Raw genomic sequence first — 106,330 nt, 5'->3', positions numbered from 1 at the left:
TACTAATAATGGCAACGTTAGCCTGTTAATCTCATAGGTTGGTTAGTTCGGGATTCAGTTTATGGGGAGATTTTTGGGGGCCCAGTAGTTGTTGCTGTTTCGGTCAGCATCATTCCTTCTATGTCACCGTGAGTCTGACGAATAATAATAATATTTATTTTTAGAACCCACCCTCCTTAAACGTTCATGATGGATTCAACAATCAATAAAAATATAAAATCCTATAAGTACCACAAAAACATTCTGTTTCCATAGCCCCATTGGGGGCTCACAGTGGGGATGGAGAGCGGGGGTGTATCCAGTACACAGGTAGGGGGGACACTGTTCTTGTGTGCATTCTCAAACTGGGAGACTACATAGCTCTTTCCCTTGGAGACGGGATGAATCTCAATGGAACAGGGATGAAGAACAGCTCTACCAACTGAGGTCAACACCAGGGGTAGTCAAACTGCGGCCCTCCAGATGTCCATGGACTACAATTCCCAGGAGCCCCCTGCCAGCAAATGCTGGCAGGGGGCTCCTGGGAATTGTAGTCCATGGACATCTGGAGGGCCGCAGTTTGTCTACCCCTGGTCAACACTATCCAGTGTGACATGGATTGGGCTGAGCCTGCTCACCCCCTAGCAGAACCCAAAAAGCAAATGAAGAGCTTTTTTGACTTCCAAAATTGTTTTTTCCTATGTCAATAAAGCAATAAAGACAATGTGACAACCAATCAATGTAGTGTTCTTTCTGCTTCGGTTGTGGGCTATATGATATCCTGTGCCAGATGGGATGCTGACACCTTCTTAGGCAAAACTGGTAGGCTAAGCCTCAAGACCACATGATTAGGATACAATTCTATAAAGGGATAGGCTGTCCACAAAGCGGCCAATTCCCTTACATGTCTAGCTGACATCATGGTGACTAGGCACACTGAGAGTCAGCAATCATATGCTGCAACTCCCCAAAAACTCAAAGGGGCCCTTTGTGTTGGGGCAACACAACTGATAATGACCATTGTGACACCATGAATGGTTTTGGAGGGAATAAATTCCAAAGCCCCTCTAGGAATTGCTTAGAAGCTGGGCGAGAAAACAATGTTTTATCCTCTACTTTTGGATAATAAGCTCACAGAGCAGCCAAATACACCTTCAGAAATGATGCCAACATTCTCCTGTGTTTAAGGGTAAGCAGGTAGCTGAATATCAAAAGTATTGGACAGGCCGCAGGTACTATGCTCCGCGTACATGACCAACCCTGTGAAAGTGACCGCTCCACACATTTTACCACTTCACACCATAAGATTTCCTTGGGGATAATCACCTGGCATTCAAAAGCACATGAGCTACCTAAATTCAACAGCCTTGCTGTCCACTTGAGTCCACTCAATGGAACAGGGATGAAGAACAGCTCTACCAACTGAGGTCAACACCAGGGGTAGTCAAACTGCGGCCCTCCAGATGTCCATGGACTACAATTCCCAGGAGCCCCCTGCCAGCTTGAGCTCTTTCCGAAGTAAAATCGGTTGTAGGGGCAGATGTATGAAATTCCTCCACTTGAGCTCTTTCCGAAGTAAAATCGGTTGTAGGGGCAGATGTATGAAATTCCTCCCAGACAATTCCAGAAGAGTTGGGAACCAATGCTGCCTGGCCCATAAAGATGCTGTCAGAATGCACCATGGGAATTCCTCTTTGACCTTCATCAGGGCCCTAGGAGAAGATCTGCTGTAGGTGTAGAGATTTGCCAAGTGGGGGGATGTAAAATCTCTCACCAATCGCTCAGGGCACAAACTGTCCTGCAAGTGCTGAGGAAGGAGGCTACGCCTGAAAATCTTGTGGCTGCTGTTTTCACATCATCACAGCTAAATGATTATACTCCTGTGTCTTCTTTGATTTACCCTGGGGCTACCACTACTCATCTGGTGGAGAAAGATGAGTTCCCTCCACAGACTATGAATATGTGGCTTCTGCATGCTTCCAATAGAAGTGGTAGGGCAAATTCCATCTGCACCCTCCAGATGTCCATGGACTACAGTTCCCATAAGCCCCTGCCAGTGAATGCACCTGTGCATGTGCGCCAATGCTAAAGCACCCAACCCTAGTTTGGAGTTGTTTGATGCAACCACCAAATCAAGCCACTTTGCTGTACGCAGCATCTGTTCTGTAGAAAGTGTGAAGTCTTCACTATGAGACGCCAGATCTTTTTGCCTAAGAATGGTTCTGAGGAAGGTCCTGAATCCTACCCAGTTATGGCACCTGCCATCTGGGCACCTTTGGCTCCAGAGAGCAGGGAGAGAACAGGATGGGCTAAAATCTCCTGATCATGAATAGATTCCAAACTCAGTTCCAAAGGAATACGTGGTTGGTGCCATCCATCTCACTCCTGTGCTGGAGATGGTCACTAAATGCGTAGCCTTGTGACAGCAGAGGTGGCATGGAACCACACTAGGGAACGGGGAGATGGATGCCCTTTGGGAGGCCTGGGATCTGGTCCTGCCCCAGTTCCAAGTCACTATTTGATCTGGAAGGAGGAGGTGAGCGATGCGGAGATGGAGTTTGAGTTTCTACGTCCTTCCGTTTTGATGGAACGGATGGCTTCTTAACAGCAGCAATGACCTTACTCCTGCTGCCTTGACCTGGAATGTGCCTTCTTCAGTGGGGTTTCCGAGGCCCGGCGTTCCGTAGAATGAACCAGGGAGTGGACCCGAGGGGGACCGAGATGCACGAGGGTGGACTCTTAAGGCAGTCAGTTTCCACAGGCAGCATAGCTGGTGAAGATGGACCTGGTTCTGCCTGGTCACCAAGGAGGCCACGGCTGCCCCCCACAAACGGGCCTTAAGATGGGCTGCTCGATCGGAGCACGCCTTGGCCTTAGGAGCAAACTGACGTCAGACCTTGCACCTGCTGACGCTGGGGATTTCTCCACAATAGGGAATGCTCATCCGACCGAGTCATTTTATCCTGCACTGCTGTCGTGGTTCGGTCCTTGGTGGCTTGGGAACCAGACCGAACCCCGCCATCAGAGGCGCCCGCGATCACGGAGGTAGGGCATGGTGATCACAGGCAAGCCGGCAGCTGGGCGCCCCACCCGATCGTTGAGGTGGCAATGGCCGCTAAAGAACCTCAATGTCCCCCTCCACCTTTTGACAAGGGCCCGGAGATGGCCCTTTGTTCCAGGAAAATGGGCCATCGGGAACCCCGGAAAACCTCGCATATGTGCATGAGTCATGATTGTATCAGCATGTTCCCTCCGGAAGTACTGGGTGGGGCAATACAGCCAAAGGAGGTGGGTTTTGTATAAAAGAGAGCTTCCACCTGGAGTTCGGTGGAAGCTCTTACTCCATACCAGCGGACTCCACGTTGCTGAAATAAAGCTTGTTCCTGTTGTATCGTTCACCAGGCCTGGCGTGACGTTTTCTTCAAAGGGCACCCTGTTTTTTCAGTTAGCAAGCGGGTTCCCGACATCGTAAGAGCTTCCCACCGAACTCCAGGGTCGGCATCGCATCCGAGCGCTTATCGGGACGGATCCAGAGATGGCGTTTTCAAGCAACGAGGCGGTCTCGACCCCCACGAACCCCGGGAACATGGGTTTAATGTCCCCGGGAGATTTCCTCCGAAAATCGGGGGGCCAGGAGCAGCTGTCCGGGACCCCGAGACCCTCGGCAGCGGCGGCCAAGGGAAGGCGCCGGGCCATGGGGTTCCCAAGCACGGCGGGGAGCGCGCCGAGGTCTGGGGGGTTGGCCCCAACCTGGGACACCCAGCTGAGGCAGGCGCTTCGCCCGGTAAGACCTGAGGAATCCCTAGAGGACCTGCGGCGGGCCATGGCGGACTTGGCCAGGCGCTTGCAGGCAGCTGAAGCCCGTGAGCAAGCTCGGGCCGGGCCCGGAGGGACTGGTAATACAACGGCGGAGGGGATCGCGTCGAGTGAGGACGCCTCCAGCGACGAGGACGAGCCCGGTACTGGTGAGCGGGCCCCGGACCCCGACCCGGAGCAGTTTTCAGTCCCGAGTAGGCGAGACGGCCAGCGGAGAGGCGAGACAGCAGAGGATCTCGGGGGAGCGGGTGAGCCGACGGGGCGGCGAGAGCCGGACCAACGCAGGAGCGACGTGCAAGGCAGGGAGCGGCACGGCGTCGTTGGGCAAGTTGGTAGCCGGTGGAGCGGAGCAGGACGAGACGGCGGACGCCGAGAATCCCGGATCCGGAGGGGGTCGGACTACTCTCCAAAACGTTCCCCCCCAGAGCTTAAGGCGCGTTTCGACGGGACGCCGGACGACCTCCCGCAGTTCCTCCTCCACGCGCTGACGCATGCCCGGAGATATGGAGACCGGTATGAGGACTCCGAGGACTTGGTCTGGGGGGTGGCCTCGTGTCTCCAGGGCAAGGCGGGTCAGTGGTACCTGGGGTTGGCCGAGCGCGGCGACCCGGCAACTCAGGACCTGCAGGACTTCGTGGTCGCGCTCCGCCGACGATTCCAGGACCCCCAGGCTGAGGACAAGGCAAAAAGTCGGATCAAGGGACTTCGACAGGGTACTAGGGGGGTTATGGACTATATAGACATTTTCCGGAGGGAAGCAGGCAAGGTGTTCTCCTGGAACGAGGAGACCCAAATCGAGTACTTCCGGGAGGGCCTTAACCCGAAGCTCAGGGAATGGGCCGTGATCAAGGGGACGGAAGAAGATCTGTCTACACTGGAGGGGTGGTGTTTTGTGGTCGCCAAGCTGGAAGCCAGCCTGGGTTGGGCCGCCGCACCCCCCCGGGAGGCCAAAGGCGGGTCAGCCGAGGCGCCAAGACCGGGCCCCGACAACTCTCGCCCCAAACGACCCCCGAACCCCGAGCGGGAAAGGAGACGCCGGGAAGGACTGTGCCTGAAATGCGGGGGGTCAGGACATTTCGCAGCAGCGTGCCAACGGCAAGGGGGGGAGGACCGCGGGCTCTCCCAGGGGGGAGGTGCGACACGCCCCCAGCAGGCACGCCGGGCGGAGGACCTCCGCAACGAACCGGGAAGCGTCCAGGCGACGGGAAACGGCCAGGACCTGCTGTAGACGGCGCCGGGCAGCAGGTCCCGCGGTGCGAGGGGAAACCCCTACAGCATGAGGCGCGACCTCCGAACGTGGTAATTTTAGAGCTCCGGAACCCGGAGAACGGACTAAGTTGGGTGGGGGAGGCTCTTTTGGACTCTGGATGCGACCACAGCATGGTCCACCCCCAGATAGCCCGGGCTTTGGGGCTACCGAAGCGCATTCGGAAGGTTCCCCTGGTTTTCGTCCAGATGGACGGCAGCCCGATTCAGGGGGGACCTTTCGGGGAGGAGGTGGGTCCTATCGCCATCCACATAGGGGACCACCAAGAGCTGCGGTGGCTGATCCAGGTCCCCGTAGCGGGATATCGGGCGGTGTTGGGCCTGGATTGGCTGAAGGAACACAACCCCGTGGTGGACTGGCGGGCGGGGACCCTGAAGTTCGACTTGACGGTGGGTGCACGGCATCGGGTCCCCCGCGAGAATTCCAGCCACAAGAGGACGGCGGCGCGTCCCAGGGGAGCGGCGGCGGCGCAGCAGGAGAAACCAGAGCCCGAGGTCCCGCCAGAGTACCGAGACCTCGCAGCCGTTTTCAGCGAGCGGGAAGCGGACGAGCTACCCCCACACCGCCGCACGGACTGCGCTATCAACATCCCAGAGGGGGCGGTACTGCCCAAACGGCGCATCTACAAAATGAGTGAGGGTGAGCTCAAGGACCTCCGGGAGTTTTTGGGAAAAAATCTGGCCCGAGGTTTCATCCGGCCCGCTTCCAGTCCCATGGGAGCTCCAGTCTTGTTCGTCCGGAAAAAGGATGGGTCCCGACGGCTGTGCCAGGACTACCGGGGCCTCAACGCCATCGCAGCGGGGAACGCTTACCCCCTCCCGCTGATCCCGGATTTGCTGGCCCGGCTGGGCAAAGGGACTCTGTTCACTAAGCTGGACCTAAGGGAGGCGTACTACCGGGTACGCATCCGGGAGGGGGATGAGTGGAAAACGGCGTTTAACTGTCAATTGGGACAATTCGAATTTAAAGTGATGCCGTTCGGTTTAAGCGGGGCACCTGGGGTTTTCATGAGTCTAATTAATGAGGTGTTGCAGGACCTTCTGTTTCAGGGGGTGGTTGTTTATTTGGATGACGTCCTGATCTACAGCCAAGATCCCCAAGAGCACGTGACCCTGGTGAGGGAGGTGTTAAAGCGCCTGCTGGCAAACCACCTATACGTGAAGCTGGCTAAGTGCGAATTCCACCGTCCCTCCCTGGACTATTTGGGCTACCGCATCTCAGCCCAGGGCATAGCTATGGACCCCGAGAAGGTGCAGGCGGTGCTGGACTGGGAAAGGCCCCGCACCCGGAAACAGCTACAAAGCTTCCTGGGGTTTGCTAATTTTTTTAGAGGCTTCATCCCCAGATACTCCTCCGTAGTGGCTCCCCTCACGGACTTGCTAGGTACCAAGGGGAGAGGTCCTCGCGCCACGCGGCCCAGCGCAGCGCTCGGCTGGAATGAGAAATCGGAGGCAGCGTTCCTGGCCCTCAAGCAAGCTTTCGCGTCTGAGCCCACGCTACTGCACGTCGACCCAACCCAGCCGATGGTGGTACAAGTCGACGCCAGCGACGCAGCAGCCGGGGCGGTTCTCCTGCAGCGAGACCAGGCGGGACAGCTGAGGCCGGCGGCCTACCTCTCACGAAAATTCGCCGAAACGGAGCGGAACTGGTCTACCTGGGAGAAGGAGGCGTTTGCGATTAAGTTCGCCCTCACCGAATGGCGGCATTGGCTGGAGGAAACAGAAGAGCCGTTCGAGGTCTGGACAGATCACAAGAATCTGGAGGCGCTCCGGCAACCGCGATCCCTGAACGCCAAGCAGATGAGGTGGGCGGAGTTCTTTTCGCGGTACAATTTCAAGCTGGGTCACATCCCCGGCAAAGAGAATTTCCTCGCGGACGCCCTCTCCCGGCTGCCGCATCATGGGGAGGGGTACGCTCCCTGCACCAGGTCTGTGTTCGGTGAGGAGCAGCTGGGACGGGGGGTCGTCACTAGGCGTCGGGCCAGGGGGGAATGGGAGCCCGACCCGGCGACCGCCCCGCTCCGAGACCGCCTAGTGGCAGCCTACGGGACAGACGAGGAGCTGGCTGAGCTCCGGGACTCTTTGATTTTGGACTCCGGTCTCTGGCGGAGGGGGGAGGCTGTCTACGTCCCGGAAGGGCTACGACGGGAAGCCCTCAGCCTCTGCCACGATGCTAAGACCGCCGGGCACTTCGGTTTCGTAAAATCCTGGAAGTTGGCCCGGCGGCGGTTTTGGTGGCCCAGTCTGCGGCGGGACACAAAAGCTTACGTCAGTGGTTGTCCTGTCTGCCTGACCTGCAAGCCGGGGGTTGGCAAGCCGAAAGGGCTGCTGCACCCGCTCGAGGTCCCGACCCGGCCGTGGTCAGTGATCTCCATGGACTTTATAACAGACTTGCCTCCCAGCAAGGGGAAAACGGTGATCTGGGTGGTGGTAGATCTATTTTCCAAACAGGCCCACTTCATTCCTTGCGCCAGTGTCCCCAGTGCTTCACAGTTGGCTCGGATGTTCCTGGATCACGTGTTCCGACTGCACGGGCTGCCGGACAAGGTGATTTCCGATCGGGGCTCACAATTCGTGTCCCGGTTTTGGCAAGCTTTCCTACGCCTGTTAGACATCGAGCAAGGGCTGAGCTCCGCTTACCACCCCCAGACGGACGGGCAGACCGAGCGGGTTAATCAAGTACTGGAGCAGTACTTGCGGTGTTTCGGTTCCTATCATCAAGACACCTGGGTGCCCCTGCTCCCCCTGGCCGAGTTCGCGTACAACAACGCAGACCACAGCAGCACGGAGATGTCGCCTTTTGCCGTCGTCTACGGGACAGACCTGAGACACTTCCCGGAGCTTGGAGAGGTCCCCGCCCGGGAATCGGCCGACCTTCGCGAGTGGGGGAAGCGTGCCGGGAGCTGCTGGAAGTCGCTGCAGGAGCAGCTCCACAAAGTCAAGGCAGCGCAGAAAGAGGACGCCGACCGGAAGAGACGACCAGCTGAGGAGATCCGACCGGGGGATCGAGTTTACCTTTCCACCCGGAACCTCCGGTTGAATTTGCCCAGCAAGAAGCTAGGCCCTCGGTTTTTGGGGCCTTTCGAGGTCTTGGCCCCGATCAACGAAGTTTCGGTCAAGCTCAAGCTCCCCAAGAACCTCCGGCACATCCATCCCGTCTTTCACGTGAGCCTTCTAAAAAAAACTCCGGACGGTGACGTTTGGCACCCCGTGTTTTCCCCGCCAGCGCCCGAGGTCCTGCCGGGGGGGGAGCACCACGAGGTGGCGGATATCCTGGACTCTAGACTCCACAGGGGGAAGTTGCAGTACCTCGTGGAATGGAAGGACTTCGCTTTGGGGGACCGGGAATGGGTCTGGGCAGCGGACGTCCTTGCGCCCCGACTCACTGAACGTTTCCACAAGCGGTATCCTGGCCGTCCCGGGGGGTTGGAGAATGGACCTTTGGGGGGGCAGAATGTCGTGGTTCGGTCCTTGGTGGCTTGGGAACCAGACCGAACCCCGCCATCAGAGGCGCCCGCGATCACGGAGGTAGGGCATGGTGATCACAGGCAAGCCGGCAGCTGGGCGCCCCACCCGATCGTTGAGGTGGCAATGGCCGCTAAAGAACCTCAATGTCCCCCTCCACCTTTTGACAAGGGCCCGGAGATGGCCCTTTGTTCCAGGAAAATGGGCCATCGGGAACCCCGGAAAACCTCGCATATGTGCATGAGTCATGATTGTATCAGCATGTTCCCTCCGGAAGTACTGGGTGGGGCAATACAGCCAAAGGAGGTGGGTTTTGTATAAAAGAGAGCTTCCACCTGGAGTTCGGTGGAAGCTCTTACTCCATACCAGCGGACTCCACGTTGCTGAAATAAAGCTTGTTCCTGTTGTATCGTTCACCAGGCCTGGCGTGACGTTTTCTTCAAAGGGCACCCTGTTTTTTCAGTTAGCAAGCGGGTTCCCGACAACTGCATGAACTTGTTAAATAGTGTGCTCTTGGCCATTCCTAGCCAGGGACAACTAGAAAACGGTTCAAGACTCGCTTATAAAGAATGCCAGGTGTGTAGAAAGCACGTCCTTGTTTCACGGCTGGAAAGAAATGGACGGAGGGAGGAGGGGGCTCCTTCAAGCAGAGCATATGACCGTTGGGTGGGGAAAATGGCAAAGATGGAATTACAAAAACTGAAGGCAAAGATGGAATTACTAAATCATGATCGTTCTGATGCCAGGGGCAGAATCAGAAGAGCTTTTCTTTGGAGAAGGGAATATCATTAGCCCAGTGGCCCTCAGGTCAGAACAGGGGCTTGAACCCAGCCTGGGTTTGACACCAGCCAGCTTCTCTGTTGCGGAAAACAGGAGGGAGTCCCCTTTAGGGGTGGAGGAAGGCCATTGTTATTGACTGTTCTGTTCCTGTTCTGCTACTGAGTTATCTGTACTGTTCCCTGTTCCACTGAGCCTCAGAGGAGGGTGAGGGGGTGATATATAAATAACTCAATAAATAACCACATGGGGTTTTCAAGGCACGAGAGAGACATTCCGAGGTGGTGTGCCATGGCCTACCTCTGCATCCTGACCCTGGACTTCCTTGGTGGTCTCCCTTCCAAATCCTGACGAGGCTGACGCATGGTGTCCTGGTTAAGAGCGGCAGACTCCAATCTAGAGAACCTGGGTTGATGCCGTTCTCCCCCACATGCAGCCAGCTGGGTGACCCTGGGCTAGTCACAGTTCTCTTAGAACTGTTCTTGCAGAGCAGTTCTCTTAGAGCTCTCCACCCCATTACCTCACAGGTTGTCTGTTGTGAGGAGATGAAGGGAAAGATGTTTGCAAACCACTTTGGAGTTCTTCGGGTAGTGAAAAGCAGGGTACAAAAATCCAGCTCCTCTTCTCCTACTTAGCTTTTGATCATCCTGGTTTGCGTCATTCCTTTGACACCCCCCCCCCGAGGCTACACTGGGGACCTGCATGGTCCAAAGCCCTGAAGCAGAGTGGCACCAGCAAGAGGGCAGGGGGAGACTGAGTGGAGAGGCTGGCTGGACCGAGCCCCTTGGCCACTTTGACTCTTGGGGGTGGGAAGGCCCTAGCAGCCACAGTCTCAGGGTCCCAAGGAGACAGGTCACCAGGTCACCTTTGTCACCAGTAGCCGGTAGCTTTCTTCCCCAGGCCTGAGCTGAAAGCGTTATTGACTGTATGGAACAGGAGCAGGAAAATAAATCCTTTGCCAAATACGTAGGTGGGGGAAGGCCAAGTTGTCTCTGTTGTCTGGAGATGAGCTGTAATTCCAGGGATCCCCAGGTCTCATCTGGAGGTTGGCATCCCTTTCGACGCACCCGGCTCCACCACAGCAGTGCCACTCCTGCCTCAACCTGCATAAGCTCAACACGATCCGCCCACAAGGCGGAGCTTTGCCGGGCAATTCTTGCACACGGTCCCTGCGTGGGCCGAGGGGCAACTGAGCCACCCGCCAGGTTGGTGTCCCTCAGAGGGCTAATCTGAAGCGCCGTGCATTCTGGGAGCAGCCCAACTCCCGCAAACACTTCCTGACTTGAGGATCCTGAGCCCCCCTAGAGAAAGCAAGGTGCCTTTGGGCCCGGTGAGCCTGGCATACCTTCCTGTATTCTGTTTTATCCCCCCCCTCCATGGTAGAAGCAGAACTCCCTTTGCTGGTGCCGGGTCTCCTCCTCACGGCTGCAGCCTTCCTCCAATAACTGCTGCTGGGGCCAATCGGGGACCATCCCTGGGGACAGGGGGGTTATGCCCTTGAGTCTTTCTTGAGTCTGAAGGGGACAGATGTGGTCACAGAGGGAGGCTGGGGGTGGGGTGGGGTGGGGTGGGGGGTGGTACACAGCATGGATGGGGTTTCAAGGAACCTTCTCCAGCTGACCATTCCACACCCACTGGATAATGAATGCCCTTTGAGTGTCCCTTTGCGGCTGGAATCTCCTGTGTGGAACAGGAAAAGCTCATTCTAAGATGCATTGCAAGCAGATTATCTAACATGCCCAGAATGGGCCGGATGGTGTAGGCTACCCTGATCTCATTGGCTCTCAAGCAGGTGACAGTTTGGCTGGGAGACCACCCGGGAGGTCCAGGGACACGACACAGAGGCGGGCAGTGATGAACCCCCTCTGACTGTCTCTTGCCTGGAAATGCCCACAAGGGCTCGCCCAAAGTCAGCTGCAATTTGAGGGCTCTTTACGTCCAGCCACCCTTCCCCAGCAGGGGGCTAAAGGGTCACAAACCGTCACAGAAGGGAGCCCCCCCCCCACACACACATTATTTCCATCATCCTCAGCCTTCTGATGCGGGGGGGGGGGGCAGGAGAGGCAGGGCTGGTGAAGGGAACTTGGCTGTGTTTCCGTGCTTGAAAGCAGAGCAGGGCAGAGAAATTCTGACTGGAGAGACGTGGTCCCTCACCTGCTTTCGGACTAGAGCACGTGGGGCTGTTTGTGAAGCTTATTGGTAGGGATCCTTTGAAGTCCCTGTTGAGATGAGATGAGCTGAGGAGGCAGGCTCTGGAGTCACATCCCGGGACTTGTGGGCACACTGGGCCCCACAGCAACACAAATCCTGTCTCTGGGCTTCAGAGTTGGGAATGGCATCTAAGCACAATACAAACTGCACTGTTTCCTGAGAGTTTGGCCTCCGACAAGCACGAGGATCAGTACCTTGCTCCTTAACAAAAAATAGAACCCCCCCCCCTTTAGAAAAATAGCCATGCATGTGCTTTACATTTCCTTCTAACAGCTAAGCAAGAGAGGCTGGAAAAGGCGTGGGCCTTTGAGCTTAGGGAAACGTTGGGTGTTTGGGCAGTGGCCAGCTTTGGGCTGGGGACTCCCTGGGGACCTTGAAGGTGGAGCCTGAGGGGGGACTTCAGGGTTTGTGGAGGGACTTCAGTGTGTGTGGAACAAGGTTGTAGAGTCCGCCTTCTGAAGCAGCCATTTTCTCCAGGGGAACCTCTCTCTCTCTCTCTCCTGGAGACCAGATATAATCATGAGGCCTCTCCAGTCACCTCTGGAGTTGGGCAGCCATAGCCGTGGGGGAGAAGGCAGGGTCTTGGCAGAGACGGAGCTGTTCTGCCAAGCAGCAGCTGGCTTTCTTGAGAGTGGAAAAACCAAGGCATGCCCGAGAGAGGAGGGGTAAAGGACCCTGCAGCCAGTACGGCTCCCTGGCACCCCTGAGCCTGCTCATGCAGACTTCTCATGGGAATAAGCAGGACTGAGCTCTTGAGATTTCCAAGGGGGTCTGTGCAAACAGAAAAGGGGTGTTTCCCCTTGATGCTCTTGTCAAGAGTGATTCTTAGATACTACTGTTTGCAGGCAGAGAGGTGTTGTGCTATATCTTTTTGGGTTTTTTTAATTTTTTTATTTTGGGGGTGAGGCAGCAGTGGTGGTAGGGGGCTAGGTTAGGCCATACCAGTTGGCTCCTTTTATGGGGCTGCTGAATCTCATTCTCTGCTCTTCTCAGCCAGTCTTTAGACAGCAGCCACCAGAGGATTGCTCCTTGCAGGAACCCTCGCGATCAGGGTCCCCAACTTGGGGCTCAAGGCTTCCTAGCCGCCTGCCTTCCCTTGGTGCCCGCCAGGCTTTCCAGAAAGTCGGTCTTGTGACCAGCTGCCCTCATTCAAAGGAAGAGTTTTTCACTGGAGGGTCGAGAGAACTAGCGAGCACCTGGACTTCCCTCAGCCAGTGTGTGGTTCCATTCCCCTTCTGGCTTCCCTTCCTCCCAGGCGACGTGAGGGAGGCAGTTCATTGGACAGTTCCTTCCACAGAAGGCATGTGAAGTTTAGGTCCCCCTTCTGTGGAAGCCATTTTGGTGTGGCCTCCTGTCCCCTCTGAAAGGCTCATGCTCATGTACATATTCGTCCAGGCTTGTTTCCAACAGGCCCCAGCTGATACAAGAGTCCTTGCTACTCAACCGGAGGCCAATACAACCAGATTCTTAAATTTCTCCCATCATTGCTTTGGAGCTACCCACCGTAACCATAGAAACAGAGCAACTTGAAAGGCTCCCAGGAGACACCACCTGCGCTACATGCCTTTTTAAACAGAGGATGGATAGCCATCTGACGGAGAGGCTGATTCTGAGAAGGCTCAAGGGGGTAGGCAGGTTTCAAGAGGCATTATCAAGGAGTGCAAGGGATACCACCTACAGCTGGGGTAGTCAAACTGCGGCCCTCCAGATGTCCATGGACTACAATTCCCACGAGCCCCTGCCAGCGAATGCTGGCAGGGGCTTGTGGAAATTGTAGTCCATCGACATCTGGAGGGCCGCAGTTTGACTACCCCTGACCTACAGCCTATCATTGAAAAGATGGAGTAAGCAGGACAGCCCCAGGGGTGTGCACAGAATACATTCCCCAGTTACCGCAACACACACAGCAGCTCCAGAGGATGGGGACTACCTACCTGTTGCAACACAGAGCCTGGCTGCGGGATTTGGTCCACCATGGTTGTGGTGTCTTTCCAACGGGGTGTGTGTGTACGCAGAAGGGATTTCCAACTTTTGTTTCCGGTTTTGCTCATCCTGATTTGCTAGAATTCTCTGGAGCTTTTTTACCTGCAGCCTCCAAGGGCTAGAACTGAGTGCTGAAATATTCTACGATAGTTGGCAGGGAAACAAAGCCAGGACTTCCTTCAGCTCCCAGGGGGGAGAATCGAACTTGGGCCAAGAGTCCAGATTCCTGGGAAGTAGCAAGCCTGGGTATGTGAGAGATTGGTGGCACAAATGAGAAGTGGGCTGCAAGCTCATTGGAGCTGCAAGGGGCCTTGGGAAGTTATGGGGAGTAAACCTACTGGAGAACTACTGCCATCCCACTGCAAGAGCGGTTTGCTATTTGGGAAATTCAAATCCCAGCCTAATGCTCAGAAATTAGGGCATTTTTTCTGGTGGTACTGCGTAATTCCACTGCCAGGATTCTGAACTACAAGGAATTGGTGGCTTGTGTGTGTGTCAATGTGAGAAGGGACTGAGCTACATAAACTAAGCCACAACCTGGCTCTGAATTCTGGGATTTGCCATTCTTGCAGGTTATAAGAAACCTCATTTCATTAGTTTTCCTCCCCAGGGCCAACCTAGGTGTTCAACATGCCCTCTGCAAACAAGTGTTGCTTAAGTTTGCTCCCTTCTGCATCTTCCAGGCTCACACACTGGTTGGCTGGGGGGGGGGGGAAGAGGCAATAATGGGCAGCCCCACCCCCATCACTCGGGCAAGATGAAGAGCACACCTGGTTTTGAGCAGTTATCTACTTGAGTACTAATCTCCCGCTATGCATTTAGGTTGGTGCTTTGCAGGTGAGATCAGACTGCCTTTAAGTCTCCAGAGTAATGCTTCTGGCTTGTGTCTCTTTAATACTGTTCCCTACAAACCCAAGAGTCCTGGCCTGATCTCCTTACCTTGTTCATTAAGCGGATTTGGTGGTTTTGCTTCCAGGTTCTCAGCAGTAGTCTGTGCTCACAAGTATGAAGACTCTGCAGCTTCTCCTGTAACTCCCTCTCATCTCCTTCCTTCTGGTCAGGACTAGGGGCATTCAATCTATTTTTTTTCTCGGTGGTGGTTGGTTTGTATTGGACTCCCCAAAATTTCAGAATCCTCCCCTCCAACTCAAATCCCAATACTGGTAAAATTTCTGGATCCACATTTTGGAAATCCCATTTTTCCTGGGTCTTATAGATCTGATCTGAAAAATAAACGGGGAAAAGCAGCAGCAAAGCCACACAAAAAACAACTGAGAGGTAGTTCAGTTGGGGACTTTTTTGGGCTGTCCCTTTAAAAATGGATTGCCCAGTGGAGCCTGCAAAGAAGTTGATCCTGTGGGATGAACTTACCCTACAGGCTCTGCTGGGCCTCTTTGGCAGTTCAGCTGAATAGCCCAAAAGACCCCTAGCTGAGCTGAAGGGGAGACCCCCTGCCTTTTGAGCACTGCCTTCTGCAGTCCCTTTAAACAAGCCATTTAAAGATACTGCAGAAGCAAGCCCAAGCAGCTGAGCTGTGGGAGCAATCTTCTTGCCTCAGAGGGATAGACCAGAACCAATGGGATGAAATTAATTCCAAATAAATTCCATCGAATCATCCAGAAGTTCCTGACGGAGCGGTTTCTTAGTGGAACAGGCTTCCTCAGGAGGTGGTGGGTTCTCCATCTTTGGAATTTTTTAAACAAAGGCTGATTCTGTGAAGGTTCATGGGGTGGCAGGTTACAGTAGATGAGCAATAGGGTTCTGAGTAGGGATGGGCGATTCGGATTCGGAAACGCCCGAATCGTGGCCGATTCGGGCGTTTCCGAGCCAGGAACGGTCCGAATCGGACCTCTGGCTCCCCCTAGCGGTCCGAATCGCCGAGATTCGGCGTTTCGGACCGCCGAATCGATTCGGCCCGAATCGATTCGGCTTGAGTCGGAGGCTTCAGGCAGCCGTTGCCTGAAGCCTCCTGGCTGTCTGGAATGTTTTTTTTTTTTTTCTGAATTTTTTTTGGCGCCTAAAATGGCGGCGGGGGGGAGGGGGGGGAGTGAGTGGCCAACCAGAATGCCTGTAGCTTTTCAGCTCAGGCATTCTGGCCACTCACAGAGGGGGTTTTATTTTTTAAATCCCCTTGCTTTGTAGCCTGCACAGGAGGAGGCTACTTAAAGCAAGGGGCTGCTTGCTGGAGCTCACTTTGAGCTCTGGCTGGCTGGCTGGCTGTTTGCTGCTCCTAAGCTCCTGCTTGGTAGAGCGGCTGGCCTGCCTGCTGCCTTCTGGACTCCTGGACTGGTGGACTTCTCTGGACCTGGCCTGTGTCGACTGCGCTGGACAAGACAGCAATAGTTTGTTTTAGGGGTTTTTTTCTTCTGCTTTTCTATTTTTCTCTATTTCCCCCCCCCCTCTCTCTCCCTCTCTCTCTCTCCTCTTTTCAAAAGTTTTTTGCCTTTGGGTTTCTGTGGGTGGGGGCCTGGGGGGGGGTTGGGGAATTGTGTTTGCTGTTCATTGTGTTAACTGTTTGCTGTGTTGTTTTTTGTTAAAGTATTTTGGGGGTGGGGGTTGGGGCTTGTATTTTAAAGTTGCCTTGTTTCTGATTGTTTTTTTTTTTTGGGGGGGGGGTTGGTTGTTTTGGGTTTTTTTCTACAGGTTTCCTCAGTTGCCACCTTTGGGCTTCGTGCCCTGGGTGGCAGCTGGTTGTTTGATAGGTGTGTAGGTGTTTTTTTGGTGGGGGGCTAGTTTTAGTTTAGTTTTTTCTTTAGTTTAGTTTAGTTTAGTTTGTTAGGTTGTGTTTGTTAGGTTGGTTTAGCTTAGGGCCTTGCAGGGCCAGTTTTTGCCAGCCACCTTTGGGGGAGTGCCCTGGGTGGCTGCTGCTTGTTTGTTGGGAGCTGTTTCTTTGGTAGAGTTAGCTTGTTTGGTTAGGGCCCTGCGGGGCAAGTTTTTCTTGGTGGCCACCCTTGGGGGAGTGCCCTGGGTGGCTGCGGTTGTTTGCAGAAGCTGTTTGGTTGGCCTAGGCTAGGCTTGGTTTGATTTGGCAGTTTGGGCCTTGCAGGGCCACTTTTGCTTGGTTGCCACCTTTGGGAGAGTGCCCTGGGTGGCTGGCAGCTGGTTGGTGTTTTGGGGATTGTTTGTTTCCTTCCTGGGGGGAATTGCTGCGTTCTTCTTGGGGTGTCCAATTAGTGACCCTTTAAATAGGCAGTAAAATCCATAGTGTTAGGAGAAATTATAAAGTGCAAATAATTTTTTAGAATAGATAGTTTCTTTCCTAAGTAGCCAGATAGGATTTTTATAAGAGAACAGTGATTTGGGTTTTAGGTTAAAATTGTATTTTCTTGATAGTTAAAAAAACATTTAAACCAGCAGGGGCTGTGCCTTATTGAAGGCCAGCTTTCCTGGTAGAGACAGGAATTGATTTAGAGGCCAACAGGTTTAGGGGTTCTTCTTAGCAGATCAGGTGGGGGCTTGGTGCACAAATCTGCTCCAGCCTTCCTTCTAGCTAGTAACACTCAGGTAGTTTAAAACACTTTAAAAGTCTAAAAAGGTTTTTTTCCTAATTTTTCCCTGCTGTAGGTTAGGTAGGGACAGTTAAACTTAGCTAGGACCAGACAGGTTCCTTTAGTTTAACAAAAAAAAAAAAAAAAGGGAGAGAGAGAGAGAGAACAGGAAAACTCCATAGAAGTTAGGTCAGCTTAGGGTCTAAAAAAACTAAACAGGTAGCTGGTGGGAGGGTTTTATAAGTTTCAAGGTTTCCTTAGAAACAAGTGTTAGGGCAGTTAGTGGTAGGGCCTCAAATTTCCCTGTCTCTTAGATTACAGACAGTTAGTAGGAAAAGTTTGTCCAAGGGAACATGAGTGGGAAGAAGGAAGGTCAGGCTAGGGGCCCTGGGGGAAAGGCCCTACAGAAAACCAGAGGGGTGGAGGGGAGTGAGAGGGGGAAGGAAGTGTCCTTCCCCCCACCTGAGAAGAGGCCTGTCTTGGGTCGACCTTCCACCACTCCGACCTCTGGCCGGAGTGGTGCAATAAAGAGTGTCCGCAAGGGTCTCTTTATTGAGGCGGCTGACGGGGCGCCCCCTTCTAAGGTGCGGCAGGCAGGGGTCTTTGCTGGCACTTCTGCGGGGCCTGCTGATCAGGCAGCCCCTCGTGCCGCTCCTTTTGCTAGCGAGGCATGGGGGCGTCAGGAGGAGTTGCCTGATCTCTCCCTCGGGGTGAGCCTTGGGGACATGAGTGGCTTGTCCTTCATGTCCCCAGGCATCACCTCGGGGGTGCAGAGAGCCCTGGAGGAGATGGGTGAGGGACTGGCCCGCCAGTCTACTCCCCTTTCTCCTCCAGGATCCAGCAGGCTTCAATTGGGGGGGGAACAGGAGCAGATGGTTGAGGTGGTGCAAGAGGGAGAGATGGAGGTGGCACCCCCTGCCCCGCCATCTCGACCCCTTCCCCCTCTCTCACCTCTTTCTGTCCCCACCTCAGGACACGGTGTGTCCGGCCCGAGCTCCTCACAGGAGGCAGCTCAGAGGACTTCGCAGGCTGCATGCCAGCCTGCGTCGTCCAAAGCCTCCAAAGTCTGGAATTACTTCCAGATAGTGGAGGGAACCCACCTAGCAGAGTGCCAGCTCTGTAGGCAGAGGGTTAGTCGTTGAAGGCAGGAGCGCCACTACACGACTAGCGGCCTCATGAACCACCTGAAGAGGCACCACCAGGCTGTCCTGCTTCAGGGGGAGAGACAGGCTGGCAGTGGGGTGCCTGAGCAGGCACAACCTACCAGCACGGGGCTGGAGAGTCTCCCTGGGACCTCCACCTCGAGAGCTCTCCCTAAGAGTTCTGCTCAGGGGGCGGGTGGAGTTAGAGGGAGGCAAGCGACCATGGTGGAGATGCTTGCCCGGGCTGGCAGTGGCATGCCAAAAGGGGGGTTTGAGGCAGGGTGTAGGGCCGCGAACCATGACCTAGCTGCGCTCATGGCCGTGGGTGGGTACCCCTTTCGTCTGGCCGACGACATGTACTTCCACCGACTATGCCGTCGCATATCCACCTGGTACACGCCTCCTAGTCGTACCACGATTAGCAGGACAGTGTTGCCCTCTCTTTATAGGGCAGCCAGGTGCCGGGTGGAGGTAGAGATGTCCCGAGCTTCAGGGACCGTACACTTCACCTCGGATATATGGACGTCATGTCATGCGCAAGATGCGTACATCTCGCTGACTGCGCATTGGTGGGACGTACGGGAGGTGCTGGGTGGGGTTGAGCCTGTTAGGCAGGGTGAGGGCTGCCGGGCAGGCTATCGCCATGCCTTGCTGCACATTGAACCCTTCGATGTGCGGCACACGGCAGACAACATCGAGGGCACCATTCGTAGAATGGTAGATGGCTGGGTAGGCAGTGGGACGGGGGTCACCAAGGGCTTCTTGGTGACAGATGGTGCCCTCAACATGACCAAGGCGGTCAAGGGCATGGGCCTGAAGCACATCTCCTGTGCGGCCCACCTTCTCCACCTCGTGGTTAAGGATGCCCTTGGGATCGGCTCCAAGGGAACCGGTTCATCCGCCGAAGCCATTGACTTCAGGCATCTCATCGAGAAGTGCCGGAAGATCGTGGCGCATTTCTCTCACAGCTCGTACGACGTCTCGAGGCTGGAGAGAAAGCAGGTCCTGATGGGCGTGCCGCAGCACTGCCTTATCAGAGACGTCAGCACGCGCTGGAACTCCACCCGCGCCATGCTTGAGCGCTTGGTGGAGCAGAGGAGAGCCTTAGACGCCCTTGTCCAGGAGACGAGGATGTTTATGCCTGGGGAGTGGCTCACCCACCGAGAGTGGGAGATCATTTCTCAGACCGTGGAAGTGCTTGCGCCCTTCAAGACTTCCACGGAGATGCTCTCGTCTGACACGGCGAGTTTGGGTCTGGTCGTGCCCATGGTCCACAAGGCCCGTGTGGTGCTGGCCCCCTTCCTGGACCCGGCTCGAGGACGTGCAGACGTTGTTCCAGCCGTGCGCGCGCTTGCGAGGAGGCTTCTGAGAGGGCTTGAGAGCCGCTTCGAACCCCTCTGCAAGTCTGTGACATACAGGCTCGCCGCCATGTGTGATCCGCGCATCAAGGGCAGCTTAGCAGAGAGGGAGAGGAGCCTTCCTGAATGGCGCGAGCTGCTCATTCAGAGGCTTGTCTGGTGGAAGTCCAAGGAGGCTGAGGTGTCAGGCCAGGCAGGGGAGGAAGGAGCCAGCACGTCCGCTGCTCCTTCCCCCCCAGCCTCTGCTGGCACATCAGCCACTGCGGGCCACCCTAGCGAGAAGGCTGAGCAGGGCAACTTCTTGCTGGGGTTCCTCCAGCCCACTCCTTCTCTTGAGGGCAGCGGGTGCCCGAGGGAGGACAGTGCGTCTGGGATGGTGAGGGCTTACCTCGGTGAGCCCCAGGAGTCCGAGAACGCCTGTCCCTTGAGATACTGGGCCAGGATGGAGGCGGTCTGGCCGGCCCTCTCCCGCCTGGCCCGTGTCTACCTTTCGTGCCCGCCAACGAGCGTCCAGAGCGAGCGGGCATTTTCTCATGCTAGCAGCACCGTCTGCGAGTATCGCTCCCGCCTGGCGCCCGAAAGAGTCCAGCAATTGGTCTTCCTCAAGGTCAACTTGCCGGCTCTTGGCCATCCAGAACTATTCTTGGAGGAGGACTGAGGTGAGCACAGAATTGCTGTGACTGCATCCTCTCTGAGTCTGTTCTGGGTGGCGGGGATGAAAAACGCTCGCCCAAGGTAAAAATTCAGACAGGACCAGTGCCCTGGCCAATCTAAATTGCCCCCCCCCCAACCACACAAACAGAAATTCTGCAATCACCAGAGGGCCAGAGATTAAATCTGGGTCCCTCAGTCATGCCACCCATTTGGAAAACTTTTCCCAGTCCCAAAGTGAGCCTTAGAGCTCAAGGTAAACCCAAGAAGTAACTGAGCATTTCTCAGTGGGTGCCCAGGAGGAGTTTGTTGTTGTGCGTGCGCCGATTTGTCTTTTTGCTGCTGCCAGGGCTGTTCTCCCAGAACAGCTCTGCCAGGGCTCTCTCAGGATGTGGCCTGAGTAGAGCAGTTGGGTTAGAGGTGGTTTGAGGCGGTGGCCTGTTAGGTTGTTGGATTCCCCACCAGTGTCCACTGCGCCGTGTGTGGACTTCTGGGGGGGGAATGTGTCTTTTTGCTGCTGCCAGGGCTGTTCTCCCAGAACAGCTCTGCCAGAGCTCTCTCAGGATGTGGCCTGAGTAGAGCAGTTGGGTTAGAGGTGGTTTGAGGCGGTGGCCTGTTAGGTTGTTGGATTCCCCACCAGTGTCCACTGCGCCGTGTGTGGACTTCTGGGGGGGGAATGTGTCTTTTTGCTGCTGCCAGGGCTGTTCTCCCAGAACAGCTCTGCCAGAGCTCTCTCAGGATGTGGCCTGAGTAGAGCAGTTGGGTTAGAGGTGGTTTGAGGCGGTGGCCTGTTAGGTTGTTGGATTCCCCACCAGTGTCCACTGCGCCGTGTGTGGACCTCTGGGGGGGGAATGTGTCTTTTTGCTTCTGCCAGGGCTGTTCTCCCAGAACAGCTCTGCCAGGGCTCTCTCAGGATGTGGCCTGAGTAGAGCAGTTGGATTTGTGGTGTTTGAGGGCGGTGGCCCAAGCGTAGGAAGGGAAAGGTGAGTGGAAGCTGCTTTGATACACCTTTGGGTTGTGAAAAGCAAGTCTTCCTCTTGCTTTGTATTTGTTAGAGGGGGGAGGCTGGATGGGAGAGCCAGTGATGAGTCCACAGCATGGATGGAGCATCCAGATTCGCCTCTGAGCTCCTCCATTTGCTTTCTGAGGCTCTCCTGGGTTAGTGCGTAGGCGCCGTGAAGCTTTACAGCTTCACGGGGGGTTTCTGGGGGGATCTCCAGGTCTCCCCTGGAGGTTGACATCCCTGAGCCACTAGTGTTCCTAGTGGTGCAGGGATATCCCCCCCACAGGCCAGTGCAGGGCCCCCCTCTCCTCTGCAGGGGAACCCAGGTGAGAACTCAGTGCACCTTATTGGTTCTGCAGTTCTCACCTGGAGGCTGCTTAGGCTGCCAGCCACAGGTTCCCCTGCACCTGGGAGAGAGAGTCCCTTCCTGGCCTCTGTTTGGAGCCAATGCAAGTCAATGTCTCCATTGACTTGCATTGGCAAGCCTTCCCCCGCCTTCCCCGGGGGCTGGGAGGGAGGGGGTGCAAGTTGCACCCCTGAAACTTCTTGGGGATCTCAGGGAGGGTCTTCCCTGAGTCCCCTGAAAGTTTCAAGAAGATTGGACCAAGGGGTCCAATGCTACGGGCTCCCAAAGAGGGTGCCCCTATCCGCTCCATTGGTTACAATGGAGCGTCAGGTTCTCTAGGCTGAACATGTTTCTCCATAGACTTCTATGGGGGATGTTCCTTGGGAGCCCCCAGGATGGGACCCCCTGGTGCAATCTTCCTGAAACTTGCAGGGGATGGAGGGAAGACCCCCCCAGAGATCCCCTGCAAGTTTCATGAAGATTGGACCAAGGGGTCCCCATCCTATGGGCTCCCAAAAGCGTGAGAAAAAAATGATTACAGAACAAGGAAATTGGCAATTTACCTGCTGAAATCATTTTTTTCTCACGCTTTTGGGAGCCCATAGGATGGGGACCCCTTGGTCCAATCTTCATGAAACTTGCAGGGGATCTCTGGGGGGGTCTTCCCTCCATCCCCTGCAAGTTTCAGGAAGATTGCACCAGGGGGTCCCATCCTGGGGGCTCCCAAGGAACATCCCCCATAGAAGTCTATGGAGAAACATGTTCAGCCTAGAGAACCTGACGCTCCATTGTAACCAATGGAGCGGATAGGGGCACCCTCTTTGGGAGCCCGTAGCATTGGACCCCTTGGTCCAATCTTCTTGAAACTTTCAGGGGACTCAGGGAAGACCCTCCCTGAGATCCCCAAGAAGTTTCAGGGGTGCAACTTGCACCCCCTCCCTCCCAGCCCCCGGGGAAGGCGGGGGAAGGCTTGCCAATGCAAGTCAATGGAGACATTGACTTGCATTGGCCCCGAAACGGCCGAAACGATTCGGGAGGCTCCGATGCAAGTCAATGGCTTCCATTGACTTGCATTGGCCCCGAATCGGCTCGGACAGCTCCGAATCGATTCGGGAGCCTTTCAATGCAAGTCAATGGCCTCCATTGACTTGTATTGGCTCCCGAATCGATTCGGACCGGTCCGAACCGGTCCGAATCGGGCCGATTCGGATCCGAAACGGTCCGAATCGGGCCGGTCCGAACCCGAACCGGTCCGAATCGGGCCGATTCGGATCCGAAACGGTCCGAATCGGGGCCCCGATGCACAACCCTAGTTCTGAGTGTCCTACATAGTGCAGGGGGTTGGACTAGGTGACCCAGGAGGTCCCTTCCAACTCTATTCTATGATTCTCCAACTCCTCAGGTGGCATTTCAGGTTTGCTGATAATTCTTGAATTTATCTTGTTTTTTTTTGGGGGGGGGGATAGGTTCTCCTGAAAAAACCTTGATAAGTTTGAGATACTGAAATACACCTGAAAAATACCAGTGTCGCCTCTTACGCAGGGTCTGCCTGAAGCCCTGGAGTAGAATTCATATGAGCTACACGAGAGAGGAGACTGAGTGTCTGTACAGATGCAGCATTTCCAGTTAAAGGGCAGGGGAGCCAGTTTAAGTGTTGCTATTTATGGATCAGGCTCAGAAGAATCCGTCCCTCCTGGCAGAGGTAAGCATCACAGAGGCCTCAGCCTCTGGTTTTCCAGCATGTTGAAGGAGGCATTCCCTGCTAAAGCTAACTTATTTTTCACTAAGCCAGGGATGGCCAAACTGTGGCTCTCCAGATGTCCATGGACTGCATTACCATGAGCTCCTGGCAGCTAAGTACAAAAACCAGGCTGGCAGAGTGGACCAGACATGGTGTTGGCCCTCCCCATGTCCATGTAGGCATCCACCGCATGGGGTTAGCTTTGTTTTTGCTACAGGGTCAACCCTGGGCGTTTCTTGTGCCAGGCAACTGGATTACAAGCAAATACAGACAAAAGGGACGGTTTGTAGTGTTACACAAAAAGAGAAAAAAACCCACCCCAAGGCTAACAGCATTAACATAACTAATACAGGATAAAGAAAAGTAAACAATCTCTTCTTGCATCCCTACAGTACAGAGCCAAAGGCCAGGGTATCGTAATATTTTGAGATTGAATAGAGGTATTAAGTACCAATTTTCATACAAGTGAGAGGAACAACCACTTTGAAAACGGGAGATATCTGGTACCCGTTCTGGTTGGATGCTACAATAAACCTACATAATAAGAAGAGACTCTTAACTTTTCTTTATCCTGTATCAGTTTTGTTAATGCTGGTAGTAGCCCTGGGATAAGTTTTTTTTCTCTTTTTAGGCAACTGGATGACTGCAGTGATTTCAATGAGATGTATCCAGTTAATGCTCACTTACGCCAGCTTCCCTTGCCGAGAAAGGTCTCCAGGGGCCAAACTGATGGCCCAGGTGTGTTTGAAAGTGGTAAGTCCTGATTGACGCGGACTGTCAGGCCAACTGGTTATGTCATATGTTTAGGCCGTTCCATGTATCACCCCGTGATGTTATATGTAAGCTGCCCTGAGCTGTATGGGAGGGTGCATAAGAATCTAATAAATGAATAATAAATTCCGTCCCATCAAGGCTCACTTGGATCATCAACACGTTCCCAAACCCCACAGATGCCCAATCGACCATGTTTTTGTCCAGTTTTATTGATGTCACTTTGTTTAGCAGCAGCAGCAGCTTCAAGTTCCAACCTATTGCCAAGAGAGAGCCCAGTCCGGCCCCCTCCTCCTCCCCGCCCCTGGCACTGGGGAGCTGCCACTCCCTCAAGGGGTGAGGGGAGGTATATGGCTTTTCCAAAAAAGGGGAGACAGAGGTTTAGGAAGCAGGGCTGATTTGTTTTTCCTGTTTGCATTTCTCACCTTTTGTTTAATTCTTTTTTAAAAAACAAAAAAACCCCAAACCATCCATCAACAGGACAAAATTCAAAAAAACAGGACAGACAAAGACAGAATGACAAACGGACGTGCCTTTGATCAGGAGGGGGAGGGGGAACAAAACGGACATTCCAAATGAGAAGAAATTAGGGAGAGGGAGAAGAGAGAGAGAGAGAGAGACAAACACACGCAGAGGCAGGAGTTTCATCAGAACTGGGACACCTGGGTTCTCTGAACAGGCATTCTCCCAGCCAAAAGCTGAGATCCACCACCCACCACCCAAACTAGGTGGAAGGGAACCATGCAAACCACAGACAGAACGAAGTCTCTAGGATTACAAAGAGGAGGGGGCTAGAGAGAAGAAACACAGTTACCCCATACACTGAACACACACGCACACACCCGCGCACACTCACACAATAGTCCAGAGACCGCTCGCTATATCCAAGGGAGGCCCAAATCTGGCTTTAACAAGGCAAGGGCATTGTCCGCATCGGGTCTCCTTGGCCACAATCCCTCCCCAAATTTGTTTCAAGAAATGCCACAACTGTTCCCGAGTTTGGGGGCAGATGCACCAAAGCAACCCAGGCTGCTTCTTGGCAGCAGGCCTGAGGGCTGTCTGTCTCTTTGGAGGCCTGGTGGTGGCAGTCAGGCGGCTTCCCTGTCTCCCTCCTCCTCCTCCTCCTCGTCTTGGAGGGTCATGCAGATTGAGGCAAAGGGGTCCTGCATGCATCCTGGCACAGAATGGAGGATCCTCCCCCCATTGGAGGTCCTGCCCCTCAAGGTCCACTGAGATAGGAATAAGAGAGCCCAGAATGTCCCCTCAAAGTAGAGGCCCATGTTAGCTGCTACCGTAGGAACAGTCACACGTTCTACATTTACAGCTAGAAGCTTGAACACTGATAGGGGTATGAGTTCTCGCCTAGGACAGGATCCCTCTGGCTTTTCACAGTTCCGTGGCAGACAGAAACCCAGTGGCACAGCGCCCCTTGGGAAGGGGACCGTGATGAGTTGACCAGTCCTGCAGATGTTGTTCCAAAGCCTCCATCAGAAAAAAGGATCACCTCTCCCCAAGGGTTCCCCCCCTTCACAACAGACTCCAAAGCATGCATGTCACAAGAGCTCCCCACCCCCCCCAACAACCAATGCATGTATAAGGACTAAGGGGAGGGGGTTGTCTGTCCCACTCCAGACTTTGCTGAGCCACACTCTTCCCCTCCCACATCAAAATGCCCCTCAACCAGCTGCCTTTATGGCTTGGGGGGAAATGCATTAGGCAGCAGCTTCCGGGGAGGGGGAGAGATGGAGATGGAGAAAGGAGGGCTCATGTCCCCCCTCAGACTAGCCCCCCTGCTGGCAGGTCCTGAGGGGTGGATCAGAGGAAACAACCGTCCAGGAAATTCTTCGTGCGCCTCACCAATCCCCTGGAAAAGAAGAAGACAGACCGTTACTTCAGGGCCCCACAGGCGCTATGGTAGCTCTGGCACCTTTCTTGGCGCCCAAGAGGTGGTTTTAGAGAGTGGGTAGGCTTTTGCCTATCAAGTCTTCTGATTGGCCATGAGATGTGATTGGCAGAACTTTTTTTAAAGGTTGCTGGGCAGCAGCTCCTCCCACAGCACAAAGATCTCCGCTATTTTATGAATCATTCCACCTCCTGCAGCAGCCAGTTTGTCGCTGTGTCAGAATCCCAAAGGCTCAACAAGGCTGGGGATGCCCAATTTGCTTCACTCACATCCCATTTTCCTCCCCAAAGGGGACCCAAACGGGCTTACAGTGGCTTTTGCCTGTGCTTTCCAAAGACCCCACCCGGTTCCTCTTTCACCAACCCCATGTTCCAGAATGTTTTTTTAAAGAGCTTGTGCATTGGAGGGGCCAGCAAGTAGCGGCTTCGCTTTAAGCAGCAGTCTTGCCCGAAAAAAGCGCCCAGTACAGCCCATTGTCTAGGGCTGCCAATGCCTGGGCCTTTGGGGTGGAAACTGGGGAGGGAGGGGCTTCTGGAGGGGAGGGGCTTCCGCAGCATGCAGTGTCACACCGGCCAGCCTCCAAAGCAGCCATTTTCTCCAGGGTAACAGATCTCGTAATTTGGAGTTATAACTCCAGGAGATTGCCAGGCCCTACCTGGAGGCTGGCAACCCTTCATTTTCCACATTTCAAAAACAGAAAAGTGACTTGGGTGGGTCTCTAGAAACCAGGCCTCTCTACCGTGCTGTCATCAAGGAAAGAAAAGGGTCACCTGGATTCTTTGGAGACTCCAGAACAACTGCAGGATCTCAACATGGGGGGGACGGGGGTGCTAAGAGATGCAGCTGCTGCATCCTGCCAGAATTTTAAATTGCTCTGTGTAGAATATGAGACCAGACCCTTCAGAGCTGTCTTGGGAAAGCAAAAGGAGCTCTCTGGCTCTCTCCTGTGTCCAATGAGCAAACTGCATGTTGATCCAAGGCCCGGCCAGCCAGGACACCAGCTATTTCCCACTTGGCCTGTTTAGCCTGGAGAGGAGACGACTGAGGGGGGATCTTCAACTATTTAAAGGGGTGCCATATGGAGGATGGAGCAGAGTGGTTCTCTCTTGCCCCAGAGGGACAGACCAGAATGAATGGGATGAAATTAATTCAAAAGAAATTCCATCTAAACATCCGGGAGAAGTTCCTGACAGAGTGGTTTCTCAGTGGAGCAGGCTTCCTCAGGAGGTGGTGGGTTCTCCATCCTTGGAGATTTTTAAGCAGAGGCTGGATGGCCATCTGACGAAGAGGCTGATTCTGTGAAGGCTCAAGGGGGTGGCAGGTGATAGTGGATGAACACTATCATGGGATGTGAGTGTCCTGCAGAGTGCAGGGGGTTGGACTAGATGACCCAGGAGGTCCCTTCCAGCTCTATGATTCTATGATTTGCATTCAGGTGCTGGGAGGGAAGCAGCATGGCATAGCCCCATCTTGTCAGGCCCAGGAAGTGAAGTAGAGTGGGCACCAAGGAAGAGTCGGCAGAGGAAGGCAAGGGCAAACCGCCCCTCCTTCTCACCTGCCTTGAATAGCCCCTTGATGGGGTCACCCTAACTTGGCTGCATCTTTGACAGGGCCGTGAGCATCCCGGGATGGCTCAGGAGGAGCACAACCTTGGGGTTTCTCTCTCTCCTCCCTGGCCTGGATGTGAGCCGAGGAGTGTGGCTCGAAATAGGGAAACCCTCTCCGAGTGCCTGTGCTGTAGGCTGCGGGTGTGCCTGGGCCCGTTCCCCCCACCCTGCCGAAGCACTCACAGTCCCTGGTGGAGACGGCCTTAGTCTGAATGAACACTTTCGACTACGATGCTGGGCTTGTCCCGCGCTGGAGGGTTCTTGTTGATGTAGATGTTCAAAGTCTTCTCCTGGAACAGGGAGAGAGCAGAGAGTCACGGGTAATTCCTCCACAATAGCCCCACGAGCTTCAGCTCCCACAGCCCACGTCCAACCCTTCCCCACAGCCCAACCCCTGCAGGGCAAATGGTGTCCGGGCTGGCCTAGGAGAGCACAAGCAAAATCATTTCGAGACAAATCAAACGGGTGGGGTTGATCTGGCCACAGTGCTGCATTAAAATAAATTTGATTTGATATGGCTGGGATCCTACCTGCTTTTCTGCTAATGAAAAAGAGAGGAAGGGAGTCCCCGGACCTCCCCCCCCCCCAAAAAAAAAAAAAAAAAAAAGGTTTAGCCTGGGCATTTCAAGACCTGCTGTGTGGGCTGAGGACTCTGATGAGGAGGGGACTGGGCAAGATTGAGTAGAACAGCCAGCAGGATCCCTCCCACTGCCTGTGCTAATAAGCGATGATTGGAACACAACTTTATTTATTACAAACAAGAGTTTGGTCTCATTACCCGAGCACCACTTGCCCACAGGGGATTGACTCACTGGGGTGAAAACTGTCCTTGCCTCATGAGGGACGGCTTTTGCGGAAGGGCAGCCCCAGTGCCAGCTACTTTCCAACTGCGGGGACCCCTTCCTTGCCAAGGGATCCCAAGGAATCCTGGCTGCCCACCACAGAGATAGAAACAGAGGCTGTAAAAACCCCCAAAGCTGCCTTTGGTTAGGATTCCCGGTGGGTCCAGATTAGTACTCTTCTAGGGCTGATCCTGCATTGAGCAGGGGGTTGGACTAGATGGCCTGTATGGCCCCTTCCAACTCTGTGATTCTGTGATTCTATGATTCTAGGCCTCGGCACCTCCACAATGAAAACCCTGTGTGGTTTCACACTGCAAATTAGAATGGAACCAGACCTGCTGCTTTAGACCAGCAATGCCACTGGACTCCCCTCTGTGACTATGTTTCTAATGCCCCTTTCCTGTACGAGTCCCACCTAAGGTGGCCACTTTTTAAATCGGTCCCTTTAGTTGTCCTTTTTAATATCAGTTTGACTGGCAGCTATTCTCGGGTGATGGCATTTCCCTGTGTCGCATGCTGAAAATCTTCAAGTGCCCATTTCTACACATTCAGAATATATTAAAATGACTTTTGGTGGCCTGGCAGTCGTAGCACCCCATCCTACTTCCTCAGGCTTTGGGCCTGCCCCACTTATATTTCCCGACGTAGGAATCATAGAATCACAAAATCATAGAGTTGGAAGGGGCCATACAGGCCATCTAGTCCAACCCCCTGCTCAACGCAGGATCAGCCCTAAACATCCTAAAGCATCCAAGAAAAGTGTGTATCCAACCTTTGCTTGAAGACTGCCAGTGAGGGGGAGCTCACCACCTCCTTAGGCAGCCTATTCCACTGCCTAAAGGACCAGCTTGCCCTCCTGGCCCTCTCACCTCCACCAGCTGGTGCCAGTGTTCGATGGGTTTCCGTGGATTAGCCAGCATCTCGGCCCAGTGGTCCCTTCCTGGGGCATCAGCGTCGCTGCCCACGCGGCACATCCCGATGACTTCGTTGTGGCCAATGCTGTGGACACAGAGAGCACTCTAGCTGAGGGCCCCTCTCCCCCCGAGAGGAAGAGGCAGAGCAGGTGGGAGGGGAGCCTGCCTACTGACTCCCCATCTTTTACAAAATAGATGGACTTTATTGAGACACCTCTGTTCTCCCCAGTGGGAGCTGAAGCAGCTCACCAGATTCTCCCCTTTCAACTGCATCCTCACAACAGCCCTGTGAGGACGGTTAGGTGAAGAGTGTGTGGCTGGCCCATGGCAGAGTGGGGATTCAAACCCAGGAATCCCAGCTCCTAGCCTGCCGCTCTGCCACTCCTCCAAGCTGGCTCTCATCAGAATCAACAAGGCTTGCATGGCAATAGGCATTCCTTTAATTTGCAATGTTTATTTTGAGCCTGATCTTCTCCCACGGAGCTTGAAGCAGCATGATGTATAGGAGCGTGAAATAATATATTTTTTAAATTATTGTTCGGTAAAGAAAAGCTTAGTGTACCAAACTGTTTTGTAAAAGAAGGCCCAGAAAAATTATTCTTGTTCTTGATTGTATTTTGGAATGTTACCAAGGCTGATATGTTCTATTCTCAAGGCCAGAGATCAATTGTTTATATCATGCCATTGTTTATGTTACCAGAGGACTGAGGAAGAATGGGAAACTGCCTTCTGTAAGCTTTTCCCGGTGACTTAGCATAATGGCAATGGGGTGTTCCTGTGGGTCGTGCAAAGGGGTGGAGACCCCAGGTTATTGGTTGACCCGAAAAGCATCATCTTTCCCTGCCTTCAATGAAATATTATAAAATCTCATGTAATCCTTTGTTCGACACACAGGCTTTTTTGGGAAAACCCCCCTGTGTCATTTTGTTCTGCTGCAGTTGAATAAAATCATTTAAAAGTTTTCCAGTTTAGTGGTCACTCTGTTTGGGTGCTGCACACTAGGCAAACGATCCCAAAATGCCCCTCCTCTGAAGCCCCTCCTCTCCCAGGGCCAAACTAGGAGTCAGTGTTGTTCAAAGAGTTGGGCCTGGCTCTCCCCCTCCCTCCCTCCCTAAGGAAGAGGGGCATTCTTTGCATGGGCAGCAGCAAAAATAAGCAGATGGGCACCCCCCCCCCAAAAAAAAGCATGGTTTCCACACAGGGAAATGGCTTAGGCAGATGCGGGGGCCTTTCCTCCCCCTGCATCAACTTTCCAAACTCGGTTTTTAGTCCTCAGACAGTTCCGCTGGGCCTGTAAGACAGTGCTGTCCCGCCAGGCCTATGGCTGAAGCCTAGAAATAACATCAACAATTCCTTCCCCCCCACTAGGGATGTGTGTTTCGGCTCGGTTCGGCCACCTGCGTGATCACTGAAGCCCCAGGCTGCATGTAGGAGGCCAGCGCCGTGGCATGGCGAGCAGGGGTGGGGGTGGGGGTGCGCCAGCCGGTGGCCCCTCCTCTCCGCCCCATGGTGACGGCCTCCTACGCACCGCCTCAGACTTCAGTGATTGCCAAGGTGGCTAAAGCGAGTCGAAGTGCACATCCCCTACCTGAAGTACCCAAAACATCAGCTAAAACCCACCTATTGACTATTAAGGTTGCACTTTATGTGTCCCCCTCTCTCTAGAGCAGAGGAGGTGGCTCTTCTGAAATGGTTGGAATTGATTTTAAATTAAGCATTTTAGGATTTCATATGCTATTTTAATTGTCATGTTGTGAGCCACCCTGAGCCCTCAAGAAAGAGCAGCATACAAATGGGAAAATCAGCCAACCAATCCCGTAAAGCCACTGCTTGCCGCAGCTGAGTGGCTGCAGGGAACCCAAGTTGAGTCTGGAGACCCCAGGCCTGACTCGGTCCAAAAACGAAATGTGGCCTTCCTTCTGGGAAAAGGAAGAAGCCCAGCCTTTGTCTCCCGCCACCTTGGCTGGGAAAGGAGCCCTTCCTGCATTGGCCACACACTCTCCTCTTCTCAGGCTCATTCTGGCCCTGACTCCCAGCATCTCCCTGCTCTGGTCTCTGGTCTCTCTGAAGGCCAGCATCCAGCACTCCATGTGGACTGCCAGTATTTCAAAGTCATCTGCTGCCACGCAGCTTTCCACACACTGGGGATTCCGGTCCAGTGAGGGCTGCTGGAAGGAGCGTGGCATCCGTGCGTGACTCACCAATCGTAATCCATGACTGCCAACGTGATGCTGACATGCTCCATGCTGTCCTGGGGGATGTCGAAGACCAGGGCCTCGTTGTAAGTGGGGTTGAGCGTGTTCTTCTTGATGGATGTCTTGCGTTTCTTCAGCCTCCTCCCTTCACACATGAGGGACGCCTTGACGTAGGGATCTGAAGAGAGCGGGAGGAAGGGTCAGAATTACGGAGCATACGCTTGCCTGGATCTACCCCTCTCACCATCCCATCGCTGCCACCGTTAGCAGTTTCGGCCCCTCCGGACACACGGCCCCTTTGGTTGCTAGGCAACTAGAAGAACCACTGGCTTTTGGAGCACTGCCTGTGGTTGCCTAGCAAAGGCAACCTACTTTCTCCCTCAGCAATTCCAGGCCACAGATGAGGGAAATCATAAGGTGGGGGCATAAATGTTGTAAATTACATTCATTTTAAAATGGAATACAGTGTGGCTGCCTGAACCCATCAGTTCTTCAATGTCCAGGAAGCTTTTGACATGGGGAATGTGTTCTTCTTACTGATGGGTCCCAATTCCATCTCATACCTCAGGACATCAGCCCAGAAGTGCAAATCCACAGCATTCCCCTTACTCACTGGTGGTTCCACCTACTCTGCCCCTCACTGGTCACGTTCCCAGCATTCCTTGCTTTCACTCTCCATCTGGTCCCCTTCTTTTCCCTCAACCTCCCAGCAGGCTCAAAGCATTACCGAACTCTTTTATAGCTCGGCCAACTCACTTCTGGAACCCAAACGGTTTGTCGCCCATCCTAAAATGCTAAGTCATCCCACCGAACCACACAACCCTCCTCCCGTTTGCGCTTCCCTCTCTGCTCACCGGAGAAGCCAGTCAAGTCCATGGCTTTGAGGTTGGTGGCCTTGATGATCGTGGCAGTGAGACGCCCAGCAGTGGGCAAGTAACAGAGGGAGAAGTTCAGCTCACCTAAATCTGCTTTTTCCTACAAGACAGAAAAGGCACAAAAGCTTGGTTGGGATGCTGACATGTCCACGCTCAAATGGTACTCAGGGGACAAGAAAGAAACAATGCAGGTGGCGCTTTTGGCCAAATTGGTCAACCCAGCAGGTTGACTCCATACCTTGTTTTTTTTTTACTCTGCATTGCCACCTTGGAACAGCCCCTGTCCTTCAGGGTCATATCCAGTATTCAAAGAGAGCCCTTCCTTCCTCTCAGGGGCAGGACAGATGGGTGGATCTAACCCAGTCACTGGCAAGGTAGGTGCTTCCACCTTCCATCCTAACCACCATACGCAAGGTCCATCATGCCCTTTGGGAGATGGGGATGGATCTGTGGCAACAGAAAGGAGGGTTTGGTGGTTGAGCAGAGATGACTTTCCTCCATAGAGAAGGGGTGAGAAGGGTGGCTAGTTGGAGCTCCTGAGCTGGGCAGTCAAAGGTTAAGATCTGTGCCCTTTGTGGATTGTAGGAAGGAGTGCAAGGCAATCCACATGGGATTGCACAGCCAAACTCAGGATAGAGAGAAGGGAAACTCACCCAGCTGTGACAGAATGCGTTAAACCATCTGGACACCCTAACAGCAAAGCTCAAGTCAGAGCTGGGATCTGGGGAGGGAATATTTAGAATAGATTCTAACTTGACTTTCTAACTCTGCTTTGGATGCTCTAGTGCAGTGGTCCCCAACCTTTTTGAGGATGGGGACCGGCAGGGCAACTGCCCGCCCGCGCATGTCGCGTATGCGCGGCCCTGATTCCCTCTGCCCCCCTCCCGCAGTAAGAAGCTTCCCGGGCCGCAAGCTTGTGGCCTGGGAAGTTTTCTACTGCGGGGTGGGGGGGGGGAGGGAGCCAAGGCCTTCGCGGCCCGGCCCGCAGGTTGGGGACCACTGCTCTAGTGGGTACGTTTGTGCCCGAAGAAGAGGATGCAAAGATAGTCCAAGTGAATGTAAACCTTATATTAACCTCATATATTTTGGTGCAGTGGTTGGTGTAGAGAGCCAGTGTGGTGTAGTGGTTAAGAGCAGCAGCTTCTAATCTGGTGAGCTGGGTTTGATTTCTTGCTCCTGCACATGCAGCCACCTGGGTGACCTTCGGTTCACCGCAGCACTGATAAAGCTGTTCTCAGGGCTCTCTCAGGCTCACCCACCTCACAGGGTGTCTGTTGTGGGGAGAGGAAAGGGAAGGTGGGGAGAGGAAAGGGAAGGTGACTGCTTTGAGACTCCTTCGGGTAGTGAAAAGCAGCATATAAGAACAAACTCTTCTTCTTTATTTTTCCATCTTAGTTCTTCAGTTCAATACCCTGTAGTGCAGCGATATACTTTCTCCAGTGAGAGCCAGCTTGGTGTAGTGATTAACAGCAGCAGACTCTAATCAGGAGAACCGGGTTTGATTCCCCACCTCTCCACATGCAGGTAGCTGGGTGGCCTTGGGCCATCACAGTTCTCTTAGGGCTGTTCTCACAGAGCAGTTCTGTTAAGAGCTCTCTCATCCCCACCTACTTCACAGGGTGCCTGTTGTGGGGACAGGAAGTCACTCTGGACTCCTTCAGGTAGTGAAAAGTAAGGTATAAAAATCCTCCTCTTCTTCTCTTATAGTGAATAAAGATTTTTTTTCTTAAAGAGCTCAAATTGTGGTCAAAGATTCTCACACCTTTATGCCCAGTGGCTTCTTCCCGCACCAAGGCTGGGCTAAGGCGGGCAGGAGTCAGGAGAACATGGTGCGGGAACAAGGAACAGCATGCATCCCATGACATGCACGCTGTCTGATCTGCAACCCAAGCCACAGGCAGACAAGGCACAGGGGAAGGCACCAGCCCACAGAGCAGGCGGGAAGGGGAACGAGGAGGGAAAGGCCCCTCGCAGCACACGCCTTCCCCCTTCTGCTATGCTGAGGCCGGTTTTCTCACGCCTTCTCACCAGACCCCCATTCTTCCATGCAAGGCCCAAGAACAGCCTTTTTGGGTGGGCAAAGGAAATACCCTCCAGCCCTTTTTACTGGTAGGAAAACTTCCCTGGATCCAACCCATGAGCCCATACCAAACACACAAATTCTTCCTGAGTGGGACCCCACCAATGGCTTTTGGGGGACAACATCCTTTCAAGATCAGCATGAAGCAATGCTGACCGTCAAGGTTCACCCTCCCCCCCCAACACACACTTGATATAAATTAAAATGCATAACTATTATGGATTATTTGCAGAATGTCTTTCCTGGCCATTTTACCCAGCTTCCCCCTCTGCTCTCCAGATGGCTTAATGTGTTTCCAATACAAAGAGAACAAGGTTTTCAACATATATAATTATCGAACAACAGAAAACAACTGATGCAGGGGGGGGGAACCCTAACATCCTTAATATACTGTTCATCAAATACCAGGAAAATACATCTTCCCCTGATTCAGACTTTCAATATACTTAAACATCTGGCTTATTCAGAACAGTAAGTATTATTAACCAGCTAGTACCATTAATTCAGAGTATCAGTTGCTCCACCCGTGCAGCTTTCTATTAGTGACATCAACCGGCTCAAATTTTCTTATTTTGTCTGATATACGGGATTAACGATAAGTCACATGAAAAAGCAGGGGCCTCTCTCAGTCTGTAGACCAGGGGTGGTCAAACTGCAGCCATCCAGCGAATGCTGGCAGGGGCTCATGGGAATTGTAGTCCATGGACATCTGGAGGGCCACAGTTTGACTACCCCTGCTGTAGACGGTGGATGCAGGGGGCTCTGCTGGGAAAGGAAGCTGCCTGGTGCTGAATCAACAAGGTCAGAAAGGCAGTGGCCCTCCAAGGTCTCAGGCAGATATCTTTCAGAACGCCTTCTAGCAGTTCTTCTTCTATAGAGATGCCAGTGTATTGAACCTGGGGCCTTCTGCCCAACAAGCAAAGGCTTTATCCCTGAGCCACAGCACCTCCTCACAGTAACCCTTGAACTCCTTCCTGGCTATGCTAACCAGACACAAACTCCCTCCGTTACCAGCATTTTCAAGGGGGAAAGATGGGGTTTCAAAAAACAAGACTGCTTTCCTTGCAAAGAGCACCAAAAGTGAAGGGGGGGACGGGGCTGCGACTAGCGAGTAAGGCTGAAAGGCTGAACCAGGGCTGTGCATCCGCCCCAATCAATCTGCCCCATTTTTAAAAAATCCAAACACATGGACCTGTCACTTGCATGTGATGATCCACCCGCCACTGAAATGGTCTTTTGCCTGGAAGCGCAAACGGCTGAAATGGGGTTGTAAATCAGGCTTCTTGTTTAGCCACTGATGGATTCCAAGTCCCCCGAGCGAGCGATGCTTTCACAAGGGCCAGTTTGTCACAGGAGCCCTCTCTGCCTTTTTGCTTTCCACACCAAGGCCCCAGCAACAGGGAGGGCGTGAAGAACGCTCCCACCAGCCTCTGAAGTCTGCCTGAGAAGACGAATCTCGCCACGTTTCTCTTCTTCCTCCAGACAGAAGCAGGCAAAACAAATCCCAGCACTCGCATTTTTAACTCAGAGAAACCCCAGCAGGGACCTGCTGCATTTCAGAACACGGTTATTCCTCAAAGGCTCCTCACCAAATCTCACAAGGCAGGAATACAAAATGCAAGCAGGCTTCTGAGCATCAACATTCAAAGCTGCCTTGTGCCAAATCAGACCACGGTTTTGGCTAGTTCCGTCCTGCCTTCGCTGATCAGCAACAGCTCTCTGCAATCTATTGATTATATTTCTGCTGCCCTCCCCTGAGGCTCAGGGCAGGCCGAGCTCTCTCCCAAAGCCAGACTCCACACAGTCTTTCACTGGAAATGTGGAGGGCTGAACCCAGGATCTCCTGCATGCAGAGCTGGGAGGGACTGCTGCCCAGTGGTGGCAATCTGCTTGGCACACAGAAGGCACCAGGCCCGGTCCCCTCATGTGTCTCGAAGTGGCCTACAAATGCCAGCCCTTCCCCTGCCAACAGTAGACCCCCTGTGAGGCCGGTAAGGCTGAGAGAGCTCTGAGAGGACTGTGCCTGGACCAAGGTCACCCAGCTAGCCTCATGTGGAGGAGAGATGGGGAATCAAGATTAGCATCTGTCACTCCTAATCTCTATGCTAAACTAGCTCTCAGAGACATCATGCCACAAAAAAACTAAGTTCATGTTCCATCAAAAGCATTACTTGCATCATCTGGGCATGGAATTGGGGTCAGCGTGGGGGGGCAGGGAGGTGTGAATTTCTTGCGTTCTGCTGGGGGTCGGACTAGATGACCCTCGAGGGCAGACACGCCCTCTACAGAACAAGCCTTGGTCATGCCTGGCCCGTAACTCTGGAGCAGGGGTAGTCAACCTGCAGCCCTCCAGATGTCCATGGACTACAATTCCCATGAGCCCCTGCCAGCATTGACTACCCCTGCTCTGGAGAATCATGCAGGGCTGTCTTTCAAAATGGTTCAGAAACTGCAACTGCAACAAAATGTCACAGCCAGGATGCTGACTGGGATGCATTCCAGGGGGGGCAACAGGTCTTCCTCACTGGCCCCCATCAAATGCCTGGCAGAAGAGCTCTGCCTGCAGACCCTCAGGAACTGCGAAAGGTGAATTTTTTTAAAAGTATGTTTTGCTTTTTAATTGATTTTGCTGTTTTTATTATTGTTGTAAGAGTTGCATGGGAGGGCATTGAACAGCTGCTGTTTTGCTGTTGTTAGTTTCATTCTTTATTTCAAACATTTACAGGCTACTTCTGCAGAGGCCTGCTCAAAGCATCTCACAAAACACAAGACTAAGAACAAACAAAAATCATTAAAATATCCATTAAGCCCAGACATTGAAATACAGAAGCATGGACATTCCTTTTTGTTATTTCACTTCGTTATTTAATTTTCTTTGTTAACTGCTTGTTTTAAAAGGATAGGACATAGATCTTCTAAATAAATGGGAACAGCGTTTACTACCATAGAATATGGATCTGAGCAAGTAGAACCATACAATCCTAGAGCTCAGAGGGGCCATGCAGGCCTTCTACTCCCACCCCCTGCTCAATGAAGGATCAGCTTAAGCATCCAGGAGAAAGATCTGTCAGGGAGGGGGAGCTCCCCACCTCCTTAGGCAGCCGATTCCACTGTTGACTGTGGCATTTCCCCCCTGATAACTAGCTAGTACCATTCTCCACGTAGTTTAAATCCATTACTGCAAATTCTCTGCTGCCTATGGGAACCTTTCCCTCCTCCAAGTGACAACCTTTCAACTACTTAAAGAGGGCTATCATGTCCCCTCTCAACCTCCTTTTCTCCAGGCTGAACATTCCCAAGTCCCTCAGCCTCTCCTCATAGGGCTTGGTCCCCAGGCCATGGATCATCTTCGTCACTCTCCTCTGAACCCTCCCAATTTTGTCCATGTCCTCCAGAAGTGCACACAGGACTCCAGGTACGGTCTTTCTGATACAGTATGCAGCAGGACTACGACATTTTGCAATTTTGATGTGGTGCTTCTGTTGAAAGAGCCCAAGACTATCTTAGCCTTCTTTACTGCTACATCACACTTTCTGTCAAAACTATGTATCCAAGCTTTTGCCATTTGTTTTATTTAAGGAGTACTAGATGCAAGTCTGCAAATTTACATGCAAAGGCCATGGTGAAACTGACCTCTGGCAGAGGTGAAATTGACAAGAGTTTTCAAAACCTTTGTGAAGTTTTACCTCTATAGTAGGCAGGAGGGCAGAAAAAAAATTAGTACTTTTTGGATTCAGCCCTAATCGATCTGGCCAAATTCGAATCATGCAAATCAGTGCTTTGATATAGGGATTTGGATTCAGCCCAATTGATTCAGTGCCCTGCAACAGCTGCCAGATAGTTGACCTCTGGGGATCAGCTGTTTGGTGGCTCTTCTCCCACAGCCTTCCCAGGCAGCGGAAAGGAAAGGAAAGCCACTGGCGGAGAAGGCTGGGGAGGAGGCATTTAAAGAGCTGCCAAACAGCTGATCCTGACAGATCACATGTTTGGAGGCTCTTTCTCTGCCCCCCAAGTTTCCCAGGCTGTGGAAAGCTGGCTCTCCACTGCCTGGGAAGGCTCGGGGGCGGGGGGGGGTGTCGTTTAAAGGGCTCTCTCTTCCCATGAGAGCCTTCCTAGGCTTCCGGGGGAAGAGAAGTTTAATTTGACGAAATCGCCAAATTGGATACCGCTGATTCAGCAGCATAAGGTATAGGTATGGGCAATCTGACTCAGATACATATAAAAAGAACCCAAATCAGCATCAATTTGGGTACATTCTGGCTCATCCAAACTGAATAGTCTACCCCTACTCTACAGTGGTTTTCCTGACTTGCTGAGGAAGTGGGCAGAAAACCTCTGTTTCAAAACACTTGACATTTTTGCAACACTTTTGCAAAAATGGGGAGGAAATTTGCCGGGTTCATGGCTGCTCTTTGCTGCCTGGACAGTGGTTAAACAACATAGGATGGTGGTAACTTATGGATTTCTGCCCGCATGATCAGGTTTTTGGTCCCCCCACTCCCATGGCTGCTGTTCGCCGAAAGGAAATTTCTTCCTTCTATGACAGCCTAGACCTCACTGAACACATACACCGGTCTCTGGGCTCTGTCTCATCAGATTATTGGCAGACACGCAGATGGTTTGAATGTTTCTTCATCCAAAATATGCCAAAACAGGCTAGCCAAAAACTCTTCTCTGGCTGCTTCCAAGCAAAGGCTCCCCCCTCCCCTGGTTTGGCTCCCAAACTGGAGTGCTTTTTTCTGACTGGGGGTCCATACATTACCATACACCGGTCCTTTCCCCGCCCTCACTGACCCCTTTCCCAAACCTGCTTTGCTGTCATCTTGTCGGGAAGAATAATATTCTGTCAGCCGGATCGGAAGGTTCCCATTTTCAAAGGTGCCCTTTCTCTTCCCTCACCTCCAGGCAGCCCCCATTTCCCCAGGCTCTGAAAGAAATTCGTAATTGATGCAGCTGTATGAACTTCTAGCAGTTCAACAATTACCAATTAAAAGAAATTCAAAAATCCCCCAAAGCACTCCAGCGGAGTGCTGGGGGGGGGCGGGGGGAGGCAGCTGACGGAGAAGAGCATGCACAAAATCCCCATGCGGATGCCAATGTGCCTTGTCTCTGCCAACACCCGGAAGATGGATGCAACTCGGAGAATCCTAGTCTTGGGCTTTGCAGGTCTTCTCCCTTCAGTCATGAAGCTGAAGTCTCTGTAAGCTAACAGGAGCACATTTAACATAGAACCAAAAAGTTTTATTTCTGAAGAAGTAAGAAAGAAACAAGATCAGAGTTATAAAGATGAGTTAGGCAGTTGTTTTCTTTCCATGTCATCCTTAGGGCTGTGCGCTTCGCCCACCGAAGCACACAACCCTAGAAATCCTTTCCCTAATTTTGAAGTAATCTTTTTCTTAGAGGCTAAACACACACACATGTCTGTGCTGCATTATTCTGCTAATTATCTAACCCCTAGCCATGTGGATGTAGCGTCTGATTTCCACTAATATATGTGGAAGGATTTTTCTTCCCAACTGAGCAGCTTTAAAAAAGAACCAAGGACTTATGTGAGTCGGCACCTGCAGTCTGAAGGCATTCAGCCTAAATGCTGACTTAACTTCTCAGGGAGAACAAAACCATAGAAAAAAGGCTGCAAAACAGAATTCTCTGGCCAGGGAATGTCGCAGACACCGAGGCTACTCTATCTTCCCTGGTTTATGCATGACAGAAAGTGAACAGATCACCAGCCTCTCAGCTGGAGAAGCGACAATGGGCAAAGCTGCCCCTGTGGCATTTCTGCCTGCAGCAAGTTGTTCAAAGCACAGAATTGGGGGAGGTGGGGAAGATTTGCAAACTTCTAGAGTTTGGGGATTCTCTTACCATACCATTACAATACCTTGTTCAACTCGTGTAGCCATATTCCTCGCAATTTATTTTATTTGTGATAATGTGACTGTAAAGTAATGGCAGTGGAATGGAATTTTGGGTTTGACTCCCTGGCCTTGGGATAAGATAAAGGTAAAGGTAAAGGTATCCCCTGTGCAAGCACCGAGTCATGTCTGACCCTTGGGGTGACGCCCTCTAGCGTTTTCATGGCAGACTCAATATGGGGTGGTTTGCCAGTGCCTTCCCCAGTCATGACCATTTACCCCCCAGCAAGCTGGGTACTCATTTTACCGACCTCGGAAGGATGGAAGGCTGAGTCAACCTTGAGCCGGCTGCTGGGATTGAACTCCCAGCCTTATGGGCAAAGCTTTCAGACAGCTGCCTTACCACTCTGCGCCACAAGAGGCTCTTTGGGATAAGATAGTTACCAGCAATTCCCATGTAGGAATGTCTCACAGTTGTAGGGAGACAGATGGGGCAAGCGGCATATGGGGAGGTGAGAGCCCCTGATCACTGACACAGGAAGTTTGGTTTCTCCCTGTGTTTTTGTAAACTACAACTGAATTCCAGGGGATTGATTGGCTGTTTTGACAAAGAATTATCATATGGTTGTATTTGCTTGTGTGATACAGTCTACTGATGTAACAGAATTGATTTTTGCTATATATTCCCTGTCATGTAAGAAGATCATAGTCTGACGAAGAGCACTTGCACTCGAAAGCTCACTCCCTGAATAAATCTTTGTTGGTCTTAAAGGTGCTACTGGACCCTGATTTTATCATGCCATTAACAATCTTCTTAAGAACGTCCTGAGCACCTCCCCAGGAGGCATGGCAGCACGACAGCACAGTATAGGGGACAGACTGTCTGGACCAGCCTTCTCCAACCTCTTGACCATGGAGGAGCCCCTGCAATAATTTTTTAGGCTATAAGGAGCTCTGGAAGTGATGTCAGCTGCCCATGCCTCCCTGTCACTCCCCCAGCAATTATGTGCCACTGGAAGTGACATCACCTCCTGCGCTAACAGGCAGTCCCAAGGAGGAGCCAGGGTGAGGTTTAAGGTGGGAGCAGGTGGGCAGGCTTCCCCCCCCCCTCCAGGCACAGAAACCACAGGAGGCCTCACTCACACATGGAAGGGGGAACAATCGAAGTGGCCAGTTCCCTAGCTAGTGGCCAATTCCATTAAGACGGGAGAAATGCTGCAGACCCCTGGTTGGGCATCCCTAGTCTGGACTAAGATCTGGGGAACGAGGCTCAAATCGCCACTCTGCCAGGGAGGCCTGCTGGATGACCTTGGGCGGCTCTCTCAGCCTAACGTCCCTCACCGGGGTACAGAATAGCACAGGAGAGAATGCTGTTGTAAACTGTATTGATTCTCCACTTGGTGAAAAAAGCAGGGATGGATATATCTAAACAAATAAACAATCGCATCAAAAGGATGGGGGTGAAGCCAGAAATTTCAGCTGCTGGGCCATGGGGAAGCAGGCCCTCCTAGCTCCCCCCCCCCCTCCCGTTACCAGGCAGGGAGTTGTTTCTTGCGTGAATATTTTAAACCCTTTTACCAGCTCGATCCCATTTGCAGCCTCATCAATATTAATGCAGCTTCTCCCCTCCCTTCGCCAAGCCCTCTGGTCCGCTCTGCCAACTGGCTCCTAACGGGGCAGGCGAGGGCTCTGCTGGATGCTGGCCGGCCTCAACCTCCAAGAGGGGGGCTGGAGAGCATAACAGCGCACGGGCTCCTCAAAGGCAGGAAAGCATAGCTGGGGGGGGCGGGGAGAGGAAGGGGCTGCTTTACAAGTTGGCAGGCAAAGGTTGAGATCAAAACCACAACATTAAAATATAGCTAAATATGCAGTGCTAATATACAAATTATCAAATATGCTTTACTTATGCATTTAAAGGTGTTCAAATAACATTTAAAAACACATTATAAAAGTTCTGCATATATAGGTTCCTATGCCTAAGACAGGGACAAATGTTAAAAGGTAAAAATTATTAACCTATACAAACACCAGGGCTGTATATTAGCATTGGGTATTTATAGCTATATTTTAATCTTTTTGGGTTCCCCTCCTTGTGTAGGGTTGTGTCCTGCCCACCTTTGACCACACTCACAAGTTGTCACCCAGGGAAACAGGGATGTAGACTGGGTCACTGGCTGGCGTATGCTATTCATGTAGGCACTTCTTTTATACCCCACTTTTAGGTCCCAAGGGCGCTTACATTGTTCTCTTCTCCTTTGTTTATCCTCACAACAACCCTGTGAGGTTGGCTCAGGCTGACAGTGACTGGCTCAAAGACATCCAGTGAGCTTTCCGGGCAGAGTGGGGATTCGAATCTGGGTCTCCAACTACACCATGCTGGTCCTCATCAGAATAAAGGAGGCCTGCTTTCAACATTCACAAGTTTGTTGAATTCACAGAACGTATTGTGATCCTGCCCTTCTCCCAAGCACTTGAGTAAGCAGGCACCCTTCTCCTCACTATCTTTACCCCACAACAATGCTCTCCAGGAGGACAGGCTGAGCACAAGAGAGACTGCGTGGCCCAAAGCCATCCAGTACAGTCGATGATGGACGCTTCCACGGCAGAGTGGGGATCTGAACCTGGTTCTCCCAGGTCCTTGTCTGAAAGTCTACCCATAAGACAACACTGGTGTTTAGCCAAAAAGCAAAAAGAGTGCTTGCAGGAGCAATAACTACAGAAAATAATGTTATCAGTGATGCCCCCATCAGTGGTTGTCTTTATGTCCCTTCACAGAAGTCTCCTGTTCTCTTATCCATGAGGTTTGCATGCCTAATCTAGACAGAGGACATAAAAGGGCACCAGTAAAACTGACCAGGTTCCCCTGGGCAGGGGTGAAGCTGGCAGGGTCTGCTGGGAAGTTTTACCTTTTCACTGAGGGCTAGATGCCTGACTCACTGCCAAAGCAAAGCGTCTCCGTTTCTAATGTCTGGAGGCCCTCTGGATTCGTAAAGCCAGGCAGTGGAGCATGGCGTGCATCAAGCCACAAGTTCAAGATCTGCCAGGATCTTTAAGGTAGAGGCTAAATGAGAACCTGGACATTTCTTCCCTATCACAGCAAAAAGCAGTAGAGGGAAGGGTGAGGCGTTACAGCCCAAAGAATTAACCCAGCTCCCTCAGCATCTGGGGTGAAAAGGGAAGATCCGATCTCCTCTGAGCACCAGAAGGGCTGTGCTGGGGATTATGGGACCTGCACTGACAAATGGATGGAGGCTGTAGCAAGCAAGTGAATTGTGCGAGACTGAGTGAGTGAAGAAGCCAGCTGGACCCAGCCCCATGGCCCCAAACCTCGGTCCCACTCCCTGGGCTCCTTTTTACAGGCCATCGTAGAATTCCAAGCCCTGACCTGGATCGCACGGATTGGCCCGATCTCATCAGATCTCGGGTGGCCACCATTTCCACAGCTGGCATTTTAAAGTTTTGGGGTGGGGGGTGTGAAGCGTCTTCTGCATTGTGGCACCCTAAAGGCGGAAAGCTTCACCCATTTCATTTCCGCCGGTCACACAACTGATCTCCAACACAAAACAGAGAGAGAAAATATCCCAGTGGCTGCTGACACAATCCCTGGATCTGTTGTTTTCTAAAGATCTCCTATCATGACAATAATCCAAGAAGGTGGATTAGCCCAACAACAACAAGCCACTTGGTGGACAGCCAGTCAGCTCTCTCCCCCGGCCACCCAGCCCTCTGAACCTTACTGGCACCAGCAAGAGGCGGCCCTGCGGGCAGGAGCACAGCCAGTGAGTGGGTCTCGCTAGAAGGCAAGCTGCTTCTGACACTTCCCTTCCCCCACCCGTTCATAAATCCCACACTTGATGTGAAGGAAGGAACAGGCAAAAAAACAACCATCCCTGAAGCAACATCAAATGTCATGGTGGCAGGAACCCAGAAACGACCCCTGGCACTTCCAGAGCCCATTTCGAGTGCTTGCAGAGCCCCCTATCTACAGTGTCTCAGTTCTCCCGACGACAGCCCTGCAAAGCAGGACCAGGTTACTTCTGTGAGAAATGGCAGAGAGGGCCTTGCTTGCCCAGCGAAAATGGCTGGCAGCAGACGGGTGAACAAACGGAAGCTCTGCCACCTACCACCTACCACATGTCAATGGCCTGTGGAGTTTATTGCCACAAATGTGGCCCTGGCCACAGACTTAGGAGGATTGACGAGAGGGCTGATTTTAGGTTTCTGGCTGAACGAAGCCTCCATTTCTGACTGCTTGTCTGACAGAAGATGGGCAGCATCTGCCTGCCGAACAGATGCTGTTGCCAGCAGGCCCTGCCTGGCCCCATGGGAGGCAGAAGGCAGGGCCAGGTGGACCTTTGGCCTAGTCCAGCATGATTGCTTTTTCCTGTTTTCTCTTGCACAAACTGCTCTCTTCTTTCTCAGTAGCCTGCCCCTCGGAACCATCTTTCTACAATGGCTAATCCTGGAGAAAGTAGCTCCCTCTGCTCCCCGGCCTTGCTGATCCTTACTATTGGTTTCAAAACCCCTCCCCTAAGGTGGAGTCACGGCTCACTGGGAGAGCATCCTCCTTGTGTGCATCAGGCCCAAGCTGAATCCTGCGCACCTCCTGTCAGGTAGGTGATGGGAAAGGCCTCTGCCTGGGACCCTGCAGTGCTCCTGGCAGTCAGAGCAGATGTCATGCCCCAGGTGGAAGTGCCACGACCCAGAGACTGTCCCAGGTAGACTCGGCTGAGGAACTGGAGCGGGCTGCCCCTCCCCCTGAACCAGCATAGACTCCGAGGTAGACTCCGAGGTCAGAAAAGAGCTGGTGGAGGATTGGGGCCCATCAAGATCAGGTCCTAGCCATGAGCCTACCGTGTCCAGCATGCTGGTAGCACCGGAATCTGCCATGCCCAGTCTGGAGGGCTCCCCACAATGGCAGTGATGCAGACAAGCGGGCTTGACAGCACAGCAGAGCGCATGGCGGGCAACTTCCTGTCAGGCTCGATGGGACACTGCTGCGGATCCTCCCTCTGGTGAAGGCTGAGCCCAGATGAAAGTACTGGGGAAGGGCGGCAAAGCTGCATCTAAAGGGAGGCGGGCCCTTGGGTCCCTTGTAGGTGCAACTTTTGCATCCCCTTCCTGTCTGCCAGGACTCCCGACCCCTGTCTCACCACGGCACAGCTCTGCTGGTTTGAACTACCGGACTACGCTTGCTCTTCAGAACTGCGACACCATCTCTCTCTCTCTCTCTGGTAATCCGACTTCTGTACCCTCGTTCCTGCCACCCATCCTGACTAACCTGCTTCAGCATCCTGCTCTCCATCGACTTCCCCGGCCCCAGGACTGACTCCTCGGTAACAGCTTCAGGCTTGCTTTCTGGCCTGGGCTTTGCTTAGTGACTCGGGGCACTCCTGCGTTGACTTCGGCCCACGTGTGACCTCGCTCTTGGACCGTGTTTTGGGCTGTGGTCTCCGGCTGCAGGTGCAGACACTTGGGTGAGATGCCGCCCGGCAAGGTAGCACAACAGACCTTGCTGACCTTGACAGCGCAAAGGTCTGACTCACTGTGAGGCGGCTTCATGTCTTCATGCAGATCTGCCAGAACGGCCATCAAACGTCCCTTGGGAGTCTTCTGGGCTGATTTTATCTATTTTTTGATTTTTATACTGCCGCTCTTCCATTGGTCTTGAGGCAGTTTGGCATCTCCAGGAGAAGGGCTCAAGCAGTAGGCCAGTGGTAGGCAAACTGCGGCCCTCCAGATGTCCATGGACTACAATTCCCATGAGCCCCTGCCAGCGAATGCTTTAGGAGCAACATGAAGCCTACGTCCAGGTGGGGAGCCACGCTGGTGTGAAGCAAGAGAACCAAGTCTGAGCCCAGCAGCACTTTCAAGACCCACAAAGTTTCATTGTGGGGATAAGCTTTAGCAACTGGGTACAACTGCTTTCCTCCAGGCTCAGCTATGCTTATCACCCGGTTACTTATGCATTTTGACTGAATAGCCCTTCGTGGAAATTATCAGCCCAACCTTTATGTAAGGCCTGGGGAAAACTGCTCCAAGGCATCTGATGAAGTGTGCATGCACAGGAGGACTTATACCCCAAGTGACACGTACGCTGCCGCTGTAGAGAGGGAGATGTACTCTGGGCCCCTTCTTGTTTTGATTTAGTGAAGCTGCTAAGATCAACCCAGACCTCTGGTCCACCCAGCTCCATGTTGTCCCTTCTGACTGGTCAGAGACATCCCTGGGACAGGAAGGGTGATGTCTCTCTCACGTCTTCCAATTAACCAGGCCTGCCAGGGAGTGAACCTGGCACCTCTTGCCACTGTGCCACAAACCCACCTCAGCGCGTGGCACTGTCTATTGCTGGGTCAGCCTACCCTCTACTCTGACTGGCATAGGGTAGCACCTTTTCCATGGCCAACTACTTGATCCTTTTAAATGGACCTGCCAAGGACTGAACCAGGGACTTTCTCCACGTAAACCATGAGTGTGACCACTGATCTTCTCCCAAGTTCTCCATCTAGGCTCAAGTTGCCAGCAGGCCTAGGGGAAATGTGGCAATGGGCAGCCAAAGCTTTTCATGACATGGAGGCAATTAACATCACTTGGTAAACAAGCCCAATTACAGGGACAGGACTCCCACCCCCCACCCCCCACCCGGTGACAACCACAGCCTGGACCAGAACACAAGGTTTCACCATGAAGGTCGCCAAAAAGCACTGAACCCTGACAGCGCTGTGCACGGAAGAAGTCATATTTAACACACTCCTGGTCATGTTTTGGTCAAGTGCATTTCAGGTGCACGCTGAACCACTGTGGCGGAAAGGGGCTTTTTTTTTTTTAGCACCTTGCAATTATGTGACAATAGAGATGCCCACTGGGCACATTGTGGGGCAATTTCGATCTGACCAATCTGCTGTGTTATGGTCAAAATGTCAAATGGTTTGAATAGCGAATGATTAAACGTTCAGCCTTGTTGATGCTAATGCAGTTGCTGAGTTTGTGTTGTATCTGACATGTTGCCTTCACATTCTCTGTGAAAAGGTAGTAAAATAAATAAGTAAATAAAACCTCCTCCCAGCCTTTCTCAGAGGGAGGGCGTGAAGCAAGGAGACAGCGATGCAGACTCATCCAAGAGCAAGATGCCCTGTTTTGCCTTTCCTGCTTGCTTGTTCGTGAAAGCCCTCCTCAGCCCAGGCCTGTCAGCTCCCCCGAGCGAGCACGGCCACCAAAGCCCTGTGCCTGGTTTGCTCTAAATGAATAAAACAAGCAAATGTCTGTGCTAAGACAGCCCACGTTCTGTGACACATCAAAATATTTAAATGAAGGAAACTGGCATAAACGTTCCATATTTAGCACAGTTAATCCTTCATTTCTATTTTTATCCTGCTTTTGCAAGTCACGGCGCTGTGCTGGCCACTGAAAAGCTGGCTGGTAGAAATTGTAATTAGCAATGTGGGCATTCCCCTACCTTTCCACCTCCTGCACTTCTTTCATAGAATCATGGGGTTGGAAGGGGCCTCCCGGGTCATCTAGTCCAGCCCCCTGCACAGTGCAGGAACTCACAACTACCTGCTTACCCACAGGGACCCCAATGATCTCTCCATCAAAAATCACCAGAATCCAGCCTGGTTTGGAGGAAATTCACCTACCATCCCACAGTGGGGATCAGCAATTCCCTGGGTATGCAAGGAAGGGCCCCAAGAGACAGACACGGGCACATCCCTTCCTGCCCACCCACTCGCCATCTGCCTAAGTTAAGTTGAAACAGAAACCATGAGGGCAAGGAGCCTGAGGTGCAGTTTAAACAAAATTCATCATCTTAATGATTTATTTAGATTAGATTTCTACCCCTGCATTTCTCCCCAACAGGGAAACAAAACAGCTTACAACATTTCCTGACTGTCTGTTTTATCCAGTAGCTGGCTTCTGGCTACCCGTCAAGCTTCTGTGGAAGAGTCATGGTTCGAACCTGGCTCTTAATATGGCGCTCTAAGCCACAGGGGTTTCTCTTTTCTTATCCAACTGGATTTAGCCCTGTGCATGCTGAATGTTACGTGGCAGATAAGCACTCAAATCTTCAGCTGGGTTCGGCCCTTCTGTGTGGAATGTTAAATTAAAACACACATTGGCACCTTGTTCATCTGACCAACTGATTCCCTAGCAGGAACCGTGTGTGTTTGTGAGTCGTATGCTCAACCTCACCCACTCATGGGGCCGACCTTGTCCCTTTGAATGGAGTCTCAGAAGGAGACGCTAGGAAACCAGTTCCAAAAGCCACTCAAAATAAAACCAGGTGGGTAGCTGTATTGGCCCGAATCCACAGAGGGAAGTAAATCCAGTGGCACCTTTAAGACCAACAAAGTTTAATTCTGGGCATAAGCTTTCGTATGCAGGCACACCTCTTCAGTTCTGCATACCAGATCCTCAAGAACGGGCTACACTACAAATCATACTCCGCATCTCTCTTGCCACAAAGGTCTGTGATAGTAAGGTCATTTCCTCAATTTTGGAGAATTTGCTTTGTCTGATCCCCTGGGGGAGACTTTTACTCATTACTGGTGATCAAGCAAAAGACTGCTTGCTTACAAGCCCGAGCTGAACTTCAATATGCGCAACCTCACAGCTTCTGAGTGTGCACAACTTAACACCCTGCTAAGATTCAATATTTCCCATTATTTATCCATTTAGACTTATACCTTGCATACCTTAAAGGATCTCAGTCCAGCCCCTGTTCAATGCAGGATCAGCTTAAAGCATCTGTTCCACTTAATATTTCTGGTAAGGTCTTGGAGGAGGAGCGTGTGTCATGGTCACTCAGCGCTTAACACCCACTCAGGGCGGCTGTCCCGCCCCTGAGTCCCTCCTCCTCCAACTGGCTTGCCTTCCTGTCCAGCGGCCAGCCAATCACCTTCTGTTCCCCACCCCTGTCCACCCCTCCTCCTTCCACTGCCCTCTGAGGATTGGAGGCTGCAGATCCCAGCTGCATGAGAGCTGCCCCTGCCAGTGAGTTCCCTAACCTTTCCAGGTCTTGGACGGAAGAAGAGGCCATCCACACAGTTCTTCCACCACCAGCGAGGGGGAGCTCAGCACCTCCTTAGGCAGCCAACCATCTCCTTAGCCGATTCCACTGCTCAACGACTGACTGTGGACCCCCCCCCCCCCAATATCTACCTGACATCATTTTACAGATAGTTGAAAGCCATTACCACCTCCTTAGGCAGCTGATTCCACGGCTGAACTATTGATGTCTGGCTAGTACCGTCCTACAAATACTTAAAGCCAGTGTTGTGGGTCCTCTCCTCTGCTGCCGAGAGGAACAACTCCCTGTCCTCCTCAAAGTGACAACTTTGCTAAGACTTAGACAGAATTCATGTTCATTTCTCAACCTCTCCTTCTCCAGGCCGAACGTTCCCAAGCCCCCCAGCCTTTCCTCACAGGTTTGGTGCTCAGGCCCTGGGTCATCCTCGTGGCTCTCCTCTGAACCCTCCCAATTTTGTCCACACCCTTTTTGAAGTGAGGCCTCCAGAACTGCACACAGGACTCGAGATGTGGTCTGACCGATGTGGTAGACAGCAGGACTATGCCATCTTGTGAAATGTATATGTCGTGCCTCTGTCGATACAGCCTCTTTTACTGCTGTTTCATGCTGTCTACTCCCTCCCTCCATTGAATCCCCACAGGAACCACTCAGTGAAGTAGGTTAGGCTGAGAGAGACAGAGAGACAAAGACAGTCACAGAGAGACAGACAGAGAGAGACAGAGACTTGCCCAAGATCACACACTGATCTTCCATGACTAAGTGGGGTTTTGAACTCAGGACTCTTGCCTTATCAGAGCCATCAGCAGGCTAGAGTTGGCTTATTTGGATTGCAGACCAGCCTCCCCCGCTCTGGTCCAGCCATGTCCTTAACAGAGCTTCCAAAGCAAACATCGACTGCCTTGTTCCCTGCATTTCTCTTGGTTCTCCTGCTCACAAAGCCAGCTGATTTCCTGGCGCTCAGTAATGAGATCACGATCAATGACAATTGCATTCAATTTAGGGCTTTGATGGGCAGCGGCAGGGTGGGGGAGGGGGGAGGAGAAGGCGGCTACAGGTTTGGATCAGGTGGGGTGGGGGAAGCCATCAGGACGGCTGGCCCAGCCCAGAGAGATGAGCTTGCAAGGGGCACGGAGGGGAAGTGGCTGCATCACACCTGGCTGCCCTAATTAGCCACCCGCTTTGTGAATAATCAACCCAGCTAAAAATATCTGGGGGGGGGGGAAGAACAGGGACGACAAGTCTTTGTGCTGACAACGTCTCTTTGCGCTCCAAAAGAATAGAGAGGGGGGAGCAAGGAGAAGCTGACAGGTACGCAGGTGGGTGGATGAGAAAAGGAAAAGGAGGGCTCTGTGGCTCCCTTGAATGCTCTACCCCAGGGGTAGTCAACCTGCGGCCCTCCAGATGTCCATGGACTACAATTCCCATGAGCCCCTGCCAGCATTCGCTGGCAGGGGCTCATGGGAATTGTAGTCCATGGTCATCTGGAGGGCCGCAGGTTGACTACCCCTGCTCTACTTCTACGTGCCCTTCCCAGCGCCAGAAGCATCTCCACCCCACACACGTCCTCCTCAATAGCTTTGCCCACCAGCCTCTGAACATCCCACACCACCTCGCCATCATGTTTTTACAGGCTGAGTGCTCAATAGGTGCCGTGGCTCGTGAGTCCAGGCAGCGTGCCCTGCAGGTGCAAGGCCCAAGTGAAAGGATCTCAGGAAAGCAGGTGCTGCAAGATGGGCTTGCTCTTCCTAAGACTCTGGACAGCAGCTGCTAGATCCAACTGGGAATCCAACTAGATCCAACTCTTCATGCTAGTGCTCATGGGCTCCAGCCTGCCGAGATCTTTCTGGGGGACCTGCTGGCTTCTGAAGTCTCAGCAACAAAACCGAAGGGAGCTGAAGGGAAGAGGGAAAGCAATAGCCAAGAAGCTGCAAGTCTTGCTCCAGCAGTCTTATCAATCACTTAAGCACAAAGTTCGTCCCAGGCAGTTATGCCACAACCATGTCTCTTCCTCTTGACCACAGATGCAGACTTCCTGGCCAGGTACCCAGGGAGCAACGTTTCCCCTTTGTCTCCATCACAGGCCAAATCTTGCCCTGGAACTTCCTGACATTTTGCGACTGGCCACAGGGCAGCCATTTTGAGTTGGGGCCCACTACCCCTTCTCTAAATTTCAAAAGTGCTCACAAGCTCAACTGCTCTGATTTAAGCTCTTAGTCGCTCACAAAAAACACCTTCTGTCTGCCCCTTCTGTCTGATTCTATATGCTTGGTAAACTGAGGTCAACAGAGAGACAGCTTGCTTCCAGCTGCCTCCCTGAACAAGTTAGCACCGGAGGCTTGCTCAGATGCTTGAACTTCCAAGGAAAAGGAAAGACTCCTAAACCATGTAACTCGGGGTCCCATTCTTGGTGACTGTCTTCTCCTATATGAAGGAGCTCAAAGTCTAAGATCTCCTACAGACACCCTTCTTCAGCTTCCTCCCAGAGCCACATGACTACATACAGAGCCTTTGTAGTGCTGGCATCAGGTCTCTGGTCTGTGTTTCCTAGACAGTATGTCCAGTGAGGCAACCGGAGAGTTCAAATCCCCCGACAATGCCATGAAGCTCCCTAGGGTAACCTTGGTTCAGATGCAGGCTCTTGGCCTGAACTACCTCACCAGGTTGCTGGGAAGGAAGGAAGTACCATGTATACGGCTCTGATCCTTTTAGAGGAAAGGTGAAAAAAAAATGTGCTAGGCAGACTGATGGCTGGTGTTCTGATGCACAGGGATTCATGCTCATTAGTAGATGTGCTTCAGCAAATAAAAGAAGAAATGGAACAGAGGTTGTGAAGGAGGCCTCAGCGTCCCTGGGACAAACGCAGCAGGCAACTAAGCCTCATTATCACCGAGGACAATTCAGTAACTTGAACGGACTGTCCGGGTGCATTGTGACTTGTTATGCTTCAGTGAGATGAGTCGTCGTGCTGGACTGAGTAAAATTCACTGGGTTGTTCAGCTCTCATCTTAAATAATTTGCTATAATAATGCCCGGAAGAACATAGGCCAAGAACGCTTTGGCATGAAAAGGGGGCTTGTTAGGGCAACTCATGCGTGTCGACCCACACTGCCCCCCAGCAATGTCACTTCAGTACCACGGTGTTAGATTTAGGGAGGCCAGCTCTGGTTTGGGAAACACCTGGAGATTTGGGGAGTGGAGCCTGCAGAGGGAGGGGAGGGATCTCAGCAGGGTATAACACCACAGAGTTATCCAGGGCATTATTATAGCAATTACTATTATAGCAACAGGCTATGTCATTAGTGTTGTCATGAAAGGTCTGGATTAGGGTTGGGTGCTTTGGTGCCCAAAGCAGCCAGCGCCGCGCTGCAGGGGAGGGGAGATGTTGGCATCAGACGCCCGTGCCTCCTCTCCCCCTCCGCGGCGCAGCGCTGGCTGCATCAGGCGCCCAAACGCCCAACCCTAATTTGGATTTTTGGACCATGGCTTATGCTATCCTGATGTGGCTCTTGTCTCGGGGGATGATTTGCACCTCACAAGGGTAGGAAAACTGTGTTTGTGAATAGCTTTGTAGGTCTGGTGTGGAGGGCTGTAAACTAAATCCAATGGGGGAGCGAGACATAAATTCAAAACCTAGTTTGATGACAATAACTGTAGATGGGAAGCCTGCAGGGAACCATTAACTTATAGATAAATTTAAAAATTAAAGCCCTGGGCCACGCAAATGAAGGGTTGCAATGTCTCTAATGCACAGAGTACAGAAACAAGCAGGAAGAACTAGAAGTCCTAATAGAGGAAGGAAACTATGACCTAATAGGCATTACAGAAACTTGGTGGGATAACACTCACACCTGTAACCACTATCATAAATGCGGTAAGGGGTTGTAGGAGGAATTGGGCTTCATTGTTTAAAGGCCAATGACCCAATGACTGAGTCCTCCTGCAGCCGGATTGGCCAGCTGCCCAACGGCCGGCCAATCAGACTACATGTCCTGGCCCTGGCAGTCCCCTCCAATTTATCTGAGTTTGCCTGAGTCCCTGGCTGCACACAAGTCCGCTGCCCCATCAGTTACTTCCAGGGGCCTGGTAAATGAGCCCCTTCAGCCTGGGGCACTGGCTGCCACCTGCAGGGGATGAGGGGGCCAGCTGTGGTCTCCGCTGTGGCAGAGGGGCCGCTGACTCCCGCCCCCATCTAAAACCCTGCTGTGGCCTGTATGGCCATCGGAAGCATTTCTGGGGGGAGGGGGGGAAAGCGCAGCCCGCCAGCAACTCCCACCCTGGCCGCTGCGGCCATCAGCAGGCCTTTGGAGGGCAGGGGACAGGCGTGCAGCCCGCTGGCGCCTCTGGCCCCCGCAAGCCCAGCCACGGCCTGCACAGTCATTGGCCCACTCCTGCCCCCGCAAGCCCCACTGTGGCCTTCACAGGGCCTTTGCAACAGTTGGCGAGCCTTCTGAAGGCAGAGGGGGTAGGAGAACACGCTGGCCACCAGGCTTTGGCTGGCCTGTCCGGGACAAGGGGGTTGGCCTAGCACCTGCTGTATTCCAGAATACAATGGCTTTGCCCTTAGTTTGGAATACCAGGGTTGAGGTGTACAAATTATTTAAAAGGGACAGACCAATAAAGAATGGGGAAGGAGCCTAAAAAAGTCAGGGTGGCTCTGTAAACAACTTTCAAAACATTTAATAAAAAAGACTCATTTAGGAAACAAAAGGAGGGCCTTATAACCAAGGATTAATATAAATAAGTCTTCTGACAAGGATTCTCACCCTTTATGTGGAATACATCCACATGTGGAGAAAGAGATGTCTCCCCCCCACCGACTCCTCCCTTGCCTCTCCCACTTGCCACTTGCTTCCCCAACATCCTTCCTGGTCCCTCCCCCATCCCTCACTCTCAGACACACACACACACACACACACACACACACACACACACACACACAGACTCCTCCCCCCCCACTCCCCCCTGCCCTCTCCCCCCTTACCTTTTGCTTCCCTGATCCTTCCCTGGTCCTTCCCCTCCCCTCTCTCTCTCTCTCTCACACACACACAGGGCTTTCCCCTTCCCTTCCTCCTCCTTAACTTTTGGAGTTCCTGTGCCACTGCTGCCCTGTATTCACCGGATGTCCCTGGTGCGGCCTGGCTGAACTCTGTCGCCTTCACCGCTGCCCAGGACTCGCTGGGCGGCATTAGCGGGGCATGGCCAGACTGCGCCACCAACACCACTGCCTGGGACCCACCAAGGGTGGGACCCGGCTGGAAAGCGGGGTGCCACCACCAGCAAAGGTGAGAGGCCCAAGATTAGGCCCCAGGCCTTTGCTGGTTGAGGCTGCTGCGCATCCCCCTGCTTTCCAGGCATGCCCTGCTCTGCGGAGGGCAGGATCAGGCTGGGAAGTGGGGAATCATCGCTAGTAGAGCTGCAAGGCCCAGCCCTGGGCCTCGGACCTCTGCTGGAATAGGCTGCCATCTATGGCACACATCTAAGGCAGGACAATGGACGTCACGTCAACCAGGGCCTGGGCTTTTTCGGTCCTGGACCCTGCCTGGTGGAATGAGCTCCTGGAAGAGCTACGGGCTCTGAGGGAGATTTTGGCATTCTGCAGGGCCTGCAAGATGGAGCTCTTCCGCCAGGTCTATGGTTGAGGCCAGTACGCTAAGGAAATTACTCTACTGGCAGAGTCAGATCAGCAAGCCCTCTGTCCACCCCCGAGGAGATAGTAGGTGAGATTTCGTTGTTGTTTTTTCATTGCTGTATATCTTGGATTCTGTGCATGGATTGCTGTGCATTTGATGGTATAGTTTTGGACTGTTTTTAGGGGTAATTCTATTGGGGATTTTATGCACGTTTTCTTACCTCCCATGAGCCTTTTCGGGAGTGGCAGACTAGAAAATAAATAATTATTAATTATTATTATTATTATTATTATTATTATTATTATCATAGCCATTATAGGGAATGTGCTAGTAGATGTGTTCCATATCAACAAATAACCTATGCTTGTTGGAAGACTGTTAGAAAAGCTAAAGCTCAGCATGAGCTTAGGCTAGGGAAAAATGCTGAAGACAACAAAAAAGGGTTCTTTAGTTAAGTTCAAAGTAAGAAAAAGAGTAAGGACATGGTAGGATCAATGAGGGAACAAGAAAGAGAAATTGTAGCAGGTGATGAAGAGAGGGATTGACAGCTTAATTCCTACTTCTCCTCAGTCTTCCCTTGTGAGGGAAATCGTGCTCACTGTGGCAAAATCATTTCATGTGATGAGGGATGGGAGTTGCAACATAGGACCATTGTAAGGACAGTCCATAAACACCTTGTTTCTTTAAATGAAACTAAGTATTCTGGGCCAGATTAATTGCATCCAAGGGTACTAAAAGAACTTGCGGATGTAATTTCTGAACTTCTGTCCATTAATTTTGACAATTCTCGGGGAACAGGTGAAGTGACAGAATATTGGAGCTGGGCAAATGTTGTCCCCATCTTCAAGAAGGGGGAAAAGGAGGATCTGTTAGCTTGACCTCTATAGCTGGCAAAAGTTTAGTACAAATCATGAAACAGTCAATCTTTGAGCAGCTAGAGCAGATGGCTATGATTACAGCATGGCTTTTTCAAGAACAAGTAATGCCAGACTAACCTTACCTCTTTTTTTAGAAGGTTACTACCTATTACTGTGAGTTAGATGGATAACTGGTTGACAGATTGCACCCAAAGGGTGCTTGTTAAAGGTTTGTCATCCCTGTGGAGTGATAAGTTGAGTGCCTCAGAGATCTGTCCTGGGCCCTGTGTTGTTCAATATATTCATAATGATGATTTCGATGACGTAATATAGAGGGTGCTTATTGAATTTGCAGATGATACTACACTGGGGGGGGTAACAAACACAGGAGTCAGGACGATCTTGACAGGCTGGAAAACTGAGCTAAACGAAATAAAATGAATTTCAATAGTGAAAAATGTAAAGTTCTGCATTTATGCAGGAAAAATCAAATGCATCATTATAGGATGGGGGAAACCTGTCTTGGCAGTAGCATGTGCAAAAAGGATCTAGAGGTCTTAGTAGACCATACACAGAGCATGAGTCAGCAGTGTGATTCAGTGGCTAAAAACGCAAATGGGATTTTGGCCTGTATTAAAAGAAAAATAGTGTCCAGATCATTTGAGGTGATGGTACCGCTTTACTCTGCTGTGGGTACTGTGAGAGTACTGTGTTCAGTTTTGGCCACCACAATTGAAGAAGGATGTAGACAAACTGGAGCGAGTCCCAAGGAGGGCAACGAAAATGGTGAGGTTTGGAGACCAAGACGTATGAAGAAAAGTTGAGAGAGCTTGGTCTGTTTAGCCTGGAGAGGTTATGACCAAGAAGTGATATGATAGTCATCTTCAAGAACTTGAAGAGCTGTCACATAGAGGATGGAGCAGAGTTGTTTTTTGTTGCCCCAGAGGGTTGGACCAGAACCAATGGGATGAAATTAATTCAAAAGTATTTTCAGCTAAACATCCCGAAGAAGTTCCTGACAGAGTGGTTCCTGAACAAGCTTCCTTGGGAAGTCATGAGGAAGTCTTTGGAAGTTTTTAAGTAGAGGCTAGATAGCCATCGTATGGAAATGCTGATTATGTGAAAGGCAGACTGTGAGTTGGAAGGCAGAAGGGACTGTGTAAGTGCTTGGCTCTTGTGGCCCTTTCTTGCATGCCCAGGGAAATGCTGATTACCACGTTGGAGTTGAGAAGTGAATTTCCTCCAGGTCAGACTGGCCAGGTATTCTTTCTTTCTTTCTTTCTTTCTTTCTTTCTTTCTTTCTTTCTTTCTTTCTTTCTTTCTTTCTTTCTTTCTTTCCTTCTTTCTTTCTTTCCTTCTTTCTTTCCTTCCTTCTTTCTTTCCTTCCTTCCTTCCTTCCTTCCTTCCTTCCTTCCTTCCTTCCTTCCTTCCTTCCTTCCTTCCTTCCTTCCTTCCTTCCTTCCTTCCTTCCTTCCTTCCTTCCTTCCTTCCTTCCTTCCTTCCTTCTTTCTTTCTTTCTTTCTTTCTTTCTTTCTTTCTTTCTTTCTTTCTTTCTTTCTTTCTTTCTTTCTTTCTTTTTTTAGGGAAGAGAACATCATCTGGACCTGGAATTGGAGTCACTGCAAGTAGGCAGGTAGTTGTGAATTTCCTGCATTCTGCAAGGGGTTTGATTAGATGACTCTGGAGGTCCCTTCCAACTCTATGATTCCATGAAATTATTTAACATTAGAGCCAAACAACCCAATTAATTTTATTCAGTTGAGCACAAGAAGTCACAATGCATCTGGACAGTCAGCCCAAGTTACTTCTGAAACAGCCATTTTCTCCAGGGAAATGATCCGGATCATCTGGAGAACAACTGTATTAGCAGGAGATCTCCAGGTGCCACCCCCATTTAAGTGTGAATAAGTGACCTCATCATGTAAGCAATCAGATCTTGCTGGATGACAGTGCCCTTAAAGGCAAGCAAAGCTAAGGAAGAGGTAGGACAATGATTCCTCTATCATATGACCTCCCTCTAACGGACACACACATGAAGCTGCCTTCTACGTGAGTCCTGGTCAGTGTTATCTACTCTCACCAGTGGCAGCTCTTCAGGAACTCAGGCTGAAGTCTTTCAGGTCATCTGCTTCTTCATCCTTCTAACTGGACATGCCGGGGATTTAACTCGGGGCCTTCTTTATGGAAAGCTTTGCCTCTGTGCCTTGGCGCCTCCCCCATAGGTGAGGTGGCATCTTCTGTAGGAGACCTTGGAGGGAAGTGAGGTCACCACAGATAGGATGCATGGAGAGAAACATAGCTGTGCTGTGGATACTTCTGACCCAGCTCCCTCCCCATCTACTGACTCCCCCATCTCTTTCCACGAGTGTGTGAGAAACATTTACAAAAAGTGCTTTTCTATTTTGACTCTGCCCTGAGCTGCAGAATTGCTGCATCCGTCACAATGAACAGGCTCAATGGCTTTACAGGCCAGTTTGATTGACGGGCCTGGCCGGCTGCACTGGATTTAACTGTCAAGTTTAGAGAGCTGGGTTGACAAATTAGGAAAGGTTTAATTGCTTGGCTGACCGACAGGGCTGTGTGGACAGGACACCGGGGCTTGGAGGCAACTGCTCCGGAGACAGATCTGTTCCTGCCCCCCACCCCCGCCCCCCAGTATAACCCCTGCTCACCGAACTGGCTTCCATGATGTCCCGCCAGAGGGGGGAGTCGCTGTCCCGCTCGGCCAGTTCCAGCAGGTTGTCCAGCACCACTTGGCCAATGAGGTCATGGCGGGAGAAGCGGTCAAAATCGTAGACGCTGAAGTGCAGTTTCCGTGAGGGCAGTTCGGCAAAGGGGACGTTGAAATGAAAAGTCTCATTGAAGATGGGGTTCAGCGTCTTGCGGTGCACCTTAGTCTGGAATTTCTTCTTGCGGTCAGGCAGCAGGTACATTTTCACATAGGGGTCTGAGAAACCATTGGCGTCTTTGGCGGGCAGGTCCACGCCCCGGAGAATCCTCACCACCAGCTGCTCCGTGCTGTAGGCATAGCGCAGGGCAAAACTCAGCCTCCCGCAGCTCGCAGCCTCCCCTTTCTTGGAGTCTGCCTCGCCCGAGCGCTGCTTGTATAGCTCTGGCTTGATCTGCCCAATGCTGGTGACTTGCTCCACCTTCTCCTCGCCTCCGTGGACTCCGGTGTCTGGGCTGCTCAACTGCTGGGTTAAGGGGCGTGGCAGTGTATTGTACCTGGGCAGAGGACAGAAATCAAACCCATCTCTTATGCCATCAGCTCCATCAGCCAGTTTGGTGTAGTGGTTAGGAGTGCAGACTTGTAATCTGGCATGCCAGGTTCGATTCTGCACTCCCCCACATGCAATTCTGCACTCCCCCACAGCTGGGTGACGTTGGGCTCACCATGGCGCTGATAAAGCTGTTCTGACCGGGCAGTGATATCAGCGCTCTCTCAGCCTCACCCACCCCACAGGGTGTCTGTTGTGGGGAGAGGAATGGGAAGGCGACTGTAAGCCGTTTTGAGCCTCCTTCGGGTAGGGAAAAGCGGCATATAAGAACCAACTCTTCTTCTTCTTCTGTCTAGCCACGCAGGTGAGGAGCCCTGCCTCCAGATCCAAAGGGGGCTTTATTTCTCATCTTTCAATTTGACCCTTCCTCGAAGGAGGCCTCTTCACCACAAAACCGCATGGCCAAGAGGCGTTCAGTGGCCTGAGTTTTACGGCTAAGGATCTAAGTGCACAATATCCTTTCCCCAGGGACGTCCAAAATTTGGGCTGCTAGGAATGCTCCAGAACAAGGTCCGTGCTTCCCAGGCGCATGGGCCCAATTCATATCAGGGCCGCAGTGCGCAAGGACATTGGGCTCAGACTTTCTCACCCATGTACCAATTTTTGACCTGAAATGGCCCGCTGTGGGCTCCTTGATGGGGTACATGCCGTTTTCCCCAGTGTGGCAAACTGACCCATTCCCCTCTGCAGAGGGTTTTTCAAGTCAGGAAAATGGCACGGGAGTGAAAGGGCTTTTCCCTGAGTGTCATAGTCCTGATCCCAATTACAACCCCAGGTGCCTGGGAATGGAGTGCCCCGAGGGAGTCACACAACACTACTGACCAAATGTCCTTTGGAGGGAGATGGGCAGAGCCATTTGCAATGCACAGTTAGGCCTGCAGTGGAGATCGGAACCCAGGTCTCAGCCCAGCAATTCAGCCACTGCGCCACCCTGGAACCTGCCTTTTCATATCTTATGCCTGACCGGGATAGCCCAGGCTCGTCCAGTCCCATCAGACCTTGGGAGCTAAGCAGCGCTAGCACTTGGAAGAATGACCTCTGGGGAATACCAGGGTTGTGATGCAGGGGCAGGCAATGGCAGGCTATCTCCGGACGTCATTTGCCTTGCAGTCAGACAATCTTAGCCAATCCTGCCGACAGCACACATACGTCATACAATAAACCAGGGGTAGTCAAACTGCGGCCCTCCAGATGTCCATGGACTACAATTCCCATGAGCCCCTGCCAGCGAATGCTGGCAGGGGCTCATGGGAATTGTAGTCCATGGACATCTGGAGGGCCACAGTTTGACTACCCCTGCAATAAACAAATAAACCCAGCTCTTATGGCGCCACAGAGCAGCTTGGGCGGGCAAGTTCTATTAAGGCTCATAAACCACTGAGAGGTCAGGCTTCCAAGGGTCACAGGTTTGTCCCTTCCAAAATGTCTAGCCTTTTGCCAAACAACTCCCACGGCTCCACCCCGCCAGCATTCCACTCCCACTTTGCTGAAGCCTCGTCGTTCTTTGCCAAAACTGAAATGGTGGAGGCCGAATGACATGTACCCAGTGAAACAAGCAATGAATATGTTCTGACAAACAACACTTCAGCCTTCTTGGAAAAGTACTTTCAAGGAGATGGGCTTGGAATGTGCTCAACCGTGCTTCTAAAAAGACGATTTTAAGGATTTGCATCCCATTGGTGATCAATTCTTCTCCTATCATTTGTAAACCAAATTCAGTGCCATTGATTAAAAGGCAGCGTAGAAATCCCCCAATAAACAAAGCTAGAGCCGCATATCAAAACACTGCACTTTTGATATGCTACAAGAGCCAGTTTTGCGTACTGGTGAGTGTCAGAGGTGGTCCTGGGACACCCAGGTTCAAATCTCCACTCTGCCAGATAAGTTAGCTGGGTGACTTTGGGCAGCCACACATGCTCAGCGTAACCTGCCTCACAGGGTCGTTGGGAGGACCCAATGGAGGAGGGGAGAATGATCCCTAATGGGGATTCCCAATGACAAGAAAAGCAGGATTTAAATCAATAAATTATATTGATTTTTTCTGCCCTTCTGTAAGCTGTAAAGCAGCAGGGAAGTGCCTGAATCTCCTGCACTGATCCTTGGCCAGCACTTTTGCCCAACTCTCTGCAAGTAGCGAAAGATGTGATGCTATATACTGTCTCATTTCACTGCAGCTTCTAAAAAGGGGCAAGCATGACCGCCGGTTGAAAACCAGCACCCCTACTTATTCTCATTTCTCACACGACAGCCCCGTGAGTTTCCAGTTTGTCAGAGGGAGGTTGCTGATGGCTACTGATGCCCTGCAGTCCCACAGATCTCAGAGCCATTCCTCCACTCTGCATCCACGTGTCTTGCTTTCTGTACTGAGGATAAAGCAACGGTCCAATTCTGCAGATCACCTGGTCTTCCACTATTCCACGCATAACCTCCATACAGAAATCTCTCCCCCCCCCTCTCTCTGCACTGTTTGCCTCAGGACAATGTGGTCATGGAACGTCCCATTCATCACAGCTGACTCATGATGGCCCCACAGGGGTTTCATGGCAAGAGATGCTCATAAGTGGTTTGCCATTGCCTGCGTCTGCCGAGCAACCCTGAGCTGGCCCTGCTGAGCTTCCAGGATCCAAAAGGATCGGCCCAGCCTAGGTCATTCAGGTCAGAAACCCCACACAATAACTTCTTGTCCTTCCCATTCAACTGACCTTTGATCGCTCCCCATCATCTCACTCACCTGGGCGTGGGTGCCAAGCTTGCAACCTGCTGGTGGGAGTGGGCATTGGGCATATTGCCCTCCTTGGTGCTGGTCTGGCCTTCGACAGGGAGGTCGGGGGAGGTCTGGCTGACTTTGAGGTTGGCCTCAGGGTAGGAATCCATATCGAGGTAGGACCTCTCGGGCATCTCCGGCCCCAGTTCGACCCGCTCTGCCAGGAGGTCCCCAAAAGGTGAGTGGTGGAGGTGAGCATGCAAGAGGTGCTCCTTGCGCTGCGTTTGCGAAGAGGAGCCCTTATCCCGCCAAGGGATCCAGCAAAGTTTCCAGGAGACAAAGAGTGAGACCCCCAGCAGTACGATCCCACAGAAGGTCACGATCACTGACAGGAGGCTGACCAGGATTTCTAGGTGGGAGAAGAAGGAAGGAAGGAAGGAAGGCAGGCACCCGTGACTCCAGAGGTATCCAGCCTTCAGGGCTGAAACACGGCACATGTCCCTCCCACTCCTTCCCAACCCTACTCAACTCCACAAACATGAGGTCAGATCCAGCACAAAAACAGCGCAGTGTAAATTCTCCTATTTCAGAATTATGGTCTGACCCTTGAATGCAAGAACTGATAAAACCTTGGTTGCAAATTCAAAGCATTTACCAAAGATTCCCAGGCCTCTGGTTCCCCTCCCGCCCAACAGTGCTGACTAGACGCTTCTCCCTTTCTACAATACCATGAAAATGCAGACTGGCAGGATCCCGGAGGAGAAGCCCTGTGGGGCAACGGGAGCCATGACAGCATTCATGCACTCCTTGCCTGCATGGACTTGGGATAGTACATGATGTTGGTTTCACAACATTAACACAAACAATGCCAATGTGGAGTGTGCCAAGGGGGTGATCCCCTCTCTCCCCAATGGTATTTAACATCTGCATGCTGGTCTGGGATTTTGGGCTTGGGTGCCATTAATATGCTGATGACTCCCAGCTGTATCTTCTGATGAGAGGTCAATCAGATGCCCCTCTGGATTCCCTGGCCAAGTGCTTGGAGGCTGTGACAGAGTGGATCCAGCCTGGTTGCCTGAAGCTCAACCCTCGCTCCTACTATAAGAGAAGTGAACCTTGTGCTGAACCGGGGGGCGGGGTAGGAGCTTATAGGATTGATTCACCATCTGTCTAATTGTGATAATTTGTAATTGTTTTTATGGGATGTTTTATGGGTTATATTGTATTTACTGATGTTGGAAACCACCACAAGACTGTTGGAGAATGGCAGTATAGAAATCTACAAATAAATAAGTAAACCCCTTGAAGGTCCAGTGGTTGGGTTGAAAGGGGCTGGACGAGGAAGTGCACCTCCCCTGACTTGATGGAGTGTAACCGGCAACTGCACAGACAATCAGGCATCTGAGGGTGATCTTTGATGCCTCCCTTTCCATGGAAGCTCAAGTCACAAAGGTGGCATTTTTCCATCTTTGCCAAGCTAAGCTACCAGGGCCCTATGTGGCCCTAGAACACCTAGCTACATGCAACTGTCAACGCTAGACTACTGTTAGCTTGCTCTACGTGGGTCTTCCTTTGTCTTTGATTCAGAAACTAAAGCTGGACCACAACACAGTGGCCCGAGACCTTACCAGGACTCCTTGGAGAGCCCACATGCAGCCAGTCCTACACTAGCTGCAGATTGAAGGAGCTGGTTTTGACATTTAAGGTCATACAGCGCCTGGGCCAAGCATATCTAAAGAATACACTCCCCAAAGAGTGGTGGACCACACATGGTACACTTTCTTGCCCCTGGCGCTCTCCCGGTGGAATGAGTTCCCAGAGGAACTTAGGTCTTTGTCAGAGCTCACTGAATTCCACAGGTACTGCAAGACGGAGCTCTTCCACCAGGCCTATGGTTGAGGCTACAGTGGCAGATAATATCTAACTGCCCGCCCTCCTTCCTCCTAAACCAGCCTCTCTCAAGAGAGCCAGCTTGGTGTAGTGGTTAAAAGCGGCAGCATCTAATCTGGCGAGCCAGGTGTGATTCTGCGCTCTCCCACATGCAGCCAGCTGGGTGACCTTGGGCTCGTCACAGCCCTGACAGTGCTGTTCTCAGGGCTCTCTCAGCATCGCCTCCCTCACAGGGTGTCTGTTGTGGGGAGAGGAAAGGGAAGGTGACTGTAAGCCGCTTTGAGATTTCTTTGGGTAGAGAAAAGCAGGGTGTCAAAACCAACTCTTCTTTTTACTGCTGAGAATCCCCTGAATAGGGTTGTGTGCGGCAGCGTCCGAAGTGACCCTTCCAGGCCGATGCAGCCAGTGCTGCGCTGCGGGGAGGGGGGGGGGAGGTACAGGTGCTGACGCATCAGTTGGCGCACACACACAGGCGTGGAGTTCTGCGCCTGCGTGTGTGTGCCCACCGGTGCGTCAGCACCCGCACCTCCCCCCCCCCGCAGCGCTGGCTGTGTTGGCCTGGAAGGGTCACTTCGGATTCTGCCCCACACAACCCTACCCCTGAAACATTCTTCAGGCTTTGAGAAACATCGGAAGTGGCACAATCACACAGAATATGGTTGGGAAGCCGAGCTGTGAACACCCCCACCCCCACCCCCTTCCACCCCCTCCAGACCATATATGGTCTGATAAATATGTAACAAATTAAAATTATATATTTAAAATTAATTAACTCCCACACATTCGGGAAACCTTTTCAGGGCTGTTTCATGAAATCTTGGTTGAGGAACTGCCTGCCTTCAACCATGTAATTAGGGCAGGCCTTGGAGCTGATGAGATTGTTGCAGGCGTCTATAGATTTCACAGATTTTAACTATGAATTGCTGTTTTAACTGCTGTTAATTTTACTCAGTTGTTATGAATTTTTTTGTTCAATGCTGGTCACGTTGTTCACCGCCCTGAGATGGCAATTGCTGAGAGGAGTAGTATAAAATCAATCAATCAATAAAACTACCTACTACCTGATTCTTTTAATTGGAGATGCCTGGGATTGAACCTGGGACCTTCTGTATCCAAAGCTGATGATCTACCACCGAGCCAAGGCCCAATCTCAATACGCGAAGCTGCTTTATCGGGAGTCAAACCAACTGTCTATCAGGGTCAGCACTGCCTACTCTGAAGCTCTCCAGGGTCTTCACACTTTCACCTGCTCTCCAATCCTTATAATCAGAAAGGCTGGAGATTGAACCTGGGACCTTCTGTGTGCAAAGCAAAGCTCAAGGGTGGGCAAACTGTGGCCCTCCAGATGTCCATGCTGGCAGGGGCTCATGGGAATTGTAGTCCATGAACATCTGGAGGTCCACTGTTTGCCCACTCCTAGCTTAACCGCCCCTAGCTTAACAGTGTAAACCGCCCAGAGCTGCAAAGAAATGGGCGGTATAGAAATCTAAATAAATAGATAAATAACTGTTGCTTTTCTGAAATTCCTAAGACGATCCTCCTTCTGAGTATGGGCCGTATCCTACCATTAAATACCTGTGTTGATGGGACCCACGTGGCCCGTCAGTTCCTGACACTTCTCCCGCTCCTGGGCAGCACATGCGTTGGAGCACAGCACATGAAGAAGCTCCATCGCCTTGCGGTGCCTCTCTTCGTCGTAATCTCCCGACATGATGCCTACAAGGGAAGGCAGAATGGAAGATCAGGAAGGCCCAGGGGACACCTGCGTTGATGCTTCATCTGCTGCTCCTGGACACATGAAGCTGTCTTAGACTCCATCAGACCATTAAGTCCATCAAGGTCAGTATTGTCTACTCTGACCGGCAGCAGCTCTCCAGGGTCTTTCACATCACCTGCTGCACAATCCTTTTAGCTGGAAATGCTGGGGATTGAACCTGGGACCTTCTGCATGCCAGACAGAGGCTCTTCCACTGAGCCACAGCTCTTCCCCCTGTAGCAGGCCATGACATTCTTACTGTTTTCAATGGCTGTCTTGTGGTTAGCTGGCAGCTCGTTGGTCTGGAAGAGCATCCTGATCTACGGACAACCCTCTGGAAACGACTGGTTTCTCACTATTTCCCCCCAGCAATAAGGGGGTTGGAATTAGAGCCCCACAGCCGGTATGGGAGGAGAGAAAGGGTAAAGGTTAATGAAGGAAACAGGAAAAGGGGCAAAGCAGTGTAGCCTCAGTGCACCAAGGCACCATCACTGTCTCTAGGTTAGAAACTGGCAACCATGGAATTGAAAGGGACAGAGGACTGTAGGCCCAGCAGAAACTTGGGGGAACAAGGAAGGGAAGGAGAGCAAGGAACACAGTGGCGGATACAAGCATCCTCTCTCTCTGGGGGAGGAGCTGGCGACTTCCTTCTGTTCCTGAGTGATGGAGCCCCTCAAAAGCCCTCTCACCTGGTCAGCAACTGGTTCAGGGTATGGCTGTCAGGTTGCGTCTGTATTGCTGAATCCAGGATGCCAACCAGTCCAGGTCAGTGCCAAGCAGGAGGGTAGCAGGAAGCCAATATCAAATTCCCGGCGATCCGAGTCCGCCCGTGAGCAGCAGCTGGCTGGGAGCAGAGCACGCAATCTGCCATCCGGGGCACTGAGGGGTCCATGTGTTGCAAAGTGGGGAGAGCCGGCTGGGGGGCGGTGGCTCCCTCTGCTGGGATGCTTGCAGGGATTACCCGCGGAGGCCGTCAAAGTGGAGTCAGTGGTTCTGGCTGGCTTTGTGAGACCGCAGGGAGATGACAGAACCACGGCTGCCCCGGGGAGGCTTCTTCATGGCAGCAGGAAGTGGTTTGCCAAATCTCCAAGGAAAATGATTGCCAGAGGAGCCTCCACTGCTACCCTCCGGAGTTACGTGGACAGCTGCAGTGCAGGGGAAAAGGCAGTTAGAACTGGGCCTGTGCTTGCTTTCCATGGGCTTGCATTGTTATCTGGGCGAACACAGAAAACCACACACACACACAATCCTAGGGATGGGGTAAAGACTGCCTTCTCCTTCTAAACCTCTGGACCCCAGAGCCAGGAGCAACTTCAGGGGAAGGGATACAACTGGGGGGGGGGGGCTCAGTGATTGTTTTCACTGAACATGCTGGGGACAGGCCCTTGTGCATGGCAAACAGATGCCCTTCCACTGAGCCATGACCCTTCCGTAGCCCATCCCGAGGTCATTATGTGGAGGTCTTTTTAGGGCTGAGCAGCCATCTCTTAGGCTGGGTGAGCAGGAAGTGCATGGACAAGGCCCGGAAACATGAGCCCTCGATTTTTCCCTCTCTTGCTCCTGTGAGAAAGAAGATGCCAGTGGACACCTACCCTGATCTACACCCCAAGAGGCAACAAGACAAAGAGGCAAGAGGAGGCTGTTTCTTCCGGCCTCGCCTCGCCCCAAAAGCCTCTGCAGCCTCCACTGCTGCCATCGCTGCATCTCTGCTGGAGCCGCCAGTGTGCGTTCCTGCCCAGAATAACAAGCACCAGGGCTAGCTGGAAGCACAGCCCCCCCCCCCCCGCCCAGCATTTCCTTTGCCAGCCAGCCTCAGGGGCAGAAACTCCCCTCTTATGAACCCAACATGGCCCCCTGCTGCTCCCCCCACAGACATGGGCATTCTCAGTTAGGTAGGTAAACATGGGAAGTTGGGAGCATTGTGAAAGGAGAGGGAAAAGGCCACCCCTCCCTGCCCCTATGTCTGTGAACGTCTCCCTCCCCCTTCCAGAAATGAGGCTTCAAGGGCTGCCCTTCCTCTTTGTGGCACATTTTTATCTTGCCCTTTTTTCTAGGGATCAGTGGAGCACAGAGTTTTCCCTTCCCCATTTCACCCACACAATAATCCTGTGAAGTAGGGTTTTTATCCTCACAATTAGTGATTAGTGGGTTTTTATCCTCACAACAATCCTGTAAGGCAGGACTCGGCAAAGAGAGACAGACAGAGAGAGAGAGAGAGAGAGAGAGAGAGAGAGAGAGAGAGAGAGAGAGAGAGAGAGAGTGGCAATTTGAACCTGGATTTCCCAAATCCCAATTCAACACTCTAATGCAGGGGTAGTCAAACTGCAGCCCTCCAGATGTCCATGGACTACAATTCCCAGGAGCCCCCTGCCAGCATCCGCTGGCAGGGGGCTCTTGGGAATTGTAGTCCATGGACATCTGGAGGGCCGCAGTTTGACTACCCCTGCTCTAATGACTAGATTACACTGACCAGTCCCCTTCTTATTATCACCCCCCATTTCCTCCCCATGGGTTGCCAGCCTCCAGGTGGTGTCTGGAGACCTCCTGGGATTCCAACTGATCTCCAGGCGGCCCAGGACAGTTCACCTGGAGAAAGTGTCCCCTTTGGAAGATGGATTCTGTGGCATTTACTCCACTGAAGTTGCTCCCCCCTCCCCAACTGCACCTAAATCCCACCCTCCTCCGATGCCATCCCCCAAATTTCCCTATACCCAACTTGCTCTCTTGTCCAGCTAAAAAGCTCCCCCTTGGCTACATCTAATCTTCTGCACAGCGCCCAGCTTTTAAACAGCTTTCGTAATCACAGAATCACCTCTTTCCTTCTACCCTCAACCTTCCCCGGTGAATTTCCACAGCGCACACGACCTTTTCGGAGGTCAGTCATCAGACCCACAGGGAATGGCTGTGCTCAGCTATAGGGAGGAGGGGGCTTGGAAGAGCATCTCCCACAGGCCTCTGGAACGAGGGGCAAGCCTGAGCCCCAGGATATCCCACAATGGCGAACTCTTCACAGGCTGCCTCCCCAGAGGCCTCCTTGAAGCCTCCGGCACGGCTAGGAACGAGGGAGACAGAGCAGGACGAAGGGGCCTCTGAGGGAACTCAGCCTGGCCCGGTTACCGCTCTGGAAAATCCACTCCCACATGGCCTGGGTCAAACCGGCATGTCAGGACGAGGCATCCAGATGCTTGCTGCCACATTGTGTTACGAAGCCCCTTGCAAAAATGCTTGCTAGGGAGCCAGCTGCCTCCAAAGCTAACAGAGATATATTACAACCCACAAACACACACAACCAACACACACACACACACACACACACTCTCTTTCAGAGCAGGCACCCATACAGATGATGCAAACAAGTATCTGCCTGTTTATGTTCCAAACATGTGTGCTAATGCTTGCCTGTCCAAGATCTCTTCTGAATACACATACTAATATTTTTTCTTTGGCCAATGCAGTATCCACTGACTCCTGAGCACTAAAGTGCAAAAGTGCATGCCCACTTCAGAGATGTCTGATCAAGCGGGAGAACACTAAAGTATGCTTGTGCCATTTGCACAACATGGCCCACATAGACAGAAATTAATGTCAACATGCTTTCAGAGGCGGAAAGGCTTCATTTTGGAAACAAAGAGTGCACAAAGTCAATTTTCTCTGCTCACCATGGTCCCCATCTCTGATGCCTACACACATGTAGCAACGGCACTCTGGACATGTTCAAAAGCTGTGCTTCCCCCCACCTCTGTTCTGCAAGCCTGCCAATATGGTGACCACAATCCCTATATGAGTGACACATTTTCTAAAGCTGGCCAGTGACATTTACAGTTATTCATAAGGCCTGGCTAGAATGAGGCCTCCCTCAACAGAATCACTGCCTTGGTGCGGTCATGTCCCTCTGTGAGAGGAGCAAGGCCACACCACTGCCAAAGGCTAACAGAGAGACTTGAGGGGAACACTTGACAGTCAAAGCAGTTTCTCAGTGGAACAGGCTTCCTCGGGAGGTGGTGGGTTCTCCATCTCTGGAAATTTTTAAACAGAGGCTGGATAGCAATCTGACGGAGAAGCTGATTCTGTGAAGGCTCAAGGGGGTGGCAGGTGACAGAGGGCGAGTGATAGGGGTCGGTGCCCGAAGTGGCCGTTTGTTCCTGCTGCAGCCAGCGCCACAGTGTGAGGGGGAGGGAAGGCGCGGTGCTGGCTGCAGCAGGTACGAACAGCTGCTTTGGGCGCCGAAGCACCCAACCCTAGTTGTGTGTGTCCTGCATAGTGCAGGGGGTTGGACTAGATGACCCAACAGGTCCCTTCCAACTCTATGATTCTACGACTACCTCAACTACTGTTTCTATTTTTATTGATGGAAAAATAAGTAAACTTAAATCTCCCTTTAGAATGGGGCCAGACTCATTTTTTTCCACCCACAATGCAAGATCAGTGCAGTTTCCAGCTCAGGGTTGGGAAATGACTGGAGATGGGGGGTGGAGCCTGGGGAGGGCAGAGTTGGGAGAGGGATCTCAGCAGAGTACAGAGGCCACCCTCCAAAGCACCCTCCCTTCTCCAGGGGAACCAATCTTGGTCGTCTGGAGATCAATTGTAATAGCAGGAGATCTCCAGGTGCCACCTGGAGGTTGGCAATACTGGAATATTCAAGATCTATAATGTGCACGATTCAACGGCTTGAGAAAGAAGGCCGGCGCGGCCCACCGCTCACCCGTGGCTGTCTGTGCGGGTGAAGCAGGCAATGGGGAGCCACGCAAAGGCTCCCCATTGCCTGCTTGGGGCGGGATGGACACTCGGAGGGGCCAATCAGGAGCCGCTTCGCGGCTCCTGATTGGCCCCTCCGAGTTTTTATCCCGGACAGGGCCCGCCCTAACTCCTCCCACAGTGCCCTTATTGCTTTATTCAGTCTGTGGCGCTGTGGCATAAAGATTATGGATAATGCAAACCAAATTTTTTGAATGTTCTAAACATGTCATATAAACAGGTTTGTCAATTCCCAGGTGGTAGCTGCAGAGCTCCTGGAATTGCAGCTGACCTCCATAATCCGTCCCAAAGGGTGGGGGGAAGAGTTATCGCACCCCTGTCGGCTCCCTTGTGGAATTCCTCAGGGTGCAGTGCTCTCTCCCACGCTTTTCAACATCTTCATGCGCCCTCTGGCTCAGCTGGTCCGGAGCTTCAGGCTGGGCTGCAATCAGTATGCTGATGACACACAGCTTTATCACCTCATGGATGGCTGCCCGGACTCTCCCCCAGATCCATTCACCAGAAGTTTGGAAGCCATTGCTGGGTGACTTGAGCAGTGTCGCCTGAAACAACCCCTCCGAGATGGAGGTCCTATGGCTTAGTAGGAAGGGCACAGACAAGGAAGCGCATTTGCCCACTCTGGTCACTGGACCCCAGGCCAAGAACTTGAAGGCGTGGGTCAAAAAGGCAGCCCACCAGGCATTTTTCCATCTTTGCCAGGGTCTACGTGTCCTCTGAGCATCTGGCCATGGTGATCCATGCAACAGTCACCTCCAGGATTGATTTCTGTAACTCGCTCTACACTGGGCTGCCCTTGTCTCTGACTCGGAAATTGCAGCTGGTGCAGAATGCAGCTGTTTCGATCCACACAGGAACATCTTGGAGGGCCCATATCCGGCCTGTGCTGAGGCAGCTGCATTGGTTGCCAGTTGGGGCCTGGATCAGGTTCAAGGTCCTGGTACTGACCTTTAAGGCCTTATGTGGTCTGGGAGCCATGTATCTGCAAGACCACCTGTTGCCCTATGCCCCCCGCAGGGCCTTGCGCTCAGCGGGTTCCAACTTACTGGTCATTCCTGGCCCCAAAGAGGCTCACCTGGCCTCAACTAAGGCCAGGGCCTTTTCAGTCCTGGCCCCTACCTGGTGGAATGAGCTCCAGGAGGAGCTATGGGCCCTGCAGGAGCTTTTGGCTTTTCGCAGGGCCTGCAAAACGGAGCTCTTCCACCAGGTCTATGGTTGAGACCAGGGCAAAGAGAAAATCTGTCCCCCCCACCCAAGGGAGGACTAAGGAGGGAAGGTATTCTACCATGTGGAATAGATAGCCATCTGACGCTGATTCTGTGAAGGCAAAGGGGTAGCAGGTTACAGTGGATGAGCGATAGGGATGTGAGTGTCCTGCATAGTGCAGGGGGTTGGACTAGATGACCCATAAGGTCCCTTCCAACTCTATGATTCTATGATTCTGTTTTATCAATGGTGACCACCTGTTTCCCCCTGTTCCCCAGCAGAGATAGGTGGGGGGTTGGTCTGCCATCATGTTCTTGCTGGATTGTATTCTTTTAATTGCTGTGTTTTAGGGGTTTTTTTTAGGGGATTGTATTTTACTTATTTTATCTTGTAACCTGCCACAGCTTTGCTGAGAGTGGAGGACAGTAAATAGTAGTAGTAGTAGTAGTAGTAGTAGTAGTAGTAGTAGTAGTAGTAGTAGTAGTAGTAGTAGTAGTAGTAATATCCAGGCAACAGAAATCAGTTTTTCAGGAGAAAATGACCACTTCATTTGTTTGTTTATGATTGGACTTATATGACCGCCCCTCTTGGCAAGCTGGCTTCAGGTGGTTAACATTATAATTAAGTAACATTAAATAACAGTGAAGCCATCATTAGTTACAACCAACTAAAAACAGATTTAAACCACTTCATTCAGCTTCTACTACCATGCTGGTATGAGAAACCACTGCCCGTAGATGCTGGTCTTAGCCAAGAGAAGGGCTCTTACCTGGCGGGGGGCTCAATGATGTTGCTGGCCATTGGCCCAGCCTGGCAGAACAGCTCCATCTTGCAGGCCCTTCAAAACTCAGCCAGCTCTTGAAGAGCCCACAGCTCTTCCAGGAGTTTGTTCCACCAGGCAGGGGCCAGGACTAAAAAGGCCCTCACCCTGGTTGAGGCCATACGTACATCTCAGGGGCTAGGGAAGACCAGCCTGTTTGTATTGGCCAAGTGCAATGCCCTCCCAGGAGTAGAGTCGGTCAGGGGCAGTGCTAGACAGGGAGGCATCAAAAACCACACCCGGATTCCTAGTGGACTGTGCAGCCATAAACTGCACCCCATCTAGAGTGGGCAAGCACACTTCCTCTCTCGGCCCTTTCCTACCCAGCCACAGGACCTCTGTCTTTGAGGGGGTGAGTTTCAGGTGACTCCGTTTGAGCCCAACTGTCTAGGCTTCCAGGTGGCTGGCAAAAGTTTCAGGGGGAGAGTCTGGTCAACTGTCCATCAGGGAATAGAGTTGGGTGTGATCTGCAAATTGGTGACATCCAAGTCCCAAGCCCCAGACCAGCTGGGCAAAAGGGAGCATAAAGATGCTGGCTAATAGAAGGGACAACAGGGTGTCCTGCAGACCCCACAAGGGATGGGGCAGTGGTGAGACTGTCTATCCCCAATGGTAAGCCTCTGTCTGCAATTATAGAGAAGGGATACCAGCCACTGAAGGGCTGACCCCGAATTCCAGCGGCAGTAAGGCAGCGATCAAGGAGCTTGTGATCACAGAGTAGAGACTGCTGGGCCAGTGGCCTGACTAGGTTTGTCTGTTCATATGGTCCCCAGTCTGTAACCAGTTCGAAAACCCTACCAGGCTTACATTTAATGATAGGGTTTGGGATGGAGCTCAATAAGTACAACCAAGCCAGTTTGTTGCTCTTGTTTAATGCCTCTCTCACCAAGATGACTCTGGCTGGCCTTTCTGGCCTCATTCTAACAGGACCCAAAATCTTCTGAAAACCTGTCCAGCTGCCAAACAGAGACTGTAAGATCTCACAAGAGCTCAGAACGTCACCGTAACACCACCAGCATAAGGTACTGATTGCTGGCCTAGGTCAGGAGATGGCAGAACCAGGTTCAAAGCCCCAGAAGAACAGAAAAAGAGCCCTCCTGAATCAGACCACTGGTTCATCTAGTCCAGCATCCCGTCTCACAGAGTTGCCAGCCAGTGACTCTGGAGAGCCAACAACAGGGCATAGAGCCAATAACAGGGCATAGAGCCCCCCCCCCCAGTCTCCTGAATGTGGAGGTTCCATTGAATCACCGTAGCTAGTAGCTGTGGTTGCTGGGTGACTGATGGATGGTCACACGCTCTCAAAGAATCATTGAGGTGGAAGGGGCCATACAGGACATCTAGTCCCACCCGCTGCTCAATACAGGATCAGCCTAAAGCATCCAGGATAAGGATCTGTCCAGCCACTGCTTGAAGACTGCCAGTGAGGGGGAGCTCACCACCTCCTTAGTTGATTCTACTGCTAAATGGCTCTGATTATGACCCCCCCCGCCCAAATATCTAGCCGATATTGTTTTACACACAGTTGAAAGCCAAAACTTCAAGTCCTCTCCTCTGCTGCCAACAGGAACCTCTCCTTGCCCTCCTCCAAGTGACAACTTTTCAAATACTTAAAGAGAGCCTCATGTACTCTCAGCCTCCAGGCTGAACATTCCCAAGTCCCTCCGCCTCTCCTCATAGGGCTTGGTCCCCAGGCCCTGGTTCATCCTCGTCGCTCTCCTCTGAACCCTCTCCATTTTGTCCACATCCTTTTTGAATTGAGGCTTCCAGAACTGCACACAATCCTCCAGGTTGGGTCTGACCCATGCAGTATACAGCACATCCATGAAATTTTGTGATTTTGATGTGATGTTCACAATGTAGTCAACTTACCAGGAATGTTGTGAGGATAAAATGCAGGGCAGGAAAACAATAAAAGCCACGCTGGGTCCTCACTGGTGAGAAAGGCAAGGCATAAAGGCACGGTTCCCCAAGACCTTGGTAGGGCCTGCAAGGATCTCAGCCCAACTCCTCTTTGTCTTTGGCTGGTGGCATCCCGCCCTGTCTGAACGGCTTGGACGTGCTCATGTTCTCTCCTTTGGCATGCACACCACCCTCACAGGCAGCAACCTGGCTCCTCCTCCTCCTCCTCAGCCAGGCAGAAAGGGGGCCCCTGTCCACTGCCCATTCATTCCCGGGGTGGGGGGGGGGGTTGAGCCTACAGGCAGCTTTGGAATTCTGATCAAGGATTGTGGACAGAAATACAAAATGGTTGTTGCGGGAGGCGGAGCCACATACAGAGGAAGCTTAAACACAGGGAAGAAGAGGGATGATTTTTTAAAAATACGCTGCGAAAGAAGAGTGAGAAATAATAAAACCGGCACTATGGAGGGAGGTACTACTGAAATGACACCATTTTAATCAGCCCAGCCAATCAGATCTCCAGTTGTCCACAAAAAAACCCTGCTGGGGAAGCCCTACCTGGATCCCCCCCCCCCATTTTCTAAAAACACCATGGAGACCCCGGACTTAGACAATATGGCTGTTTGCCAACCCAGGGGAAAGGAAGACAAGGGAGCAATAAACAGCAGCTCTCCCTAGCAGAAGTGGCTACTCATTCCCACAAGCCAACAACCCAGAACCTCTGCTTGTGGGTCTACCTGAGCTGGGGAGGGACATAGCAGAGGGCACCTTGCCGACAGTCATCCAGATCTGAAACTGGTCTTCATGGGAAGGCTGTTGAGAGTTGGCTATCGTGAAGATCTGATCACTATAATCATCCTCTTTCCTCAGTGTTAGCTCGCTATCGATCAGAGATGGCAGAGATAAATTTCTCAAGCCAAATTAATGTTTCTGGCTGCTTCAGGTTTTCAGGGAGTGTCCTAACAAGGCAACAGAAAGGATGTTGCCCTTCCTTTTAGTATCTGAGCCAAAATTAAGATCTGTTGTCTCTCAATGATGAATGTCGCTACTGGGGGATAGACTTCCACAGGCCACAGACACTAGATCAGGGGTGGGCAAACTGTGGCCCTCCAGATGTCCACGGACTACAATTCCCACGAGCCCCTGCCAGCATTCGCTGGCAGGGGCTCGTGGGAATTGTAGTCCGTGGACATCTGGAGGGCCACAGTTTGCCCACCTCTGCACTAGATCAACAGATGGGCCCATGGAAATTTCAGCCCCAGGAGTCTGGTTAGTCTGAGAGAGACCACAAATCTCTCAGTTGTTTCCATTGCAGCAGCCTGAAATGCCCCCCGCCCCCCGCAATGTACTTCTGTGGAATTATTCTTCAGAGATTTGGGTGCTATTCCTGCTATTCCGATGGCAGCAGAAAGAACAATAGGTACTATCTGTGTGCTGGCTAATTTCCACATTAAAAAAAAATCCTGTGGTTTTTGGATTTTTCTTTTTTACAGTTTGGAGAACCGCCTGATTTAATTGGTTATATTAATCATTTAGGGGCACGTGGCCTACTCCAAACGTGCCTCCAATTAATTAGACTCTGCAGAGCTTTTAAAACTGTGCCCTTTTGGAATACGAATTATAAGAACTGCAGGTAGCAAGACAGATTTTTCCAGTTTATAGAGAAAAGGCATTCTAAAAGGCATTCTACCCCCATCTCTTCTATGACAATCCCTGCTTCAGTTTGTGGACACGCTCCTAAAGGAACACACATGCTCTTTTGCTTTAGAATGACTGCATCTGTATGCAGATGTATGCAGATGTATGCAGATTTAACTGCTCAACTCAAACAAATGCAACAAATTGATTAAGGAGGCCTTTAATCAGATAACAGTCCCAGTTATTACCATGAGTTCCTGGGGCTCGTGGTAATTGTAGTTTGTGGACATCTGCAGAGTCACAATTTGGCCACCCCTGCAAGCAACCCAGAGTTGAAGGTTTTGTACAGTTGCCTCTTCATACCTTATCAACCACATAGGTCAGCTCTCGGGCCCCTGCTTGGTGTTGTACATAACACACTGACCGTACATAACACACTGACCTGTGGTACGGGTTCTCCTCAATTCCTGCATGTGCAGTGGATCAGAACCACGAAATACAGACAGAAGGGGTTTCAGCTTTCTTCCTGCACCTTCTGCCCCCCCCCCATGCAAAAGAGTCCTAAGGAGGTTAGGGCAGGGGTAGTCAACCTGTGGTCCTCCAGATGTTCATGGACTACAATTGTAGTCCATGAATTGTAGTCCATGAACATCTGAAGGACCACAGGTTGACTACCCCTGTGTTACGGAAACCCATCAGTATCCCACAAAACACTTGGGCTTCTCCAAACAGTGCTCCTGGTACTGTTTTAACAACTCACCAAAACACATGCCTGCTGCGGAGACCTGGAGACTCCTGTGCACACCTGTCCACAGCACTTATTACACAGATATGAGCACATTCCAAGCCCTCAAGGAGTTATTACCTCAATGTATACGCAATATTGCACATTTGCACCCATCTTCTGACTTTGCCCAAACATCTATTTGCAGAACTGCTAAGAGCGATAAACACAGATCCTTAAGGAACAAGGCATACATGTGCATTTTCCTTAATCCATTTTTCCAAAATCCTGCCCATGTGCTACTGAGTATACTGCCATACTCCATGGAGAAATGTCCTAACTGCCCATGGGGCTTAATTAAAGACATAGAAGCACACTATTAATGTCCAAGGCAATGTTTCTCTGGGTGCAAGCCTGCATGTGCGCACAAGAGCATATAAACGCCTACTTAGTGCCAATACCCACCTACTCTTGTAGGTGTATATTCTGCACCCCTCCCCCCAAATGTAATAATCGTTGTGTCGGATCACACCAAGATTTTGCTTTCAACAGCACCCAGGCAATTGCCTCTGCAAAGTCACAAGCAGAGCCCATCCCTCTCGAGTGCTCCCAAGCATGCAGAACGCTCAAGCTGTTCACCACATGCGTTTGCCAACCTGTTGAGCATCACATCCCAGGTGGATCCATGTTTAAAACACACATGCTGCTTTGCAGAGTACAATGAACATGGAAAGACACATCCATCATTCAGCCCCATCTCTCAGCATTTCACAGCATTCTTTGTGCATCCCCCCCAAAAAAAAATCCTGTGCACATGCACAGCCATCCTGCCACCAACACTTCATACCTATACTTTCAGCATCAGCCTCTATTTGTCAGCCGGCACGGTCCGTGCACATAAAACTCCATGACAGCTTGCTCACATGCTCCATGGGCCAGTCGCTGCAAAGATTTCACATGCTAAACCGACATGCCAAGTGGCAAATGCTCAGGATGGGCATGCTTTGGACCTACACCTGTGGCATGGTCCTCATGGCTTCTTCCCAGCCTGTTGCCCAGCTCACCAGTTGGAGAGGAGACAGAAGGAAGAAAGGCAAGCGGAGAGGGGGGGGTGTGCGTAGATGCATGGGGGAAGACGCCAGGATTTCAGTTCTTTGGCTCCCCGCATCAAACCAACACACCACTTCAATCAGTTGCCATTCCCCCACCCCCGCATGCAATGAGTCACTGTGCAGCCTGTGAAGGAGAGGAGGAAGGAACAAGGGGGAAGGGGGGATTTTCAAGGGAACCTCCAGGAAGGTGGATCTATCCTTTGAGTACCACCTCCACGCTGTGAGGAAAGCAAAATACAAAAGAAAAAGACCCCCCCTCCTCCTGGGCTCTCCAAGGTTGGAGGAGAAAGGGAAGGGAGGGGGACCAGTTGAAGCCGAAATCAATCGGAATAGCTTTCATTTGAATCCATGAAATGTAAGAGCAGCTTTTCCCCAGTGTGGCAAAGGGGGGGAGAGAGGGAAGGAAGGAGCCGACGCCATAGATCAAATGCCCAATGTGCACCAATGGCAGAGAACATAAAGCGGCTGGAATCTCTGCCCCAGAGGCCTTGCTAATCAAGCACATTGGACTGGAAAGGCATCTCCACTCTGGCAGTCCATGCTCAGCACAAAGAAGAGATGACTCACGGAGACTAGACAAGGAACTCCCTTAGACTGCTTCCTGGGGAGGGGGGAGATTAAAGGAGATACTTTCATGAGGTCAAAAAATCACAGGGCAAATAAAGATCAACAGGCGGGGAGGCTAGTGGGACCCCAGCCCATTGGCTCAGGAAAAAGGGTTATGACAGGCACGCAGACAGGATGGGGAGGATATAAGACTCCCCCCCCCCCTGCACACAGCCCCTTCACGCCAGCCTCCCCTCTCCAAGGCGCAGGAATTCTAGCTTAGAACACGGCCTAAAGGGATGCAGACCCCAACCCAGTAGAACCCAGGGCCCACATGAAACCGTCTTGATATTGAATCAGACCCACGGTCCATCAAAGTCAGTATGGTCTACTCCAGAGGTGGGCAAACTGTGGCCCTCCAGATGTCCATGGACTACAATTCCCATGAGCCCCTGCCAGCGAATGCTGGCAGGGGCTCATGGGAATTGTAGTCCATGGACATCTGGGGGGCCACAGTTTGCCCCACCCTGGAGACTAGCAGCTGCTCCCCAACGTCTCAGGTCGTTGTCATCACCTATTGCTTGTTCCTTTATTTTACTGGTGATGATGCCAAGGGCTTAATCTGGGACCTACTGCAGGCAAAGCAGATGCCCTCCTACTGAGCCCCAGCCCCTCCCCAATATGCAGCAGCCGGCAGTATGGGAGCCCCTGTCCAAATGCCTTTCTCCTCTTTCGGGGAAGCAAAGGGCCACAGGTAGCTGCGCAACGGTGGGGATTTGGGCCAAGGGTGACTTTCCACCCCTGGGATGACTCCACCAAAGTCCTGTCTTCTGCCCAAAATTTCCCAGGCACAAGAGCCTCAATCTTCTTTTGCATCTGGCAGCTCCCCTTGGACTGAACTCCGAGATGGACTCTGTGCACACCAGAGCAGAGATGTTGGACCAGCATCTAACTGACAAGACCCTTAGTGGGGACTTAACTTCCTCCCCCCCCCCAAAAAAAAAACTCTGTTTGCATGCCCAGTCCTTATTCACCACTGAACAAGGAATATTAGTTGGGAGGCAGCACAGTGCGCCAACCTCGGCTCAGATCCCCATTCCCCAAGGTAATCACTTGCTCTCCATTTCAATCTACCTCCTGGGCTTGTTTCAATGTGGGAAGTGAGAACCACATTAAATGGAGAAAGGGCAGAATTCAGCAGCAGGGACAGGATGAGTAACACACGGCATTCCTCACTCATGCCCATTTGGGGGCCTGGCAAGACCCCAGCCTCATGTTCAGAGGAGGCAAAAACATTCGCACTCTGTGGCTACGCTACCCCACTGAGTCTCAGCCCCCTGTGGCTGCCAGGCGTAATATTATGCCTCAAACCACCACCCGGAGCAGTCAGGACCCCGGCCCCCTCACCACAGCCAGCACAGTGTAATGGTTAAGAGCAGCAGCCTCTAATCTGGAGAACTGGGTTTGATTCCCGACTTCTCCACATGCAGCCAGCTGAGTGACCTTTTGTCAGTCACAGTTCTCTTAGAGCTCTCTCAGCCTCACCTACCTCACAGGGTTCTATCATGGGGCGGGGGAAGGCGATTGGAAGCCCCTTTGGGACTCCTTTGAGTAGTGAAAATAGGGGTACAAAACGCCAACTCTTCCTCTACCTCTCCCACCCTTTCTGTCAGTGCAGGCGTCCCTGTCCAGCCACCAAAGCATCCTTCTTCAGGGGCCTGAGCCAGGACTTCCGCCTCTCTTCCTCCCCCTCCCAATTCCTCAGCCGTCTTTCCCCGGAGCTGGCATCTCCGGGTAACATGACCCAGCCCTGTTGCGTCCACAGCCATGTCGGGTCGATAGGACGCCTTGTCACGGCTAAAGAGGAACTCCATCTCTATCCCACAAACTTTTCCTGCCACCCTCCACAGAGAACAGCCCCAACGGACGGGCAGCAGCAGGAGGCTTGAAGACCAGCCCAAACATTCTCTGCCACGCCACCCCTTATTATTCCCTGGACTTTCCTTTTTTCACCTACTAGCATGAGAGGTTGGGTTTTCTCCCCCCCCCCCCAGGAGTTGTTCCTTCTCTGAAAGGAAATGGAACCAGCAAGCTCCTGGAGCCAAGACTCCTAGAAGACATGAGAGGAAGGCTAAGCACTGTAGGTTATAAGGAAGGCTATAGGTTCTCTCAGAGGCCTAGTCCGGCTAACACGGGAGGGGTTTCAGGATTTGTGAGACGCGAGGCACCAGAGCCAGTTTAAGGATTTGCAGGGCCTTAACACAGGATAGCTGCAGCGGGAGCAGCCAGCCAGGGGGTGGAGGCCTCCCCCAGTGGGAAAGTGGCCTGAAAGAGGAGAAAGGGGGGAGGCAACCCTGATGCCTGGGTGGGGGAAGGCCCTGCACAGGGCCTGTAGCACGTGCTACATGCATAAATTGGGCTCTGGGTTAATGGAGGATTGGGGACAGGAGCTATACTGTTTAGCACATGGAAGCAGAAGGAAATCTAAAACAAAACTGCAACGGGTAGGCCTCAGAGGGAAGCACGCTCTTTTAAGTGATGAGGGAGAATTTCCCCCCTGGTCTCTTTTGGTGGTCCAGCTTCAAGCACACAGTCACAGATCAGTGCCTCTCTCCCCAGATTTGAGTCGGTGCAGTGGGAAGGGCCAGAAATATGTCTGCCATACATTCATCAAGGTATTTCATTAATTAAGGACATTTTATGCCACCTTTCCACCTAATTAGGGTCCCCAATGCAGACTATGACATTTGGATGCAAATCTATGTACATGCACGCAAACCAAAGATCCCACAGCATACTTCATATGGACACATCAAGGCAGATAAAGATTCTGCATGGAAAATGGTGCATATCCGGCATGTACACCTGTGTTATTTTGCCCTGTCATACACTCATCCCCAACCGGGATCCTCATGACATTTCCCTGTGGCAAAATGGACACGTGTCTTTGTCACTGGCAAAGTCTGGGGCATGTTCTACACAGGAGTGTGCAAAACGAATATTGGATCCTCGGTGTGAGAATTTGCACACACCCCGTTCATTCAAGTGAACAGGCCGTGCATGAAAGCCACTGGTCTACCACCCCTGAACTTCGCACATCTCGAAGCGTGAGCTGAGGTGTCAGGGCACGTGCACGGCGTGTTACTAGAATCCCAGGCGGGCACCCTCACACTCCACCATGCGCCCATAAGCCTTGCCACAGTGTTACACGCACATGCCCGTCGCCAGAAAGCCTCGCACAGGGGCCTCCTGCCCGGTGCCGGCGGGGGGGGGGGGCAACGCTGCCCATGCCTGCCTCGGCCCCCTCGTGCAGAGTCCTTCCGCACACACGTCCGCATGGGGACCCGATTCTGCCCTCCCCGGGGCACCAGGGGGCCCGGCTTCACCGGCCGTCCTCTCTCGGCGCCCCGCGCGCTTTCGCCCCCTCCCCCGGGCGCATGCCGCCGCCGAGGCAGAGGAGGCCGGGGCTGCCTGGGGAGGCTCCCCTAATCCCATTAGCCGCGTGTTGGCACAACAACCGCCCCGGGGGAGGCTGGCCCATTGTCTCTGCCGCCCGCCTCCTAATTACACCCTGCGCCAGGCGAGGGCAGGCAGGCAGGCGGCAGGGGGAGGAAGAGGAGGAGGAGGAGGCCCGGGCGGGCGGGCAGGAGGGCTGCCCCCCCACCTCCATCACTGGGCCCCAGCGCCGCTCACAGCCGCTGCCTGCAGCTCCCCCGGCAGAGCCCCCTCAGCAGCCTGCGGCGGAGCCCCAAGTCCGCGGCGCCCCTGTCGCGCCCGCCCGAGGAGCTCCCCCCCACCTGTGCCTCCCCCCCTCCCGCATTGCCTGCAGCCTCCCCCCTCCCCCTCCGGGCACCCCCTTTGCTCTCCCCGCGCCCAGCTCTCCTGCACTGCCGCCCCTTCCCCTCCCAGACAGCCCCCCTCCCTCACCTCCCCTCCGCTCCCCTCCCCGGCGGGAGGGATCAAGCCGTGCCCCGCACCCACGGGGGCAGCAGCGGCGGCGGCTCGGCGTCCCCTTCCCTACCTGCCGGCCGGGGCTCGTGGAGTGGCCGCCTAGTGCGCGGAGAGAGAGGGAGCGAGCGAGCGAGGCTGCTGGTTGCGCTCCGCGCTCGACGCCTCCCTCGCCGGCCGGCCCCGGGAGCTGGTGGGTGATGCGGGGCGGTGCCGCTAGAGGGCGCCCGGGCCGGGGAGCGGAGGGGAAGGGGCGGGGGGGAGGCAGCTGCGGCAGCCCCCGGGCCCTGCGGGGAGGGCGGGCGGCGGCGCTCGGGGGCCCGGCAGGCAGGCAGGGGAGGGTGGGGGGCGGCCGCCCAGGCAGACGCGCGTCTGTGGCTCCGGCGCCGCGTGGCTGCCGTGCGGGCATCGCCTGTGTGCAGAGGTGCGTGCGCACGCCCAGCCGGGGTCTCTCCCCGCGCATCTCTTCGGGGCCCGGGCAAAAAAAGATCACAGCCCTGGGCTGCTGGGCGGTGGGCGCGCATCGTGGGTGCAGCTGCCGCCGCCTGGATGGCACCCCGCTGCTGCGCCGCCTTCGAGCCGCCGGGCATGCGGAGGAGGGCCAGGGTGCCGGCGTCCTTCTCGAGCCGGGGGTGGGGGGGGGCAAGGAAGCCTCGTAGGAGCGGGGGTGCATTTCTATTTGGGGCTTTCATATTTAGGGGGCTGTCATCCCTCCCCGCCCCCCTCCCGTCTCGGTCGAGCGTTGCCGGGAAGGCAGCCCACCTGGGCCACCTGCAGAAGGCGAGCGGATCTGCCCGCCCAAGGACTGCGGCCGGCCCACCTGGGCTGCCAGCCTCCCTCCTTTGGGCACAGGCGCTCCCCCTGAAGCCATGAGCAGGTAACGGGCTTTAGCGCGCTTTCGCTTAATGGGATTAAGGCGCCGTGGAGGACAAGCGCCCCCCCCCCTTTTTCTGGCTTGTTGAACCCTCCCCCCCTCCGGCAGTACGGGTGCCAACCTCCAGGTAGTGGATGGAGACCGGGAATCACGGCCGGTCTCCGGACGATAGAGCTTCGTTGCCCTGGAGAAAATGGCTGCTCCGGACTGTGAGCGTTATACCCCGCTGAGGTCCCTTCTCCCCCCCCCCCCCCCAAGCCCCTCTCCCCCGGGGCTCCTCCAGGTATCTCCCCACCCACACTTGGCCACCCTCGGTGCTCTTCCGGGCCCCTCGCAATGGCTCTCCCGAGCCTGGGGAAAGTACCTTTCAGATCATGTGTTGGGGTAGTCAACCTGTGGTCCTCCGGATGTCCATGGACTACAATTCCCATGAGCCCCTGCCAGCAAACGCTGGCAGGGGCTCATGGAAATTGTAGTCCATGGACATCCGGAGGACCACAGGTTGACTACCCCTAAGCAATAGTGCTCAAATGGACTCTGATTTGGCCCTGGGTGGGTCCTTTGCTATAGGCTGATGTGCCCCACAGGCGGCGGAGAAGAGGGAGGAGTCAAATAACCTGTCCCCTTAGCCCAGCCTAGAAGAATATGCCCGGAACACACAGATGTGCACTGACCCCAGGAGGGGTGCAGGGGGTTTGCTAGTAGCCAGGAGTGTGTGCTTTGTACAGCAAATATTTATTTTGCTGTCAGGTCACAGCTGACACGGCAGGCCTGCGGGCTTTTCAAGGCCAGATGCATGCACAGGTGGTTTGCTGACACCCTGCATGTCCTTGTTGGTCTGCTGTCCAAATTTGAGCCGGGGCTGACCCTGCTTAGCAGACTAGAACCTGTTCTATCTTTACCATTCTCCAAAACCAGACTCAACAATAATAAGCGTGGCTTTAAAAAAACCCTCATAAAATCGAACAAACGCATGAAAAATTAGATGGCCGTGTCCAAAGCCCTCCTGTGCATACTTGCAGCATCTTAGCCTAGCTGAACCATTCACTTCAGGAAGGCTGATCTATCAAACAGGAGTCGTCCTGAATGTTCGGGACCATCCTATCTGCCCTTTCCCATCCTATCTGCCCTTGGGGGCCTCCCATCTAAACACTAAGCAGAGCTGGTTCAAATGAGTCGCCGTGTTGGTCTGAAGCAGCACAATAAAATCAGGAGCACCTTTAAGACCAATAAAGATTTGTGCAAGCACTCAAAAGCTCACACCTTGAATAAATCTTCGTTGGTCTTAAAGGAGCTCCTGGTCTCTGATTTCCAGAGCTGCTTAGCTTTCGACATCTGATAAGATCAGGCTGTCCAGGACACTTCATTTGCATTTTGGCCTTTTGCCCCGATGGAGACCCAAAGCGCCTTACGAAGAATGGGTTTTAAATTGAATATAAACTATATTTTAGGATTTTAATATTAATTGCATATTGTCACTTTGTTGTATTATATATGTTGTTGTTAAACTTTTGTTGTGAGCCGCCCTGAGCCTTCAGGGAAGGTTGGGATATAAATAATGTTTTTTTATTGCACTACATTGTTACGAGTTTTCCTCACCTCCATTTTTGTGCTCATAATAACCCTGTGAGGTCGGGTCGGCTGAGGCCATGTGACTGGCCCAAGGGCATCCCTCAAGCCTCCAGGGCCCAAGGGGGGACTCAGACCTGGGTCTTCCCCACCCTGATCTTCACTATGGAGATTCAATTCTAAATCTGAAATTTCCCTTCTTCAATCTGTGCAAATGCTGCAGTGAGCAAATGTGTGAAATATTTGCATTCTGCTTTGCATTGGCAATTACATTCCAATTCTGGTAACTGTGGGGCACCCTGAGAAGACACCAGGAGGCTTGGGTGCCATGGAACAAGCTGAAGTTAACGCTTCACAGCAGAGGAGGTGTTCTCAGTTGCCTGCAGGGAGCCAGAGAAGTGGCAGGTGATGGCAGGACAGCGTCTGTCTGTGCACTGAGGCAGGGGGTGGGAGAAATTGCCGGTGACCATCTATGCAGAGCACATGGAGCCTGGGACGCACGTGGCCTTTGGTAAGTAGAGACTCCCATGCACACCACTGATTGTGGGATAATGTGCACACAACTGATTCTTCAGTGGACCCAAGTGGAAATGCTAACAGGTTTTTTATACATACTTGTGTGTATGTGCATATTCAATGTGCACTTACCCCTTGACTCTGTACCTTGTTCACAGGCATGCTTATACTGTCTGAATAAGCCCCAACAGTAGAGTCTAAATTTTCTACAAGCATTCTGGAAGGGTGGCCATGTTAATCTAGAAAAAGGAGTACAAAACCAGATTTATTTTGGTGAGCATTTTAATTGCCTGCCAGAACTATAGGCGACCCCTCCCTGCTTGTAAGCTGCATTGTTCATTGGAGGGGCCGTATTTTCTCGGTTGTTTAATCCAGTCTTCAGAGCATTGTTTGTTGCATCAATTCACTATTTATTCTTCGTTGGATCTCTTTACCAGTCCTTATTCCAAAAAGACAAATAAGAGGGTTCTAAACCAAATCAAGCCCAAAATCTCCCTTGAAGCTAAAATGACTAAATTGAGGCTATGGTACTTTGGTCACATTATGAGAAAACAAGAATAGCTGGAAAAGACCATAAAGGCAGGAAAAGTTGAAGGCAGCAGCAAAAGAGGAAGACCTAACAGGAGATGGCCCCCACTTTGCAGGACCTGAGCAAGGCTGTTAATGACATAACTTTTTGGAGGTGATTAATTCATAGGGTAGCCATAAGTTGGAAGTGACTTGACAATGCTTAACATGCATAACATGTTACAGTTCTATAGTGTGGGCCTTGAGCCTTGCAGAGAAAGGTAAATGGAGTAAAATCATATGCCCAAGTATTGCTGGATCAGTGCTCACATCATCAGATGCATTGCGGGAAACATCAACTGCTGCAGAAAAGAATGCATGTGTGTGCAGATATAAATGTAATGATAAAACAGCCAAAAGTCTTGAGGCACCTTAAGAGAGCCAGTTTGGTGTAGTGGTTAGGAGTTTGGACTTCTAATCTGGCATGCTGGGTTTGATTTTGCACTCCCCCAATGCGGCCAGCTGGGTGACCTTGGGCTCCCCACAGTACTGATAAAGCTGTTCTGACAGAGCAGGAATATCAGGGTTGTCTCAGCCTCACCCACTTCACAGGAAAGCCAACACCTTAGTAAATCCAGATTAGTTACTATATTAGTATATTAGCATTCGCGAATGCTAGCAGGGGCTCATGTGAATTGTAGTCCATGGACCTCTGGAGGGCCGCAGTTTGACTACCCCTGCTTCTGCAGCGGAGATTCCCAGCCGGGGGTCTGCGGGAATTCCAAAGGGGGGCCACGGTTTCTCCCTGCTGCCTTAATAGGCTCATCCACAAGCTAGGGAACTGGTTGCTTCCATTGCTTCCCTCTCCCCCCTCCCAAGCAGGAGTGAACGAATTCAGTGCTGGTTTCTGTGCCTGGGAGGGAGTGGGACCTACCTGCCTGCTCCTGGCTTAAACTGCCTCCTGTATCCCCCGCCCCCTCCCCTCAAACATGTCTGTTAACATGAGTGGTGATGTCATTTCCAGTGATGTGTCACTTCCGAAGGGTGTGGCAGGGAGGCATGGCCAGCCAATATCACTTGGGGGGGTGGGCAAATCCTGAACATTTATTTCGGTCTCCTCCACAGTTAAAAGGTTGAAAAAAGCTGCCTGCAGCATAAGGGGAGCACCTGTATAGTTTGTGTGGCTATTCTCAATGGGGCCTGTGGCTCATTTTAAGGGGGTCACGGACTGAAAAACCTGAGAAGGGGAGCCAAACAGGTTTATGGGGGACCCTGATAACTGAGCCAATGGAGTACACTTTTTGTCACATATGTTGCCATTAATTACTAGAAAGTTTGACCTTCATTAAGGGAAAGAAAAACTGTTCATGTAACCTGTTTCTTTCTGTATGCTTGATTCAAGGAAATAATGAATGCACATGCGCCTTTTGGTTGAATGTTCTAGAAATCTGTCTTGCATATAGGTAAGACCAGGTACATCAGGTATAGTTAGTTCACTCTTGCCCACGGCACAAGCAGCCAGCCTACTGCAGAGAGCATATCTAGACAGGAACTTCCTGGTATTTTTTAAATTATCTCCTCCAGTGTCCTGATTGGCTCAGTTGGAGACTTCCTGCTCCCTGGAGCACACTTCCTCCCTGCTTGCCTTGAGAAAAACAAAGTGAGTCTCTTGTCATTTCTCTCTACACAGTTGTTTCTCTTCTGAATAAAACTATTCTTTAAGTTACTGGTGCTAAACTCCTTTGTATAGTTAAACTCTGCCAGTATCTACTACCCTAGTAAATCTGTCTTTATGTTGCTACAAGACTTTAGTGCTTCAGCTATGACAAAACATCTGCTCCCTGGGAACGGGCATCTACACACCCTGGGCACATCACACAGACATCCTGCTTTGGACACACCTGCAAGAGCAGCCCAACTACTTGATAATGCGCCCGGCCTTTCTGTGTGCCCTTTCCCCACTCGAGCACCACCGATTGCCTCAGCGCAAACTCATGCTTTGTTCTCTTCCCCGTTCCACCTCTCCCGGTGTCAGCCTGCCGTTCGCCACGCTATAAACGTTTAAACTGAAAGCTCCTTGAGGCAAGGATCTGTCTTTTCCCCTTACGTTACACTCTGCGCTGATCGTGTTGTGGAAAAAAGCAACTGGCCGAGTGAAGCGAGGCCTTGTAACGCATGTGCCTGGCCTTCGGGCGGCAGGCCTCTTGACTTGCCTGTCAGTTGCTTCATTAAGGCAGCAGCACAACTGCATGTGGGGGAGCAAGCATGCAATCATGGACTTGCTTGCCTAGAAGCACATCCACTGTCCATGGTGCTTCTGAAGAAACATACATTGAGCATGATTCATTCACAAACTGAGAGCCTGTAAGGCAGGGGTAGTCAAACTGCGGCCCTCCAGATGTCCATGGACTACAATTCCCATGAGCCCCTGCCAGCGAATGCTGGCAGGGGCTCATGGGAATTGTAGTCCATGGACATCTGGGGGGCCGCAGTTTGACTACCCTTGCTGTAAGGCATGGGGAGAAACAATACGGAAATCCTAACACACACACACACACATTCCTCCTCTAGGATTCTGTAAGCTTATAGGGACCCCCTCTCACCCACCCCCCAACTGACTGAGTAGCTTGCAACATTCCCTGCCTCCTGGGCTTTCATGAGGCCTTGTTTGTTTGTTTTTGTTTTCTGGGGGTTAATTTACAATGGCACATTTCCCTGCAGACATGTCGGCTCTCCCGATCCCTAATGGGGGGCTGCTGGCCTGGCGCTTTTCCAATAGAAGATGCAGCTCGTTCAGTTTTATTTTTCAGCTTTCTTTTCTGCCAAGGCATTCTGGTGGGCTTGCTGCTTAACATATTGTAAGCATAAAGGGGAAAGGAAACTGAATTCACTACTTCTATGAGGGTTTCATTTTGTTGTTGTTGTTGTCAGCCATTCAGTCATGTCTGATACTTGCCGATCCCATGGCACAGCCACAGCCACTGCCACCCCTAAGATTCGCAGGGCTTTCCACATTTTTTTGTGATTCGCACAATCAAAAGCTTTCTTGTAGTCAATAACGCAGATTTAGACTTCCTTTTGGTATTCTTGTGACTTTTCCAAAATCATGAGTGTCACACCCTAATTGAAAGCCAGCTTGAACATCCAGTAATTCTCTTTCAGTGGTTGTTGCTAGGCGTTGTATGATTTTGAGCAGGATCTTACAGGCATGAGAAATAAGGGCTATTGTATGGTAAATGGAACAGTTTTTTGAGTCGCCCTTTTTTGGTAATGGGATAAACACTGATAATTTCCACTCCTCTATCCAGTTATTACCATATATACTTGCATATAAGCCGAGCATTTAATTACACCACAAAATGCTGGAAAAGCCTATTGACTCACATATAAGCAGAGGTGGTGTTTGGATAGTGGCTTTTTCTCCTTTCCTCCATGTTTTGGGCAGGATTTTTATCCCTTTTCTTCCGCCTCCCTCCTCTTTCTGACTCCTCTTGCCTTTATTCCTTCCTCTCTGCTCTCCCTCTAAGACAGAGGCTTCAGAGCTTCCTGTAACACGTACTAGCCTCGTGCTAGCCTCGTTAAGGCAGGGAGGAGGGGAGGCAGAGACTATGCTTTCCCTCCCAGGCTTACTGTGTCTCTCTTGTTCCTGCCTCTTCTTTTTCAGGCAGGTATACTTGTCTCCTACCCCCACCTTCCTGTCTTGTCTGGAAGCTGTTTTTTTTTAAATACCTGCATATAAGCCGAGAGGGACTTTTTCAGCTTTAAAAAAGGCTTATATATGGTAGTTTCACAGATTTTCTGTCACAAAGTTGTAATGGTTTTGATTGGTACACATCTCAGCAATTTCCTGAGAATTGATGTCAATGTCTGGGGCCTTGTTGTTTGGCAATTGACTAAAGGTTCATTCAGCTTCCTTCTCAAGCATGGCCAAGTTCTATTTCTTTTTCATTTTGAAGAGAGTGAACTTCATTCTGCATGCATATCGTTCTTCTGTGCATTCCTGCCACCTGTTCTGGATGCTTTATTGGTCAGTCAGTTCCTTCCCTTGTTTATCTTTGATTCCCTTTTTGTAATCTTCTTCTAACTGTTTGCATTTCTGATTCCAGTAAGCTTCATTGTCTGCCATTAGAAAATCTGCATTTCATTTTCTTTCTCTCACACTTTTGGCTGCAGTTTTTGCTGCATTCAGCTATTCTTATAGTTTCATCTGAGAGCCATTTTCATATTTTTTTTTTCTGGCTTTTTGTCCAGTATGTGTTTAACTGCTGTTTCAACAACAGTTGATTGAATTTCCCACCACAGTTCATTGGGCATTTCTCTGTTGCATCCAATAGTTGAAATCGATTTTTCACCTCCACTGCACATGTCAGTGGAATTTTATTTACATCTAAATTCCTTAAACCTGATGCTCTCTTGATGTTGCGGAGTTTTGATTTTTGCCAGTAACAGTTCTGAGCCGCAATCAGTACCTAGATATGTTATGACAGCAAGTACTGAGCTGGACCATCATTGACTGCATAAGATATAGTCAATTTTGTTCCTGTGTAGTCCATTTGGTGATCTCCAAGTGTATAGGTGACATTTATGCTTCTCGAATCAAATGTTCATGATGTGAAACCAATTTTTATGACAGAATTGTGCCAGACGATCACCTGTATCATTTCTTTCTCCAAGTCCGAAGTTCCCAGTAATGACTCTCTCTACTTGCGTGCCAACTTTTGCATTAAAGTCACCCATTATGTAAATGACATCCTTTTTGTGTATTTGTTTTAATGTTGAATGGCGATATAGAACTTTTCAATTTCTTCCTCTGTTGTATCAGTTGTTGGAGTGTATACCTGGACAGCTATGATATTTATTGGTTTGGTACAAATTTGAATTGTTATGATTCAATCATTGATCATGGAGAAACTTTCCACTGCTTGAGAATTTTTTTTTGCTTACGATGAAAGCCATGCGGTTCCTTCTTTATGGAGTTGTGTCCTGAATACTTGATGGTAAAATCCCTCAACTGAATGAAACCATCATCTGTTCAATGAAATTCATTGATGCCAAGAAGGACAATGTTCAACCTGATAATTTCTCTTTTGACAATTTCCATTTTTCCTTGAGTCAGTCCTGTAACATTCCAAGTTGCTATTTGGTTCATCTTTGCAAAGCATAGAACCTTGCTTTCACCATTGGCAGCATCAGTACCTGGTGTTCCTGCTGGATTTGCCCTAGACACGTCATAAAATCCAGGGCTACTTCCTGCAGGTTCTTGCTCCTCCCCAGTCCTTGTTGGGTACCTTCTGACCTGAGGGGCTCACCGCTGGGCACCATATTGAAATTGTTTGAGAGCTGTACTATAGGATTTTCTTGGCAAAGTTTTTACAAGGTAGTTTGCCAGGTCTTTCTTTAACCCTTGCCATTTATCCAGGCTTGGGACAAACATGCTCAGTTGTGCACGGCTGGGTTTCATTATAGTCTTCTCTGTATTTCTAAGAGTATCCTTTAGCAACCAATCAGGATTTTTATCTTTCTACTTCCCCTAAGCACCATGCTTAGTTTTGAAGATCCACTTACATCCTCCTCTTCTCTTCCCTGGAAGTAGATCGATAAGTGTCCAATTTTGGTTCTTGACCAGAGATTCAATCTCTTCTTCTGCAGCTTTCCTCCATTTTTCTGCTTCTTTGGCTGGCATTCTTTCTATGTCTTCCCATATGGAAGGCTCAAGTATACCTTCTGCCTTTACTAGGTAAGAAAATTTATTTGATGGCATTCCTTTGTTTGATCTGGTTGAACATCTGACACTTGGCTCTGCTTCCCCTTCTGGTTCTTGAGGTTCTGCAACTGTGTCTTCTGTGTGGTCCACAGTGCTCAGAGACACTGTTTCTGGTTGCTGTGCTTCATTTTTCTCTGTTGGTGTAGATTCACTGATGTCCACTTTCTTCATACTTCTTGATTTCTTATCAATGTACACCACATTGCAGATCTTGACTATTTCTGTTTATGGGTCAAGGATTTGACCTTTGCATCCCAGTGTACAACCAACAAAAATGCCTTCTTCTGCGCAAAGGTCCATCTTGGCCTGTTTTTCTTTAGGAATGTAGGTATAAGCCTTTGATCATCTTTATATGATTCAGGCTGGGCTTCTGCCCATAACATAGTTCATTTGGTATACTAGTAGCACCTTTGGTATGTAATCTGTTTAGCAGGTAGGTGGCTTCTCCTTGATACTTGTCATGTAGCTCTTCAAGGAGCATGCAATTGCACATTTCAGTAAGAGAATGGTTCTTCCTTTCTGCTACAATATTCTGCTCTGGAGTATATGGGACAGTAAGATTCCTTCTTCAGCCAAATAATTCTTCATTTCATGTCCCACACATTCGCTTCCATTATCTGTGATAATTGCTAGTGGCTTTCCTTTAAATCTATTACTGACAATTGCCACATATGCTTTAAATTTTTTCCAGCACTTGACTTTTCTCTTTAATTAGGTAAGTTACAGAGAATTTTGAATAATCATTAATAAAGCTCAGAATATATGTTTCTACTATGAGTCGCTGTCTTCATTGGACCACAAATATCACTGTGTATCAATTCTAGAGGGTGTTGTGTCTTGCTTGTGTTATGATGGGTTTTAAAATTGGGTCTTGTTCCTTTTACTTTAATACAGCACACACATCTGTCTTCAGCACCACATTTACTTACTGGTAACAGAGTCAGGTTGCACAACCTGATTAAAGAGTGGATAAAAGTTTATTCAGGAATTAATGTACTTTATAGTGCAGAGACAAGACTAACTACATGTCTAGCTGAGAGAGAGAGAGAGAGAGAGAGAGACAGAGACTGAATAGTGGCTTCTGAGAAGAAACTGGAAATTGCTCTTAAGAGTAGCAATCTGGAGACAGACAAGGAACAACACTTAATAGGAGAGAAGATCCTGACCTCACCATCCTCTCTAACAGTCTTCTTGCTGCCCCCTTCTTTGTACGCCAATGATTGCCTATTACAACAGTTAGAACTATCAATTACAGCAACATAACCCTTAAAAAAGGATTAAGACTGGGGATTCAAACTGCAATTAAACAAAGAGGAATAAAACCACCAAATATAACTAATGATGGTCTAAAGCTAGGGAAATGAAACCTTTACTTCAAGCAGAAATCCACATATTGCAGAGCACACAAGTAGAGTCTGAGGTAGTGTCCCTTGAAACAGTCACTGGTGTTTCCCTCGATTCCTGTGTGCATGGTTTCTGATTGGGGTCAAAATCATGATCTGCGTGGGAAAAGGCTTTCTACCCTGTATCCAGGGGCAGATAATTCCCAACATCCTTAGCAGCCAATCTGCCCGGTCTGTGTTGCTTTCCCAACCTGGAACTATAAGAAGAGTTGGTTTGTATGTGCCCACAAGAGTCTCAAAGTGGGGTTTTGGCTGCTGTGAGAGAAGTGCTCTGGGAGAAAAACTAAAAGGAGTAAGACTAGCCCAAGGTCACCCAACTGGCTGCATGTGCAATCAAACCCTGCTCTCCAGATTAGAAGCCACTGCTCTTAATCACTACACCAAGATGGCCTTTGGGGGAACTATTTGGCCCACTGGGGAAACTCTCCATGTTCCATTAGATATGTGTTTGTTTCCTTAATAGGCCTAATAAGCTCAAAATGATAGGCACCTGTTCAATAGATACCGGGAGAAAATTCTACAGTCTAAGTGTCACCACAGACCAAGCCCAGTCCAGAGATAGTGATGGGTCCTCTGTGGAACTTGTTGCCTTTCTCCTAATACTGACCACTCACATTGGCCTTGACTTGATAAACCAGCAGTCTTAATGTGAAACACAACACAATCCATTGAAGACTAAGGGAAGGATCACCTCTGCTTTTTCACTGAGTCTCACTCAAGTCTCCTTAAAAGCTCCTGTCCTTAATGATTTTTGTTCTTGCGGGTCCCCTGATTCTTAGCATAGTTCTTTTTTTTGGGGGGGGGGTCAAAGGTGATCCTACCTCCCACCAGGAGAAAAGCTAGCTGAATGCCACCGCATGTTACATGTTTAAATTTTGTTGTTTCCTCAGCCAGGTTTTGCCTCAGACAATCACATGACAGCTGTGGACATGGCGCTTAAGAACAGCAGGCTTCCCCCTCTGCTGTTTGTTAACCTGAAATGGAGGGTACACTAGCTCCCTCCAACAGGTAAAACAAATGTCCCTGCAAGCCATCTCAAATTGGAAAAATAAGCGGGGGGGGGGGGGGGAGACTGAAGCCACATCCTGCTATGGTTCTGAGGTCCTATGCACTTTTATTTATTTGTGTATTTATATGCCGCCCTCTCCTTCCCAAGAGCTTCTGTTGCAGCAGATGTGGCTGTGGGAGTCAAAGACCGATCAGGTGGAAGTTAAAAGTATAATGGATAGTTTGGGGCAAACATCAGAATGGAAGATACACATTCCATATTTGTGATAAGAAGCCAAGAATGAGAGAGCACACAGGATCGACACTTCCGCCTAGTTGTTTGTGTGAAGACTGGTGGTCTGGGTTAGTGGAAGAAAAATAGGTTGTAAGTGCCAAATTTGTTTTGGGACATGTGTTCAGGACACCATTGTAAGGCCCATTATGCACGGAGTGGAAGGTCCGCATTTGGGGTGGAATGGCGGCGGTTAAAATCACCAATTATGCACGCTGCAGGTGGCAACCAGGTGCAGAGTCAACGTATGCCACCGAAAAAGCCGCGTTGGCAAGATACGGAAGAAAGTGGAGCTTCCCAGGACCAGGGCGCAACCAGAAGCGGCTCTGGAGTAGCCGCATGCATAATCGGATACGCTGGGTTTTGCCACCGTTGCATTCCATCCCGTGCATAAGCGGTTTGCTTCGCTTCTTCCTTCTCCGTGTTCTCCATGCCGCCGTTTCAGCGGCCGTGCATAATAGGCCTAAATGTTCAAATCCAGGTTCAATCCCAGAGCCATGATGACTTCTGTAAGATGCTTTGTGGAGACAATGGTATGCATATATCTTGTCCATGCACCTGTTTGTGCGCTGCAAGCCGCTCTCTCTTTGTGAGCGAACAAGGTATTTTCAGATGCTCGAAACATTGAAATCTGTATGTGCATCCCTACACATATCTTTTGTGTTAGTTCACTCACATGCCCTATGGATCCACTTTGGATAAAGTTCTCATAATGTATGAATAGTTTCAATGTAGATATGTATTTACAAGGCTAATAACTGGTGAGTATAGATGTCTATACACTTGGCAATGAACTCTGCCTCTTCATACATGCACTATTGCTCTCATCAAATTGCGCTCCTTCATCTAGTCACAAATGCAGCTTCCAGCCATTCCCTTAAGCTCTCTTTTGTATTCTCTCTCTATTAATATGCCCTTATTCCTATTTATCAGATGTTATGTGCATCCCATATATTCCTCTTGGGGAACCAGGAAGATGCATTGACCTATGATTTTCTGTTCCCATAGTGCAGATGAGCTATTCCCTAAGAACTGATACATCTTTCTATATTTTTGTGCATGTATGTACACAGAGGATGAAACTATGTATGTCTTTAGAAATGGCATACTCCTTTTTGGCTTACTGGGAGACAAAGTAACATATGCTTCTAGAGATGATATATTCTTTTCATATCAGCACAACACAGCCATGTCAGCTACTCTCAGCAATATGTACACTCATATATCTGGGTCACATCTACTCTCTAAGCAAACTGGCTTAGCTTGTCTCCTCCAAAGAATTCTACAGTGTTATTTGGCAGTTATAACTGTATTGAATATATTCATGGTTCTTTGAGGAGTACCCAGGACAGTTAACAGTGCTTTAAATTTCTCACAGTACAAGATAACAGACATTATGTAGAGATCAGCATTTAGAATATAAACAAAATCTGGTTTGAGGACACCTTGTTTATTTGTTTTGGAAAGGTAACTAATCCAAGTGAAATTAGTTCTAGTTTTGGGATACAAATAAAGCATGCAGCTATGCTTTGCTTCCCATCTCCCAAGGCTATATTCAAGTGTCTGTTTCTCAGGTTAGTAAGGGGTACAGAAAGGGCAGCAAGTTGGGAGAATGACTCAGCAGTTAGGCACCTGGCAAGAGCCTTCTCCAACCACAGCACTTAGCTCATGTTCACGCCAAAAAATGGCCCTTTCAATGTGTAGCATTCCCCCCCCCCCGCTGCAATACTACATTGAGGAGGGCTCTTGTTCTAAATGGTGAAAGCTTTAGCAAATAGCACTTCTAAATATTTTATTTATTTGGGAAATTTATGTTAAAGAAAATTTCTATTGATGTGTTCTTCAGAGACCTATATTGAGGAGGCATATATGCTTGCATTCTCTCTGTAAAATAGAGAGATGCTGCAGTGTTGTACAGTGAGGCAAATCAAACTGCAATAACCGGTGTCTTGCTGTATTCCATTTCTCTCTGCATTGCAACCAGCAAGCTGCTTGCTTTGCAGAAGGAAGGTATTGGGCTTCTGTAACTAAACATGTCAGAATCCTGGCAGAAAAGGATGGAGGAAACTCCATCTCATTCCATCACATCTGTGTATCCTCCCCATTAGGCTACATTGCTAGGAGCATAGAATCTAGAGCAAGGGAAGTTATAATACCACTCTATTTGGCTAGACCTCATTTGGAATACTGTGTCCAGTTCTGGATGCCGCAGTTCAAGAAAGAGATTGACAAGTTAGACTGTGTTCAGAGAAGGATGACTAAGATGGCTGAAGAAGAAGAGTTGGTACTTATATGCCACTTTTCTCTACCAGAAGGAGTCTCAAAGCAGCTTACAATTGTTTTCCCTTTCCTTTCCCCACAACAGACACCCTGTAAAGTAGGTGAGGCTGAGAGAGCCCTGACATTGCTACTCGATACGAACAGTTTGTCAGTGCTGTGGCGAGCCCGAGATCACCCAGCTGGCTATGTGTGGAGAAGCGAGGAATCAAACCCAGCTCACCAGATTAGAAATTCACGCTCCTAACCACTACACCAAGTTGGAATTCACGAATTATGAGGAGAGGTTGAGAAAGTTGGGATTGCCCTGCTCTCCCCCCCCTCCCCGAAAACCCATGCAATGCAGGAAGACTTCAAACAGTCACAACAATCAGATAGGAAAATCTGGAAGGGAATGGAGATGGATGGTGAGAGAGGTGTGAATGCAGGAATAGCAGAACAAAGCACTGAGGCAATAACAGGCTAGATAAACTGACTCCAACATGGCTAGCAGGCTAAAGAAACTATGAAAAATCCTGAAAGGAGCATAGCATCCTAACACAGAATCATAGAATCATAGAGTTGGAGGGGGCCATACAGGCCATCTAGTCCAACCCCCTGCTCAATGCAGGATCAGGGACAATTGGAATTCTGATGGAGGGTCATGGCACACCCACCAAATGGCTGCTGCAGGAGGTGATGCCACACAGACACTGATGTGTGTGGCAGAAGAGGAATAATCTAAAATTTGCCTAAAGGTAAAGGTAGTCCCTGTGCAAGCACTGGGTCATGTCTGACCCTTGGGGTGGCGCCCTCTAGCGTTTTCATGGCAGACTCAATACGGGGTGGTTTGCCAATGCCTTCTCCAGTCATTACCGTTTACCCCCAGCAAGCTGGGTACTCATTTTACCGACTTCGGAAGGATGGAAGCCTGAGTCAACCTTGAGCCAGCTGCTGGGATTGAACTCCCAGCCTCATGGACAGAGCTTTCAGACAACATTTCTGCTGCCTTAGCACTCTGCACCACAAGAGGCTCTAAAATTTGCCACTGTTGGCAAATGCCAAGAACAGAAGATGCAATTACCCAGCAACAAGACACAAAGAAGAAACTCGAGCTCACTCAAGAGAAGGTGGAGATTCTAGAAGTTGCTAGCAGAAATTGCTACTTTAGAGTTCCCGGAATTCCAAAAACCTTTGGTAAGAAGGATTTGGAACAAAAGCAATAAAAGCAATTAAAAATGGCACGGGATCTATTGCAGGAGTAAGACAGATTGCACTTTAACTAAAGGCAACGGCTGGTTCTTATATACCATGAGTTAAAATAAGTAGTGTGTTGACTGCAAATTAATATAATGACAGTCTAAGGAGTTTAAAAAGTATTATAAGATAAAACAATTTTGAAATTAAATATCAGTTAATAATTAATCAAGCCTGTTAATGAGCTAATTGAGCTAGTAAAATTATCAGAGTTAATGGTATAGACAAGGTGTTTGATTCTGGCAAGGGTGATTAAAGGTGTTTAACTGGCCTGAATAGATCAATGCATTTGTTTAAAAGCTAATGAATTTAATAAATTAGGATGTGTTGTTATTGATGTCCATGAAATGATATTTTGATTAAATATTTTATAACATTATTATATCCAGTAAAATTGATGAATTAAGTTTTGTTGTGAGTGATGCCTATGATTTGATATTTTGAATATCTTTCCTTATAGTATTATTGTATCCAAAATACTAAAATTTTGTAAGAGGAAGTAATGATCTTGATTGAACAATTGTCCAAGAAAAGAAAACTCATTATTAAAGAATCTTCTATGTATAATACCAAGACAATTTTTTTAAATCACCCAAAGAGGTTATATTACAGCATATAATAAGACATGAACAAGAGATGGGACCTAAGAAGGGCAAGGAAGGAGAAGGAAATGATGCAGGTGGTGATACTGCCACAATACTGCATGCAATAAGCAAACTGAACAAAGATTTAAGCAGCACAAGAGATGAGCTAATTAGAAACAAGGAAAGAGGTCAGCACCTGCAAAAAGGAATTATCTGCCAATATTGCAGATCTGAAGAAAAGCATGGTGGAAAATGCTACGCAGATAGGTGAGGTTTACAAAGTTAACTCCAAAGCAGCGTCAAGAGCTAAGCAGCCCAGAAACATCATAACAAGATCTGACAACAAGATCACAGATTCAATCCTACACCAAAAAAGAGAGTAACCACTACTCTTTCATGATCAAGAAGCAAAGGTATTTCAAGATTTACCAGCTGATCTATTAAATAAAAGAGGAGTTTCCCTTTCTGCATTAAATTCTAATCCAAAAAGAAATCAGATATTTTTGGAAGATCGCATTTGCCTTGGAAGTAGTACTGCCTTCGGGCAGGCATATAATTAAAACAGCTGAAGAAGCAAAAATACTGGGCACATAGTTGGAAAAAGACAAACCGATTGAAGAGAAAGAAAAAGACTAAAATGGAGCAATTGAAAATAATCTCCATAATTATTAATGGGTTAAACGCCCCTGGGAAAAGATCTAAGACTTTTACTCAGCAAAGGAAATTGAAGGCTGATATTATCTGCATCCAAGAAACCCATATAAAAAAGTTACATGAACATCTCTGAGAAGTTAAAAGACTGGGAAATGTATTCTCAGATTTGACATACTGCAAGGGTGGTGGCCATATATGTTAATCTGAAACTAGAAGCACAACTAAAATCGAAAGAACCACAAGGAAAATATTTATTTTTGAACCTGAAACTGGCAAATGGCAAAGAATGGACACTGGTGGACATCTATGTTCCAAATAACTCAAAAGAAAAATTCTTTGACATTTCCCCAAAATATAATGAAACTAGAAATATAGCCCGCGGTATGAGGGATATAGCGGGTGCTAGGAACTCACAGTTTGGCATGTCCCGCGGCGACGGCTCTCTGTGGCGGCTCCCTGTGGCGGCGGCTCTCGGCAGCGGAGGCAGGGAGGTCCCGGCAGCCGTGCTCCGTGTGACTGCTGGGGGCTCTGTCTGGCGGTGGCCTGACGCGGCGAGAGGCGCGAAGCGCCTCTCGCCGCGTCAAGCCAGGAGCAACTGTGAGCCATGCTGTGCACAGCTCGCAGTTGCTGGGGCTGGGAATCAGAGGGACCAATCGGCAGGCGCTTCGCGCCTGCCAATTGATCCCCTCCGATTGTCTGTCCAGAGGAAGGGTCCAATCCGGACCCTTCCTCATCATGGACACATCCTGCCCCAGAAGACCTTAATGAATTATTTAGTCCGCAGCGCCGCAGGCGGTGTTTAGATGGTAGATGGTGATGCGATAATAATAGGTGACCTAAAAAATTTAGGAACAAGATTGCCAAAGAAGTTGGCACAGCACAAATCCAATTGACTACTATTCTGGCAGCCTTCCTCAAGAGCAGTAAGGGTCCAAAATAATTGTGGTAGGTGACAGCTTGAGGATACGATTTCAGTGGTAAAAAAATTACATTTCGCCGCCTTGACCACCATCTCATACACATTCATAATCGTGCAGTAGGATGTTCTTGTCGCTTCGTGATGAGTTTTCCGCCACACTCACTCTAGCCATCTCACTTCCCTCATCGTCTCACGAAGCTCCTGACTATACCATGGGGCCTGTTTGAGGTGAGGATGGAAAGGGTACTGAGGAGTGATCTTGTCAATGGTGGCTGTAAGGTGGGATTGCCAATCCTCCACCAAGGTGGTCAATGTGTCACCAAACAGGGAGTGGGTGGTACCCTCATCCAGGCCTTCAGAGCATGGTGGTCTGACCATGGGACATTACTCACCACGAGCTCCACCTCTATCCCCACACCAAAGATCAAATCAAGGGTACAGCCAGCCTGGTGGGTGGGACCAGCAACAAACTGCGAGAACCCTAGTGTCGCCTTGGCCAATACCAGGTCCGGGCCATGTCCTGGAGACAGTGAATCCACATGGACGTTAAAGTCACCCAGGAATATAAACCAAGGAAACTGCAACGTCCAGGAGGCCACTGCCCCCAGCAGGCCCAAGAGGGCATCTGGAGTATTGGGTGGATGGTAAGCCAAACAGATAGCCAAGTTCTCAACCAATTCCCACCATAAACCTACACTTTCCACCCCCAGGACCAATGGTGCAGGGCGAGGTGCAGGTTGAAGGAGTAAGCCTCCCAGACAAGGATTGCCACCCCCCCTCCCTTTCCCTGGAGCTGAGGCTGGTGAAGGACCAAAAACCCTGGCAGAGCCAGAGTGACAGTTTTGCCCTCCCTCACCCAGGTCTCGGTCACAAATCTGCAAGGTCAAGAATTTGTTGTTAATAGACTTGGCATTGCATAACATCAGCATCATCTCTATCCTAGCCCTCACCCCCCCCAAGCTCTGAGAATGGGACAGAAATTTGAAGGGCAATGCATGTATCCACCAGGCCCAGGGGCATAGTCAGTCAAGTGATCCCTCAGTCAAAATAGTCCGCATTCCACATGCCTTTTGTATGCACAAGTCTCAAGATCACTACAATGGTAGTCAAATAATATTCCTCCTTTCGGTTGGATCCAAACCATTTTAGCACATACAGAGACCAGTGCGCTTCATGTGTGACATTCACAGAGCATGGAACTAAATCCCAATGGAAATATGGGTTCAAGCACAGAAAGGCGAATCCTTCCTTTAAGGACTGAAGCTTTCTATCAACCCTTTTCTTTCTCACCTAGATTGTATCCTGATTTTGAGTTTTAAGGTATAAAGATGGGGCTGGAATTTCACATGTCCCAAACATTCTCTCTGAAATGTTCCATCAAGTACACCTCCCTGGAGAAGACAACATTTTGAGTATTGTCACTGAAGAGTTTCTGTCCTGAGGCTTATAAGGTTTTGGGATGACCTTTCATATTCAAATCCATAACTTGGAGTGTCTTTAAAAAATTGATTCTGGCTTTGTTCCTGCCTAGAACACCCATGCCTAGAACCGAACACATGTATAATGTCTAGAATACCCATCACATGGATGTTCAGTTGGAGAACGCTCTTGTTAGATACACTCTGCATGTATTCCCTGTTTCTTGGTTTTCACAGGCTCGCTGAGCTCTCTTGCTCATGGTTGTGCATCCGCAGTTGCTTGGCCGACGGTGCCCCAGGCCTCTGTTGACTCCAAACAGATGGTCTTGCTCTCTCCTGGACATTTGTGAGGTCATTCACTTTGTTGTATTCATCAGACAGCCACACGGCAGGAGTACTACCTAGGAAAGGGAGACTCCCTCACTGGCAATGTTTCTGGGTGTTTCATCTCTGAAAGGAAAGGCTTCCTAACAGTCACACTGTACAGGGGTCCATAGTCCTCTGCGTGGAATGGAGATAATTGTAGCTACCTACAGAGCAATCCTATACAGAGTCACTCCCCTCAAAGCCTTACTTCAATTAGAGGCGCCAACCTCCAGGAAAAGCCTGGAGATTTCCACTATCACAATTGATCTCAGTTCCCCTGAAGGAAGTGGCTGCTTTGGAGGGTGGCCTCTCTGGCGTTGTACCCTGCTTAGGTCCCTCCCCTCCCCAGACCCTGCCCTCCCCTGGTTCTAATCCTAAAATCTCCAGGTACTTTCTAGGGTTGCAACTCCAAGTTGCAGAACACCTGGAGACTTTGGGGGTGGAGCCTGCATAAGGTGGGGTTTGAGAAGAGGAAGGACTCCAGTGGGGTATACAGTGCACCTTCTAAGCAGCCATTTTCTCCAGGGGAACGTATCTCTGTTGCCTGGAGATGAGCTGCAATTCCTGGGGATCCTCAGGTCCCACCTGGAGGTTGGCATCCCTAGTTTTCCCACTCAGAGCTGGCAATCCCGACTTCAATAGACTTAGAAGCGTCTAAGTCTGCTTAGGACTGCCCGGTTAGTTAAGAATGGGAAAGCATTCAGCATGGGCTCAAAACAGCCTTTCCTTTACAGGTTCCAAAGCACTGGTCTCAGGCTGTTAATGTTGGTTTAGAGCTCTCTCTTTTGCAAGACTCATAAGAGGGCAGGAGTGAACGATCTTTTTCAGTTCTGAAAGAAGTCATGCAGGCTATCTTCTCTGGCTGCTGCTGAATCCTGCTCACTTCATGTGCACAGTTCTTTCTTGCAGTGGGCCAGTCTGCAGTGCCCAGTTTCTGCCTCCCCTGTTTTTGTTCCCAGTATCTGACCAAGTCAGCTTTGGTTCAGGAAACAGGAGGCCCTGGAAAGGTTTGTTGCTATTCGAAGGTGATACTGGATTCTTTTTTCCCCTTTCTTTTCTTTTCTTTCTTTTTTTACAATTTTTTATTTTATTTGACTATAGTCACATTAGTAAGAATATACAAACTAACAATAAAGAAATACAATAATAAGTGAATGAGGTAGGAGATCCCTCTGTCTATGTTTTCCCTTACACTATATTTTATTCACCTAACCTCCTTTCTTAAGATAGTGTTGTTCTTCATATTCCTCTGCAGGTCTTCTATTTACCAAACTTGTAAGTTTGGCCATCTTTGTTAGTTTGGCTACTTTGTCCAACCACTGGGGGATTGATGGATTCTCCTTCACTTTCCAGTTCTTCGCCCATACCAACCCTGCTGCTGTTGTGGTGTAGGTAATACTGGATTCTGTCCTTCCATGATGGCATGGGAAGTTTCAGCATGGTTAAGAGTGGTGGTCTCTAATCTGGAGAGCCAGGTTTGATTCCCTGCTCCTCTCATGCAGCCAGTTGGATAACCTTGGGCTAGTCCCTGTTAGAGCTGTTCTTACAAAGCAGTTCCCTTAGAGCTCTCTCAGCCCCACAAGGTGTCTGTTGTGGGGAGAGGAAGGGAAGGCAATTGATAACTGCTTTGAGACTCCTTTGGGTAGTGAAAATCGGAGTATAAAAACCAACTCTTCTTCTTCTGTTCATTTCCACTCAGTAAGCCTCTGTTAATACTGTCGCCTTGCCTATTTAACTTGTATGCGGAGCACATCATGAGAAAGGCGGGATTAGAGGAGTCACAAATTGGGATCAAGATTGCAGGGAGAAATATCAACAACCTCAGATATGCAGATGATACTACTCTAATGGCAGAAAGTGAAGAGGAACTAAAGAGCCTGTTGATGCGGGTGAAGGAGGAGAGTGCAAAAGTTGGCTTGAAACTCAACATCAAGAAGACAAAGATTATGGCATCTGGCCCTCTAATTTCCTGGCAAATAGATGGGGAAGAAATGGAGATACTGACAGATTTTATTTTCCTGGGCTCCAAGATAACTGCAGATGGGGACTGCAGCAAAGAAATTAGAATACGCTTGCTCCTGGGGAGGAAAGCTATGGAAAATCTAGACAGCATCCTAAAAAACAGAAACATCACCCTGCCAACAAAAGTGCATTTAGTCAAGGCTATGGTATTCCTAGTTGCAATGTATGGCTGTGAAAGTTGGACCATAAGGAAGGCCGAGTGACTCCGGGGAATGGTAGAGGACAGGAAGGCCTGGAGGATCATTGTCCATGGGGTCGCGATGGGTCAGACATGACTTCGCACCTAACAACAACAACAACAAAAAGCCTCTGTTACAGGGACAGGGCATTTTTCTCCAGGACTAATTCCCAGGTATGTGCAGGGGAAAGGCTGAAGCCCCCTTTCCTCACACGCATGGCCCAGATCTGAATTAGGCCCCCAAACACCTGGGAATTAAATTCCCAGCATGGAACGTCTCTGATCCAAAGTCCTCGTGACAACCAACAGGCCTGTTTTGAGGAGGATTCCTGGCAGGGTGCCAACCGCCTGTTCTTTGTTCAGAGGCTTACTGGGGATGCGATTTACCAGGTGATCTTGTTTACCTGCGTGCCACAAAAAGCTTCACCTCCCCATGACAGGCCCTCTAGTGAAGAGACACAATACTGTTTTCTCCAGGCTTGTTGGCCGCTGTCATTCACGTGTAGGTCATGCTTAGGACCCACTGAGCATGCTGGTGGAGAAACGCATGGCTCTCAAGACAGGCCCACGTGAATGTGCAAATCTGCCACATATGTTCCAGCCAGCATGTCCATTAGAGCCATGGCTGTGGGCCTGCATAATTCTGAGCGTGCATAAAACCATTGTGGCAGAAGAGGGGGCAACTCGCTGACCGGGGGCACCTGCCTGTCTCTGCCCTTTGCTGTCAATGCTGCGGCCTGGCGCTCTGTCATCCTGGTGCAGGCTAATCCCAGCTGACAAGCAGGCCTGACGGGTGAAGCCACGCCAGAAAGAGCAATTACGCGGATCATGCACGGGAATGCCAGGAACGGCCAAGGGACAGAGAAGAGGCAGGGCAGGGGTGCCAAGCTCTCCATGGCCACCAGGTTGAGGAGGCGGCAGAGCGGCCAGATCCTGGTTGGGAAACTCCTGGGGATTTGGGGGTGGACCTTGGAGAGGGCAGGGAGACCAGTGGAGTCCAGGGCCATCCAGTCTGCCCTCCAAGGCATTCATTTTCTCCAGCTGGAATTCTGGGAGATCCCCACATCCCACCTGGAGGCTGGAATCCCCCTCCCCCCGGGCACGATTTGGGGCTGAAATTATGGCCAGTGTTGAACAGGGGGCTGTGTTGTGCATGGGAACTTCAAAGACACTTGCAGTAGGGAGCTTTGTTTTACTCTTAAGCACCTCTGGAGGGACTTTAGCCGGAGAAGCCTCGCCCGTTCGTTGCTTTCCTTGGTCTAAGGGGGGAGGGGGGGGGAATGGTGATCGCATCTCCGGACCTCTTTTGCCTTGGAAGCCCCATGAGGAGTTGCCATAAGTCTCACATGGGAAAGCAACAAGGCCCTTTGGGAGGTGGCGGATGCAGCGTTCTGCATACTTTGAGCCGCACGCCAGGAGAGAGAAATGGAGACTCCGCACCACCTTTAACCTGAGCCCAATTGGCTGCTTCCATCTCGGTTTCCAAACTCAACCTGCTGTCCTTTCTGCACAGCTAGTGCCCCTCCAAGCACTGATGGGGAAAGGCCTGTGGCTCGTGGACAGAACATCTGCTTGGCAATCAGGAGGCCCCCATCCCAATCTCCAGTTCAAAGGGTCAAAATAGTAGGTGATAGGGAGAAAAAAAACCCTCTACTTGAGCCTCTGGAGAGCAGCTGCCGGTCAGAGTGGACAAGGCTGACCTTGAAGGACCAAGGGTTTGGCTCAGTAGAAGGCAAATGTGAAGCTGCCTTCTATGGGATCAGACCACTGGCCCACCAAAGTCAGCAGCAGCCCCCCCCCCCCAGGTCTCAGGGAGGGGTCTTGCACATCCCCTCCTGCCAGACTCTTTAACTGACAATGCGGCTCCAGAGGACTGTGACAGAGGGGTCAGAAGCTAAGACATTTGCTCCTGTTCAGAAGTGATTCCGGGCTGGGAGCCAAGCACAGGGACCAGCAGCCAGCTGGAGCAGTTTGAGATCGCCAGCCCCTTCGGTTCCCTCCCGGAAGACCCTGTATCTTCCCAAGGAAAGCAGACGCCCTGTGGACCCTTTCCTCCAGCTGATGCCCCTCTGCATCCGTCTCCCTTCCACCAGTCCTCCTCCTTGGAACCACTTTAATTTATTGCTCTGAGCCACTGTAACCCAACCATCCTTCCTGCCCAGAATATTGGCTCCTTTCCTGGCCCACCCCCTCCCCCCTCCCCCCTCCCCCCTCCCCCCTCCCGTCCATTCCTGGAAGGAGCAAGCATCAAGGGGCCAGGGCAGGCCTATAGATCCCCGTTTCCATGGTAGCGGTTACCATGGCAATGGACCAATTAGTCAATCACTCGTCCCCATCTTTATTTGGCACATCTGGCTGATGGAGGCATAAGGGGGGGGGGCTAGTAGGGCATAATGCTGCCTTCTGCCAAGAGGATGAGCATTTGCTATGCCCTGAGAAGAGGGGAGGGGGGGGGAGAGGAGACAGGCTGGGAGACAAGAGCTGGCTGCTAGGGTTGCCAAACGTAGGTTGGGAAATTCCTGGAGATTTGGGGAGGGGAAGGGACTCAGCAGGGATGTGATGCTGGTCTGAGGCTCACAGTCTGAGGCTGCAGTTTCCTCTGTAGTCTGCCCATCCACTGTGATTCCTGGAGAACTTTGGGCCCTACCTGGAGAATGGCATCCCCCACTGGCTGCTTGCCTGGTGGTCTTTTGGGGCGGCCAGAGGGG

At 51.1% G+C, this 106,330-nt stretch overlaps 1 protein-coding gene across 3 annotated transcripts; it reads right to left on the bottom strand.

Annotated features, from left to right (window-relative positions):
- Window positions 1-24,193: 24,193 nt before the first annotated feature.
- Window positions 24,194-82,359, bottom strand: SYT3 (synaptotagmin 3). Of its 3 annotated transcripts, none has more exons than XM_077313997.1 (10): window positions 82,130-82,359; window positions 66,098-66,553; window positions 65,228-65,368; window positions 61,790-62,171; window positions 58,453-59,005; window positions 32,313-32,433; window positions 31,465-31,636; window positions 29,219-29,348; window positions 27,691-27,797; window positions 24,194-25,861 (listed from the first exon to the last, which is right to left on the bottom strand). In XM_077313997.1, the coding sequence occupies exons 3-9, from the start codon at window positions 65,361-65,363 to the stop codon at window positions 27,711-27,713; spliced, it is 1,581 nt and encodes a 526-aa protein (XP_077170112.1). In that variant the 5' UTR covers window positions 65,364-65,368; window positions 66,098-66,553; window positions 82,130-82,359; the 3' UTR covers window positions 24,194-25,861; window positions 27,691-27,710. The 3 variants fall into 3 exon arrangements, with proteins under 3 accessions (XP_077170112.1, XP_077170114.1, XP_077170113.1); XM_077313999.1 differs by having other exon boundaries at window positions 61,790-61,979; XM_077313998.1 differs by lacking the exon at window positions 82,130-82,359 and adding an exon at window positions 77,515-77,535.
- Window positions 82,360-106,330: the final 23,971 nt, after the last annotated feature.

The sequence above is a fragment of the Paroedura picta genome, chromosome 16, assembly GCF_049243985.1.
Source record: "Paroedura picta isolate Pp20150507F chromosome 16, Ppicta_v3.0, whole genome shotgun sequence".
Lineage (NCBI taxonomy): Eukaryota > Metazoa > Chordata > Lepidosauria > Squamata > Gekkonidae > Paroedura > Paroedura picta.
The sequence above is the reverse complement of the archived record's forward strand: the minus strand, read 5'-3'. Positions and strand labels throughout refer to the sequence as shown.

Coding starts and splice junctions, on each gene's coding strand:
- SYT3 (XM_077313997.1), bottom strand. CDS start 65,363: ATGTCGGGAGATTACGACGAAGAGAGGCACCGCAAGGCGATGGAGCTT. Junction 32,434..58,452: donor ACATCATGGAAGCCAGTTCG/GTGAGCAGGGGT, acceptor TCTGTCTTGTAG/GAAAAAGCAGATTTAGGTGA. Junction 31,637..32,312: donor GGACTTGACTGGCTTCTCCG/GTGAGCAGAGAG, acceptor CGCTCTCTTCAG/ATCCCTACGTCAAGGCGTCC.